The 144179-nt window shown below is 35.8% G+C and overlaps 7 protein-coding genes and 1 long non-coding RNA gene across 8 annotated transcripts in view; 5 read left to right on the top strand and 3 right to left on the bottom strand.

Moving 5' to 3' along the window:
* LOC146160387 (T-complex protein 1 subunit epsilon-like) overlaps positions 1-14050 on the top strand; it is an 18293-nt gene extending 4243 nt beyond the window's left edge. Inside the window, exons 3-11 of the mRNA XM_083384427.1 lie at positions 8607-8771; positions 9647-9845; positions 9909-10101; positions 10227-10376; positions 10510-10629; positions 10953-11138; positions 12549-12686; positions 13482-13662; positions 13798-14050. Coding sequence (XP_083240553.1) covers positions 8607-8771; positions 9647-9845; positions 9909-10101; positions 10227-10376; positions 10510-10629; positions 10953-11138; positions 12549-12686; positions 13482-13662; positions 13798-13916 — 1451 coding nt within the window. The 3' untranslated portion in view covers positions 13917-14050. The remainder of the gene's footprint in view (positions 1-8606; positions 8772-9646; positions 9846-9908; positions 10102-10226; positions 10377-10509; positions 10630-10952; positions 11139-12548; positions 12687-13481; positions 13663-13797) is intronic.
* A 30825-nt stretch (positions 14051-44875) lies between these two features.
* LOC146160386 (late secretory pathway protein AVL9 homolog) lies at positions 44876-47460 on the top strand. The gene has a single exon (XM_083384425.1). The coding sequence runs from the start codon at positions 44924-44926 to the stop codon at positions 46904-46906; it is 1983 nt and encodes a 660-aa protein (XP_083240551.1). The 5' UTR covers positions 44876-44923; the 3' UTR covers positions 46907-47460.
* Positions 47461-47608: 148 nt separating this feature from the next.
* LOC146160385 (focadhesin-like) lies at positions 47609-55638 on the top strand. Its single transcript, XM_083384422.1, has 2 exons — positions 47609-54755; positions 55145-55638. The coding sequence occupies exons 1-2, from the start codon at positions 49676-49678 to the stop codon at positions 55432-55434; spliced, it is 5370 nt and encodes a 1789-aa protein (XP_083240548.1). The 5' UTR covers positions 47609-49675; the 3' UTR covers positions 55435-55638.
* A 3-nt stretch (positions 55639-55641) lies between these two features.
* LOC146160384 (CST complex subunit STN1-like) lies at positions 55642-57638 on the bottom strand. The gene has a single exon (XM_083384433.1). It carries the CDS (start codon positions 57306-57308, stop codon positions 56241-56243), a length of 1068 nt encoding a protein of 355 aa, XP_083240559.1. The 5' UTR covers positions 57309-57638; the 3' UTR covers positions 55642-56240.
* A 6985-nt stretch (positions 57639-64623) lies between these two features.
* Positions 64624-99835, top strand: LOC146160383 (VPS35 endosomal protein-sorting factor-like). Its single transcript, XM_083384424.1, has 28 exons — positions 64624-64678; positions 72943-73113; positions 74284-74395; positions 77988-78104; positions 78168-78198; positions 78266-78345; positions 83251-83379; positions 83537-83621; positions 83703-83753; positions 85222-85366; positions 85429-85522; positions 85648-85725; positions 86715-86837; positions 86911-87069; positions 90000-90116; positions 90189-90242; positions 90344-90424; positions 90507-90569; positions 90653-90738; positions 92235-92315; positions 92382-92445; positions 92881-93057; positions 97599-97713; positions 97863-97996; positions 98060-98225; positions 99122-99240; positions 99310-99456; positions 99637-99835. The coding sequence occupies exons 1-28, from the start codon at positions 64659-64661 to the stop codon at positions 99718-99720; spliced, it is 2883 nt and encodes a 960-aa protein (XP_083240550.1). The 5' UTR covers positions 64624-64658; the 3' UTR covers positions 99721-99835.
* LOC146160382 (uncharacterized) lies at positions 99747-100388 on the bottom strand. Its single transcript, XR_014494662.1, has 2 exons — positions 100253-100388; positions 99747-99981 (listed from the first exon to the last, which is right to left on the bottom strand). It is a non-coding gene; the product is annotated as an uncharacterized LOC146160382 (long non-coding RNA).
* Positions 100389-104156: 3768 nt separating this feature from the next.
* On the top strand, positions 104157-111121 carry LOC146160381 (uncharacterized). The gene is made up of 5 exons (XM_083384935.1): positions 104157-104462; positions 104722-104854; positions 106076-106173; positions 106953-107072; positions 111017-111121. The coding sequence occupies exons 1-5, from the start codon at positions 104157-104159 to the stop codon at positions 111119-111121; spliced, it is 762 nt and encodes a 253-aa protein (XP_083241061.1).
* A 190-nt stretch (positions 111122-111311) lies between these two features.
* On the bottom strand, positions 111312-129201 carry LOC146160380 (protocadherin-11 X-linked-like). The gene is made up of 11 exons (XM_083384423.1): positions 126349-129201; positions 125796-126243; positions 125460-125670; positions 124735-125321; positions 124430-124627; positions 124188-124329; positions 123958-124067; positions 118295-118532; positions 115099-115278; positions 113387-113477; positions 111312-112896 (listed from the first exon to the last, which is right to left on the bottom strand). The coding sequence occupies exons 1-11, from the start codon at positions 127623-127625 to the stop codon at positions 112068-112070; spliced, it is 4311 nt and encodes a 1436-aa protein (XP_083240549.1). The 5' UTR covers positions 127626-129201; the 3' UTR covers positions 111312-112067.
* Positions 129202-144179: the final 14978 nt, after the last annotated feature.

The following is a 144179-nucleotide window of genomic DNA, read 5'->3' as shown; positions in this document are numbered from 1 at the left end:
AGTTCAAAATACAGCATTAAAACGTTCACAAATGGGACGTAGTAAGATCATTCGCTATAAGCGCGAAAAATTTTCACACTTACGTAGTTAAAATAGTCAAAAAGTATTTGAAATTAACTCGTGTATAGTTTGTCAAAGAGGCGACGGGCCCGATACAGTAGGTTGCCGACCCCAGTCTTACACCAACATCTGATATTAACGCAGACAACAAACAGCGAGAAACATCAGCACAGTTTAACTCGACGTTTTCAGAGAGAAAAAAGCGGAAACCGCTTGATTTATATTATTAATTGTCGAACACACACTTGCTAATCAGCCAACCCGAACGAATAACGGAAGAAGAGAAAAAACTATCTAGCGTTTACGGTCGACCAAACAAAAGACGAAAAACCGCGATTTGCTTTTAATTTTGGTTTTGCATTAGCTCAAGACGCTTGACCCGATTACATTTAAAAACACGCAGCTTCGGACAGTAAGTTTAAACGCTGACAAAAACGAACAAAAAACGATATTGTCACTTACGAAAAGGGGGCGGGGGGGTCCGACCCAGGATACGCCACTGCTTTTTAATTCTAGGCATACTTTGCAGATCCCTACTCGCCAGTTTAATATTCTGGAATTCTTGCTAAAAGTATTATGGGTAGTTTATTGTGGAAAAGCCTTGAAAACGTCACTGCGTTAAACATAGCATTTACTTTCATGACTGCAACGAAGCTGCCACATAATAACAAAATTGATAGCTCCAGTTTTTTGTGTTTATTCGAGATTCGTACTCACTACTCATCAAGAAGGCTGTCGTAATATGCGTTTAATTTGCAACTATAACTATCTTAGCAAAGATGAATTTTGTTATGTTGCAGGAATAAAACGAAATGGATTAGACTTAGTTTAATTATTGTTTGTTACTGACGTGGAGAAGAACAAGTGAAAACACGTAAATGCAATGCTAGGTATTTTTTTATAAGCAGGGGCCCATGAGGGTTGAGAGCGTATCAAAGGGGGCCACGAAGCATAAAAGGTTGAGCACCACTGGTTTAGAACAAAAACAACCGAACATATTTCAAAACAGATTATTTATTTATTTATTTATTTTATACTTGCGGCCAGGCTGGCAGAATCTTGCCAACCTTCTGGTGACGAGCATTTTGGGCCAAAATTCTTCGGTTTTTGGTCGCGCCCCTAAACTTAAATGATGTGTTCGCCTAAAGAATGTATGAACCTTGCTATGTTTTGGTGATAAACAAGGCTATTAGTAAGTAAAACAAAGAACAGAATGTTGCGGCGAAGGCGCAAAAAAATTTGTAACATTTAGTCATTAACAAATACATACGGGGCATGTGAAAGTACAACTTGGGGTCTGGGGATGCACATATCTGCTTTCTTACTCTAAAACTGTTATAAATAAGATGTTTTCAGGCGAACTTGTGTGAAAACATGCAGCTCAAAACCAGATTGAAAAGCACGAAAAAAATATTCTTTCGATAAATTAGGATAAATTTCCAATTTATATTGCTTGAAATAAAAAATTCTTCGGTTTTTGGTCGCGCCCCTAAATTTAAATGATGTGTTCGCCTAAAGAATGTATGAACCTTGCCATGTTTCGGCGATAAACAAGGCTATTAGTAGGTAAATTAGAGAACAGAACGTTGTGGCGAAGGCGCAACAATTTTTGTAACATTAAGTCATTAACAACTACATACGGGGCATGTGAAGGTACAACTTGGGGTATGGGGGTGCACATGTCTGCTTTCTTACTCTAAAACTGTTACAAATAAGATGTTTTCAGGCGAACTTGTGAAAACATGCAGCTCAAAACCAGATTGAAAAGTCGAAAAAATATTCTTTCGATAAATTAGGATAAATTTCCAATTTATATTGCTTAAAATATTGATGTTTATAATAAAATTTAATAGAAATTGTTACCGTCACAGTACAACATGGCACATAGCTTTGGGATTTATTAAAAACAAAGACACATGAACCTAGCAACACCAGGCCAAAGTTTGCGCAGAGCGCGAAATTTTTTTGCGTTTGCGTAATTAAAACAACCAAAAATATATATTAGGCCTTAGGTGGAGAAGCATAGCCTGGTACATCCTTAATATGCCGATGCGAATGTTATACCTGTACATTTAACAGGAATGGGGAATTCAGCTCAGTATACAGGAATCTAACTCAATATAGGAGTACTTGCCAAATCAAAGTAAAACTGCCAACACATAACAATTGTATGATCAAAATTTTTAAAATAATAAACAATCTATATATATACTTTTTCTCACTAAACAACATGCTTCACACTACTGTAATTTTTTTCAAAATGGCACAACAAAATTAATTTCTGCCAATTGTAGTGTTCAGCGTTAATACATAATTTCGCTTTTAAAAAATATATGTGATTAAATATGTGTGGAAACAACCACAAGGTATTTTTTAAAATGGATGTTGGAAAAAAAAATTAAAATTTTTTTTTTTCCTCAAATTTTTTTTGCACCAATTTCTTGGGTTTTCTGGCTGATTCTTCGGCCGACATAGTCGCCAAATCTCCAGCATTCTGCCATACTGCTTGCGGCTGAACAATAAATTTACATTCCTTTTTAATTCCTCCCCAAGCCATTATTCCTGTAAAATTAAATATAGTGACACAAATCAAACTAAATTTAGCTTATTAAATTGGTTTGTGGCCCACCTCAAATGTTCTTATGGCCCACCAGTGAGCCATGGCCCACTGGTTGAGAACCGCTGCTCTATACAAACACATACATATTTTTAGAACTGAAGATACTCACCGAATCTTTGACTTTTAAACACCTGAAAATGTGCTTCCACCAAATTAGTTGCCTGACGAAATCGTGCTAAAGCGCGATCGGGGTTTCCCCGCATAAGATTCAGACAGTTATTGAACGGCGATAAACGGGAGTTCAGTACGTGTAGAATTCGCGACAACCGGAATTACTGCAATAAGTATATGTTATTGCAGTGAAAAGGTTTAGATTGTGGTGTGTAGCGAATTCGCGACAAGCATCGTTATAGGTAATAAATTACCTGTCATTTTTTAATGCTGACTGAATAATACAGTGGTTCACAAACTTTTTTAGTGCCACCTAAATCAAAGTTCTATAAATATTCCTTGACCCAAACCTCAAGCATCGCTTAACACAGATAACCAGTTGTTCGACTAGTATGAAACAATGGTTTATTATATGGAAATCATTAAATTCGAAAGGAAACTAAAATTTCCCCTTTTTTATGTCTTTATTGCACCGCTCTATTTTATTTGATCCCCACCAGACTTCGGACACAACACCATGAAATATGTTTTCACATACAGTGTTGGGATTAAGCATTCGCCCGCTTGCCAATGCGAGTGCAAATCGCTCCAGGCGATTGCTGGTTGACACCCACTCGCCCGAGAGAGATTTAATTAGTTCGTGTAGGAGATCTTTCGTTAAGCGCCTATACTATGCGAAATATTATTGTGCCAGTTATTTCCACAAAACACCCAGGCGCAAATACACTCAACACTACACAAATAATAAGGTTAATCGAAGTCAACTCGAAGCCGATAATAAAGACTCTTTGTTCCGTTGTTAGATCGTAATAAAGACCTGTCTCGTTTTAAAATATTGTTTACCGGCAAACAAATCAAAGACGTCATTGCTGCAGTGGTAAATAGTTATGAGGTTTATTATTTAACTTAAACGTTGTTAAGAGTTTGACGCCTTTGGAAAGGTTTATTGGACTTGCGGTGTACCCAGCGATAAGAATTTTAAGATGTTTTGTGGGACCGAAACAACCCAATTGAACACTACGATAATTTGAAATATCGCCTAAAAATAACTTTCTGTAAATCTTTTATATTGCAATTATGTTTAGATACTAGGGATGTTCAAAGTAGAATCCCAAGGTATTCTACAATAATAGGTTTTGAATCTAGAATAACGAATCCAGAATAGCGAATCCTAGTATATTTTTATTAAATTATTTAACCTCGATTTTGTTTGGGGAAGGGATTAATCTTAATCTACCCTACAGGGCCCACAATCACAGCAATAAATCGCCCAAACAATTTTCTAACATGTGTACATTATAATAAAAAAAATCTCCCATATGTTCAACATTCTTAACAAAGTTCTGTCATTTGAAGCAGTTGTGTAAACTGTAATATGTCAACTGTCCAGGTTGTTGCCTAAGCTTATATTTTTGCCAATAGTGAGTATAATGCAACACTGCACACTAGGGTGGAGTGAAAAAAATAAAAATCACTAATTTAAAAAAAGTCCCCTCTCAATAGTTGCCTTTGGTCCTAAAACTAAGTTTGAAAATGTTTTTGGGAAGTTGCCTCGAATACTCAGGTGGCAACCCTGACGCAAAGGTCATGCAGGGGTCAAATCCCAGAAAAATGCCATAACTCTTTAACCTGTAGAGTTAGTTTTGATGCCAAAAGAAGCAGAATATGCACTTTCCTATCTGTCCTAAAAGAACTATTTGTCCTAATTTCATTAGATATATGGTTATTTTCATAAAATGTCATTTTTGGTTCAAATATGAATAAGACATAAGATTATGCACAGTTTTACATCACAATAACATAATCACAACACAATAAATCAGCATAATGAGTATAAAATATCTCTAACCGATGAAACAGACATTTGAGAGGTTTTAGATGAAGCACCAGCACAGGATGGTAACAGCAAACAAATATAAAATTGGGTTTCATAATATTAAAATAGCGTAGACATTCTGCCAGTTTTATGCAGGGAGAAAATGGCATCAGCATGAGGACCTAAGATTGGAATTGATTTTTGGTATTGTATCCAGGGCTGGGGAGCCACCGTAAAATAGCATTAGCTCCCGCTCCAGCTCCGGAGTAGTAAAACTCATATCCTTTGGCTCCATATCCGGTGCCACCAGTCACTTATTCAATGACAAGTTTTAAAAATTGCTTTTGGCTAACTAACGTTGGAGATGGAAACTAATATAATTTCTTAGCTCACCACAAATTGAAAAATGGCTCCAGCTCCACAAAAATAATAAAAAGGGCTCCGGGTCCAGCTCCAGCTCCAGCTCCACAAAAATAATAAAAATGGCTCCGGCTCCAGTTCCAGTTCCACAAAAATAATAAAAATGGCTCTGGCTCTAGCTCCAGAGAAAATGCTTAGCTCCGGGCTCCAGCTCCTGCTCCCCAGCCCTGATTGTATCGCTTCATCAGTTTTCGTGACCGAATCTTTAGCCTGGTCAGGCCGTCACGTCTGTCGAAGCCAGCTATTGCTGATTAAGATTCGGTTACAAGCTTCAAAACTTTTTCATGCTAAATCTTACTACAAACTTGTGGACTTAAATTCTGACCAAACCAATGAACCACCAGCAATTCGACACCTGACCAACCTTGACGTTGAAAAAATCAAAGAAAGGCTCACTATGTGCCACCCATGCCACAATCAAGCTGTGGGGCGCCACATAAAGCTTGTTACCGAAGCTTCATCATAAGTAGCTGGCTTCGACAGACGAGTCGGCCTGACCAGGCTAAAAATTCGTTCACGAAAACTGATGAAGCTATAAAATACCAAAAATCAATCGCGATCCGGTTCCGGATCTTTTCAGCGTTCTGTGCGGATCTTCTAATGCAGTCTTAAAAAACAAACTTTCCACAGTGTTTTTATGTGAACCAATTGTCAGTGTTAATGAATTTTGCAAAAAATTAGCATAGAAAGAAACTCCCAAATGCTAATCTTTGTAAGCGTTTGAGGATATCAGTCAGCGACAGAAAATCCAAATTCGATGCTATTGTAAGACATAAAATGTCTGAAACAGGGTTTGGCAACCTACTACCAGCGGGCCGGATGCGCCCCGCCAATTGAATTCATTCGACCCGCTGCCTCTTTGAAAAACTAGATATGAGTCCATTTCAAATACTTTTTGACTATTTTAACTACGTAAAGTGCGAAAAAATTTCCAGCTTCGCGCGAATCATCTCTCTACGAGTCTACGCCCGGCTTGTTTTCGTTTTGATGCGGTCTTTTGAACTAGATCAGCGCTTCGTTACCGTTAATGGAAAACTTATTCAAAAATATTGGACATATGTATTTTTTAACATTTTGTATTTCTGGCAATGCAATAAAAACTTGAAAGAAATTTAAAAGAAATGCAGGTATACCTAAAAAAAATCGCGCTCGCTTCGCTCGCCCTGACTTAGAAAGTTTAACAAACACTAAACGAGATCAAGTATTAAAGTTATCGCGTTTACATAAATAGAGCATCATAAAAATTAAAACGTGTCCAACATGTTTACTATTCCTATTTGGTGGATCATCATGTTGTCAGGTTTGGCTGTGTTGGATCATGGCAGAAATCATTTGAACACCCTTGGTCTCCGCTATTTTAATATTATGAAACCAAATTTTATATTTGTTTGCTGTTACCATCCTGTGCTGGTGCTTCATCTAAAACCTCTCAAATGTGCGTTTCATTGGTTAGAGATATTTTGTAGTCATTATGCTGATTTGTTGTGTTGTGATTATGTTATTGTGATGAAAAACGGTGCATAATCCTATGTCTTATGCATATTTGAACCAAAAATGGCATTTTGAAAAATAACCATATATCTAATGAAATTAGGACAAATAGTTATTTTAGGACAGATAGGAAAGTGCACATTCTGCTTCTTTTGGCATGAAAACTAACTCTCTAGCACCACCGGTTAAAGAGTTAAGGCATTTTTCTGGGATTTGACCCCTGCATGACCTTTGCGTCAGGGTTGTCACCTGAGTATTCAACTTCCAAAAAACACTTTCAAACTTAGTTTTGGGACCGAAGGCAACTATTGAGAGGGGACTTTTTTTGAATTAGTGATTTTTATTTTTTTCACTCCACCCTACTGCACACAGAAGTGTTAAGCAATTCGGTCCTGTTTTTTCAAGCATTGTTGGGTCTTAGGGCTTATTTTTTACTAACGTGATCTGGTATGCAGTCAAATAATGCACTGCAAAGAATACAAAGTTACTATTGACTTAACGAATTTTTGACAATTAAACTGCGCATAACTGCATAACCTCGCTGAATATTGGCCTAAAGTTGACCTTAAGTAACCCTATAGCGCATTTTGTGGACGGCCAGCACGTTTTACAACGTAATGTTACTTTTGCAACTTAACGCATTTAGGGAAATTGCGAACACACCAGACATTATTCGTTGATCGCTCGCCCAATAACGCTTGATTGACACTTAATTATTAGACGAACGTTATCGCGAGACGCGGTAATTGGTCGCCCGAAAAAAACGCTGACACTGCACTACCAGTTTACATTTAAAGCAAGCACTATAAATTGGTCGCCGCAGCGACAGGCCAACTTACCACGCGCGTTTGTACAATTAGGCGCAACAATCGGCGGTAAAAACATTAAATTATATCGGTTCCGACTACCCGAAATAAACGGCAGAATTGGGGGTGGGATTTCGATATTCTACTTTGAACATCCCTAACGATAACCCAAGAAATGTCCGCGCTAGGACGGATATTTGTAGACGCCGTGCCAAAAAATATGGCGAGTGTTATTTGGTCCGGGCGAGTGCTGATTGACAGCCGCTCACTCGCCCGGCCGGTGAGTGTAATTTTTTGCTTAGGAAAAACCCTGACATATTGAATGAATGTGACTTTATCCAATAGCATTGACAAAGGGCACAAAATTTAAACTACAATAGTTAAATAAAATAGACTGTATCTATATATATATGTAGTGCGGCGCTGATCATTACTGAGGCAAATAAAGTAGAAACTTTTTGCAATAATATACCTAACAACTGTCATTTGAAGCAGTTGTGTAAACTGTACTACATGTCCAGGTTGTTGCCAAGACTTAATATTTCGCCAATTTAGTTGAAGTACTTTAATGCAACACAACACAATGAATTGTTTTCGGCTCTTAAGCAATTCTGTCCTGTTTTTTTAAACATTGTTTTTATCAGTTCTCCTTTTTTGGACTAACGTGATATGTTAGGCAGTAAAATAAGGTACTGCAAAAAGTACAATGTTACAATGACTGTAACCAATACTTGACAATTACGCTGTGCATAACCTTGCTGAATTTTGGCCTAAGGTTAACTTAAGTAGCCTTGTAGCACATTTTGTCCCAAGGCCAGCATGTTTTACCTAGGAATGTTACTTTTGCAACTTAACGGCGTCAAGGAAATTGCCATGCACCTGGCACTACACGCTAGTTGCTCACCCAATAACACTTGATTGACACTTAATTATTAGGCGAAGGTTATCGGGAGTCGCAAAGTTATGGTTGCCTGAAAAAATGCTGACGCCGGACTACAAGGTTACATTTAAAGCAAGCATTATAATTGTGTTGCCACAGCGACAGGCCTTTTACCTAAACTTGCCACTAGCATTTGTACATTAGGCGCAACCATCGGTGGTAATACATTAAATTATATCGCTTCCAATTACCCGAAATAAACAATAGAATTAGATCTGAATCCCATTTGGATTCAAATCCAAGGATTCAATATTCGACTTTCTAATTTGAATTTTTGGGATTTCTGGATACGCCCCTGTAATTAACTTACTTGGTGTACAATCTATGGTTTGTTTCATTTAGGATTGGACAAAATGATGGTTTCACCTGATGGTGATGTAACTGTTACCAATGATGGTGCTACAATCCTTGATAAAATGGACGTCAGTCACCAAATTGCTAAATTGATGGTAGAATTGTCAAAGTCACAAGATGATGAAATTGGAGACGGAACGACTGGAGTAGTTGGTAAGCAAATTGGTCATTTTCACACCTACATATATATGTGTTTTCCACATGAACTTAAGTGTTGCATTCATCGCTTTTTTATTGGTGAACAAAATTAAAAAAAACATGTGTATCAGTAAAAAGTGGGTTTTGAATCTAGAAAACGAATTCAGGGTATTGAATCCTAGTATATTTGTAATTAGTTCTTGACCTTCTATTATGTATTTGCTAACACATCTATATTGCAATAAAAAAATTTAAATACATATGATTAACTTCCACTGCCATTCAAAGCAGTTTTGTTTAAATTGTGATGCATAACTACACTAGCGATGTTCAATGTAGTATCCCAGAAAATTCTAGAATATTAAGTTTTGAATCTAGAATAACGAAAATCCAAAATATCAGATCTTAGTATATATATTTTTATTAAATATTTTTTATGTTTTTTTGGGGGAGGGTAATTATATTAAACCCTCTAGTGACAGGAATTAGTGGCAAAACACGTTGCTGACATACAGTATGTATATTGTAAAAAACAATATTCCAGATGTTTTAACAGTTAGGTGAATTTCCATATGATGTGTTGAATGGCTAGTAAACAGTGGTTAGGTGATCTATCGTGTCGCTTCAGGTAAATGCGTCAGCAGCATACCAAAAAGGGTATTTTTGCAAAGCCAAGCTATTAGGGCTCTTTTATGTTTGATGATTTCGGCACTCAATTGTGCATTGATTTTCTGCACTGTGCACAATTTAGACAAAAAAAGAAAAATTTTCCTGCAATATCAGGCGTGTGCCATTGAACACTTTGCTCACCAAATACCTACTAGTATTGTTTAACTTGAAATTTAGGATACAAGTTTTAATATTTATTTTACAATTTCAAATATGCACAGTTCTTGCTGGAGCATTACTGGAACAGGCAGAAGAGTTAATTGACCGAGGAATTCATCCTATTCGCATTGCTGATGGATATGAATCTGCAATGCGAGTTGCTTTGGCCAGACTCGATGAAATTGCTGATGATTTTCCAATTGATGTTTCTAATACTGAAAATCTCATTCAAGTTGCTATGACTACACTGGGATCAAAAATGTATGTAACAAATAAAAGTCAAATGTTTTATTTACTTTTACTGTTTTTCCTTTATGTTTTTAGTGTAACAAAATGTCACCGACTATTTGCTGAAATAGCAGTGGGCGCAATTTTGTCAGTTGCTGATTTCGAACGTAAGGATGTTGATTTTGAATTAATCAAAGTAGAGGGAAAACAAGGAGGTAGATTGGAGGATAGTCAATTGATAAAGGGTGTCCTGATAGATAAAGACATGAGTCATCCACAAATGCCCAAGGTAATATAGAATGATTCACTCGTTTTTTATGTAAGTTTGCATCCTAATTAAAAAAATTGGTTAAAATAATATTAAACCATTTTAAGAATTCATTTTTGTTTGTTTCATGGTACTTATCTCCTTAGACTATTAAAGATGCTAGACTTGCTATCTTGACCTGTCCATTTGAGCCCCCTAAGCCAAAAACAAAGCATAAGCTTGATGTTACCTCCGTTGAAGATTACAAAAAATTGCAAAATTATGAAAGAGAAAAATTCCAAGAGATGGTTAAACAGGTATTTATTTATGCAATTTACATTTAATTTGTTTTACCTACTAGTTATATAGAATATCATATCTATGAAAAATATATATATTTTAGCATGGTTGGAATCATTATGAAAAACTATACACCTGATTTATATTCAGGTAAAAGACAGTGGAGCCAATTTGGCCATCTGTCAGTGGGGCTTTGATGATGAGGCAAACCACCTTCTTCTTTTAAATGAACTACCGGCCGTAAGATGGGTTGGAGGCCCTGAAATTGAGGTAGGTTTGGAGCCCAACATTACTTTTAAATTGATGTTGTTTTTTTAAACAGGATAAATTATATGGTTTATTGTTTTTGTTTTGGTAAAATTATTTTTGTGATGTGTTTTAATGTTTCAATTGTCAATTTACGGGCAACATGCACCATCCCATTTGCCCTTTTGGGGGAATAGTGTTTAAATGTTGCTTTGTGGTTTGTTATTCCATTTGGCCTTTTTGGGTGATAGTCTTTAAATGTTGATTTGTGGTTTATTCTTATGTTGTACAATCTAGGAATTCCAAGATGTCTACATATTTTAAAATCACATTTTTCATTATTTTAGTTAATAGCAATTGCCACTGGAGGTAGGATTGTTCCACGTTTCTCTGAATTGTCATCAGACAAACTTGGTCATGCTGGAATTGTACGCGAACTTTCTTTTGGAACAACCAAGGATCGTATGTTGGTTATTGAAGGTTGCAAGAACAGCAAAGCTGTAACCATTTTCTTGCGTGGAGGAAACAAAATGGTATGAAATAAATAAACACTTCTAAATAACATGTAAGATATTAGTTGATTGTTGCATTCACCTAATGCTGTAAAGCAGTGTTTCCCAAAAATTGTGGTACGGCTTCATGTGGGTATTTAAAGAGTTACAGGGGGACGTTGTAATTCTTTTGTTAATTTTGGGGTGCAAAGCCCACATTAGGGGGCATTCATAACTCCTGTTAGCCTACAAAAAATATGATAAAATGTACTGTTTAATATTGTTTCTCAAGCTAGCCTATTAGAAAAAGACCAAGTGCGCTGTTTTCTTCTTAGCATACTTTGTTAACTGTCAAGAGCCACTCATAACAAATTGGCAACGACTTTAGCAAGTTGTACTGTGCAGTGAACAGAACACTATACATAAAAAGCAGCATGCGGCTCGTGACCCATGGTTTGTTCAGCCTGCAGCCCATTTATATCCAAGGCTAAAAGTAAATAAAATAATGAACAACGTAAAGTACATAAAAACAAAACGACCGATCTTGTAAATTTTAGTGAAATTAGTTGCATTGATCTCATCGGTCTGCAACTAGAAAATACTGAAGTAGTCGCTAAAATGATATGATAATTGCTTGCATTTAGGCAATTGGCAATTGTTCCAAATAATGTCAAACTATATAATGATTTAAAAAACAACAACTATACGAATGTGGCTTATAATCTTTCAATAAACTTGATTCTTGTTATAATTTTTTCATTTTAATTTTCATCAATTTTAAATAACATAGGTAGAATTGTATGACTAACGTATATTTACATTTCTATGGTACATCTTTATTTTTTTCCTTGTTACTTAACATTGTTTTGTTCAAGTTATTTAATAACCCATAAAATCATCGTAAACACTATAATACAGGCCGTGCTCCCTTAAAACTCTATTTTTGACAAATTAGACTAAATCTACATAAACTTTCGCTTTATGCTAATCTCGTTTTGCGTTATGGTAGCCAATGGTATGGTTTATATAATACTTGTTACCGTTAACCAAGTTTAGGTCAATATACATTTTAGTTTCACACTTCAAGCAAATAGCCGTCAATGACGCGAATACAGGTCTTATCGCAACTTAATTGCATACCCGGAAAATAAATCCTGCATTTTCGATAAATATTGGAACAATTCGCCGGAAATTTTTAAGTTTTTTTTATATTGGAAATGAATCATTATTAAAGCTGCTTTATGTGTAATACCCTGAACTTAAGGGTCGCAAAAAGTTTTCTTTAAAAAAAAGGAGGTCGCAAAAACAAAAGGGTAGGGAACCACTGTAACCTATCATTGGTTTTGTCGCACTTTTGGGGCCAGTAATTTCGTCATGTAACTTTGAATATTCATGTACAAGTGTTATTCCTTTTGTTGTCAATTATTCACAAAAAAAAATATTTTTGTTTAGATTGTAGAGGAAGCCAAGCGCTCCGTTCACGATGCGTTGTGTGTGATCAGAAACCTTGTTCGTGATAGTCGCGTTGTTTATGGAGGCGGTGCTTGTGAAATAGCTTGCTCAGTTTCTGTTAACAAAGCAGCAGACTTGGTAAGTTTTTTTTAAATTGCTATAACAATCTGTTGCGAAAGCAGAATATCAGAACTTGTTTCAATTCTAAATATCCCCTCCACTTGCAATTTAACAGACCGACAAAGGCAGCCTTTTGAGGTAGTCGCACCACCTAACCATAACTGGCAATCAAAGCGACCAACTATAATGGCTTTCCCAGTACGGGTTATATTTTCAAAGGACATCTTTTCTACGGCCAATGATTTGTCCCACGATATTTCCATGTTAATGTATAATTATGTTTAAAGTTCAGGTCAATATTAATTTACCTTGCTGGTCTTGTGTTTTTTTCTATTTTGATTAATTCGGTGGTTTACAAACTTTGATTCATGTTACCCAAGTCTTATAAAAAGGTTTACCCTTAAGGCCAAGTGTCCCTTCCCCAGGCTGTACCCCTATCCTTGATTTCTGGTTATAAAACAACATCGTGCTGTACGGCCCATATATCCTCTTCTTTCGGAAAAAATGCCCATTTATCAAAATCCATTTTTGATCGAAGCGAAATCTCTATGTCGTGGCATATTTACTTTATTATTATATCATACTACTAATTGACAGTCACCGATCGAAGTTAAGTTTTTTAGATAATTCTGGTTAAAACCACTATTGCATCACCTAATTAAATTTATCTATTTCTTTCCTAAGTCCTTTAGAAAGTTGGAGATAATGAAATACCACTGCTGTCCTACATTACTTTTTCACAAAACTCGAAAGTTTTTCACAAAAACTCGACTAAATATAAAACAACAGGGTAATGCTTGGAATTTTTTTTAGACTCCATCGCTTGAACAATATGCCATGCGAGCGTACGGTCACGCTTTGGAAACTGTACCTCTGGCTCTAGCTGAAAACAGTGGGCTTGGTCCTATACAAACCTTAACTGAAGTTCGATCACAGCAAGTCAACAATAGCAATCCACACTTGGGCATTGATTGTCTGAACAAAGGCACAAATGGTAAAATCAAGCTAATTTTAATGCACGACGTTATAAAAAATAGGTTTTTAATAAAACATAATTATTTTATACAAATATCAGAACTGTGTATATTTGTTGTCGGGTTGATTAAAATGCAATGTTTTTTTGTAATAGATATGAAGCAACAGCATGTGCTGGAGACCCTTGCGGGTAAAAAACAGCAAATTTCGCTTGCTACCCAACTTGTTCGCATGATCCTTAAAATTGATGATGTTCGTTCTCCCGGCCAATGAATGACTGGTTGTTGCAAGCTATCTTTATCATGGCTGCTATATCTCCGTCGACATAAAAAGGGCGAAATTATTGTTTTGTACAAGTAAAAGCTGTTTTGTGTGTTCCGTACAACAATAAATTGATAGTCTTTCTAGCCTGATGAAAAAGGGACATGTTGGTGTGGTAAAAAAATAACTTAATAATTGTTTTCTGTTACACTGACAGCAAATTTTCACCGGAACCCCTTTTCTTCAATCACAGTTAGTAATTTGCAAAAAATATTAAATCCCATCCTAGGCAAGACATCAGTTGCCCAAATCTACACATTGCACATACATAGCGAAAGATACTTTACTTTGCGAAAATGGCAAGTGGGAATTCTTATAAAAGTTGACGTCATCAGTTTAAATGTTTAACATTATTACCCAAAACTGGCAAAGTCATATCAAGAAAATAGTTGCGCATAACATTTATTGAAATTTTATTTTTCAAAAATTTGCAATCCTGATTTTAATTTCATGGAACACCCGCGAGGTGTTGGTTGCCGGTCCGTAGCAGGGTTGCCAGTTAAAAATTTTGTTTAAACACGGTACGTAAAAACTTGGTCAAAAAGTCAAAAATAATTAAATATATTTTTATATTTAAAACACATTTACCTTCGTTTTAATATAGCTTACTACTCCATGTTTGATGGTATGATAAAAAAATCACAATTAGTATCCAGCTCTCGTGAGGTTCAAAACAACTAGTGTGTTGTGGCCATATGAGTTACATAACATCCATAAAGTTAAAAAAAGATTTTTGTGTCAAAAAAGCTATTCTGGCAAGCGTTGTACGTATGTCTATCCTGTACGTTTTAGGTGTCGGTCTGTGGTTCGTACTTTTTCAAATTGCCATTATTTGTTTTCGTTTTCATATTACGTAGGCCAACTATTAAAAATGTCGTGTAGCGCCTGGTCGAAAATGGGATCGTACATTATATACAAAAGTGCGACTTCTGTTGAAAGAATGCTTTGAATATCCTTATTTTGACAAGCATGGTAAGAATATAAGAATTGGAAATAATGGTATACAAGTGTAATTTGAGAAAAAACGTAAAGGCCTAAAAGTTTTATTAAAATAAGCGGCGGGCTGGGTTAAACTAAATCGATTGGCTAGCCGGATGCCGCCCGCGGGTTTCACAAAGTTTAATAATTCCTAGATGGGAGCATCTCTTTGCGGCAAAACAAGCATAAAGTTCGCATTGAAAGTTGGTCCAAGGCAAAAATTATAGTTTTAAACCGGTCCGCAGGGCAAAAAAGGTTGCCGACCCCTGTCGTAGAACTTAATTACGTCGTGACGAAAGTGTATTAAAATTTACTTTGGTTTGCTGTTTCCGCTTTCGACAGTCGCGTCAGTACCAATTTCACTATGTCCCGACCTATGACATACACGACCTAGAAATACACCTGTGAACAATACAGGTTTAGGTTTTATATAACCTTCTGTGTTCAACAACAACTTAGAACCGCACCATACCCCCTGATATAATATAGTAGAACCGCGCTATACCCCCTGGAAAAATATACAAAAACCGCACACCCTGTCTAGTTAGTATTTTTTTTTTCAGTCAATTTTTTGTGGCACACTTTTGACAAAGAAAAAAACATAGTTGGAACATGAAAATTTCACAACTGTTAAATACCCTCCCAAAGTTGTTTCTAATATAAAAAAATTGCCTAGGTTCTAAGGTTCTAAGGGGTGGTTTTTAGGGGGGCAAAACTGTCATTTTTTGTAAATTTTGATTTTAAGCACTTTTCAGAGATAAAAAAAAATGTAAAAAAAATCTGATATATTTATGGATGATGAATACGTGACATATACAATGCTAAGTAACAAAATTGTAAACCTTACCCCTGAACTTTACATGGGGGGGGGGTCATAAACACTTTCAATGATATATTTACACTAGAAGGAAATGACATAAAAATCTGAAAATTTTACAAATGTTAGAAAACCATTTAAAGCTGATGTTAAAATAAACATTTTACCTCTTGAAAAAAGGGGAGTATTTTAGGGGGGCAAAATTAAAATGCGGCCGCTTTTGTGTTTAGAGGTGTCTAAAAAACTAAAGAAAACATTGTTAAATAGTTTTTCATTATAAAAACAAATTATAGGTTGCTTCACCGCAAAATTTTGACCTTCAACTCAAAATAATTAACCCATGGGGGAAAATATTTAACCAAAAATAGAAAAAGTTAAGTGAATTTTTGATGGAATAAAAATTGCAAACTGAGTGGTGTACACTGCCTGGCAAATTTTTCGTTTAAACTTGCGGCGGTAAAATATGTTGTTTTGTAAGAGCAATAAGTTAATTTACTAAGAGAAGCCTCTTTATAAAAGGCAAGTCGCACGCGCTTAGTTTTACTGAGACGAGACACTTTGCACAATGAATGTTGCACGCGCTGGACAAAATAAGCACGGCAGGGAACCAGCCGCTTCGCGGCCAGAATAAAGCAAGCGATATGAAAAAATGCTGTATTGAAGGTTTTCTGCAGCTAGATTGGAGTAGATAGCTAAATAACTAAATCGAATACATCACACTATTGACTTTTGTCCCCAATTAGAGGCGTATTGGGGTGCAAGAAAAAATTGTCAAATATTTTTTAATTATAAAGACAAGTTATAGGTTTAATTCGCAGCAAAATTTATATTAAGACCACTGGCAATCAATCTTGTAAAAGTGCACCATGTCCAACCTATAACACACAACTTCGGGCCACATCCGCTTTTGCCTGCTAAAGCACCGAAACTGGAAGCACAACATTGGGAGTATATGGACACTGACAAATAAGACCCGTTGAAAGAATATTGAATAACTAAGGAATAACACCCTGGTAAAATATAGTGGAACTGCGCTATACCCCCTGATATAATATAGTAGAACCGCGCTATACCCCCCTAGCAAAATATACAAAAACCGCACACCCTGTCTAGTTTAAGTTCTGTTTCTTTATCAATTTTTAGATTATATTTAAAATATATTGTGTCCAATTTTTTTTTTACTAAATCGGATTACAAACTTTTTAAAACAGTAAAGCATATACAGCGAACTACAACAGTGTAAAACTGTGCAGGTTTTTTTATTTTATGTTAGGCAAGACTTGGCATGCCCGGGATTGCACAACAACGTGAAATACTTAAACACGACTCAAATTTTCCGAATCTGTTTGTTTTAGGGTTAATTTACCTAGCGAAACTGTTGACTGCACCTCAGTGTGCTAAGATATAGTGGTAATTTATTCAACAACTTACCTCCACTGAATAGCTATTACATTGACACGTTTAATTTAACGGCCACAACGAAAGCGAAAATTTGTCGACGACTAGGAAAGATGTATTTTGTTCGATATGCTGTATTACGATTTTTTAGAGAAATTAGTAGGGTCGCGATATTTGGTTTAGTACTCGCGGTAAAATATTTGTTGCTTTTCGGGTAAGGTGTAAGATTTTTAAGCAAATTCAGAATTGGATGATAAAATTTCAACTGTTTACAATCAGTGTATTGCTAGATGCTAACATTTAACGCATGTCACAACAAAGAAAAATCGCTGACGCTTTTTTTTACTTGATTAGGTTTCACTTTGATGATAACATGATAGTAATTAGTAATTTTTTTAAACATCAATACTTCTCTTAAAATAGGTGCTAAATTATTACATGCTGGTGCAAATATCCATTTCAAGACAAAAACAAAACTGATTTAGTGAGGTTGATTCAAACTTTCAATATTCAGAGAAATTTTCGATGTTTTCAATATTTTTCCAAATTAAGAGTTAGCATAAAACCAAACAATTTTGTATACACATATTCGGAAACAGAGAATGCTCAAACAATGAAATAAAAACAACAGTAACAAATTAAACACAAATTTTAGTGGTTTTCGGATTTTTTTTTTAAATTAATTGGATTTTAAACCCTATTTCTCAGTTTTAAAGTTGGCCTCCAAACTTTTAATATTATTTCTTGTAGGCCTATATATTGATAACAGGTATACATTTTTTTAAAGACATACGTATCTATGGAAAAACATTTTGGTCAAGTCGTTTATATTTGTTACAACACATATTGCAAGAAAAAAAAACATTGAAAAATGCTATCTTTAATTTCCTTAAAAATGATTAAACAACTTATGCGGCGTTTAAAAAGGACAATAATTGTGTGTAATTGGTAAGAGTTAAAAAACAAATAAACTCACCATTGTTTAATGAACCGTTAGACATTAAAAAAAAAGTAAGGTCCTAAATATGAATTAAGAACTGACAGTATATTTTTTTGTTAAGGAAAACGTATCTTTGAAAAACTATCAATAAAAAGTTAAAAAATTTAAAATAAAAAAACGAAACTCAAAACAAAAAATTGTAAGTGTTCTTCGATTCTTGGAAAAATTAATTTAAAAAAAAACAAAAAACTTCTAATAAAATTTTGTAATTATTCTTGAAAAAATTGTTAGCAAGAAATTACTTTCAAAAAACAAAAAAATATATATAAAACTGACAATGCAAAAAAAAAAACACACACATTAAATGTTTAGTTTTCTAGTTGTAACAACTTAACCACTATTTATGTGCCGTTTGAAAAAAAATAAAAAAACGGAGGATACTTTGTAATTAGAAATATTAAAAAAAATAAAACTAACATTGATGATAGACTTGTGAAAACAAGGCAAAAAAAAGACGTTATAAAAACTATCAATAAACTGTTTAAAATTTGAAAATAAAAAAATAAAACGTGGAGTAAAAAAAAATTGTAAGTATTCTTGAAAAAAAAAACTTAATTTAATTTTAAATCTGACATATTCAATACATAAAAAAGTGATTTGTCATTTGAAAAATAAATTAGCTACTATTAGTGTGCTGTTTGAAAAAAATCAGTCATAAAATTTAAAATATTAAAAAAAAATGAAAATATTCTTGAAAATGTTTTTAACAAAAAACAATTATTTTCTAAACAAAAAATTAAAAAAAAGTTATATATATATATTTTAAAACTGACACATTAAAAAATGTAATTTGTAATTTTAAAAACAAATTAGCTATAAATGTGTGGGGGTGGGTCCGTTTAATGAGTCTTCATTTATATAATTGCCAAGATGAATCGACCACACTCCTACAAGATTTGAGATGGCCTGTCTTCGTGAGGCCATTCAGGTCCAATTCTTTCCTTTAGTTCAGATACATGAACAGTCAATTTTGGCTGTCTTCAGTCAAAGCTGTAAAAGCCTCTCTCTGGTTCAGTCACAAAAGCACTCGAGTTTGCTGTCTGAGTAGAAGCTATATAAGCCATTTTATATTGATTGAACACGCTATTTATAGACGAGAATCAGTTAAGAAAATTTCTGCGATAAAGAAAGATTTACGTCATTAATTCTTATAATACTTAACAAAATATCACGTGATAACAAGGCGTGGTTTAAACCTTTTTCACACTTATTTCTGACGCGAAACATACAAATTTTACGTCAAAATGCGATTGCGAAACAGCCTCTGCCTCCAGTTAAAATGTCAACAGTTTAAAAATCACACAACCGGGGAAACCGACTAATGTTCAGACCGCGGTGTTTTGAAACATATACAAAAAAAACGGATGTAAATACCTTGACGCATAAAAATTGATGTCAGCAATTTGAATTTTGCAAATTCGCTGCAAATATTATGTGGTTGCAAGAAATCTACGTAACGGAATTTTACCGAAAACTTTCCGCTTATCGTTTGCACATTGGCTGCAAGGAGTAACGTAAACATTAGAATATGGTTACAAAGAATTTAGGCCATAGATTTTTACTGAAAATTTTCCGTTACGACACATCGATTAAAAACAAAAATTCTCTGTGTAAACACAATATGACAAAATGGCTTCTACAAATATTCCCACGCTAGATTTTGGAACAGCTTGCATATTAAAAGCTGGTTATTTGTTTGTGAAATGTGTGTGGACACGTGGACGCGAAAATTGTTCGATCACATAACGCATTTGCGCAATTGTTTTAGTCAGATTCCTGATTCCTCGAGAAAGTTTTCTCTTTGGTGCCTGAATTAGCAACCGAGGACTTTGATGTCAGCGTTCGCTGAGTTGCTCGAAATTGTTGTGTGCTTGACACACCATTGCATTGCTGTGGATTGAGCTTTTCAGGCGATCTGTGCGGCAGCAGGGGAAACTCCCTGTTTGGTGCGTTGTAATTTTGACGTCACCGGAAAGCCATTCATTGTGCGCTGCGCTGTGCTGTGACCTTTCGCTGTCCAACGTGCTTTTGTATTCTGAAAAATGCGAAATATTTTTCGGCAGATGTGTGTTCGTATGTCTTGAACATTTTGATTGCAACACTTCAAACTCAAGTTATTAACATTTTGGTTATAGACACACATATTTTTTTATACTTATATATATATAGGCGCGACAGGTTACACTTAAAGTTTGAGACAATTAATTATTGCAATATATTCATTTAAATTTATATTCTTTGCGATTCATACAATGACATATACTTTATAGCGATTACATGGTTATTTAATTTACATTATACGCGATACATAGAGTAACTTATACATAATGGTAACATTTTTACATTCTTCGCTTCAAAAGCGATACATACAATGATTATAGTTATAACAATTTTGCAACAAGTGAACATTTGTGGGGCATTTCGCGAGCAACGTGCATTTTCATTGAAATTGGTTATCGTCATTCGACTGGCTAGTCGAAGTTTATCATAACTTCATTTTGGCGTGGCAACTCTAGGGTTTGTGAAGTAGGACAGGCGTTGTTGGAAATTCTATCCAGCTATTTTGTAATTGCGACCGCATATAGGTCTTGGTCGGATAAGGGGATTTTCTTATCGTGGAAATGGTAGAATTAACCACCATGATATATTTAGGGTCAACGTAGCAACAACACGTTAGCGATGAAAACTCGTGACCTAGCAAGCTATAGGATATTTGACGTTACCGAATATCATTGGTAACTTGCGGAATACATTTATAGCACTCGCTGAGAACTAATGCGTATGCTATGTATTCTTTTGAAAAGATAAGTGAAATTTATCTGGAAACGTAGAATTTTTGCTTTACATTTCGCTTGGAGGGATTAAGTACCGGCGTTGAAAAGCGCAGACTTACGGAAACACCGCTAATGGGTTTGTCGGTTGCTAGCTTACCAACATATTCAAAAACGATCGAGTGGCAACTAAGCCTTGTAAGCCAGGCACGCCTTGGGCGTAAGTTTACAGATGAACAAGCTACTTTTTAGGTAGGGTCAAGTGTCTTAACGCGTACTGGCAATCCGTGTTAAAATAGTAAGCTTTTGCGAGTGAGTTTCACAAAATGGTTCATGAGATATAATATATTAGACGTATAGAAGTGTACACTTAAAATTAGTCATTTTGACTGGCTTGCGTTTTATAAGTAGATGCGAATCCGTTTATAGAAACGCTGTTTGTTTTAGGAAGGGAAAATGCGGTTGGAAACGAGTTCAGTTTCCACGTAGAGTGCCGTTACGGAAGTTGTTTGATTTACGCCTATTTAATTGGGGTTGCATTTGAAAAGCACGAAGGTAAGCGATGCATTGAAAATATTTACATAAAACATTTAACACATTACGAACGCGAGTAGGGTTTTATCCCTAAAGTCGTGTTTGTAGACTTACACGAGTTGAAGCATATTTTTCGCTTGTGAATGACATCACTATGCTTTTACGAAGTATTTCCGCTACGCGTGCTTTGACGCGGGCAAAATTTGGACACATTTAAATGGCTCAAAAATGTCGCATAAACAATTTACAGACCTTTCGGTCGGTATTTTAATAATTATATATATATATATTAAAAGTATAATAGATTTTCACCTGATAAACTAGGCAGAATCAGTTATTGTGAAATCCATATTTCCGTTTCGTTTTCCATGATTCCAAACAGTGGTGATGTCTTTATCGGCAACGCTTGTTTGTATTTCGTGTTTCGAATTCCAAGCAAATGCTTTGCTGACGCTATGGAGCGTCTCTTCACGTATCTTTCGATGAGATTATTTTCTTCTAAAGCTGGCTTCTTGCAAGTTCCAAACATGACAGTTTTTAGGCGGTCGCTTGTAGCTGGAAGGCACATCTTTTCTTGTCCATAAGATATATGCGGGAAAATAGAGTTCGTCGTCCGGCTTCTTGGGAAAGCAGTTTGCAAGTGGTCCGCGTCGTCGATTGCAAAGTATTTGTTCGATTTGAGGTCCAACTTTTACTTGAGCTTCGTTCGGCACTCGCGGGCATCAATTTGAAGGGGGTGGGTCCGTTTAATGAGTCTTCATTTATATAATTGCCAAGATGAATCGACCACACTCCTACAAGATTTGAGATGGCCTGTCTTCGTGAGGCCATTCAGGTCCAATTCTTTCCTTTAGTTCAGATACATGAACAGTCAATTTTGGCTGTCTTCAGTCAAAGCTGTAAAAGCCTCTCTCTGGTTCAGTCACAAAAGCACTCGAGTTTGCTGTCTGAGTAGAAGCTATATAAGCCATTTTATATTGATTGAACACGCTATTTATAGACGAGAATCAGTTAAGAAAATTTCTGCGATAAAGAAAGATTTACGTCATTAATTCTTATAATACTTAACAAAATATCACGTGATAACAAGGCGTGGTTTAAACCTTTTTCACACTTATTTCTGACGCGAAACATACAAATTTTACGTCAAAATGCGATTGCGACACAGCCTCTGCCTCCAGTTAAAATGTCAACAGTTTAAAAATCACACAACCGGGGAAACCGACTAATGTTCAGACCGCGGTGTTTTGAAACATATACAAAAAAAACGGATGTAAATACCTTGACGCATAAAAATTGATGTCAGCAATTTGAATTTTGCAAATTCGCTGCAAATATTATGTGGTTGCAAGAAATCTACGTAACGGAATTTTACCGAAAACTTTCCGCTTATCGTTTGCACATTGGCTGCAAGGAGTAACGTAAACATTAGAATATGGTTACAAAGAATTTAGGCCATAGATTTTTACTGAAAATTTTCCGTTACGACACATCGATTAAAAACAAAAATTCTCTGTGTAAACACAATATGACAAAATGGCTTCTACAAATGTACCGTTTAAAAAAAAAGTTTGTGATTAGAAATAATTTCCAATAAAAAACTAAAACTACCATTGATAACACGAAAAATGCAGAAAGCTTATTTTTCAAGAAACAAATGTGATGTTTTTTATTACAACAGACAACTACTATTAAGGGTAATCACACAAAAAAAAATTACTTTTAACTTACTATTTCGAAAAACAGGTAGCAACAAAATTAATATTTTTATATGATACTATGTATCTAGTGTTGAACTGCTTAAAAATTAGACCTATCGTTTGTTAAATGTATGAGTTTAAGAGCTTTTTATTTTTAAATCCTAATCTAACAAAAGCACACGGTTTTGCAATGCGAATTTGTTTTTTTACAAAATGAAGGAAGAACAAAATAGTATTGCAGTTTAAATATTCGTAATTAAAAATGAAAAATATAGATTTCTAAATAAACCAAAAACGCGTTGTTACACACCAAAAAATTAAATCGCATTACTTAATATATATCTATTTGTTTTAATTATATTTTTTTGGTAGCACTGAATTATTTAAAGAGAAAACTTTGAATGAAATAGCAAATGAAAACGAAATACCCCAAAGGTAGACATGCAAACTGTATGTAGTAAGGCAAACTCTTGTCTACTTTATGGGTGGAACTTTTGGTAGCTTTCATTGATCGCATACAGACCTCACTCCAACTGAGATAAAATATTATCACGATTAAACATATTAGAAGTTTCTCCGCAACAACCTAAAGTCTTATAACGTACCTTGGCATTTTTCCTCTTTATCACGATATACGTATTAACTGTTGTTTATATGATAACTTTTGGTAATTAGGTGCAATATCATTTTAATTACTGGTATTAGGCTAACAGTGTGTCGTTGCGAAAGACTTGTTCAGTTTACCTAAACCTATAGTCATATTGTATATAAGTGACTTAAGTTGTTAAGAAAAATATTTTCTTTTCGTATAACATCGTGGTTGTAGATAGTTATTCCTACACCTAACAGTCATCCCTCTTAACGATATCGAAAAGTTATCAAATTACTTTTGTCCGCACACATCCTGTCCGTCACCACGCTGTGTGATCTTCATGTTTAGAGGATTGGGTATACCAATGTTTCCATTAAGTTTCTTTAGACGGTGTATAAACACGCATCTGCAAAATAACCTTTTTATGTCACCGGGTTGTAAAAAAAGAAAGTTGGGCGTTATTAACGGTGGTAGAGATAAAACATTGTCTTATAATGTCTCCTAAAAGCAAACCCATTACCGTCTTACCGTGGTGAGAGCCTACTATGTTCTTTCAAAGGTTTATCATGCATTTCCCAATGGTGGATTCCTATGTTGCAGAACCAACATTTCGTGTTATCACCAAAGCCTTCATTTGGATGTCAATGTGTGATGAGATATTTGTAAAGACAATATCAGAGTAAAAAATCTATCCTCATTATAACTTTAAAAAAAGTAATTAGGCCTAGGATTAAATAAACTTTGAAAAACACCCCAATTTTTTTTTTCACTATAGAAATGCCAGGTCATTTTTTATGCTTAGGACTTACCGAGATACAACCCAGCTTGTACAACCCAGCTTGAGCCATTTGATATGGGGTGGCATTAATTCGATTTGAAGGCCAAACCGCAATATTTTCAAAGAAGGTGCAAATACGTTGATTCGAATCCCCCATGTGGGGGTTGATAGCTCGACTCTTCAAGTCTATCTCCAATTGATGTAAAAGGTAAGGTTAAACGCCAATGATGTCACAAGGGTAACTAGAGGGCAGAATGCTTGTGTTAGACAAACCTTTTTGATTTTCTTCAGAAAAATGAGAATACTTAGTCGCTTTTGTGGAAGCGATAACTGAGAGTGGTGTATTACTCTTTTTTCCCGCTGAACTATAGGATGTAGTTTGTTTATTTTATCGCACATTAGGAGGTCCCCTGCAGAGAACCCTTTATTGTTTTTTCTTTCCATTCGCGGGCGTGTTTAGTCAGTGGTTATAGTTGTCTTCTTTAAGCTGTTTTAAACTATATAGTTTTTTTCACCTAAAAATAGAGGAATATATGTCACATTGTTTTATTTTATGGATTCCGTTTCAAATGGTATTGTTTGGTAACGTAAATGTCACATCGCGAACTATATAAACAAAATTACAGAACGGTTTTGGATTAACTATTTGCTTTTACATTCTCCCTTCATCGTTTGATTCAGAAAACAAATCAATCTTTCCGTAAAAGCTAAAATATATTTTTGAACTAATATTTTATTTATCTTTTTTTTTTTTTTTTTTTTTTTATTATTTTAAATTTTATGACTGATTTTTTTCAAACAGCACACTAATAGTAGCTAATTTATTTTTCAAATTACAAATTACTTTTTTATGTATTTAATATGTCAGATTTAAAATAAATATATGATTTATATAAAAATTTTTTAAATTTTTTGTTTTTCAAGAATACTTACAATTTTTTTGTTATTTCACGTTTTATTTTTTTATTTTCAAATTTTAAACAGTTTATTGATAGTTTTTATAACGTCTTTTTTTTGCCTTGTTTTCACAAGTCTATCATCAATGTTAGTTTTATTTTTTTTAATATTTCTAATTACAAAGTATCCTCCGTTTTTTTATTTTTTTTTAAACGGCACATAAATAGTGGTTAAGTTGTTACAACTAGAAAACTAAACATTTAATGTGTGTGTTTTTTTTTTGCATTGTAAGTTTTAAAATATGTATATATTTTTGTATTTTAGAAGTAATTTTTTGCGAACAATTTTTGCAAGAATAATTACAAAATTTTATTAGAAGTTTTTTTTTTTTTTGAAATTAATTTTTCCAAGAATCCAAGAACACTTACAATTTTTTATTTTGAGTTTCGTTCTTTTATTTTAAATTTTTAAACTTTTTATTGATAGTTTTTCAAAGATACGTTTTCCTTAACAAAAAAATATACTGTCAGTTCTTAATAAACGCCGCATAAGTTGTTAATCTTATTTAAGGAAATTAAAGATAGCATTTTTCAATGTTTTTTTTCTTGCAATATGTGTTGTAACAAATATAAACAACGACTTGACCAAAATGTTTTTCCATAGATACGTATGTCTTTAAAAAAATGTATACCTATTATCAATATATACAAGAAATAATATTAAAAGTTTGGAGGCCAACTTTAAAACTGAGAAATAGGGTTTAAAATCCAATTAATTTAAAAAAAAAATCCGAAAACCACTAAAATTTGTGTTTAATTTGTTACTGTTGTTTTTATTTCATTGTTTGAGCATTCTCTGTTTCCGAATATTTGTAGACAAAATTGTTTGGTTTTATGCTAACTCTTAATTTGGAAACCTATTAAAAACATCGGAAATTTCTCTGAATATTGAAAGTTTGAATCAACCTCACTAAATCAGTTTTGTTTTTGTCTCGAAATGGATATTTGCACCAGCATGTAATAATTTAGCACCTATTTTAAGAGAAGTATTGATGTTTAAAAAAATTACTAATTACTATCATGTTATCATCAAAATGAAACCTAATCAAGTAAAAAAAAGCGTCAGCGATTTTTCTTTGTTGTGACATGCTTTAAATGTTAGCATCTACACTTATTGTAAACAGTTGAAATTTTATCATCCAATTCTGAATTTGCTTAAAAATCTTACACCTTACCCGAAAAGCAACAAATATTTTACCGCGAGTACTAAACCAAATATCGCGACCCTACGAATTTCTCTAAAAAATCGTAATACAGCATATCGAACAAAATACATTCTTTCCTGATCGTCGACAAATTTTCGCTTTCGTTGTGGCCGTTAAATTAAACGTGTCAATGTAATAGCTATTCAGTGGAGGTAAGTTGTTGAATAAATTACCACTATATCTTAGCACACTGAGGTGCAAGTCAACAGTTTCGCCAGGTAAATTAACCCTAAAACAAACAGATTAGGAAAATTTGAGTCGTGTTTAAGTATTTCACGTTGTTGTGCAATCCGGGCATGCCAAGTCTTGCCTAAAATAAAATAAAAAAACTTGCACAGTTTTACACTGTTGTAGTTCGCTCTATATGCTTTACTGTTTTAAAAAGTTTGTAATCCGATTTAGTAAAAAAAAATTGAACACAATATATTTTAAATATAATCTACAAATTGATAAAGAAACAGAACTTAAATAAATAATACTAATCCGTTTATACTAAAGTTTTATCGGGGTGGGGTGCAAATCGTTTAATCATGGTTTAATTATAGAGATTTAACATTTTGCCAAACCTAAGTACTGGTTGTTGCAACACGATAAATGCATTGCATAAGTTTGTGCTTTAAACTTATTACGCGTTTTTTTCGATGTATGTTAACAATGCCCCTCACTACATATTTGACAAATTAGCTTAAAAAGTTTAATATATCGAATCAAGCAATGTGTAAACGTTATGTCTATGCCCGTGTAAGTAATTTTTCTTTAGTATATTTTCATTCCTTATTGACGTGTAATCGAAAAATATCGAACTTGATTTTGGTTTAATGCTTATTACATATCTATAATCGGTTGAAAGGCTTAGAAAAAAAACCCAACAGGTGGCGCTTGGAAAAAGCTTAAGAAAAAGAGTATTTATAATATGATTAAAGTTGGTCGCTAGACTAAAATAAAAAAAAATAAAGGAGGCCCAATCTTCGATTAGGAGGGCAAAACGTAATTTATATATTATTTGTTGTATCGTCATGATGGAATGTCTATATTTGTATTATTTTGACTCTTGTGTAATCGAACTTTAATTACAAATAAATTGTCCGTTACGCTACATTTTGTGTTTGATTGTGTTTGTTCCAAGTGAAATATCAGATGATTTAAGTAAGCATGGACGTTAGCGACTTATAAATTTTACTCAAAATATTCAGCAGTTAGTCTCGCAGATTTTAAACAGGGGAAGTTATAGGAATATATGGTTAAAAAAATATTCCAATAGCACCTATATGTTTCTTTTTGTAACAAAACAATGTATTTTGTGACTTCGGTTTAATCAAACCCTCGTGAAGGTTTGAGATTCATAGGCTATAATTGTTTTGTTTTTTTCGAAAAATCATTAAACGTTGCTAAAGTTTTTCGCAGAAATAAGTTCAAAAATATATGATATTATCATGAAATAACAATATCTGTTGCCATTTTATTATCATGCTTTTTGTTAAAAATAATCTCTAATAAAACCTTCCATATAACTGACAGAGCGACGCCAGTTAACCGATCTAGGAAATAAGTGCATTCGTTCGGTGCCGCGCTTGAACCGTCCAAAGCTCAACGCGGCACAGAATCAGTTGTGCCATAATGCGACACAGAATCGCACGAAATTCGACATTTGTTTGTAGGAATCTTTCCATTCATCGTAAAACCAAACTATATTTTACGGCTTTGGTTTAACCAAATTCTCTTCAATAACTCGTTTCACAAATTGTGTTTTACCACACCCCGTTGGGCCGGCTGCAACACAGGTAAAGGGATGAGTAAACTCCATTGAAAATTCAGTCGAAGGTAAATCACCAAAGAAATGATGTTAAAAATAAACTCTAGTAATAACACAACCTTCACTATAAACCAGGGGTTCCCAACCTGTGGTACGCGAAGGCTTTTCAGGTGGTACGCGAGTAGCTTCCGTTTTTTTCTCCTAAAATCTCTGGATTTACAACTTCATATTTTGTTTACAAAAAAATTTCCCCGAAGCTCATTCTTATTGTTCAAACGTTGTTGCAATCTCCATAAGGAATACCGCTCGTGAACTGCAATAGCTCATCAGGAGCCATCGCCCAATGTTGGAACTGGCTCATATCCATGCACACCTATTGTCCATCCATGACAGGCAAGACAGAAGAGTAGGCACCTCTTCTGTGTTTTCGAGACATTCTTTAATATTTCGAACGTCATAAAACAAAGACGTTAAAGATGTGGTTAAGAAGAGTGGATGATGGCTGTCCGAGCTATGGTGCACAAGCAATACCAGCACGCCTGCATCTTCTGCCCGCACCTGTAGATATAACAACATTTACAACAGATAACAATTTCCATCTGTCTGAGTTATGTTTTTTCATATTACTCCATTACTTTCCCAGGCTCCATCCAATAGTTATACTAACTGAAGCATAAATGTTACTGACACTCAGTACTTCTCTCACAATCGAAGTGTGAGCATTGTCACACTACTCCACAATGTTGTGATGTTTAAGAAAGATTGAAGAGAGAAGGTGGATGAGCTCAGTCTTGTTATGAGTGTTGTCCAGAAACTTTTCTCTTGGGGTCCAGTTTGACATATCCGTTTGAATGTGGAGATTACAGCAGGAATTCTTGGTACGCAGATGTGGTCGTGTATTTGTAAGCAGTTTCTAGTTCCTTCATGAGTTGGCAAATACAGCCGTGCTCAAACACTTGTAGCCTACTACTGGGTCTGAGTGTCTGGCTCCCATTTTCCCATCAGCCGGCTCCATGAAGGACTTCATGTCACCACGTTCATCCTTACTGAAGGCAAGTTTCATGATGTGTTGATAGATGGCTGCATCGATGAGGAGGTCAGCACGAATTGCCTTGTCCAAACATCCTTCTTCCATGATGTGGCTGGCTGTCTTGCTTCCAGGATAGATCAACTGGATCACATCTAGTAGCCCAGAATCTTCTATTATGTTACCAATTGATCCAAGATAACGTTTTAGCAGGTGAAAACCACCCCACCTTTGAATGACGGGTAGATTTGCCTGCTTTATTAAATTCACAGCCTTCAGCCAAATCGGAAGATCAAAGGTCATTATAGAAACCCCTGCCAGCCGTATGCACTCTTTTAGAGTGGTAAAGATGGTGTTGAGGTCATTAGGGTCTCTTTCAATAACTTGGAATAACTCGATCTGTGTGCACTGTTGCATCATTGGCATGGATTCTCTTCCCCAGCCATTCCAGTTGGACTGTGGAAACTCAGGTGCGTTGGCTTTGATAACCCACCCTGCTGCCAAGAGTGTGTCACCTGGAGTGACGAGTGGCTGATTATAACCCAGGGAGGATGAAAGCTCAGCGATTGGGGAAAACGTGATCGCGTTCGTTCCTATTTGTTTCCTGTTTCATAAATGGAATAATCTTTGCTTCAGTTCCCCTTAGGATCTTAGCTTTGTCCAATGCCTTCAACTTCACCCGGGGGAAAGCTGCTGTTGTCTGTAAACCTGGCAAAGGTGGTGCCGGAGTGGTGACTTGGATCAAACCCATTGAGGGAAAGGGTCCATGAAATAGAGACAGTGTTTAAATCTATATTATCTCTAATAAACTGAGAGACTGCATTGCTCGTTTACCAACATCCATAAAGACCACCGGATCATTACTTGAAAATGCGCTTTCACTGACTGGTCATTTGGCTGTCATCACTGATTGATCTTCAAGCAGACCATCAATCGCAACCTCATCATTGCTCTCTTTACCAGTTTCCTGCACAATGGTATCAAGAGTGCCAGAAGTGTGTGGAAATTATCGTGTTGCTTTTTTTTTTTCATTCAAATTCTCAACTTCTATATATGCAAGAGCTGTATATGAATAAAATCAGTTGGTGTCTAGTCAATAAAATAGAACGGTTGTGGCTTGCTCAATACCAGCCAACAAACACTTCGTGGACTTGTATCAGACTCAGACAATCCCATTGAAGAAGAAAGGTTAGTTGACCGAGGCAAAATACTTTAATGATTTTCATAATCAACCCACTCCTTCAAGTTTTCAAGATTACCATGATGCTGTCGCATAATCTTGTCGGTGTTATCTTTGAGGAAGAATACATCTGCCCTTATTTTCTATATTTCTTTGAATTTTTATCTTTAGCCAATGCTTGAAATAAGAAACGCTCTTATCTGGTGACTGATCAAACTCCTGCAGCTTTTGATGGACTTGGCCCATGTCCATTATTACCCCATGCTCTATTTCTGAGTCAAACCATTCGCAGAATTCAATAAAACCTGCCTCTTGCTCCTCATTAATACTTCTCTGTCCTCTCTTCCTTTTTTCTTTCTCATCAGTTTTAGACAAACTGTCACATCTCGTAAACATGGTACAGTGTTTCTTCTGCTACCAAGACGTTGGTCCCCTCCAGGCATCCCCGCGAGTCCGTGCTGTCTTAAGCAAACTTGCCGTCAGTCTATCTGTAGTCAAATTATCTGGCACTCTGTATTTCTTTCTAGCTATAGTTCTGGATTATTTTTGTAGAGCTGCGCTGGTTTGTTGCAAAGAATGCATACATCCTTATATAGGAGGTTAGCTGCCTGTGTTTTTGTAGATCTGCAGCCAGTTGATGAACTGGACTGACAAGTTATGCGTCCTCTCTTAAACTTTGATAACTCTTTATCTGACTTTGATGTTTGACCTGACTTCTTGGTGGTTAAAACAAAGTTGTTGTACAGATCATTTTTACACTTCTGGTGGTACCTCAGCTTTCCTTCTTTTTGATCCTACTTCATACGTTCTGCAATATTAGCATTTCCGACAGTTTCTGCTTGTTTCAATAAAATTGAGTACACCTTTGGAGTTGCTTATATGAGCCTTTTAGCTGATGTATCCGAGCGAGAACAGATGAAGCAATTGAGCACAAGCAGGGGCGTATCCAGAAAACCAAAAAGGGGGGGTTTCGAATTTTCAACTTAGGGAATTCCCCGTTTGTCCGTCTGACGTTAATGACGTAATAATATAGCGACGGATATGACGTCATGAAATATCGATTGTAATGACGTCATATGCCTTTCATGGCGCAACGGTAAAGAAGCGCTGATCTATTTCCAAAGACACCGTCAAAACGCAAGCAAAGCGGACGTAGGAAGATCATTCGCGCAAAGCGCGAACAATTTTTTGCACTTTCGTAGTTAAATGGCCAAAAAGTGTTTGAAATGGACTTTTGTATAGTTTGTCAAAGAGGCGGTGGGCGGATCCGGCCCGCAGGCCGTAGGTTGCCGACCCCTGTCTCACACCGACATTTGATATTAACGCGGACAGCAAACAGCGAGAAACATCAGCACCGCCTAACTCGACGTTTTTAGCGAGAAAAAGGCGGAGACCGCTTGATTTATTGTTGCTGATTGTCGAACACACACTTGCTGATCAGCCAACCCGAACGAATAACGAAAGGCAAAAGAGAAAAACTATCTAGAGTTTACGGTCGACCAAACAAAAAAAGAAAAACGGCGTTTTTCCTTTGATTTTAATTTCGCATTAGCTTAAGACGCGTGACCTAATTACATTAAAAACATTGCCGCTTAGAACGGTGTGTAAAACCCTGACAAAAACGTACAAAAAACGATAATGACACTTACAAAAAGGGGGGGTCCGAACCCCAAAAACCCCCCTCCCTGGATACGCCACTGAGCACAAGCGATAACGGCTTCATCCATTTTGCTAGATTATTTATTATATATTTTGGGAGTCGACAAACCCTGGCACTCGATTTCTTGGGCACGCCAAATGACTTAACGCGCACGTTATATCACCTTAAGAAAGTGCAACCATTACATCACTGCCACATCACCAACATTATTATTACATCACTAATACTTTAGCGCTAACTAAATGGTTGCACACATTTCCAGTTCGTGTCACAAATTGGTGTCTTAACTTTTGTATTTCACATTATTTTCTGTGGGCGTTAAACGTGTTGTTTACGACTAACCGTTTGTATTCTACTCTACATTACATTAAAAGTAAGCACGTGTGTTTTTGTGCGACTGAAAAACCCAGCTTAAAGCGAAATTGATAGTTAACACTTCTAGGTAACGGCTGAAAAAGGTCGAAGTATATATTCGAAAATTGCGGGCTCAGTATTGTGTTTGTGACAGCATACTGTGACCTATAAAGTGGTTTGCTGAATATCCATCTTAATTTAGGTACGTAAATGGATGAAATACAAGCTGTAGAGTCGGACCCAGATTAGGGATTCGACGAAATCGCAGATTCGCCTGGACTCGGGTTGTTTTTACCCGACTCCGCAGTCCTGGTTCCTGTAGTACAATATAAATGTTAACAATTAACTGAGAATCATAATAAACCATTATTTAACCCCTCCAAAGTTAATTAAGGACGATTAATTTTTATTTTTTTTATTTAATTTTTATTTTTTTTAATTCTCGAAATTTAACATTTTTTTTCTGGGTTTCCCACAAGACTTGAACTTCAACATTTTAACACATGTTATTACACACCTTTACAAACATATTGGTCAAGAAATTGTTTGGTAACAATTTAGTTAACAGATTTGTGAAATATTTTATAAAATGCCCTTATTAACAAGGAACACAGTTGATTTGAAAAGCGCAAAACTGCATTTTTGTTTTTATATTTTTTATAATTCATCCCCCATTGACCCTATAATTTAACGTTTTTTTCAAACTATCAAGATTTACTTTACTAAATTTATAAAAAGGTAAAATGTTTTAAAATATGGATTGTAATAAAAAAAAAGTTTTGGCTAATTGTAATCGACATTACGTTCAATATGCAGTTTAGGCCTATATAAAACCATCATTATTTGTATGAACAACTTTTAGTTTAAAGTGTTTTAAAACTAATTCTTTTTTCTTTCTGCGAAACCAGTAAAAATGATCTATTTGCGATTGAAAAAGAGAACATTCAACCCAGATATATTCCTTAAGTTAAGTTGTCAATGTTTTTGTGCGAAATGTTGTACGCAATTCCAATGTAATCAAATATTTGCAAGCATTGCGTTTATTATTTAAACAATTTATTACTTAAGCCAGGGGTGCACAACCTGCGGCCGTTGACTATTACATGTTTAGGAAATAAAAGTGTCGGCCGTACGTTGATACCAACTTATGTTTACTTAATGCCAAAATAGGAATTTTGAAAGTGGTATAACTTTTTTTCGTCTGTCTTTATTGTGTTTTAATCCATTATGCACTATTTGTCACAGCATGTAATTGTAATATTGTGCGCCGCGTTACTAAAAAAACATAAGTCCAGTTTCTGTTAAATTAAGACATAAATGCAGTATTTTTTAACAATATAGGATTATTTTTATGTGCCTAAGTCCATTTCATTTGAATTAAAGGTTTGCCAATTTAAACCCAATAAACGCATTTTTTGCGCTTAACGTGATTAGAACTTTTTTCAGTTTTATGGTTTCGCACGAGTTCGAACTACATATATTTTTAGAATTAATTGGTTTATGACGCCACGTTATGACGTCACAAATATTCTACTGGCGGCCCTGAGAAAAATAAAGACTATCAATAGGGCCGTTACGGCTAAAAGGTTATACACCCGTGACTTAAGCAAATGAATCGTAATCATATAGAAATGTATATCTAACAGATATATATTTCTGAATTTCTTTATTTTATTTCCATTATAACACAAGTTATTTTTAGGAACATCGAGATGCCAGTATCCAGCAGCGACATGTCCTCATTCTGCACAGCAGTACCCGCCACCCCCCCCCCCTCCGTTGTATGAATCCGATTGAATATGCCATTGATGAAGATTCGTTGGGCGAGACTAATATTTTTTTAGTTTACGTCGGATGTCACCTAATATACCATCGAAACACGAATAATACCTCGGGTTCTACTGTTTCGTTACTTTTCTCAACTTTAATTTTCAATAAAATTTTAAAGCAAGCACACCGTTATGAGTACGTTTAACGTTATGGGTACGTTTCTGGTAGTCTACACATTTACGTCCATATAACATTTTCGTACAACGTTATAGGAAAGTCAGTAATAAACGTTTGCGTTTTACGTTTGTAATATTTATCGTTTTACAAACGGTAGTTAGAGTCTACACAATTACGTCCATACAACATTTCCGTACAACGTTATAGGAAAATCAGTAATAAATGTTGGTGTTTTACGTTTTTCGAAAGTTAGAATTGACGTAATATTTATCGTTTTACAAACGGTAATTAGAGTCTACACAATTACGTCCATACGGCATTTCTGTGCAACGTTATAGGAAAATCAGTAATAAATGTTGGTGTTTTACGTTTTTCGAAAGTTAGAATTGACGTAATATTTATCGTTTTACAAACTGTAATTAGAGTCTACACAATTACGTCCATACGACATTTCTGTGCAACGCTATAGGAAAGTCAGAATTAACGTAATATATGTCGTTTTAAAAACGATGCTGGGAGTCTACACTTCACGACAAAACAACGGTCCGGCAAAACGTTATTGGTAGTTTAAAACTTTAAATAGTCCAATAAAAAACGCTTTTGCAACGGTAAATTGTTTGCTGGGGCTAACCTGATAATTCGTTTTTTTAATTGGTTTTTATACAGGGTTCCCAACCTTATTTACACTGTGGCTCCCTTTTTAGCATTGAATGGCTTTGCATTAAAATAGAATTTCCACCTGCTGATAAGTATTTCGTGTGTATAGGCTTTAAAAAAAGATACCGGACATCTGAGTGAAATATGACTAATCCACACCCTTTTAAACAACTAACTAGGCCTATTTTTATGTTATGTTATTTTACAATAGATTTACTTTTAATAATGCTATCTTAATATTACTGTAGGGTATTTTATTGCAAAGGTATGTTGAACATAGCCCTGTACCTTTGGCTGAAAATCTGGCATTTCAAAGAATATTATAGCTACAGAAATAAAAACTTCCATCTTGAAAGACCAATTCTAGAACTTTGCGTACATTTTTTGTTTTTTTATTTCATTTAGAAGCCTATATTTGGCCTCGTACCGAAAAACAAAAGCATAATACGAAGTTCAATAATAAAAAAACTGATGTTGACTTTTTATTAGGTGTGAGCTGCATCATATGAAACTGAGATCCCGATTAAAAGTTAATACAAACATATTTGAGTCTTCCCTTGCAGATTTTGATTCCAAACCAATAAAGAAGGTATTGTAGATGCCCTATAATTCCCAACATACGTGTACGACTGTACGCGAAACCTTTTCTCTCATTTTTATGCGCGCTGTCACCGCTCGTTTCGCCATTGCCAAATAAACTGGTTGTCGCCTTATTGGTGACCCGCAAGTTGGTTTCCTAAAGGAAGCATGAGCTTAGAATCGAAACACGCAGTCGCTCTTAAGTTGCCAACATTCCGAACCGCTCAGCCGAAAGTATGGATTCAGCAAACCGAGGCGCAGTTTGCCTTACGAAACATCGCCATGACATCATGAAGACTACTGCGTACCTTTGGGCAAATTTCAATGGGTGTTTATCAGAGTCGGATCAATTTGAATTGATGTAGTGGCATACTACTCCGACTGATTGTGTTATTTGTTGGCATCCCAACGTACCATCTTGCTAAACACCTAGCCAGCAGAATTGTTTTGATTACCACTGGTCGGCAACACCGATCGAACAGTTCGAAACTCAACTGAGTTTGCGGACTTTATCACCAGCGTCTCACTGGCAAACGACGACACACTAGTGTCATTCGATGTGATATCTCCCCTATTAATTTGGCGATAGAAGTGGCTTCATCTAGGCCAGGGATGGCGAACCTTTTCATCGCGCGGGTCACAAACACGACTTTAATTTTACAAAATGCAAAGTGGGTCATACATTTAATTATTTGCTAATTTTATGCGAAACTCTGCTGTTGCGTCGTTTCAAGTGTTACTAAGCCCGTTTATATGTACGTTCAAGCCGGATTCGAAACTTTTTCGTTAATTCATTCTCTCTCGTTTTGGTGCTGGAATGAATTTAGTTCTCTCGTTTCTTAATCGGTCAAAAGGAGTGGTTTTCAATCCGTTCGCTGCTTAATCTGTTCGTTTCGCGGACGGCCGAAATCGTTTGATGTAGAATGACCTGCTTTAACGCAGTAAACATCACGCCACTTTAGGGGCATTATGACGTAAGACGAACGGCTAGTAGTGAACAAAACAACAAGTTTAGCGCATAAGGAAAGAATATTACATACACTCGTTAGATACTAATTTTTGACAGAGGGGCTGGTCTAGAATCCACAAAGGATGCGGGTTTGGGTAGGTTTAAATAGTAATACTTGGCTCACCCTCACCCAAATATTGCACATTGCTTTAATAATTGTCTCAACGTTGTGGAAGGATTTTAGGCCAGCGCCAAATACAGTTTTCATTAGTCATGTTTGGTACATCTCATCACCTTATTTTGTCCACTTTGCCTTGTATATAGCGTTGACCAGCACACATAAGCTTAACTTTCCTGCACTTATATACTGTGTGCCAGGTAAACTAAAGCACTATACAGTCAAAAACATAATTCGGCAACCCAAACTCAAGTAATTCTTGTTTTTTTCAATTTTAGGTTTATAAAAACGAACAAGCAGCAATAGATTGCTACCGCAAGGAGTAGCCTAAGCCAAAAAATCGGTTGTGCGTCAGAGGTTTACCGGAATATTACGTAATAATGCATATCAGTGCAGCTTGTACACTCAAGCTGACTTGAATTTCGCGCCATGTAGTTACGACGCTGGAACGGATTACTTTTCAATCCGGACTGCATCTAATCTGCCCGCGAAAGTTGCATATAAACAGGCTTACTGTCTGGGTTGGTAATTCAAGGTTTTCGGAGGATTTTCAAGTTCGGATTCCCACAAATATTATAAGAAGCTAAATAGTTAACAAATGCTGCAGCATTTTTTTATGGGATTACAGGAGTTCAGCAGAAAGTTTTCAGCATGGTTTATTGATTTAACCAGGGTTTTAGAACTTTTAGTCCGCGAACTCATAGTTTCCCTTAAATGAAAGGATCACCGCCCGATACGATTTACAGCGATAAACAAAATGCTTTTAGTTGTCTGCTTTTCTGCACCGATTTGTTAAAGTGCAGTTAATGTAGGCCTACTCGTCACGCCTTAAACACTTTTGCACGACCCACAGATTTACCAGTCCTTATTTAAATAGTGTTATCTAACGAAGAACATTTTTTTATATTTGTTCTTTCATACAAATGATTGATAATATTTCGATATTTCTAAAGAGACAAGAGGGTCATTAAAAATCTGTGGTGGGTCACGAAGTGGGACAGTGGTTCGCCATCCCTGATCTAGGCTAAGCGATGATCACAGTCTTAAAGACAGTTTAAAACTGTGTCTGGGAGATACACACCTCACTTTTCATGTGGATTTTTACCAACAGTTGTATGGTACAGCGATGAGTTCCCTGGTATCTGTTGTGGTCGCAAACCTAGTCGTGGAGACCATCAAAGACAATTAAGGCTCTTTCTACCATCGCTCAACCTTTTAGGTTTTGGAAAAGGTATGTAATGGTACCTGTATTGTTGTGTCACATAGGCAAGTAGGCTACGACCTTTCCTGAAGCACTTGAACACCGTGAATGAAACGATCATGTTCACCATGGAATCCGAGAAGGATGGTTGCCTCCCATCCCTCGACACATTGTTGGTACGTTTAGATCAACGGGTAAAGACACAAGTGTACCGTAAACCGAGCAACACATGCAGGGTCTTGCATTTTACATCGCAGCATCCACTGAGCCACAAACGTGCGGTGCTACATGCCTTAACTAACCAAGCTATATAAGACGACTCACAAGCGATCTGACAGACCTTTTCCCGACCTGGGGTCCCCCTTGGGGGTCCGTGAGAAAGCATTTGCGGTTCCGTAATAACCTTGATGAATTTTGGGAAAAAACCGAAAAGCGATCTTTTTACTTTCATTTCTCTCTTTAAATGCACATGTGTCAAGTTAAAGCCCGCGAGAATAAACTGTCAGTAGAATAACTATTACAATAGTCAATAGTATGTTAATTGAGTTTCAGGCAAAATTTAGTTAGGGCTCCGCAGAATTAATAATTAATTTGTCTAAAGGAGTCCGTGACAACAAAAAGGTTGGGAACCACTGCTCTAAATGGAAGAATCCTGGGCATAAGCCTTCTGCTCGACGAACGGATGGTTTAGTGTAGAAGGCATGATTTATTACCAACTAATGACTTTTGTATTTACCGTACGTTTTATGATGTCTCTGCTTATGTGACAGAATTATTGCCTAAGCAACGCTAACTCGCACCAAAGTGTTACATGCTAAATGGCTTGTTCCGCCATTATCTCACTGCGGTCAGCATTTGGATTTTCTGTACTTCAGACAATCCGCTTGAAAGCTAACGTCTTCTTAGCTATCGACTTGTACTGCGTTGATATTTTTGCAAGTGGCATCTGCTATATGTTAACGTGTTTCGCCGATCTATAGTTTGAAACTGGTTGTTCATTCATCGACTAATACAATTCTAATCATCATAACGTCTTGTAGCTGGCTCGCGAGTTAGATACGCAACCTGAAGAAGTCTAAACGAAAACGTCATTAGAACGCACTTCTGTTAAATAAACTATTATAAGTTCAATAACTTAAACTCGGGCCCCACACTAGTCCTAGTGCTCATACCCTACATCCCACATTTATCGGATTTTGGAATATGTCGGTAGCCATAACCCCATACCAAACTCTGTGTAGGCTGCTTTCGCGACCCAAGGACCCAGTCAATATATTCGACACAAAGGGTGTAGTAGATCGCATACCCCGTGCTGAATGGTCATAGCTGTGTATATTGGCGAAACAAGGCGTTCTTTAACACAAGAAGAAAACAACACAAGCGGGATGTCCGTCAACGTGATGCCTCGAAATCAGCGTTGGCCGGTCATGCAACCAGTCAAAGTCATAACATGGACTTTGAATGTTCATGTATTGTGACTCGCGAGATGGACTACCATCGCCGGGTGTTTCTGTAATCATGGGCGAAACATGAGCACGACAATACAATCAACATTTAGCAAGAGACTTTTTCTGCACCGGCATATCATTTTCTGTGAAGTAGCGTGCTTTAGAAAGCTGCAGCCTCGTTTTTTTCGCATTGTCCGGTTATAGCGTTTTTATCTCGTTTTTCGCGCCTCGTGGTTTAGAACGTGCGGTTCATTGTTGTTTTTATTTCTTTTATTGTGTGCCTGGTAGGCCTATATATATATATTCATGTTTTCGCCTTTAGCTGCATTTATATTGCCCTGAAAAAGTTGGTCGAAAACGTTGGCACTTGAATATTTTCTTTCTTGGAAGAACAATTGTACAATTGAAACAATGCCTGGCAGCAACAGCATATTTATTAAATTAACACCCTATCTGTTAGAAATTAGTTGGGTTCTAAGCCAAAAGGTCTACGACAATTAGGGCATCCAAGGGCAGAAAAGTCTGACTTTTAGACCTCGAGGTCTTGGACAATGCACTAATTGGACCTTTAAGTAAACTTCCGGCTTAGATAAATAAAAAAAATCGCTTAACATTCACAAAGATAAAATAAATGTGAGTGGAATTATTAATTCTAGACCTACCTGAACCCAAAGGCTAACCCGGACCCCAACCCATATAATGTAGGGCTACCATATTTTTAGCACACAAAAAGAGGACATTTTTTTGTCGACAAGTAAAACGAAAGTAGAAATGTTACGTTTGAGTTTAATTATGTTTTATGCTGATTTTTGGAATGTTTGGTTGTTTTGGGATTCTCGGATTAATTTTCGATAGGAAATTTGATGTTGCTGGCCGACTTGAGTGCAAATATTGATCTATTTGTTGCGAGCGAGATGGTTTTGCTGTTGGCGACTACGAAGAGAGTTATAAGTGACGATTTAAAATCCTACGTTCTAAAGTGAATCATCACACATCTTTTCTTTATTAATGTGCCTTTTTACATGTGGGGTTCGGTTGCAATTTTTCTCGCGCACTGTTGAAATACCAATCAAGGAGGTAGGGCTGGTTAAGCAATTTTTTGGAACCTTTTTTAAACCAGCAATTCAGCATGTTTTGTGGCTACATTATTTTTTGGAAATAAATACAACGTCTCGTCTTGTTGAAACTGAAGCAAGTTGGTTGTTTATGAGTTCTCATTAATTTATTTGCCTGACGAATCACCTACTTCTCCATAGGGGAGATTGTAGAAAATTTTTCTTTTAGCTAATGTCTTATTCTGATATAAATTCACTCGTTTTCGTTGGCTTAAAGCCAGCAAGCAACGCAGCCAGCTACAACCGTTCTGTTTATTGACTAGACATGACTGGTGTATATTCACATAACGCTTCTGCTTATATAACTGAGAATTTGCATGAACAACAAAAGGGTGTGGGGCGCAGCCACAATGAAAGAGATTTATTGCAAATAAACAAACGACAAACAGTACTTACATGTACTTACGATATACGTACAATAAATATACCTCCGTAACGTACGCGATCTGGACTCCAGAAGTGAACAGCATGCAACACTGCTGGTTTGGGCATAAAATGAAATCTCTTTTATACTTAATACCAGATGGCGTTAATTAAATGTCATAACAGTACGATTCGGCGACGCATCAAAAAACAGGAACTCGGACAATCGACGAAAACACGATCAGGCAATATGCTGTCAATTTGATGAATTCAAACGGGCTGGTGTGACGACGTCACAATCCAACAGACTGTTTCAATTGAATGACCGGAGTTTCAACCCAGTAACAATATGGAGCGCAAACCGCTACATGTCACTCTCCCTGCCTTTAAGACAAGAGGTCCGAAGAAACTTCATCTTCGTGGTGTTCCTCCTGGATGTCAAACATTGTTCGTTGGATAATAGTGTCCTCCTTGTCGATCGGCTCGTTGTGGCAAAAGTCAGGAGCGGTGGCGACCTCCAAGACACAGATGCCTGTTGTCCAACGATGAAAAGCTCGCTTCGCACAAAGCGCGTTGGTAGTCAAAGAGCTGAAGCTGAACTGATCCTATGTGTTCGAGAACCCCTCCGTTATCGAGCTGGTTCGTTGTAGCTGAACGATCTGTGTAAAAATACTTACACCGGCGTATGACAACATGCGAATGCACAAAAATGTAGCCTACAATGCAGAAATAGAGCCGTAAAAATTGTAATTTTAATGTCAAAAGGCAAAACCGTTAGTCAAATGCCTAGAATCTATCGTTCTAGAATACCAAATCAAGAAAGTCAAAAGGTGCTAATCTCTGAAACTCGAAAACAAACTTAACGCCATGCCCATTTTAAATCCCTAAATGACAGACATTTTAACCTTGGCGTAAAGGTTAAACTAAAAAGTTACACTATGCAAGCTTGCAACTCAAATGGACATGCGACGGTATCTCTGCTGTCGGTAAGGTAAAAAGGCATCACGGCATCACGTGGCCTTGAAAACATCGGGATCTATGCCCGGAATACAAACAAAACGGTCAGGTTATTTTAGGTGTGATATCTCTGATCAAACACCGTAAACCATATAGAACCAGACTGCAGGTTAACTGCAAACGGAAATGCACTTCAGAAAGGCGCAACTTCTGTAAGTGTGAGAGATAAATATATCTGTTTATAGGCTTAGAGATTAGTTTACGAGAGACGAACATTCTCTTACGTAAAGTTTCACCTTTAACTTAACAAAAAGAGACGTAATTTTGCAAATGACTGAACAGCTATGCCGTAAATTTAGTTAGCTTAAACGCGGTTTTAAATCTGCATTGTTCGACCGACATGACAACATTAAAACGTGCTGAAAATTCAGCGGTCACACACTTACAACGGCGGCGGATTAGATAGAAAGAGGCGTGGTGCGTAAAAATTATAAAAAAAGGCATGCATCGATAACTGACAATGCATAGCGAGCACAAAAATTACGAATAAACTATAGCTGTCATCCTACGTAATGAGCCCATTGGTATTAAACAATCAAAGTTTATATAGCCCATCCCTGTGTAAACGGTAACTAAAGTTATAAGCACTAAAAATTACCCAAAAACGTTATCCAAACGTCTATCATGAAAACTAGGAAGAGGCTGAGAATAAGGGGAGACGAAGTTTAGGAAAGTCGAAGGTTAATAGTAAGAGGCCGTAGATAGATAAGGTAAAGTAAAGTTATGAAAGCTTACTAGGTTATTATCAGGTGTAAACGTCGTAGGAAAGTGCTGCTTCCTTCGCAACAAATACGAACGGTTTTCTTGCAAGCAGTTAAGTCGGGCATCGCAAAAACTCAACATCAAATGGTCGGCAAGAAATCCTGTCTGATAAGATTATAGAAAAGCATAGGTTAAAAAGATAGGTTTCGAGTACCTTAAGAATAGAAATTGACGTAGAATTGCCTGACGTCATAGATGTGTCGAATGTAGCAGATCGAATAAACTCGCGTGGTTGGCGAGGCGTCACTTCTGCTGTTGAAGGTTTGCTGCTGGGCGTTGCTGCAACAGGCTGCAAAGATTTAAACGGAACAATAATAGGTTTTGCCGTGCTGCAAAACAACGAAGAAGCGGCTTCGAAAGTTGAATTTGGTTGTTCGTTGTCAAACTGCGGCTCAGCTGAAAGAGAAGCTGCAGGTTGAGAAACAGAATCGTTAGACGAGAATGGCAGTGCAATCGGTGGAACAACTTGAACCGATGGCATTTGAACATCATTTTCGGTAAATTTCTTTTTAGAGAACGAAAAAACAAGTTTAGGAAGAGAGCTAATACCTAATTGCGGTCGACGAACCTGGATAGAAACGTTCGAATTCATGCCCTTATTACCCGGAAAACTATTACCTTTCTTAATATTACCTAGCATGGCAGCTAGACGCGTTGACGTTTTGTTGTTGCAAGCTTTAAGTTTGCTTGAAACCTTTGAAAAGAATGAAGAAAAATTATTTTTCGACATAACGATTTAAAAAGAATAATAACACCCGGAAAAATAGGACTAAAATAGGTACAAAAACGTAGGTTAAAAATAGATGGAATTCAAAACAATAGGTTAATAATAATTATTTTAGAATGTTAGTAGGTCAAGGTATTATGCATGTTCAACACCACGTTGCAAGTCTCCAATTTGTGGGGCGCAGCCACAATGAAAGAGATTTATTGCAAATAAACAAACGACAAACAGTACTTACAGGTACTTACGATATACGTACAATAAATATACCTCCGTAACGTACGCGATCTGACTCCAGAAGTGAACAGCATGCAACGCTGCTGGTTTGGGTATAAAATGAAATCCCTTTTATACTTAATACCAGATGGCGTTAATTAAATGTCATAACAGTACGATTCGGCGACGCATCGAAAAACAGGAACTCGGACAATCGACGAAAACACGATCAGGCAATATGCTGTCAATTTGATGAATTCACACGGGCTGGTGTGACGACGTCACAATCCAACAGACTGTTTCAATTGAATGACCGGAGTTTCAACCCGGTAACAATATGGAGCGCAAACCGCTACAAGGGCGATACGGAAAAGCGGAAATGATTCAGAACCCGAAGCCTTTCTTGCAGCCGGGAACTGTTACAGCCACAGGTTCACACAGGTGAAATACTTTTATCTATAACGGAAATCTGTGTCACACAAAAACATTTATCTTGTGAACCACGCCGTGGCTCATTTCACAGGCAAAAACGGACAAACCCAAAGGTTGAGATTCTTCGTGACAAAGACAATAGAACGCTAAAAGTTGTGCATGTACAATAAATATTCCATTACACGTGATTATACATTAATGATGCTACAGAACTATAAGAAACCAACTCAAAATGCGAAAAAAGTGTAAATTTGGGCATTTTTAAGCGTCCTCGGAGGACCATTCACTTTTCTTGAGAAAAAAGAGGACAAATCCCCCCTAAAAGAGGACATATCCTCCGAAAGAGTACATATGGTAGGCCTTATATAATGTAGATTAATTTAATAATTATTTGAAAACCGGGGAAAATGCCAAAATCGGCTCAAAGCCTAAAAGTTTGACTGTACTTTTTGATTCTTTGGATGCACTAATTGTCGTAGGCCTTTATGCTTAGAAATGCACTAATTTCTAACAGATCTGGTGCAAAATGTGCAAAAATTAATTTTGTGGTAAACAGTTTTGTATAATATTTCAAAATACGCAACAAAAAATATTTTTCAGAAATTATAAACGTACTTTTTCGGAGTAAGCCATGGTAAAATAAATATGATATAAACAAAGATTTTGCAATGGAAAGGAATGGCAGTTCTAAGGTCATATTGCATGTTGTTGTTGTAGGTTTTCATCACAAAAAAGGTTGTCAGGTTGAATATTCCTATCCACCACTATTTGAAGGGCAATCGCATGACTCCGTTATTGTGCCTGATGAATGGAAATATCTTCCTTTTTTAGCGTTACCAGATGGTGCACATAACTACAGTGAAGATACAATTTACTTCCATTTGCCACCAAGAAAAAAATTTAAACTGCAAACTACCGTGTATTGTATCTCATGTTATCGTCAAATTTCTGCAGAACTGCTTCGAAAAAGAGATGTTGATGTAACACGGGAAACTGTACAAAAAAGTGTTGTTGTTTTAAGCCAAGTTCCTTTGTATGGGATTCTTAATGCAAAATTACATATGATAACGCAGGCATATTTTGAGGAAAAGGATTTTTCTCAAATCAGTATATTACAGGACTTGTATGAACAGATAAACCAGTCAGTGGACATACCTAATGATTCACAAAGGTTTTTGGATGTTCCTGCTAAAACACTTGTACTCAAATTCCATCATCAAGTTGTAATGCTTTTTAAACTTATTCTTTTAGAAAGAAGATTGTTGTTTTATGGATCACCAGTAAAGACCCTTGTTGGTGGAATAATGGCATTGTTGTCACTTTTTCCTAATATGATTGATAAAGGTTTGGCTTACTGCACCACATCTTTAAACAAGTATGTTGAATCAGAAAAACATACAAATAATGTTTTAAAAAAAAACACAATTAAAAACACACATGTTACTAAACAAGCAAAGCATTTAACCGAGAGTGGTAAAATGACATTTGAGCAAGATAAAAAAAACACTTCTAATTCTAAAAAACATTCTGTACAAAAGCAAGTACTGCCTCACAATCCTACAGGCAGCTTAAAAAACTCTAAATTTTCTGAAGAAAATCTGCATTGTAAGACGGAAAACACATCTCAGGTTCGGTCAGCAACATCAGAAAAGGTGCTAGATGTTGCTTCCACAGTTGCAACTAAATTTGAGACTTTGTCCAGTGCATTGACCTCTGCTTTATACAATGAAGAACATGTAAATTCTGTAGGATGGGCAGGGGTAGGCGAAATTGATGATGATGAAGACATTATGGATTCCAGCTTTAAAAATGCTCGTTTGGAAATTAAAACTGATTCCCCAACAAAATGTCCATCAGATAATACTAATACGTTTAGCCTTACAGACCTTGAAGTAATGGAGTTTGATGGTCTTTCATCTCCATTAAACTGTGACAAGCTTGGATTTCCATTATCAATTTTCACTAGAGGTTACATGTGTTTACCTTATGTTGCACTTCAACAGCATGGAGATTTAGTGCAAAATTTGGAAAGAGGGTATCTAATCGGTGCTACAAATATATTGTTTAAGACTCATGAACATCTTTGCGATGCAGTTGTGGATCTAGATGAATGCTTATTGAATGTAAGAGATCCAAATATTAAGCGACTTTTACATTTATCAGCTGCAGATCTCCGATTTGCTGAATATTTAGTGAATAGTGTTTCGTGTAAAGAGGATGATGCATTTGGCAATACTGGATGGGAAGGCGGGGATGATTGGATACAGGCCCAATTTTTGGATTATATACTAGCAATGCTAACTACATCTTTGGAGGTGAATGCAAAGCCCCAAGATGTCCATGACTTTAATGAATATTTTATTGCTGCTTGGAAGCAAACTCAAAACTATAAGGTGTGGAAAAAAGGTGCCCATACTGCAATAAACAATGTGAAACCACAGCATCCCTACCAAGGACAATACTCAGTGAGTGACATGCGTCTCAGACTGCACCATAATTTACAGAGTTCTGACCGGGGTCGAAAAATTGAAGATGTTATGACTAGTGCAAACCAAGTGGTTTCTAGCACCAGTAAGCTAATGGGATCGGCGTTTGTGTCTGCAAAATCAAGTGTAGCATCATGGTGGACAAACAGAGATAAAAAAATTTAAATCTTTTATAGTTACAAATCTCTGTATAACATGTGCTTGTGCTTTGTGTGAGAATAGTGCAATAGCTTTTTTTATCATACTTATAACAAAAGCATTTATTAAAAAATTATTGAGTTGTATAGAAGCCATATGGTAATTTGGCTGCTAAAAACATCATGTTGGCACATTAGTACTGTTAACTAGTTTTACAATTAATTTCAATAAAACACAAACAAAAAATTTTAGACTGTCTTACTGTTTGTTTTTAAGGATTACAAAATTTAAGTACAATGAGACTTAAGAGGGTTTTGGTGTTGCAGCACATTAAAATTGAAACTGTTGTTAAATACTTGTTAATTTGAAATGCTAGTGATTACTTTATTTATGTACCATTAGTTAATAGTAGATAGACTTATGTTTTTAATTTGTATTTAAAAACCTTTGTGTCAAAATTTTTATTTAAATGTTTTCTTGTTTTCCAAGCTTCAATTCTATTTCTTGAAGGTTTCTCTTTATCATGTTCAGTGTGTACATATATTGAGCAAACTTTGTTGAATATTAATCAGTTTCATTTGTTTGAAGTTTTGTGTAACATTGGAGCCAAAAAATTGATTAACGTTACATAGGTATTTAAGAATTTCCACAGTTTCCCTGAATATATCAAAGTTAAGTGTAAAAATAAGTTTTAAAATTTGCATAAAGTAATTTTTTCCAAATATTTAGGCCAAGTACTTTACTGTTGGTTACTGTTTAAATGGCAATTCAAATCTGTACTCTCAAACAAGTGCTCTTTTTATTATTTATTAAACTAACAAACGTCAACACAATTTTTTCACAAAATGTTAGAATCGTTTTGGAATATTTTGGGGCTCCTGAGACTGGAATTTTTTTTATTTTTTTTTCAAGTTTATGAGGTATTAAGTGACACTTAAGATATTTTTTATATTGTCATCATTGAAAGCTATTTGTCTACATTTAAAAGAGTCAATTTTTAAATACCGCGAGTGTGGTATTAAAGAAAGCGTAGGTTATATTGGGCTGAATGCCACACAAAGCGACATACAATCCCCTAGGGGCAGGTACCGGCAAGGCTCATGGAATGGGAAAAGGCATTTGGGGGTAAAACACACAATGACATCACAGTTCCGATACAAACAGAATGACTGAATTTTTGTCATTATCCTAGGAAGTTTTAACCCACAGGTAAGGAATATTGTGCACGGTTAGGAATGAAAGAATATAATCAATTATTCATTACATCAAAAATTAAAAGAGCTTGAAAACTGCACTTTATTATTCTAAGCTTTTGATAAAAGCAATGCATTAATGTGCCTGATTTCACTAAAAGAACTTTTACAAAGCTTACTTTAGTGTGAAGCTGAGACAATAGGAAAGTTTTTGCCCCCTTAAACTGTGCAAATGTGTATGAACTCCCAGGTTCTTGGTTTGAAATAAATAATAAATTGCATTTTCCATTTAGTCACTTTGATTGGTTCCTAGGGTGAATAGTTTTATCAAGACCCAAGTAAATAGGGTTGCTATGATTCCTGTTATATGTATGATTACTCCTGAATATTCTAAGTTTGTCGTGCGCAAGAGATACTTCACACTATGCCTATGTAATTAACAAGGCAGAGGTCCAAAATGTGAAAAAACTAAGGTTGCAATATCTCAAACTAGACCCGATTCAAACGTACTAAATGTATTTTCGTAATGAGAACCTCTAAAATATTCTAAAACGACTCTCAATGCCCCATAACCTTTTAAAAATTGAACATTGTAGTCAATAGAAGCAGTTTATCTAAATGTATGACACCTTTTACTTATAAGGAATAAATGCAAATTTTTAGTGGTGAAACAAGTTTTGGCTTTGCGAGTCGACAGTGTTACACTTTAGGTTCAAGGTACATGCCAACATATGTATGTACATTTCGATTTCCTGTCAATAAGCGGTTTGGCTATCATGATCACTGGAATCTAATATGGGCTCAAACGGCCTAGGCAAGCCTCATATGATTTTTGTTAAAATATTAATTTGTTATGTATTTCATGTTTTTAAAATGTGTGTCATTTTCTAAAGGTGCCACACTTTAAACCTGTTTTATAGGTAAACTCAATTGCAGTAATAAAATGATTTCAGGTAATTCATTTAAACTCATTGTTGCGATATAACTGCTCTAATTGGTTACAATTTTAAATAAAAATAAGCAAAATTTCTATTCTGGGTGGGTCACAAGTCCAACAAACTTTCCAAAGGCCTCATTAGTTTGAGAGGCTAATGTATCTCAAAAGAACCTAATGTTTTGTACAGTAGATTAAATAAAAAAAGACTAAACTACATAAATATTTAAACTGTAGGGCTGAACAACTGGTTAAGTCAGTACAGAACCCTCTGTTAGCTGTGCTATTAAAAATGCATCAGAACATGCTATACATTTTACTAACTTAAAACACAAAACTGAATTTTCAATAATTTTCAGGTGATTAATTTGTCTTACAACAATTGTAATAATTGCTGTTTGTTTGTTTAACAACTTTATGCAATATAAACTAAGCTGTCCCAAATAAATGTGATCTCTGTAGTTTTACTTGTGCACTGCTGCTCAATCTTACTTAATTACCTTGTATTATATTAGTGTTGATGTGTGTAGAGGTGCCAGAGTGTCATTCTTATAATAATGAATTATGTATCTTGTGCTGTTGTCTGGTGGGTCGTATTTTTAATGTAAAATGATAAAATATAAATTTCTGTTATTATTTTTCTGTTTTAGGCATAGGGTGGTTTTATGAATGTGCATGCTCCACGCAAATTCAATGTCACAATCTTCTTTGGTGCATGCTTTGAATACAAGCAAAGCGTTGAACTCCTGCATAAATAAGTTCCAAAAAGAAAATCTTAAAAATAAGAATACACAATTCATTCAGGAACTGCTTGAACTTTTGCAAACCGCCAATAACAGTGTCCTTTCTCATAGTGTATGTTCAACAATACAAAGTTATGTGATTTCAGGTGTATTTACAACTACAGAGGTGCAAAACAAGCTGATCAGTCTTATTCCATGTGGAATAAACCAAAAGTGGTTAATTCAATTATCACTTGAGCTGTTACTTCTTGAATTTAAGAGTGCTGCTACCTTTGGGAATGAGTGTGGTTGCAGTCAAATTGATGAATATACTGGATACAACCTATGGGTGAAACCACATCCATTGGTATCCATTGTTTTAGCATATCCAAGCAGCTTTTCTTGTGTGCTGAAGTCATTTCAAGAAGTTTTGTTTAACTGTCATGCAACAACGTCTTCGGTTTCATTATCAAATTTTCTTCAGATAATGAAACCCTTTATGTTATACGTTTTATGCAATCCAAACATGAACCAGATTGTTGATTATCAAGTTGCCAATATGTTTGGACTTTTGCTTAACAACGTCCAGTTGTTTGAATACTCTACAGAAACTCTTTGTAAGAATGAAAATCATAACCTAACAATTATTAACTTGTTAACTGATGTCATACCTTTGGTGGAAATGAATGAGCTTAGCATTAACCTCTTTGTTCAGTTGATGATAGCTGCCATAAATTCACCACAGACAAGTGATGCTACATTGAAAAAATTGCTATTTATTTGCTTAACTGTTTGTCATACTATTATTCAAAATCCAGAATCCAGATTAGTTGCTGCAGTTATTTTACAAATAATAAGCAGAATACCATTTGCTTCACCAATGCTGATCTTTTCTGTTTGTCACCTGACCTGTATTGCAGCTGCACCAACTGTTTACATTTTGTTGACAATTATAAACAAAATACTTGATCACTTATCGAAAACTTATATTACCGCTAATTGTAGACTTGTGTTGTTTTGTGTCAAAACATGTGTACTACAAGTATTATCGACCAAAACATTAGTCAACAAAATCAATGTAAGAAATCTTTCACACTATGCTTTAGATAGTGTTACTAATCTTATTAAGCAATTAGGAGATGACTTGCCTAATCATAGTGCATTTTTTTTTAATAATGAATCTTGGAAATCATATATCTTTCCAAACACATATCTATACAATTTGGCAGTTGTTATTGAAGCAGCAAAATATTTACCCTGTTTAGATTTTATTTTATCTCAGTTGGAGGTTCAAGAAGTTGGCTTAATTATTGTAATTGTTTTATGCTCACAGCTTATGTCATATGTCACAGTTGATCAAACTAACCCCGACAAATTAAACAAAATTATGAATTCATTAATTTTGGCTGTGAAGAATTGCAATGGATCTGCCATTACTGTCCTCCCATGTATTTTGAATTTGCTGAATGATAAAAAGAGACCTGATTTAGTTAAAAGATTGCTGTTACTATTACCCAGATTGTCAGACCAATACTCTATAACCCCAATTCTAAAAATAATACAAAACCTTTCCATGCAAGAAAACCTCAGGTCAATGGCCATATATCTTATGCTTAAGTTGTGGCAAAAGCAAGATCGATGTTATCCATACCTTTACAATATGCTTGTTCAGAAAAACATTTTCTCGAATAAAAAAAATAAGACTGAAGTGGATACCATGAAGGGATTTGTGGTACTGACAATATGTTCAAAGAAACCACACAAATATCAACAAGATATGTTACATTTAATCACTGAGACATTAGGAGATTCATTGCAAACTCTTCATATTCCATTAGCCCTAGAAGCACTGTGTTCATTGTGTGAGAATGAAATTGTAAATCTGCCATCTGTTTGGGAAAAAATAAAACCTGTAGCTAATTTTGCATCTAAAATAAATATTCGACTATCTGTTTTGAAACTATTGTCTAATATTCCCATACATGACACAGGTACAGAATATTTTCAGCAGTTCAAAGAAGTGTGTTTAACATGGATTTGGAATCAATTCAAAAGCATAAATGTGGATTTAAGAGGAAACACAATTGTTTGCCTTGCCCATTTTCAACAAGTTGATTTAAAAATGAAATACCTCCCAGAGGAATTTCAACCTATATTGCCTAACCTGCAAGATAAACAAAGTAATGAATTAAAAGAAAACTATTTTGAAAAGCCAATTCCTGGAGATTGTCTTGTTAAGTTAGCTTTGGATCTATCTATTCCGACTGAACAGGCACATTTTTTTCTAACCTCAACAATTACTCGAGAATTAGAAAATCTACCAAGAGACATAAAACATCGTGCAATGAATTTTAATAAATGCCAATCGTTACCAGCAGCAGTGGAAGGCATTTCACCCTTTGTTTTTAGGTTATACGAAAGAAACAAGCAACCAAATCTTAAGGCCAGTTTGGCTTTAGCACTTTTAACATGTTTCTCTCCACAATGTGACAAAAATGTTGAAGGTGTTTTTATACCAGCTAGTTTGATAGCATGTGGCCGAAAGTTTACCCAAATGTTACAAACGCTTCTTTCGGAAGTATCACTTGATCCTAAAAATTGGCAAAATAACATTCAGGCATCAATTGCCTGGAAGTTTTTTATGTGCAGGTGTTACAATGCTGTTGTGGCAGGTAGAGCTGCTGAACTGCAGTCACAGCTTAAACAGAAACTTGGAGAGGAAAGTGACTTAAAAAACAATTTAAGTACTTGTCAATACTCCTGCAGAGATAAGTTAACAGACATTATTAAAACCGCATCAAAAGGAACACCTTCGATGCAAGGCAATGCTGTGTTTGCATTAGCAGGATTGGCATACAGTTTAAAAGTTTTCAGGCAAACAAGTGTTGCAGAGTTTAAAAGCATGTCTGAAACTTTGGGTACTGGCTTTATCAATAATAATCACTGGATACTAATGGCTGTTAGCACAATAACAAAAATTATTGAGCCATCATACCATTCAAAAACCAGAGTTTTTAGTTGGTGCCAGTACCGGGCAGTTTCCGACTCCGGCCATCTTTCTACATCGCAACTTGGCAAGGTTTGTGCTTTGTATGCATTACCAATTGTGACTCCAGTTCTGTATCCCAAACACGAGATAATGTTAGAAGACATTTTAAACATTTTTGATAGTTTTCTTAGCAAAATATTTACTCTTGAAGGTCGAGAAGTTGGGACCTCAGTGTTAACATTACCAATGAGCATATGTTACGGACAAGTAACTGCACAGGTTTTGCGTAACACTCATGGAAAAGCGGAAACAAAACTCAAAAGTGATAACTGTATTAAAATCTTTGGAAATCTTCTTGAATATGTTGTCAAAAATATTGACAATAATGACTCCGAAATGGAAGAAAGTGACTATGCTGGTCCGGTTATAGGTGCTGGTGCTTTATGTTGTGCAATGATGTTATCCAATGATGGTTTTTACCACAAATTAGCATTGAAGTGGGTATTGAAACTAGAAAATATTCTTGACTTATCCGAGATGAGTTCGTCTTCTTTCATATTGGCTGTGTGTGCATCCATCTCCTGGACCATAATTCTTTGTGTAAAAACGAAGCTTGTTGAAAATGTAATACCAATGTTGCAGTCTGTCAAAAAAGTTTGTGACAACCATCAAAATAATTGTACATTTGCCCGCTTACTTAGTTACTTATACAAATGTGTCTCAACAGAGGGTGTGTATGAAGCACAGATGATATGCAAAGATCTGTTTACTAAATGGAATGAGGAAATCTGCAAAAGTAATCTATCAACTAGGCAGAAGTTGGCAGCCATAGCAGGTTTGTCTGGAATGGCTGGATCAGAAAAGGTTTTAATTCCATTCATTAATGGAATCAGTGAATCAAATAAGGATGTAAGCCATGTAGTGAAAGTACTTCAAAAAGCTATAACAGACAGTAGAGACCCTTCAATTATTGGAAACGCCTCCATTATGCTTGGATGCATCTATATGTCTAATCAAGATGTTTATCTGCCCGCTAATTTGGTTCCTTCGTCCTATAATTATTTACCCACTCCAAACGTTTTGCAACCAATTTATGACACTCTCAGTTCTTTAAAATATGGATCCAACAAAAAGGACAGTAAAATATACAAATTAGTAAAGGCTTTATCAGTTTGTTCCTTTCAACCCATTCCTTTCCCACCAGTTAATTGGAATTTGCCTCTTTTCTCTGATCTTAATGTGCTTCAAGATAGAGAACAAGAAAGCTGTTTACAATTTTGCTTAAATGTCTCAACCTACTCCGATGCCACAGTCAACATATTATCAACATGGACACAAGCAATATGTTTACAAAAACTAAGTTTTTTCGGTCAGAATTTATTATTGAAGTCCCTTCCTATTTTATGCAAGTGTTTAGCTGATGATAAATGTTGTGCACTAATAAGCACACTGCCGGCCATTATTAAACAAAATCCAAAATTGTCGACCAGCATATTAACTGGTATGTCAAATTCATTCTGTGTGCCAGACCTGTCAGCAGGTATTGTTAAAGCACTGTCAGTCAGCACATCAGTGATATTTAGTGAGATGCCATTATATAAATTTGATGCAAATTTTGATGTTAGGATATGGAACTCTATGACCGAATGTGTCTTTCACTGTTCAAACTGTGAAAGTTTAGCTTCATTGGAAAATAATATGATTTACGATGACAAAGTTGTAATAAAATTTACTTTGGTTCAACTGTATTTGGTTAAATGTGGAAAACCCCTTCAGTCTTTGCTTGAATGCTTGCTCTGGTGTTCAAAAATAACGAATTTTGAAAGTAAAACATTTGTTGTATGGCTGTTTCATTACAATGCTATCCATTGGAAACAATCTAGTAAAGAAACTTTGTCAGATACTAAATGCATTGAGTGGCTTCAGGAATATTTTAATATGGTAAAGAACAGTAATTGTGACACCAAAGGGATGGTACTTTTGGTAAAAGTTCTGATGGTGGTTATTATTGCTTTCAACTCAAATTCAACTAACTATGGTAAGTGTTTTTGTATTCTGATTCACATTGACTTAATTTTTCACACCTTATTGTAATGAATAACCAAAAAAGTTGTAACTGTTATTTATGATATTGTATCGGACTAAAAATAGCAGTTGGTAAGTATAATGACTACCATGAATGTTTTTAATGTAATTATGATAGTTATTTCTATAATAATTTATAAAATTGCGCCCTTAACCCTTTGTTTGGTTTTTACTGTTCACAAGTTTGTAAGCTTTAAGTAAAAGTATCAGGCCTTGTAAGGAGTAATACAGTGCTATACTTTACCATTGGTCAAATATATGCTTTAACACAAGAGTAGCAGCTCCTTACTAGACTTTATTTATTTTTCACAATTATTTAATCATTGTTTTGTTTTAACACAGAAACACTTATCACAGAGTTTGCAAGAGACGACATTGGTAGAAAATTTGTATGGCAACATTTTACATGGTTATTTCCAGCTAATCTCTCGCAGCTGCTTGGTAAATTGCCATGGTCTGAAAAGTTCATTGCTCCAGTTATAGACTGGCTTATCAGCGTCACTCAAATGGATTTTGAGATTGATAGATCTACAAAAATGACATTGTGTCAGTCCTTGGTTGTACTACGTAACACAAAAACTTTTTCTAAACCCTCAGTATGGACAAGAGCTGTTTCTACCTTGCTTCTCTAAGATATGAACTCTCCATTATTGTGGATTTTTTATTGCCTAACAAATAACCTTGACAGTTATGTGCCACTCTGTATAAAATATGCTTAACATTTTGTGCATGCATTTTGTGTAGTATTATACAGTAAAACACTCATTTTTACTTTTTTCTTGGCAATTATCAAGTAAAAACATTAAACTAAAAACAAGTCCAGTTAGTAACTTTATTTTAAGCTGGAGTTAAATTTAAGTGTTACACCTGTGCTTGTCTTTTTGTGAAAACAAGCTTTCAAAATAAAGTAAGGGTATATAATATGATATTCTGTATAAACCTGCCGAATTGTAATCCTGTTATTTGTAAATATATTTGAGAGAAATCACAATATATAAACTGTTTGCTCGAGTTTCATGAAATAAATTGTAAGATGTACACAAGGCAATGTTTGTAGTGCTAAAAGTATATTTAATTGATACAGCTTTGGCAATATCATTGAATTGACATTTCACATAACCAGGGTTTCTTAACTTTTTTAATGAGCTTCTCTTAAAACATTTGGTTGGCATGGACACAATATTTAGAGATGACATACAAAGTGTATAATGTGCTAATTTTGGTCCAACATATGCAAAACTGAAGAGTCTATAAGTAATAAACAGAGAAGGCACCAATATTTTTTTTTTCAAATAAACTCTGTTCGTTTATAATTTCATTCCATTTTTTGAACTATACACCAAGATTATAATAAGGCCTTCTTGAATCCCATATATCTAACCCACATACACCAAGGGGTCAAAACCCTAGTTTAACAACCCCTCGTCAGAATCTGGTTTTAAAAGTTTATGCCTAAGTATTCCAATACAATTTTCATAACTGCCATACCATGCTTGCTACTTTTTAAATGATTATAGTGAATGTCACTGAATTCTTGCAAAACAGTGTTTGGATTAGGATTTATGTTTTTGTTTTTAAGGCTATCGCATGCTGCCTTCACAGTTTTTAAAACGTCAATGCACTTGATAGCAACAATATAATGAGAGTCCATTTGGTCATTCTTAGTGACCATTTGATGTCTTTGACATTTTTTCCTAATTAGTCTTCCCTGAGCAACATGAAATTGTAGTACCACTGCGACAGCATTATACAAAACTTTTTTTTGATCTTGTTTTGAAAGCTTGATGTTATCGTCTTGAAATCTTAATATGATTTTACTATAAAAGGTGGATGCAAAACTTTGAACTTCAATCATATTCAATAGCTCAAATCCATAAAAATTTGTAAGTTGTGAAGAATCTGCATACAACCAATTAATTTCTGTTAAAAGAAGATTTACTAGTTCAATGTAGACATTATGAATTACTGCGGACTTGGCTGCAAATTTAATTTTGTACGTCAGCTCAAACGGTTTACTGTAAACATGAGAACAAAGAGCAATTTGTTGTGTTTGTTGCAGCCACAAAATGTCAGCAGAATAATCCTCAATAACACTCCATTTGCAGCCAGTTAGGTAAATACTGTCATTCCACATGCCCTGCTTAATGCCACCTTGAACCTCGATAATGTTTCCTAGTTCCAGCCATGGCTGTTCTTTTAACCTTTTTAAAAATGGATTACTAATGCCAGCAAATGATATTTCGCCTCCGTCCAACTTAGGTCTTACTTCACAAAAGCACCAAATAGAACCTGTTCCATCGTCGATTAAGCATTGTGTTACACCTTGTTTGAATTTAATCTTTGTTACAATTCCCATTAAGCTAACATTACTAAACGGATGGTTTTTAAGCAGGAATGCAGTTTTTGTTCCACCGATGTGCTTCAAACATCCAACATCGTGGATAAACAAACGGACAGGTGTGTCCATTAAAGGACTAATTAGTGCCGACTGTAAGTGAAAAGCCATAATTACCGTACCTTTATAAACTAACTTCAACAAATACAAAAGATATAGTTGTTTAGAGTGGAATGGAGTTTTAGTTAATGCGTCCTTTCTGATTCCGATTGTTCTGGTTACGTATATAACTCGAGAGCCTGCCACAATAAACAATGGTTGCTGGACTTGTAATGTTCGTTAACAAACAAATTCAAACCATAGAACGGCAGAGCAAGTTAGAATAGAAGCTGCTTGTCACGAAATGATTTGGCGCAATAAGAAGTATGTGTGTCGCTAATTTAGAAGGTTCATTTTGAGGTAGATATTTAAACCGTAGAGCACTAATGCTAATGCTAGAGAGTAGAGACTAGCACCCGATTCGTCAAGAAAATTACCGACGCACATCGGTGAACTTACGAAAAAATCCCCGATTCAACTTCGGTAAAATTATAATTTTCTATCCCAGGATGTAATTTTTTTTCTTCGGGTATAGGCCACCCGATCCGTTAGAAATTAGTGCATTTCTAAGCAAAAAGGTCTACGACAATTAGTGCATCTATTCTAAAGGATCAAAAAGTCCGACTTTTAGCTCTCGGACAATGCACTAATTTGACTTAACAATGTGCTTCAAAAGATTAAGTTTAATAGTACTTGACCTACCTAAACCCAAACGCTAACCAGCACCCTAACCCAAATAATGTGCATTGAATTAATAATTACATAAACGCTTTAGGCTCCAATACCTCAATTTGTGACGTAACAATCCTATGGTACTGTAGAGGAACGACGCGTGTCTGTTTGTGTTTTTTTTGTGTGTTAAATATTTCACCTCGATACAATTATAGCGTGTTCGCCTGGTAAAGTGTTAAATATTTCACCTCGATACTCATTTCCTTTCGTGGCCGTTCTGGCAAATCCAGCCGGCATTTCGACTCAATTAATCCCCATCGCAGTCGCTTTTGTGCTATATAGTGTCACGCTACGGGTGGTACTAAATACCGAATGGTACCGAATGGCACCGAATGGTACCACATGGGATCGAATGCTAACGAATGCCAACCAAACTAAACGTCTGTTTTACTCCTAAATCTGATTTAATTTTACACTGAAGCATATCTTGTCGCATGAGAGTATTTTGAAACGTATGAGACCTAAGAAGGGTTGCAATGAACATGGTACCGAATGAAACCCATTGTAACACGAAATACCGAATGGACTCCAATGGGGCCCAAAACATTCCAATAGGACCTAATGTAGCTCGTTCGCACCAATGAAACTCGTAGGAGAATTACCGTACTAAATACCGAATGGTACCGAATGGTATCGAATGGTAACGAGTGGAACCCAATGGAATCCAATGGAACCCAATACAACTCATAGGAGAATCACTCAATACTGAATGGTACCGAATGGAACCGAATGGTACCGTATTGAACCCAATAGAACCCATTGTAACTCGTAATAGAAACACTAAATATCGAATGGTACCGAATGGAACCGAATGGTACCGTATTGAACCCAATAGAACCCATTGTAACTCGTAATAGAAACACTAAATATCGAATGGTACCGAATGGTAACGAATGGTAACGAATGGTACCGAATGGAACCGAATGGTACCGTATTGAGCCCAATATAACCCATTGTAACTCGTAATAAAAACACTAAATACCGAATGGTACCGAATGGCACCGTTCGGTACCATTCGGTACCACCCTCACGCTACTGCTGGATAAAACACTACAGTCAACAGATGCATGCCTTACTTGCGAGACGTGTTTGCGAACTATGCTGAATTATGTGAATGTACAATAATCTATAAGCGACCTGACAGTATGCTCCTTAAATTACAATGGCAGTTTGTTTTAGTTTCGATTTAGTGGAGTCAGATAGCACTGTGGTCATGTCTCACCTGTTGAAATATACAGTACCATAGACGAGAAACTATCTTATGCCCACCCGAGTTTGGGCTTTTTCACCAGCATTCAAATAATTATTACATTAACGCACATTATTTGGGTTAGGGTTCGGGTTAGCGTTTGGGTTAGGGTGGGTCAAGTGTTATTAATGCCATCTCACACTTTTTGTAATCTTTTGTGAATTTTCAACGAATATTTTCAATTTATTTACGCCGGGAGTTTACCTAAAGGTCCAAATTAGTGCATTGCCAGGACCTCAAGGTCTAAAAGTCTAGACTTTTCTGCCATTGGATGCCCTAATTGTCGTAAACCTTTTTGCTTAGAAATACACTAATTTCTAACGGATCGGGTGGTTAAGCCCAAGTCCATTCGACCAGGGGCGGCATTATGAACGCACCTCGCTAAGTTGAGCGAGCTCGCTAACGACGCACGAGCTCGTTAAGTCGACTTTTTTTTTTTTTTTATCAATAAACATATTTATAATAATGCCGACACGTAATGGATGTCATAACAAAGATTCATAATTAATTTGTAAATTTCTCACCAAAATGGCGTGAAATTTGGATTTAGGTGATCTCATATACCTACACACCATGGAGGCCGAGTTTGGGGTGCGTACGGTGCCAAGAGCATTCCTCGTAAAAACTTGGGTTGATCACCCCCACACCCCCCCAAAAAAAATGTTCATGCAAATTGTAAACTTATATTTTTAGTGGACATTTTGTGACGTCATATTTAGTTTCTCCAAAAAACGGCTATTTTTTTACTGTCAAAAAATCGGCGTATATGCTACACACTGATTTTTAAACCAACTAAAGGATTTACAAAAGTAGCAAAAAAGTAAAGATAAACTTTATAAAACTTATGTTATTTTGGTAACAAAATAGTTTTGTATTAAATCATCCAAAAAAACCTTAGGGTCAGAAGTGCATACAGAAATACAAACAAAATCCACTATTGTATTAAAAATATGCTGTTGTATTTGGTAAGCTTATGGTGCATAAGTGAATATAAAACTTGAAAATATTTAACTTTAAGAAAGAAGTAAGTTAAGCTAAAGCATTGTTTTAGGCAATATTGAGGCAAGGCAATTGTAAATTATGTTTTCAAATATAAATAGTTGAAATTCAGGCGCTCTTTCACTTATATACGTGAAAAGTTATGCAAAAAACAAAACAAAATAATACCGCATACCACAACGCATATTGTTTGGGTTAGGGTGCGGGTTAGCGTTTGGGTGAGGGTGGGTCAAGTAATTATGTTTATTATTAATAATAACTTGACCCACCCTCAACCAAACGCTAACCCTAACCCAAACAATATGCGTTGTGGTATGCGGCATTTAAAGAAAGTTTTTTTTTATTAATTTTCACGTACATCAGTGAAAGAGCGCCGAAATTCAGCTATGTTTGGAACTTGAAGAAAACACTATTTGCACACAAACTGCACACCAACTATTCCATTGTCTTGCTCTTTGAAAGTAAGATGATTCAAGACTAATTTGTATTTTTCTACCTTATATTGATCTATACAATGTTGTCGGTGGTTCTCCTGCTACAAGACTTATCGGTGGTTCAAAAATGCCAAAATTAGACTGCTTTTTTCAGTGTTCCATAAGTTTTATTATTTTCTTAGTAAAGTAGTAATGCATGGTTTTTCAACACTTTTAAGTGAATATGAATGTCTTTAACTTTATATAGAGCCTGTAAATTCAGTTCCATGCACAATTTTCTGGTGAAAGTCATATGGGTGTAAAACACCAGCAGCATGTTGCTACAGTTTTAAAATTCCAGTGTTACTGATGTAGTTGTTGCATCCTGGAGATTTATTGTCAAAATGTTTACAGAGTCTAGCTAACTAAATACAAATGAATAAAAAGTTTTAAAATAATTATTTTACATTTTTAGACGTATATATATAAACGTTGGGCGCTGGTTTAAAATCCTACCACAATCATTATTAAATCAACGCACAATATTTGGGTTATGGTGCGAGTTAGCGTGTGTCAAGTATTTTTGTATTGATTATTTAATACTTAAATATTGTGCGTTGTGGTAGGATTATAGACCAGTGCCAAACGTTGTTTCCCAAATCCCCTTTTCAATAATCTACAGGACTAATTAGGAATTAAATTCATGCGGTGGTTCACCTTGAAAATTGTTTCATAATAAATTTAACATTGAAAAACAGCCAACGATTTCCAAAACAAAGCGACGAACGACGTTTCTGCGACAATTTGTTGAGTCAGTCGTCTTTTTTCTTGTGTTTTGACGTATTCTTGCTTGCTCATCCCTCGCTAAAACGAGCTTGTTAGTCGTTAACTTAGCGAGCGAGGAACTGTTCATAATGCCGTCCCAGTTGTTCTCAACCTTTTTGTTCTCGGGACCCCTTTTAAGTTTTCGATAACTTGCGCTACCCACCAATTATAGTGTATGATACATAAAACTGAGTAAATAAAAAGCACATTTTAAAATTGGCACAATTCAAATAAGGAAAAAATCCAGTCTAGGATTGTATTAAAATTTGGCTAAAATGTGTTATGTACAACAAGCTAAAGTTACGGTTTGAGCCCGGGTTGCCAGATGCTTGGTTTAGAATTAGGACATTGTTGGTGTGAAATTCAGACATTTTAGGTCAAATAATATTTAGCATGCACCTATAGTGCGAGACCAAAGGGAATCAATGGTGGTAACTGTTCTTGGTGAGCAGCCAAAATTCCTTACAAATTTACAAAACAGGTAGTCGTCAACAGCAGTGCAATAATAAAGCTGTCTGTAAATTCTATTTCCTTTTGCCAAAATTGCAACACCAAAATTTATTACTGGAATTCTGTGGATGTTTTGGAAAAGGCTTTGTAAAAATTTATGATACCGCTGAAAAGTAGAAATACTTTGCCTGTAACCTATTGTAAAACTAGCACAAATTTTATTGTAACTTGGCCTAAATTTGAATTTGGAACTAGAGCGCCCTATACTACATCTGACGCTTTTGTGCTGCACAGAGTTATTGTGAAAATACGCATCAAAATCGCGGGAAGCGTGAACAATTTTTTAATTTACGTTGTTAAAGTTTGTGTCAACAAAGTTTGGAGGACACGCAAGCCTGTGGTTTTACTTCATCCCACAATGTTTCAAATAAATTCGACCAAATTAGGACAGAAACCTTATTGTCCTAATGATTTACAAACCGTCGGACACAGTCAGTTAAAATTAGGACAATTTATTGTTTTAATTCAATTTACAGCAATTTATTGTCCTAATTTTAGGCCATCTGCTCAAACTTTAAGCGTTCATTCATTTCTATTAGACATTGTTGGACTGAAACTACGCTTGATTCATTAATTGATAAGTGTAATGTTGACGTCATAAACGCGACAGGTTCACTGCAGCAAAAGCCACTCAAAGACAAAAGTTTTAACTCACAGATAAATGTTTTTAAGATCGCTATGTTACATATTTAAACATCACTGAACACTATAAAAATAGTTTAAATTTTGCCCCAGTAGCCGTTTCCCATTTAAATTACTTCTGAAGGCTAATTTAGGGCGAAAACCCAGCTAAGCGCAATGTCTAAAGCGAAAAAGTAGGAACGTTTTAAATCACTTTATTCACAGACAATTTTTTTAAAATACATTGAATATCAAAACAGATAATTAAAATTTCGCCCCATTAGCCGTTTTCCGTCTAAATACCTTTTCCGAAGGTAAATTCAGGGCGAAAATCCATCTAAAGACAATGTCTGGAGCGAAAAAGGTCGTTATAAATAGCGTCACCTATCAGGGTTGCTTTCAAATATTATTAATTTGACTTTGGTTTGTGGTTTAGTATAAACGTTGCCTGTTCTTTTATTTCCTTAACTTGTTTCTGCAAGCAAAAACAGATATGGGCCGAAAATCACCCGACTTAACTTATGTCTTGGATACGAAAGAGGTTCTTATACGTTAGTTTGGTAAAGACTATGCAAAATTAATTTTAGAATCGTTTTGCCATCAAAATGTTTTATTCATTTATTTTTTTCATTTTTGCAGCTTAAAAAAAAATTCCATTTCCAGAGACAGTGACAAACTGGCACTTAACGCCTGGAAGCTTTACCTTCAAAAAAATTTTCAGGCTTTTTTAACTTATGATTCAATCTGGCAACCGAGTTCACGAACGTCATATAAATGAAGCTTCTAGCAATGCCTCCCTGCTTTACGATGGTTAAAACTTTATTTTATACTGGCCTTGCCTCTTCATGTGATACCGCGATAATAAATTGAAATACGACAAAGGAACTACGTGCCCACCCCTGCGCTAGACGCTCGCTCGCCCAATAACACCCTATTGACACTTGATTATTAGGCGAAGCTTATCGCGAAGTAATTGGTTGCCCGAAAAAATGCTGACGCCGCATTTAAAGCAAGCATTATAAATGAGTCGCCGATATTCTGCTTTGAACATTCCTACTCACAATGCTTCCCTGCGTTAATTGTACGGTGGGTGAAAGTTTATTCATGGTCTTACCTCTTTGTGTATTACCGCGACAGGACAATGAAATACGATTTGGAGAATATTTGAAAAAATCGTATTTGGAGAATATTTGCTATTTGCACCTGTTTCTTATGTTACTCCAATCCAACATATCAACACACAATTTTAAGTTGTGTAGGCCTGGTGTTGACATGTTGGATTGGAGTTGCCACCAGATCTCGCATTTAAATTTGCGGCGGTAAAATATGTTGTTTCTGAAGAGCATTCAGTAATTTTACTAAAGAGAAGCCTCTTTTTAAAATGCAAGTCGTATGCGCCCATTGTTGGACGAGCCACTTCGCACAATGAAAGTCTCACGCGCGGGACAATAAAGCGCAGCAGGCGGCTAGTCGCTTCGTCACTTCACAAGCTGGACAAAGCAAGCAAATATGAATGAATTCTGTATGAAAGTTTTTCTGCTGCTAGATGGCAGTCGTTAGCTACAGAGAGCTAAAACGCTATATTTCAGGTTTTTGCCCCCCAAGCAAAGGTCCCTGAGGATGCAGCCTCATAAACTTCTACAAAGCACCTACATACCACTCTACGCCATGTCTGAAAATTTGAAGGTTCTACGATGTAGACTTTTTCTATAAAGCTTCAGACAAAAATCGGTCTAAAACATGCCATAGGAAACCATAGGAAACTATAGGAAACCATAGGAAACCAAAAAAGAATAGCGGCAAAAACAAGATATGTCCCAAAAATAAATTTTCGGCCCATATAATTTAACCCCATTAGCCGTTTCGCATCTACTTAAAATCATTTTTGTATGGCCGCAAATAAAATGTTGCCCATCCTTGCTATATTGTTAAAGCCCTTTTCAAGCAAATATGCTGAACAGGCCATGTTAGCTGATTAAACATGTTTATAAGGCCAATTTGCGTTACTAACACCTTGGTGTCTTATTATTGCAGATACTGAATGTAATAGTAGGTTCTGTTCTCCTTTGTGACATGGAAAGTACAACTATCTGGTAAGCTTGCATATATATGCTATGATCTTAGATATTTTGCTCCTAGTCCTACTACCTATCCTGAAGTGTTCGATATTACTCCTGATTGCATTTCAACCTTTTTGTTAATTATCTTTAAAAAACAAACTTTATTAAAACCCTGTCAACATGGACCCTATCAACACCGAGTTGGAGGTGCTCAGTCCCCTAAAACAGTATACATCTACCTGTAAAATACTGTATATTTTAGTCAATGTTAATGATGTGGGACCTATTTAACATAAGATAAGACGGAATTAGTTAATTAGTTATTGGGCTTTATTTCTCATGAGCAGCACATTTTACCTTTTTTGCTACTTTCCTAAATTCATCAACGATCGTAAACCAAACTGTATTTTTATGTGAAGTGTGTAAAAAATACTGCAGTCCAGCTGCCATTAGCTGCTATGACAAAGCTTCTCCTCTCCTCTCTTTTAGAACGCTAGCCAACAATCTTCACAGCTCGTCAAAATTGTTTTTACTTGAACAAATTCACGATTACTTGGGAGGCTCCAAGATTTTTACCGAAGGAAAATTATATTGGCCAACCATGTGAACTCATCGCAAACTGTGAAGATTATTAGCCAGCGCTATAACGCAAGAAAAAATATTTTGGCACCAGACCAAGTGATTTAAGATTTTTTTAAACCAGCTTTGAATAAACACAGCTCATAGAATGCAACTTATAAGACTATTTGCGGCAACCAGATTGTCTCTTTAGGAGATGACACTTATATGATTTTAACTCTTTGCATATATCTGGCAAAAAACCAGTGTACCAGTTTTCTGATATTGTTTAACAATTTTATACACAAACCCATAGCTAAATTATAATTAAATAGTTTAGTACAGGGGTTCTTAACCTATTTTGTATGTATGTTTTAACCTTTTAACAAAGTTGAATATCATGTAATAGATCAGACATGGGCAAACTACGGCCCGCGGGCCAAATCCGGCCTGTTAGGTTACATAATCTGTTGGGGGTTCGGACCCCCTTTTACGTAAGTGACATTATCGTTTTTGTCAGGGTTTAACTCACTGTCCGAAGCTGCATGTTTTTTTTTGTTTTTTTTCGTGTAATTGGGTCACGCGTCTTGCTAATGCGAAGCCAAAATCAAACGCAAAACGCCTTTTTCGTTTCTTGTTTGGTCGACCGTAAACGCAGGAGATTTTTTTCTCTTGCGCCTTTCGTTATTCGTTCTGGTTGGCTGATCATTTCGTTCTGGTTGGCTGAAGTGTGTTTTAGACAATTAATAACAATCAATCAAGCGGTCTCTGTAATTCATCGGGCCCGCTGCCTCTTCGACAAACTTTATACACGAGTCCATTTTAAATACTTTTTTGTATTTAAAAATATTGGACATATATTTTTTAACTTTTTTTTTATTTTTATTTTCGGCAATGTAATAAAAACTTGCAAGAAATTTAAAAGAAATGCCGTTATCCCCCCCAAAAAAAATCGCCCTGGCTTCGCTCGCCAGGTTTGCACTAGCAGTTAAAAACTCTAAACTAGATTAACTATTGAAGTGGCGTTTTTGCAGATGTTGCGCTAATCAAATAACACCAGGGAAAAACGATCTTTGTTAAGTTTTGCGGTTGGCGAAAGATGTGCTTGTAATTTAGCGTAGTCCTGTACATGGATCTACCAAAATCAATCACATATATTTCACGGTCTTGTTTTTGTTTTTCACCTGAAGTTAACGATTGCACACTAAGCGGTTTCGCAGCTGGCGCTTGGCAGAAGTGTCGACGATGTACGTGACCGCTAGGGATGTTCAGATTTAACTTTTTTTTGAAAATTTATGCGTCCTGCTTGATTTCCCATTATGTGTCACATAAAAATCAATTTCACAAGTTTTCAAAACAATTGGACAACATTTAGGGGCTCCGCAGGCACCCCAAAGTTATCACACTAAAATTGCTAAAATCTGGGACTTCCCCTAACACGATACTGTACGTTTTTCTTTAAAAACAAAGAAACCTTGTAATTTCTATATTAAACAATGGCAAGAAAGCATCACTAATCTATTTTCCAGTTTTATGTAACTTAAAATGTATTCTTAAAGCCCCCAAAGCCCTACTTTGCCCCATTTTTAGAGTTGTTATTTGATTTATCACATATATTCAATAAATGACATTTTATTGAATTATTTAAAACCTGTTTATGATCGCCTGTGATCTTCAACAGCCTGTAGCAAGCTTGCACGTTGCTGAGGATTGTCATTTAACATAACAGCATAATCAGTGATTAATATTTTTAACAAACACATGGTCAGCATGATCATGGAACTTGTCCATAATCGCAGCTTTGTTTTAAGACAAACAACAGCTCCATCAAAGCAGGTTATGACGCTTTAGAAACGGCATGCCTCAGGGATCAGTTCTGGCTCCTTTGCTTTTTAATGTTTATTACAGTGATCTGCCCGCCACAGTCTCCAAGCATTCCCTGATGACTGGGCGATCTTGCATGCTGAAGGGAATTGGCGCAGTTTTGAGAGAACTCTTAGTCCACCTCAATAACAAGGAAATTAAACGTGTGTTGTCCGTCACTACCAATGGAAGAACTTTGGATTTTCACGTCTACATACCTCCCATTGCATCTGGATAGGACACTCACATTCCGACCCTGGCAGGCATCTAGCCCGCTGAGCTTCGCCCCAGAGGAGCCACAATACCAAAGGCTACTATTCTTGAGATGCCCCTTTGTACCAGCTGCACTCAAATCACTGCAGAAATGTGAAAGCTCTGGTGTAGGTGAATGGATGGCCACCAAATGGAACGAGGAGCAAGATTACCCCTCTCCACCACTATTGCCCCTCCACCTCCAATAAGCCTTAGGGTTTTGGCCTTTCTATTCGAGCCTAGACTCGCCTTAACAGGCTGAGAACACTGGGGTCGGGCGTGCCAGGTCTTCCATGAATAAATGGACTGTGACTGTTGTTTGGAGGAACAGACTGCAGATCACATAGTCTCACGGTGCCGATATATCGCCAACCAAGTGGGACAACTGGTCTGACACTCTTGGACGATGAGAATATACGCTGGCATCTCGACTTCTGCCCGGACATTTGAACTGGAATAATAAGATCGTCCATACGAAAGAAGAAGACGATCAAGCAGGTGCAACACACAGTACAAGGTGGATGGGACAAGTTTTCTATGGCCAAAAATGTTTATGTGGTCTGAACAGATGGGTAATGATGCTATTTTTTTAGACAAACTTGTCACATTTTCCTTGTTTAGTAATCACCCACAAATGACCAAGACACAAAGGCAGCAATTGCCCGGAAACTTCTTCCAACTGCAAAACCTGAAGATTTTCACCAAGGCATTCAAGTTTTGCATCATAAAATCAAAAGTTACACCACTTTAAAGGATTTGATTGGCACAGATTCCTGGTTTATTTTACGCTACCCAATCAGATATGTGATTGGCCGACGCATTCTCCCGATTCATGTTGCTCATAATGGGTACAACGAGTTAAAGTCTTCATGTACTGTTAAAGTTGTGAATGATGCCACAGAAAGAGGGGTTAAAAGTAAACACAGATTGTGCTGCTATATTAACCGACAATCCACAGCAACAAACAACTTGCTACAAGCTGTTGAAGATCACAGGCGATCATAGCTAGGTTTTCTAAAAAAAAACTTGGCTAAAAAATAAAAAAAGCTATTCATTGATGTTCCTTTTTACATTTTTTAACTATGACATTGATATACCTTTGCTATATTCCTTCTTAATTCACAGTTGATTAAAATACTTTGCTTTTCATAATATACAATTTGTTAAAATATATTTTATTGTACATATGTGATCAATTAAATGACAGCTCCAAAAATGGGGTAAAGTGGGGATTTGGGGGCTTTAAGAATACATTTTAAGTTACATAAAACTGGAAAATAGATTAGTGATGCTTTCTTGCCATTGTTTAATATAAAAATTACAAGGTTTCTGTGTTTTTTAAGAAAAACGTACAGTATCTTCTTAGGAGAAGTCCCAGATTTTAGCAATTTTAGTGTGATAACTTTGGGGTGTCTGCGGAGCCCCTAAATGTTGTCCAATTGTTTTGAAAACTTACGAAACTGATTTTTATGTGACACATAATTGGAAATCAAGCAGGAAGCATAAATTTAAAAAAAAAATTAAATCTGAACAACCCTAGTGTCCGCTTTTTTGCGTCTAAAAATTTGCTTATCTGTCACTATTCTATGAAGTCATTAACGTCAGGCGGAAAAACGGGGAATTCCCTAAGTTGAAAATTCAACACCCCCCCCCCCCCACCCCCTTTTCAGATTTCTGGATTTGCCCCTGACAGCAGGTCTCTTGTGTCTAGATGCAAAAAGAAAATATGAACAAATTAGTTTATCACGAAGAACAGTAACTTGCGTGTAGAAGAAGTTGACGAGCACTTAGCCAGCTAGTTGAATGGAAAAGCAGATTTATTTATATTTTATTCCTTGGCATTGGACGAAAGAAATGATGTTAAGGACACCACCCAGCTTTTGTTTTTTATCAGAGCGAATGATGACAGTTTTGACATAATAGAAGAACTCTTAGCCATGGAATCGCTAAAGGGAAAACACAAGGAGAGGACCTTTTTATCAAAGTGTCTGGTGTGATTGACAGGCTGAGACTACCTTTGACCAAATCTAACGGGAAAAAATATTGGACTGCTGAAAAGACATAAAGATAAGATGGAAGACGAAAACCCTAGGATGGATATAACTTTTTTGCACTGCGTCATCCACCAGGACGCACTATGTACGTCTGTATTGCAACTTAATCATGTAGTGAAGGCAGTGGCAAAATTGATCAATTACATAAAAGGGAGAGGACTCCACCATCGACAATTTATAATGTTTCTTGAGCAAATAGATTCTGACCATCAAGAATTGCTTTACCATTCTCCTGTTCGCTAGTTAAGTTTATGGAAAGCATGTAAACGTGTCTGGGGCAAGGATGCCATTAGCTCATTTTTTAATTTAATAAGAAAACTGATGACTTCCCTGAGCTAGAAGACATAAATTGACTTTGTGATTTTGCCTTTGCTGTGGACATGACACATATGAATGAGCTGAACACAAGACTGCAAGGAAATTATCTCTTCGCTCGCGAAATGTACACAAATGTTGAGGCTTATAGATCTAAATTAACTTTATTCTCAGAACAAATTTTAAACAATTCTTTTGTGCATTTCCCTACTCTTTTTGTGCATTTTCCCTTCAATGATGAAAGAAGCCGCTAAACATGCAAATAAATACAGAAGAGTGACTGCCTATTTAAAAGACAAATTCGAAGCCCTGAAACTGAATGATTTTTACGCTTCGTTAAGTGATGCCAGGTTCCCCGAAATTCGAAAAATAGAATGTTGGTTTTGTTTGGCTCCACATACATTTGTGAAAAGACTTTCAGCTTGATGAATTTCATCAAATTAAGTACAGATCTCAGTTGTCTGATGCACACCTAAAATCTGTTCTGACAATCGCCACAACCAAATTAACTCCAAATTAACTCCAAATTTCGATACTTTGGCAAAAAATATTGCGTAAGGACTTTTTCAGACTGCCGTGTTTTGTTTAGCACGTCATATAATTTAATAAACCTGTTAAATAATGTTACTAATGTTGAATAAGCTGTAGCTTAACACTCTTGTCCTTTACATTTAGTCACATGGCCCGCTTGTCAAAGATAAAAAAGTTTTTGGCCTGTGGTCCAAAAAACTTGCCCTCCCCTGTAATAGATCCTATTATGCTCTTATTTATGACAACTTCTACTTTGATTAAGTAAAATACCTGTCTTAAAAATAGTACTTTTGAACCGATTGAACCATAAAAAAGCATTCCCATAAAAGTACAAGAGTGTCATTATTAGGGATGCTCAAAGTAGAATATCGAATCCTTGAATTCGAATCCAATTCTGCCGTTTATTTCGGGTAATTGGAACCGATATAATTTAATGTTTTACCGCGGATTGTCGCGCCTAATTGTACAAACGCGTGTGGTAAGTTGGCCTGTCGTCGCGGGAACCAATTTATATGCTTCAAATGTAACCTTGTAGTGCAGTGTCAGCGTTTTTTCGGGCGACCAATTACCGCGTCTCGCGATAACGTTCGTCTAATAATTAAGTGTCAATCAAGCGTTATTGGGCGAGCGGCTAACGTGTAATGTCTGGTGTGGAGTTCGCAATTTCCCTAAATGCGTTAAGTTGCAAAAGTAACATAGCGTTGCAAAACGTGCTGGCCGTCCACAAAATGCGCTATAGGGTTACTTCAGGTCAACTTTAGGCCAATATTCAGGGAAGTTATGCAGTTATGCACAACGTAATTGTCAAGAATTCGTTATGTCAATAATAACTTTGTATTCTTTGTAGTACATCATTTGACTGCATAACATCATGTTAGTCAAAAAAGAGGCAATAAGACTTAACAATGCTTTCAAAATCAGGACCGAATTGCTTAAGACTTCTGTGTGCAGTGTTGCATTTTCTCACTATTGGCAAAAATATAAGTTTTGGACACAACCTGGACAGTTGACATATTACAGTTTACAGAACGGCTTCAGATGACAGTTGTTAAAAATGTTAAACGTATGAGAGAGTTTTTTTAATTTTAATGTAGACATGTTAGAAAAGTGTTTGGGCGATTTATTGCTGTGATTGTGGGCCCTGTAGGGTATAATAAGATTAATCCCTTCCCCAAACAAAATCGAGGTTAAATAATTTAATAAAAACATACTAGGATTCGCTATTCTGGATTCGTTATTCTAGATTCGAAACCTATTATTCTAGAATACCTTGGGATTCTACTTTGAACATTCCTAGTCATTATTTTATCATCTGGTACTACTCCCCACCATTGTAGTCATATGGATTACTTTCAGATTTTGGATTTCAAAGTTTTTTGTCAGAATTATTTAAAGTTCGTAGTTTCAAGTGTTATGATGGGGTCTTAAGGGTGCGGCAACAAGTGGTGTAACATGGTGATAAGCTTTATACCAACTGGGATCCTGAATCTACAGATTCGGCGCAACATGCCCGGAAATTCCATCACAATATCAATTTTTCTGATGATACTGTAATTGCGAAAGAGGGTGACTATCATAAACGGCTGTTTATTGAATCGTGGCATATCTAGCAGAGGTTGGATACTATAAGTAGAGAAGCGGGTGTTTTATTTCAAGCTCCATACGAACATGTGTTGAAGGGGGATAATTATAATATACCTTTTAGTGAAAGCAAACATTTATTTGCAAAACATATTGCTATCATTATGTATTGTAAAAAATAAGTTCTAAATGGTTAACATTTTAAACAACTGCCATTTGAAGCATTTGTTTGACCGGTAAAACATAACTACATAAAAAAACGTGATTTGATCAGTGGTTCTCAAAGGGAGCCACTTGGCTCACCTAGGGAGGAATTTTAAATTTTGTGAAGGAAAATTGTTTCAGGGAGGAATTTTGAAGAAAAAGTAGATAAAAAAAAATAAGTTATAGAATTGTTTATACATATACAATAGAAAGCTTACTTAACAGTAATGACTGGTGTTGTAAAAAGTATTTTTGTTAGATAATCGGCAATTGTTTAGTTATTAAGCTAGTCTAGAGACAACTGATCTGCCACCTGTGTACTACAAAATCTTTGTTGTTGTGACAGAAGTCCATTAGATTATTTTATTTTTTTGTTTTCCAAAGTTACTGTCTAATATTCAGTACATGTAAAGGTTCACAAGAAAAATACATTAATACCTACATTATACATTCAAACAAACTTATTTTTAACTGCCTTACATTTTTAGTTTTTAAAAATGTTCTAACCTTTTAATGGATAATTTTGTGAGATGCATTCAGCAACGAAAAAGAATAAAATAATTTTTACCGTTTAAAAAAAAAATTGCTGCTTAATATACAAAGTTTCCAATCTGGGTTTCTTGTAGCTGAATCCTGGTATTATTTACAGGAAAGCGATAAAATACAAGTATGTCAAAACAGAATAAAAACTGTTAATTCATACAGAAACTCGCCGTATCACACTATAAAAAGTATCATATATTTGGTGAGGCAGTAGCAGGCAACTGTTCTAAATTTTCACAACATGGCTACATATCTGATGCCTACTTTAATTTAAAATATGTTTTAAATAACATTACACCGGTTTCAATTTTAGGTACAGGAAATTTCCACTTTTAAAATATCTATTTTAGTAGTCCAACTGAAAACAATGCATTTATACCTTTTTTTTATTTGCAGGAAGCCACGGAAATTTAAGTATGACCTTGTATTGCAAACAAGAAGACCTCTCGCTGAGGTTACCTTTGGTCAATTTCATCCACTCAAACAAATTACTGTTATGGATACTAGTTCAGTAAAAGCCGGTTCTACAAGCAAGAGATCTGTTAAACCGAAGAAAGATATGATAAGGTATCAAACCTATTAAAAACTTGTTATTTTATTTTAAAGTTTCTTAAAAAAAACTATACACAAACAAATACAATTAGATGCGTAGTGCGGCTTTCTGAAAGGGGGCTGTCACACAAACGCCTAGTTAAAATAATACTAACAGTGTTGTGAATACTTAAGTCAATGACTTGACAGAAGTACACTTCAATTACTGAACGTAAGTTTTTTAAGTTCCAATTTTAAAATGTTATTTTTATGTCAATGACTTTACTTGAAATTAACTTGCTCTAAAAATGATTTTATTTGTTAATTTTTGAAAAAAAATATTGATGATCTTTAATGGTTTTACAAATCTAATTAGTTATTTCAAGGAATATATATTAAAAATTTCTCCCGAATTAACCACTAAGAATTTTTTCTGTGTTTTTTAATCTGGTTTTGCGCTGCATGTTTGTACAAGAGTTCGCCCAAAAACAGCTTATATTACCAACTATCGAGTGTAAATTTTTGGTCAGGAACAATCCTGTAGTGGTATTGTGGGCTGCAGAAGACAAGAAAATGACACCTAATTTTTTTGGCTTGCTCACTTTCCTAAAAAAGTGTGCAAGTGCCTAATAATTTAAGCTTATCAGCAAAACAAGCCCTTAGTGAAAACACTGTTCATAACAAAGCATAAAACATTGTTTTATGCACTTGTTAGTCAATAACTTTTGGAAAAAAAATATTATAACTTGATCATATTAAAACTTAAACTTTTCCTTAACTATCAAACCTATGGTTTACATTCACTTTAAAAACCCTCTGTTGGAAAAATGGTAATATAATTTGTGTGCTGTTGTGGTTGTGGGTTATCTTCAACGCCTGTATTTACATTGCAAAACATATAGTTCTGTGTTGTCAATGATTGTCAATCATTGATAAAGCAAAAAACTAATAAAAAATAGATCTATATGGTATACAATTAAAGGCATTTTTTAAATTTCCAAATTATATTACCTATGTATCTATATCTGAAAAAAAAAAAAAAAAAACAGTGATTAGGCATGACACCATCCCAGTGGGGTGTAATATTTTTACTTAAAACTATGAATGTTTTTTTCTTACTAATAAAATTGTAATATCATAATCATACAATTTACCTCACCATTAAATATTACTTGGTTACTTGTTTAAATTCTGTTGTTATTTCAGAAAACCTGATTCTGCATTTGTTGACCCATTATCTGCAATGACTCTAAGTGATCCATTATCTACATTGGTAGTCAATAAAAATATTCTAACCAATATTGATCCCAAAGATGAGGTAACATTTTTCTATACCAGAAGTTTTAAACTATTAAGGGATGCAAACAGGCACACAGTGTGACTTTTTTGAAAGGGGTGTCACTTGATGACCACCCTATATTTCTAGGTAGTCTGCTGGAAAATTGTCTGTTTGACATAAAAAATGCAACATTTTACCTTGTTTACGCACATTACTGTCATATTGTTGCATAAGTTTTTATTGAGCATGCAATGCTGTGAAATTGCGGTTTTGCAATGGCTATGTGACATATCAATCCCATTATAGGTCGTTAAGCTGTTACACTTCACAGTCAGTGAAATGAACAATGTTTTTTTCCTTTGTCTCACACTTAAGCCAACTAACCCAGGTCATACAATGATATTTGCATACATTTTACATTTATTATTTCATTCCTTTTCACCATCATTTTAAAAGCCGCCATGTTCTGCTTTGCAATGTTTTGTTCAGAAACAGACAATAAACGTCCAGCAAAAGCGAACCTTTAGACGCAAAGCGAACACGTGCGTCGTCGTCCAAACTCCTGCCAGGCGCCAGATGCAAAACCGCTTAGTGAGCAATCGTTTACTTCAGGCGAAAAGCGAAAACAAGACCGTGAAATATATCTGACTGATTTTGCTAGATCCATGTACGAAACAACGTTAAATTACAAGCACCTCTTTCGCCACCTGCAATACTACACGAAGATCGTTTTTCCCCGGTGTTATATGATTAGCGCAACATCTGAGCCGAGCTGTGTGCCAAGTCAGCTAAAATACAAGCACGTCTTTCACCAGGGGATTTAGTCGTGCGCCAAAACCAAACTCAGAAAGGTATTTACGGGCCGCACAAAATGTTAACTAAGAATTGTTTTAATAATTACATTAAAGGAGGCAGGAAAGTGTTACAGCAAAGCGCGAAAAAAAGCGTTTGTTTGGTTTAAAATTCGATATATACGTGCCACACTGGCAGCCTTCCACGGCGAAACGGTGAAGTAGCGCTGATCTAGATGAAAGACAGCATCAAAACATTAAAATTTTTCGCACTTACGTAGTTAAAATAGTCAATAAGTATTTGAAATGGACTCGTGTATAGTTTGTCAAAGAGGCGGCGGACCCGATGAATTACACTAGGTTGCTATACCAACATCTGATATTAACGCAGACAGCAAACAGCGAAACATCAGCACTGCCTAACTCGACGTTTTCAGCGAGAAAAACGCGGAGACTGCTTGATTTATTGTTATTAATTGTCGAACACACACTTGCTGATCAGCCAACCCGAACGAATAACAAAGTCGAAAGAGAAAAAATATGCTGCGTTTACGGTCGACCAAACAAGAAACGAAAAACAGCGTTTTGCGTTTGATTTTGGTTTTGCATTAGCTTAAGACGCGTGACCCAATTGAATTAAAAAAACACGCAGCTTCGGACGGTGAGTTAAACCCTGAGAAAGACAAACCAAAAAACGATAATGTCACTTACGAAAAGGCCCCCCCCCCCTGGATACGCCACTGACCGGAACCATAGATAAATTCTAAGTTGTTTAGTGAAAACTAATTCTTTACAGTAGTGGTTCCCAACGCATGGGTCGCCTATTATTTTTTGGGGTTGCTTGTTTTTTAGGCATATTGTATCTTTGGCGAAAAAATGACAACATAAAAAATTTAAATCGTAAAGAGATCACAAAACTGGAAAATATAAACACAAGTAATGAAGCTTGTCCTTGTAAAACTACTTTATAATCCAGACGTTGCGTTACTCTGCCATCTGTCACTGACCATTGTGACGTAATATTCGTATTGTTGTAAATTATCGTATAAGTGAAGGGGTCTCCCTTTTGTTCCATTCAATTTGATGAATCTACCGATATTGAAAGTTTACCCCAGTTCATTTGTTGGATGATTTCTCACGGAGTATTCCATTCCATTGGAATAAAAATGTGCTGGCATTTGCACCGATGGTGCAGCAGCTTGTACAGGCATAGAGTCTGGTGTGGTAAAACGCATTAAAGACAAAGCCCCAAATGCTGTATGGACTCATTGCTTTCTCCACAGAGAGGCCGTTGCTGCCAAAAAGCTGTCCCGAGAGCTGCTCGAGTGTTGAATGATGTTGTGAAGTGTGTAAACTTCATCAAAGCAAGGCCACTAAATCGGCGTTTGTTTTCGTCTTTGTGCACTGACATGGACTTATCAAACGTTGTTGCTGCACACAGAAGTGTGGTGGTTGTCACGAGTTCGTGTCCTGAAGCTAGTTTGTGTTTTGCGGGAGGAGATTTGCTATGAGGCAACAGAACTGTGAGTGTGATTAGCCGAGAAATTTTTGCAAGAAGATTTCAATGCAAAAGTTGCTTACCTTGCCGATATAGTTGACTCTCTGAATGTTCTAAATTTATCTATGCAAGGCAATGGTTTTACGGTGATTGATCACGCATCCAAAGTTTCGGCTTACCACAAAAAATCTTTCATACTCTGGAAAAGTTATGTCACCAGAGATGAGTACGATATGTTTCCTCAGCTAACGCAATTTATTTGTGGCAAGGAAGTTGATATTAAGCAGACCATAATTGGACACCTGGAACAGCTTGCCAAAAAGTTTGTGCACTACTATGGTGAATGTCTAAAACATTTTAGCCAAAATGATTGAATCAATCATTGATCCATTTTCTGGAAAAGATCTGCCTCAACTTCCCATCCATGTAGCAGAACAATTTATGGACATAACGACAGAAGCAGCAAATCGTATTTCTTGCGTCCTTCAAACACAAATACCCCAAAGATAGATTCTGCAAATATTCACTTTTGGGCTTCCATGTACAATTTGTATCCCACAGTTTTAAAATTAGTGATTCCATTTGCAACAACTTGGCTTGGATTTAGCGCCATGTGTGCATTGAAAACTAAACGGCCAAACCGGCTAGAAGTTTAAGCTGACATGCGGCTATGCCTAAGCAAAATTCCCCCCCGATTTCAAAATCTTGCTGACAGCAAGCGAGCACAGCTATCTCATTAGTGATTTGATCAATATATTATTTTCGGAAAAAGTTACTGCTCTTGTAGTGCTGTTTGTTTGCAACGCAATGTTGTATGGCTTAAAAAAATTTTGCTTGGGTCGCAAGATTTTACCGAACTGATTTTTTTTTAAATGGGTCGCTTTAAAAACGTGTTGGGAACCACTGCTCTACAGTATACTGATTACTTGAATGAAAAATATTTTTATAAAAGTTCGGTTATTTTTTTGGTGTGCACGTTGTCTGTTTTTATACTTTGCAATTCAATATTGATGGCTTTAATGACCATTGTTTGCAATCTTCAATCAAATGTCGTAAATTACATTAACCATAATGACTAGTATTTTGGTATTTAGTTGAGGGTGTTAAACATGTTGCCCACTGCACATTTTTTTAGAGCCCAAGTTTTTCAGGGCCTGAGTTAGATATTTAAAGTACTGTCTTATTTGCTAAAAACAATCATTCCATTTGGAACATTTTTCTCATTTCATCTCATTTTTGGCACTTTAAAGCATATCTACTGTGACAACTCAATAAGAATTAGTCATGTTTACCATGACTACAGATTAAATAAATGTATTTTTATTAATTTATACACTACTAGAAAACAGAAATGCATAAAACTAATGTGGAATATGGAAATGACTTTGAGCCTTGGTCATCAAGAAAGTTGAAGATTTTGTCAAAATATACTACTAATGACAAGCTCTCCGTAGCTATGGTAATGTTATTTATTTTTAAGTTATATTTTTTTCAATGTATAACTGTTTGTATATAATTTCAGACATCAATGTCTAAAGGGGAATCCCATCAAGGTTGGTGTGTCCTGAGTTTTGTGTTAAGTGCGTGCGGTTCCTAGTTATTTTAATTGTCTATTACTAGGGTTAAGACGTCACCAAGCAAACTCTACCATCTCTGATAAGCTTAAAGATCGACTTGGCCAGTTGGATGACTTTGAAGAGGTTTATATATTTATATACCTAATTGTACAACTATTTATGAATCTTTATAATCAAATTTATGGTTATTACTAGAGATAGACAGATATATCGGTTTACCGATAATATCGGCCGATATTTGGCTTCTACCGATATATCGGTATCAGCAAATGTAGGCCGATACTTCGCCCGATATTTTAGTACAGGAATATGATATAAATTTTCCTGTAGAACAAACAAATTACCCATTTTTTGATCAAAAAAATTGGATTTTTTTATCACGCCAAGTTAATATGCAAAATAATAGTTTGATAATTAATAAAGGTATATAAACTAAAACAGGTTGACCAAATTGTAAAAAATTGCCTATCAGTATCGGTCCAAAAAAGTGATATCGGTTGATCCCTAGTTATTACAAACACCCTTGCCAAAGTAACAAAGATTTAAATTTACAACAATTTGAGTCATAGTACTGCCACAGTAAAAGTGGGTCATTTTTTCAACAATATGCTACCCATAAAAAAAATAGAATTTGCTCCACCAGACAACGTATCAATTGAAAGAAATTACTCTTCTGGTGTAAATTAACTTATTAAAGTGACATTTCGAGAGCAGATACCAGCTGTCCTCATCAGGATTAGCGTCTTGAAAATTGGACATACGAACAAATTTCAAATGAATTTTGTAATAAAATTGATGTTTTATCAAGTTCAACAGATTGAATAACTGTATGCCTCATGTGTCATGTGCACTAAATTAAAATTTTTTCCAAATATACACTAATTTTTCGCTCTTCATGTGTATGCTTTGCTAACGTCTCTTTTACACTTTTTGAGTTTGTATCTTACTGTTCATAGAAATTGTGAGTCAGTCTGACTCTAGCTAAATTAACGGACCCAGTCAAGTTCCGTCCCCGGCTCTGACTCGAGAGCTCTGTATTTATTTATTTCCATAACCAAACTAGGGTGATATACAGCGATCCACTCTTTGGATAAAAATACTTCACTCTCTGCTATTCCACCTTTACGTGTTACAGTCTGCCAGAATATAGGTTCCATGCAAGCACACTTCAGACTCCACCCAAATAGTCCCGTGCCTTCAATCTGTTAAATTTCCTATGGCCGCAAACCACATGCAATGTTCGTAAGTCCAATGTTCCTTGTACTGAGTCTGGTTGGCGGCACGCAAACTATATGCAAAAATATTGTGGCCCACGATTAGGGATTTCTAAAGTAAAATATTGCATCCTTGGATTCTTATTCAATTTTGCCATTTATATCGGGTAATTAGAACCAATATAATTTCTTCGTTTTACCCCAGATTGTTTGCGCCTAATTGTACATACGCGAATGACAAGTTTTGAAAGGCCTGTCACTGTGGCGACACATTTATACTGCATACTTAAGAAGTATGTTGTGTGGCATCACTGTTTTTCAGGCGACCAATTACTTTACATCTTGCCATAACCTATGCCTAATAATTAAGTGTCAATCAAGTGTTATAGGGCGAGTGACCAACGTGTAATGCCAGGTGCAGAGTTTGTAAGCCTTAGCTTGACCCACACTTGATTTTGACACTTTGGACAGGATCTATGCTGGTGCAATTGACTTAACTATTTTGCAGCTGGTATCTCCCAATTAAAAAAAGTGTTCCCTCTAATTTTTTACCATGTGTGCAGGTGCCCAAAATTTCCAACAAACAGTGTCCAAAAAGTGCCAAACGCAAACAAATAATAATTAGTTTGGAACTTCAAAAAAAAAAAAAAAATCGGAAAATATTTATGAATGATGGATACATAACAAAATTTTAAACCTAACCCCTGAGTTTTTTTTATTTGGGTGATTGAAATACACAACACTTAAGGAAATTTCAAACGTGATGTTAAAATAAACAGTTTACCTCCGGGCAAAAGGGGAGTATTTTAGTGGATCAAAAATTAAAATTCGGCCGTTTTTGTGTTTTAAGGTGTCTAATAAATTAAAGAAATTTTTTTGAATATTTTTCGATTAAAAAGACAAGTTATTGGTTTTGTTGCGCAGCAAAATTTTGAATTTCAACTCAAAATAATTAACCTATGGGGAAAATAATTAACCAAAAATATAAAATTGAAGTGCTTTTATTGATAGATTAAAAATTGCAAACAAAGAGGTTTACACTGCCTCCAGATTTTGCATTTAAATTTGCGGCGGTAAAATATGTTGTTTTGTAAGAGCAATAAGTTATTTTACTAAGAGAACCCCCTTTCTTTACAATTAAGCACAGCAGGATGTCAGTCGCTTCATGGGCTGAATAAAGCAAGCGATATGAACGAATTCTGTATTTAAGTTTTTTCTGACGCTAGAAAGGAGTAGATAGCTGTAAAGAACTAAAACGTTTAGGTAGCACTATTGACTTTTGTCCCCCGACTAGAGGCGCATAGGGGTGGAAGAAAAAAGTGTTGAATTTTTTAATTATAAAGACAAATTATAGGTTTGCGTTGTAGCAAAATTTAGACAAAGACCACTGGTAACCAATCTTGTAAAAGTTCACAATGTCCAACTTATAACATGCAACTTCGGGCCACATACGCTTTTGCCTGCTAAAGCACCGAAACGGATAACACAACATTTGGAGAATATGGACCCTGCAAATAAGACCCGTTGAAAGAATATAGAATAACTAGTAGGGCGGGTTGCGTAAACACTTTTTTTTCAAATCCACCTGCCTCATGGATTTTGATAGATAGACACCTAAAACCATTGTATACAAAATTTAAGCTCATTTGAACATGTATTGGTGTGAGGAAATAGAGTTGAATTTTTGCCGAAAATCACAAAATTGGGTGAAAATGCGAAATTTTCGGTTTTTGCTATTTACTTTTAGTTTAAAAATTGAATTTTTGCCGAAAATCACAAAATTTTATACAAAGGCAAAATTTCGGATTGCCTTCAATCTGTACTTTTTAATTACTTTAAATTAATGTTTATGGAAGATAAAGATTCACTGCAGATGGATATAGCGGCAGGAGACTGCGTTTTAATACTAATTGCGCCAGGATTAAAAATTTAATTTTTGCAAAAAATGTTAAAAACAGTAAAATTTGAGTGTCGAGTGTTGCCTGTCACTACAAATGACATAAAATTCCGCTTTAATTCAGATGATGCATGGAGTTTTTTGAGAGTTTAACTTGAAAAGAATAATTCCCTTTCTTCTTTTACGTCCACAAACGGTTTTGCTTGCTTCTGTAACAATTCTAATAGCCCTTTCCATTGAGTGGGTATGATTCTCAATTTTACCAAACAGTAATATATTACATAACCTTTTTGATTTTTTTCCCAACTGATGTGGTCCTCTGTTATTAAACTGGTTCTGTTGGATATTCCCAGCTTATCATATCGGTATAATCCTCCGCTTTATATTTAGTGTTGGTCTATTGAACTGTGTCTCACATTGTCATCTCCAAATTGATTTTAACCATGTATCTTTTTTTATATTATGACCCGCTTTTCCTCGTAATATAGAATCATTGTCAGCGATCATTGCCTTTGTGAGGTTCTCGCTGTTGCCCTGATGCATTTCTTTGTGAGAACGTTTCATATTTCATAATATTCTGATTTTTTTCGAGAAGCAGTTTAACTCTTTGCAGTGATTTAAATATATGGCATGGGGCATCTTTGTAGACAGGTTGACATTTGATTCTAAACCACAAAGGAACATAATTTTTTCTAATAAGTTAACCAAGTGTAGAAGATTTTCATTAGATATTTCATTCCACCTTTTTTTCGCTTATATATTGGCGACAAACCCTGGGTGCAAGTGTAAGCCATGATTTAGAGGTCCTATTTTTGATTCAGAATGTGGTGTAATTTGTCCTTGTAATGGTGTGTGTGATATTGTATAAATATTTTTGATCGAAAGAAATACTACAGTACCAACAGCGATGGAACCTTCTTATAGCAATGATCGTTGACAATGATCCTTTTTTTTTTTTTTTTAATACTGGCACAATTTGTTGTAAAACGCAGTCTCCTGCCGCTATATCCATCTGCAGTGAGTCTTTATCTTCCATGAACAACCGTTTGTGGACGTAAAAGAAAAGAGGGAATTATTCTTTTCAAGTTAAACTCTCAAAAAACTCCATGCATCATCTGAATTAAAGCGGAATTTTATGTCATTTGTAGTGACAGGCAACACTCGACACTCAAATTTTACTGTTTTTAACATTTTTTGCAAAAATAAAATTTTTAATACTGGCACAATTTGTTGTAAAACGCAGTCTCCTGCCGCTATATCCATCTGCAGTGAGTCTTTATCTTCCATGAACATTAATTTAAAGTCATGGTTGACTTGGAAAGTACAGATTAAAGCCAATCCAAAATTTAGCCTTTTTTTTAATTTTGCGATTTTCGGCAAAAATTCAATTTTCATAACAACTGCAAATAAATATTAAACTGCAATCTCTGCAGATCTAACTTGCTTCAGTCATTCCATAACTGTCTAAAAAACAAGTATAAGTTCACAGTAAATAAATTTCACTTAAAAAACATAGATTAAACATAACCTAAAATTTCGCAATTTTCGGCAAAAATTCAACTCGATTTCCTCACACCAATACTTGTTCAAATGAGCTTAAATTTTGTATACAATGGTTTTAGGTGTCTATCTATCAAAATCCATATGAGGCAGGTGGATTTGAAAAAAAAGTGTTTTCGCGACCCTCCCTAATAACTAGGGAACACCACCTGGTAAAATATAGCAGAACCGCACTATACCCCCTGGTATGATGTAGTAGAACCGCACTATACCCCCTGATATATTATAGTAGAACTGTGCTGTACCCCCTGGTGAAATATACAAAACCGCACACCCTGTGTAGTTTTATTATGCTTTTATTTAAGTGATTTGTGAAACTTATTTTATGTGTTAAAAACTAAAAACATTGTTTATAAGGGTGGACTGATTGAAATGCAAAATCTTTCTCAACAAGAGTTTGTTGACAAAATGCACCAGTTAAATAAAACATTGACTGAAGCTTGGAACACAAATCAAAAAGTTAAATCGTTAAAAATTGCGATTCAGGTTTGTTATATTACATAAATATATTCCATAAAACAAAGTTATGTTTTGTATTTTTCGTACAGTGGCATGATCAAAACTTTGTCATGCTCAATGTAGAATGGTATGATATGTATTTATTTTATGTATAAATGTTATGTACTATTTGTCTTTATTTCAGTGTGCAAAACTACTTGGAGATGTATCGGTCATTCAGTTCTACCCAAGTAAATTTGTGCTGGTCACTGATCTCCTGGATACATTTGGTAGTTATTTGTTTAAAAATCCATTTTTAGTTTGTGAATAAGCAATTTTTAATGAGTTTTGCATTCATATATTTTGAAAAGGTTTACTGGTTTTCGAAAGAATCCTATCACTTTGCAAAGGAATGTCTGCAGGTTGGTTTCTAAATATGGTTTTTAAAGTGTAGGCAATTGCAATTCGTTGTTTGATAGATTTGTTAGTAGGACATTTGGTCGTATAGCCTAAATTTAAAAAAACTAAAAAAAATGCCTTGTATTAGTTAACCAGAAACGCGAATGTACTACATAATTTAAACGAAAGGATGTGTCTCAATAATTTGTTAGATGAATTTTCCTGCTGCCAATCTTAACAACACATAGTTTGATCATTATAATAGAACCATTTCGCACTACAGACATTTGGAAAAAACAAAAAAACACATTATATGTGTACCAGTTTAAAAAGGGGGGCCCTTACGCCACCGCTCATTACCAACAAAACGTAGCAGGTCTCGCTAACCTATTTTGCGATTCCGTTTATTAGGTTTAAAACAACCGTTATGTCTCCTGTAATTTCGTCAGAAATAACTGTACTCAAAGCTAATGCATGCTTTGTCCTGTATTTAAATGATGACGGAAGAAGGTTAGTGCCAATCTACTTTGAGCAGTGTTCTTAACTTATTATCCGCCATAGCATAAGTGCAGAACGAGCGAGCGAGCAAGCGAAGCGAGGGCGAATTTTTTTGGGCTATGATGATATTAAAAAGTAAAGAGACTTGTGCGAGAGGAGTCGGCGTTACTGAACGAGTATTTTGTATTTGTTTGGCGTTTAAAAGCTTATGTTTGGAATGTTACGTTTATTTATCGATTTGAGTGACCAAACGTCTTAGCATATTTAACATTATAGGAGTTGTGACGCTAGACGAAGCACTGTGTTGTACGGCGTTTAAAAGTTATGAAATAGATTTTAGCCTCAGTAATTGTCTTGATGCATATTTTATCACAGAAGATTTTTCACTAAACACACCTACGTTAGCGCGACCTGGTATTTCGTATTTTCCGTGCCGCTTAATAGGTGCGAACGAACACTTTCGCAGATGGTACTTCTCCCCATGTTATTCAGGAAAGTCGCGCATACTGCTAGTGAACCAAGATTGCGCTAGCTGTAATATATAGTGTTCACAGAAGTGGAGTTGCACACTAATTGTACACGAAACTTGGGCGAATTCCAGGGCGTTTTAACGCCCTGCAAGAAATTCAGGACGTCAAAAAACGCTCTGCACACCCACGTTCGGCGCCTATGAACGACTCAAGTCTCAATAATTTGTTTCTAAATAACCAGGCATTATAAAACAATAGGTCACACACCACCGCTCGTACTTCGCACAACAGCGACTAACAATATTTAACAAAAAAGCTCAGGATGCCATGCCTTTTCAGATAGGTCGAAAAGAAAAAGTATTCTATCACATTAGTGACCTGCACTAATCCTGACCTAGTCCATAGCTTTTGTTAGACAGGTTTCCCTTGCCTTGTTCTGGTATACACTTGGGTATAACTCATATACATTTGAAAAGCACTGCTATAGATTATTGACAATAATTAAAACATTGTACATTGACAGATAACATTGTTTCTGAGGATGTACCAGAATCAGCAAAAGAGATTTGTGTTAATTGGATGCTGAAAATATCCTCAATCCGTGAGCTGTTACCTAGGATCTTTGTCGAAGCATCAATTGTCCACTGCAGCCAGTTTTTATCAGACAGGTTGGTAAACTTTAACAATTGAAGGTGCCCTTGGTCCTTTTTTATAATATATTTGGTTACAGGGAATCTAAAGCTGTTCTTAATCGACTCACAAGCATGGCATGTGGTGTTGGTGACCCACTGGTAGCTGTCTACCTTCGGGCTTATCTATGTCAAGTATTATGTTACCCTATAAATTGTTTGCTATAAAATATTTATAATTAGTTTAGAAGTATGCTTGATAGTTTTGCGATAACTAGTATTATTGTTTTACTCTTTTAAAAAAAATATAATATTTGCAGATTGGTGTTACGCATACACCAAAATATAAGGGACATTTGAAAGCTAATTTCTATAATTTTCTGGAAACCTATAAACAGGTAACTAGACAAAAAACGCTTTAACACTATGTTTTTATTCTTACTTTTAACAATTACTATAGCAATAATTTTGTAATCTTATTCATTTTCTGTGTTATTAAAAAAGTAATAGGAATAGTTAAACCATTTCCGATTATATATATAATACATTTTAAGATATTTGCAGAGTTGAAGGGTTTAACTCAGTGATTCTCAACTGTGGTATGCGTACCACTAGTGGTACGCGAAGTAATTTTGGGTGGTACGCAGTATGTTTTTAAATAAAATTACAGTTTTACGAAAAAGTTTAGCATTTTTTCTATTGTAATAAACTATACATAGTTAAATATTTTATGATTCATCAATGATAGGAATTATTATCTTTCCGAAACATCTATGCAAATTTATTTTATGACATTATAGAAAAACAACAAAGAATCACAAAACTTGACTATCGGTATCTTGCAAGTTAAAAAACGGAAACTTTTTCAAGATTAGTAAAAATTTCCGGGCTAACTAATTAGCTAATCCGCCCCTGTTAATAATCCTATATACATTTTGAGTAAAGTTGAGTTTTTTTTATAATTTCTTGGTACGCAACAAGATCATAGAACCTCGAGGTGGTACGCGGTGAAAAAAGGTTGAGAACCACTGGTTTAACTGGTGCTAAAGGAATATCACTACTTACCATAAACAAAATCTAGGCATGTTAGGTTATTAATATTTGTTTTAAAACTAAACATGACCAGGTGTGCTTTGTGAAAGTCATTGTAGGCTTAAGAACTTGGGTGAGTGTACAAATATAAAGTAAAGAAGACTTTTTGTATAACCTTAACTTGCAAGATGTTTGTCATGTTTCCCTGTCACCATTTATAGTTGGAACTACAACTGAACAGTTTGGTAACTGAACATGCTTAACTTCCATTAATGAAAACCTAATATTTTTTATCACTATAGTTTAATATTCTTATCACGCTTTTAAAACATATAAACTATTTCGGAATATTCAGATTCACACCCACTCAGTTCAAAACAAAATGGCATCACAAAAGCTTGACATTTCAGTGTACTTGGACCACTTTACTCCATCTCTGGAATGGATTCTTTCATGTTTAGCTCACAATGCAAGCGAGGTGTTTCCTAAATGTTTTATTTTTATTTATTTTGTGTTTCATATTGACAAATAACAAAAATGTTGTTTTTTAGGCTACACTTACAGAGGTGTTAGAACGGTGCAGAAAAGCTGGATACAGTCTTATGCTTCTTGATTGCTGTTTATTTGCTTTTAATTCAGAATTTATTAGCACCAGAGCTCTACGACTTTGTGATTTAATAAATCAACTCGAAGATGATGTTTTTTCAAGGGTAAGATTAGAGAAATTCAAATATTTCCAATGTGGTTGGTTCATTTTTTTAGTTAACAAATATTTTCAGTGATCTGCCATCATTATTTACAAACTTTTTAGGTAAAGAGTATACATGTAATACATTTTAACTAGTACATATTTTTTGCTGATGCACAAAATCTATTGCGCCAATGATATGCAGTGTTGCAAAGTTTATCAAGAAGTGGAGCAAAACGAGACATTTAAAAGTATAACTGACCTCATGCAATCCTTGTTTAGACATAAATTTTAATATTTTTTTCCCACTTCGAACTAAAGCCAGTATGAATATGCTGTTGCTGCCAGGCATCGTTTCAATTGAAAATTGTTCTTCTGGCAATTTCTTTTAAAGTACCAATGTTCCGATCACCTATTCGGGCAAACAATATATATATCACATGGCATTAACTAAATTATGTTGACATGGATCTGTATCTTTCAGAGTTTAGAAAACGGCTGTTATTTCGTTCATATTTTAAAGACGGAATACATTAGACCCAAAAGCAAAAAATATTAATATTACGCTGTTAAACTTTAGTTTGTTAAACTTTTGTTGAAGAGAGTGCAACAGTGCAGAATACACTTTTTGTCTGTAAAGATGAAAAAAATTGCATTGAACTTATGATGGACAGAACAAATTTGCACGAGGGGCGAAAACAATTTCTATTTAAGTACTTAAACAGGCTAAAAATAGACTTTGGCGGGTTCATGACAATATGTTGCGCAGGTATTGGTAAGATGATACGTTGGACTGCCAACAAATGACACAATTGGTCTTTGTGTATTTTTGATAACCCGCACATTTGAGGAATCGGGCATACATTGCTTTACTTATAAAGGATATGAACAAATTTATTGAAACTTGTTGTTACTAACAGTTGCAAGAACAATATCAACATCAACGGAAATGTAAAAAAAACAAAATGATATGTAGGCTTTAGAATGATTTTGCTGTAAAGTCATTGATAATTGTTTCTAACCACAAAATTTGATCAAAATGACTTCAATCAAGTACTCTCATATTATGGCTCAAAGGCCAGACTGAATATGACGCATAACTGAAAACAACCGTTCCACACTAACCTGCACCATACATTTTTACTGAAAGTGCCACACACTGCCTTGCTATCAAATCCTTATAACTAACCTGTAATCCAGCAGACAAAACATGGAATGTGATGTTTTGATGTTAAATAAATGTTTTTTCTTTGAATCCTGTTTATAGTTCCTTTAATTTTATAGAAGTCGCTTCTGAACATTTTGATTTCTTCCCATACTCATACAGTTCTTCTTCTCGAACATCAGTCTGCTGTGTATGAATATCATCTTTATAAAATAATTTTACTTTGTGATTGGCTGCCACAAATTGACATTTGTTTTTTATTTTTTGGGAGCACAACTATACCTTTGTTTTTCCTCAATTCAGCTGGCACATGAATCAAATATTAAAGTAACAGAAAAAATCTTATGGTGGCAGCCCACTTAGTGTCTGGCGTCAATGTTGAAGGTTTATTGCGAAATGTTACATGTATGTGTTGACTGTAAGACCCAAGCAATTTAGGTGGTCTATACGTCAAGCATTTGAAGTTGGATTTGATTCAACTGTGTTTTTCGTTCTTTTGTACTACTTTATTTTTACGCCCATGAGCAATAAACCTTCTACTAATAAAACAAAAATGTCCCACAAAAAGGAATGCTAACAAACAACTGGTTTTTAGTCTCCGTGTGGTGTTTGATAAAGAAAAACTTCATAAGAAATAAGCAATATGAACCAAAAGTTTAGCAGTATAGAATGCACAAAAGCAACGCCAGTCTAACATTTGTCTTTGTGTGGCTTTTGCTGTAGTGAACCTGTCGCATTTATGACGTCACGATTACAAAATTTGGGCCAAAAACGATAAATTGTCTTAATTTTAACTGCTGTGTCCGACGGTTTTTAAATTATTAGGACAGTAAGCTTTCTATTCTATTTGGCCGAATTTATTTGAAATATTGTAGGATGAAGCAAATCCACGGGCTCCAAAGGCCTCCAAAATTGTTTATACCAACTTTACCAACGAAAATAATTTTTTTTTTTTATGTGGCGTATTTAGACAATTTTTCTGTGCAGCACAAAAGCGTCAGGTGAAGTATAGGGCACTTTAGTATCAAATTAAAATTTAGGCAAACTTACAATAAAATTTGTGCTAGGTTTACAATAGGTGACAGGCAAAGTATTTCTACTTGTCAGCGGTATCATAACTTTTACATAGCCTTTTCTAAAACATCAACAGAATTCCGGTAATAACATTTTGGTGTTGCCGTTTTAGCAAAAGGAAATAGAATTTACAGAAAGCTTTATTATTGGACTACCGTCAACGACTAACCGTTTTTTTTGTAAATTTGTAAGGAATTTTGGCTGCTCACCAAGAACAGTTACCTCCATTGATTCTCTTTAGTCTTGCACTAGGTACATGCTTAATGTTATTTGACCTAAAATATCTGAATTTCACACCAACAGTGTCCTAATATTTAACCCATCATCTGACAACCCTGCTGGCTCAAACCGTAACTTTAGCTTGTTGTGCAACGTGCATAGCACATTTTAGCCAAATTTTGATGCAATCCTAGTCTAGATTTTTCCCCTTTTGAATTTTGCCAATTTTAAAATGTGTTTTTTATTTACTCAGGTTTATGTATCACACACTATAATTGGGGGGTGGCGAAAGTTATCGAAAACTCAAAAGGGGGTCGCGAGAACAAAAAGGTTGAGAACCACTGTATTATACCAAAGGAAGATTTGTATATTACTCTTTCAATCCTAGATATTTCAGAATACAGTGTATTACTGCTTATTTATAATGAATCGACAAAACAAAATAGCAATATTACAGACTTTTACTAATTTATTTATAATTACTTGATTTCTAGGAGAAAGTTTTGGTAACTCTTGCAAATAAAGTTGTTAAAAGTGCTCCTCCTGAGGATGATCGGCTTCCTCTTCTTAATGAAGTCTGGAAGGTTTTAATGAAAATTCGAGATCCCAAGGTTTGAAATTCTAATTTATATTTTTTCTCTTTTTATATATATACTTATTAATTGTGTTTACTTCTGTTTTAGAAATACATCACCTGTGCTGAGGCTTGGATTGAGTTTGCTGCTAAACATTTTACTGTGAGTAAATTTAGTTTTGTTAGAATTTACTTTGCTACCCTACACTCAGTTTTGTTTAGTGTCCTATTTCCGAATACTAACCCTGTGTTGCTATTGAACAGAAAAAGGAAATTGATACAATTTTAGCAGACATTATAAAACACATGACTCCAGACAGAGAATTTGAAAAACATTATAATAAGGTATGACAAATAAATGTCCTAGTATTTAATTTGAGTTAAAACTCAAATAATATTTATTCTATAACTGCGATTTATCATACAGCTTACATCAGTCGTCTCCAAGATTTTACTGTACATAACTAATTTCTCTGAGTTGTTTTCAATGGTAAGTTTAGTGTGGGATGTTTATATTTATTAGTTAAAACATATTTTGCTCTTAATGTGTTAAATAAGTGTTTTTTTATTTAGGAGAAATTGTTACCGTTTTTGGATATGTTTCAAAATGAATCATACAAGGTTAAAGTTTGCAAGTTGGTTGCCCAATCTTTCATCAGGTTTTGCATTAAAGTTATATGCTTCTTGGTTTACCGGAGTGTTGTAAACAAGTCATTCGTAAACTAATTCAAGTCTGAATCAAAGCCTCAGTCCCAGTCCAAACTAATACCGTAACAAGTCCGTATTTTGAATAGCAAACACACTATAAACAACACATAGCGACATAACATTTTCGGTTAATACTCGGTTGTAATTAATCCATGCCCAAGTCTTTACAGCATTAAGCCCATTTACATGCACCTTTCACATGCAGATCAAATTAAGGTTTGAGCTGGTTTGGAATTTAATCCGTTATAGCATAGTAGCTACATGGTGCTAAATTTTAACAAAATTCCCATCTTTACAAATGCATCGGCAAGTTTTCATGTCTGATTCGTTAGCATTTTAAGTTTGCAAACCTCCAATAAATTTGTCTAATGCCAGTAATGAAATGGCAATAAAAACAAATAGAAAAATTAGCTTGGTACTAAATATTTGATTATGGTGTGCCACCCTCAAGGGCCTTAAATTCAATTTTGAGAAAACTAGGTTACTTGTGTGTTATAAACATCTGCATAAATTCGCAGCACTACAGGCATATTTTTTGAACTCAATAATTTAATCACCTACTTTAAGAACTATTGTTATAACACTTGAACAGCCAACTTAGGTCCTGCTGCTACATAGGCACCTGAGGCAATATGTTATTTTATTCATTTGTTTTGGAAGTAAAGAGATATACAGGTCAGATACATGTCTTAATGTTTCATTTTTTCTTTGGTTCTGCTTGTGTTTGTTGTTTAGCTCATATGATAAGGATAGTACCTGCAATAAACTAAATGGTAGTAAATAGAGTAATGCAATACTACAAAAAACATTTTTTAGTTTAAAAATATAATTGGTTTACAAACACAATGTTCTCCCAGGCTTCAATTAAATACCATAGGATTGAGAAATAAACTTCAAAAGCTTTTGCTAAAAGTCCCAGTCTCAATTTTTTAGTTGCCCAAGTCAAGTCATTATTAGAGCAAGTCATCTTTAAGTCAAACCACTAATATAATAATAAAATGATAAACCATTACAATTGGTAAACTCATCCGATTATCAGCAATAATTCAACTTAAAAAAAACAAACATAAACAGCTCAGTTTTATAATAAAATGTTAACGGAAAACTCTTCAACCCAAGTCATTTGACTAAGTTCAGTAAACTTTTCCACTCGATTAGCTGTTTAGCATCAGAGTTGGAAGTACATAATAAAATTATAAAATGGTAACAAAGGCACTATATATACAATTATGTAAACCTTATATACATAGGTTGATTTTTATACATAAAAGTATTGTATTAAAATCACAATTAAATAAAGTGAATGGCAATCTCTAACTTACATCTATCATGACTTACAATAACACGATTAAAGTCTTTGGCTTTTAGAAAATTAGTTTACCAGAAGCATTTGCGTTTTTGCTCTTAGTTGTATTAGGATTATTAATGAATAAATTATTATTTACAGCATTCAAGACACTTTTACCTCTGATCCAATAGTTGTGAATGGTTTGATGTACATATGCAAAATTTTACATGATTCAATTAAGTAAGATGTTTGTGTTAGCACCAATCTAATGTTATTATTTATTTAACTAATGATAACTTTGTTCAGCGCTTTAAGTATTGATGATGACAAGAAAATGACAGGTGCACTAATATCTGCTGTTGTACTGAAGGTAATGTGAGGCTGCCAATATGACACTATCGCTAAATCCCAATGTTACACACTTTATTTTTTTGCTTTAAACTTAAATCTACAAATAAGTATACATGAGCAAGTTAATGTTTATATAAAAGGTAAAAGTAACTTGCTCTTACTTTGTTGGTAGAATAGCAGCCTAGAAGCAGTGGATGTCATGACTTCTACTGTAGGCTTGTCCTTTTTACCAAAAGCCTTTTAATTGTATTTTAGTGTTCACGATAATACAAAGCATCTATCATTAACCAGTGTGTCTCCCTGACATGTGTCGAAATAAAAACATGCACATAACTTGGTTTAAATTGTTAATGTCTGTATTCAGTCGGGTGATACTGGTCAAGTTTTCTACATTTTAATTCCTTTTAAACTCATTTTTGTCTATCAAATTGCCTCTAAAATTGCCCTGTTGCAGGTTTCATTTGGAAAAGATTTTGAACAACAATTAAGCTTTTATGTTGAATGTCGTGCTTCATTTCATGGTCTTGATTGTGTTCTAATTACTCTCATCCATGCAGTTAATGCTTTATCTGCAAATGTAACAAAAATAGTCAAAGTGAATCATACAAGAAAAACTTCTTCTTTTGTCAGAGTAAGTATTTTTCTAATTTTTTTTGTTTTTTTTGAGTAGTATTTAAATTTTGATAAATGAGCATAATATATACAATAGAAAAAGTACAGGGGTATAGTCTAAACCTCGGTTTACAAATCCTACTCTTTTAGAAAGGCTGTATCAGACACACCAAACCTTAAAATACAATCTGCTTGGTATTTATTTATATGCTTATGGTATTCCCTTAATTGACAAAAGAGTAACAAAGGTGCAAAAAAATTAATAATTTGCTAGCGTATATTTTTTTGTAATTAAAATACTATAACAAATGCTTAGTATGTGTGTCCACAACAGAATCTTGTTCTGCAACAGAACACATTAATGTTGACTTCAAAAGTTCTAACCTTTTTATAAATAGCTTGAACTTACGAAGCGTACCGCTTCTACTGACAATCAGACAGCAAGGTGTAAAACTTCAAGTATAAATATGCATTTCGACACATAAATTAATGACATTATCAGTTTATCTATACAAATAAATAGTAACAAGTATATGTAAAATAAAAAACATAAACTAAGACAAGCTGTGTGTAAAGCTGATCACTAAAGTTAAATAAGAATAAAAACACTTAAACATGAGCCAGAACTTATAATAAAAAACTAATAAAAAAGTAAAAAAATCATGCGATATCATACAATGAACTCTGAAAAATGAATTTTTTTTATATAATTTATTTCTATTTTAACCCTAATCTTTATACCATGTTGTCTGACGCTATAATAAAAAGTCTTGGAAAACAACTGGGAATAAATGACTAAGAAAAACGGATAAACCAAGAATTATTTTTGGCCTTGTTTTGCTATAATTGTATATTTGTTTTAAGCAAATATATTCAGCCCATAGGCACTATGCATACTATGGCATGTTGCACTGTGTCACAACTGCATTTCATAATTTGTGGCCGCCAAAAATTTGCACCAATAATTTGTTTTGTCAAAAGTTGCAACAATTTTGCGATATTTAATTATAAATAAGGCGATTATTTTTTGACCTAGAAAATAAGAAATTTTGACCTGAGAAATATTTTTTGGACAAAATTTTGACCGATTAGATATACTGTGACGTAACATTGATTTTAACAACATGTTGTTTGAAGTAGCCTACTGTATTAGCGTCTTGGCGTCGTTAACCCCACAAAGTCAGTTATTTTGGGGGTATATTAACAAGTAAAACTCATAGTTAAAAACATGAGTAAAAACAGGATCAGACGTTTTGTTTAAAGGAAAATATATTTCGCCAAGTGGCATCATCAGTTCCTGTAAGAGTACAAATAAATAAATAAAATCACAGCGCAGCCATCAACAAAACAATAAAAGTAAACAATAAAATATTAAAACATGATAATAGACTAAAACCGCAATGAAAAGCACTACACCCTCGCAGACAACACGACTGGGACAAATGAGTAGGCGACGCAATTAAGTGGAGGAAGGGGAAAAATACTTATGAGCAGTGCGAGATGCTAGACGGTAAAATGCGACTCGAATGGGTAGCGATAAGATAGCGGTTTATCTTATTCGCGGTAGAACCATTTTTTGGATGTTGCGTTGACTACCTTTAGCCACTTAGCTTCACATATGTCCAACTTTTTAAAAGGTGGTTTTTCTAAAAATGTTATGCTGAAACACTCTGCAATGGTAGTAGGCCTCTGCCTCAGCATGGACATGTGTTTGTCAGCGTAGTGGCGCAGAAGTGCTGCTTTGTCGTTATTTTCTTTGTACTTGAAAGTTTTCCATACTGCTCTATGGCCTCTCCACCTTGTTGCAAATGAATTTTTTGTTTGCCCGATGTATCGTTCACCACATTGCCGACAGGACGCCATGTGAATACCGTGGTCGGTGCAGCAAAGTGCTTGTTTTCAGCTAAATTTTTTTGCTATGTTCCCATTGCGAGTGGGAACTGTGAAAACCTTCGAGACCATGCTCTCCGCCTGTTTATAATGACCGCATAAACAGCAGTGGCCGCACGTGATTGACTTTCCAGTGAAAGGGATGGTACTTGCCGGTTGACTAATTGCGCGGTAGTTGGTAAGTACGCTTCCAAGTGTCGGAGGTCTTTTGTAGACAAGCATCGCTTGTGGCTGCAGCCTTCTTTCGTCTAAGGTAGTTTTAAGCAGCTTTGAAAAGGCTGTGGGCCAAACTACAAGGTCCTTTCTGTTTTTCTCTGTCTGCCTTTGGCGCACTTTAGCTTCAAACTGTGCTGCAGTTTTTAACGTGGCTTTAACCATCCTTGGAGGAAACTGCAACCCAGACATTTCTTGCCGAGATTTTGAAGGTTCAGTGAGTAGTCTTCCTCCATCTCGTTTAGTCGTCTAAGGTGTGTCGCCTCTCCAGTTATGATTGATTTAAAAACGGAAATGGGGTGGTGGGAAGTTCCGTGTAAGAACTGCCGATGTTTTGCAGTTTCTTTTTTGAAATCCTTTAGTTTTAAAGCCAAAGGGTGCACATGGGACATGGAGTACGTCAAGAAACTCGACCTGTCCACATACGTCGGTTGTACAGAAGGAACGAAATAGGAGACGGAGTCCATGTGCTGCAAGTGCCTTCTCCAAAGATGTTTGAATGTGTCTGTTTGCTGCTCCGCCTGCAACAATCCAGACAATGTCAGCGATGAATCTTTTAAAGACTTGTGCTTCCTTTAAGGTTTCAATCCATTGTTTTATTATATAATGCATTGTAATGTTAGCCAGCGATACTGAGTGGTTATTGCCTGTAACTATACCATCTTTCTGCTGGTAAAAATTATCTCCATGCTTCGTCACCATGCTCTGAAGCGTTAGAATCGTCAGATCTACAAGTTGGTTTTGCGCTGCCGTGGTAAAGGTAGATTGCTCTTGTGAGGCTGCAGCTACGGCTTTCTTGACGGTTGCTCTTGGTAAGTTTGGGTACAGCCCCACCACATATGCTGCTGTAACATATATTCGTTTTCCGATTTTACGTTTCTTTTGAATGCAGTTACCTTTCCATTTTTCCACTTCTTCTATGTATTGTCTACTGTCTGCACAGCATTCGTCTATTCCCGTTTTACAATATTTGACTGCAATAGGATGCAAAATATACTCAAGTAAGGCAGTGACGCGGGAAGTGGTGATGTTTCCTGCCGCTTGAACGAGCCGAATAGGAATGTCGCGTATCGTAGTTGATGCTAGCTGTTCTTCCGTCAACTTGTGTGTTTTAAATAAGGGGTACGCATAGGACGGCTCGTCATTGGAAAAATATTTCGCAGACGGCCCGGATACCTTGTGGTATATACCCCCGGTGATTTTAACCCCAACGGAACAGAGAAGTAGATCGTCGGAAATGGCGTCTTGTGCATGCAACATCTTCACTGGATCTTCGCACGTCTTTTGTAGCGCTGTACATCTGGCTTGAAAAGTTCTTTGGTTGAGGTTTAAACTTTGGAAATCATGAAGTGCATTTTCCACAATAAAGTTATAATCTTCATAGTCAACCACAATGGTTTTGCCATCTTTGTCAGCCCGACAGATTACTAGCGTCCGACTGGAGGTAAGGCGCTTGAGGTACTCAAGGCTATTCCGGAGGGGGAATGATAGGTTGTTTCTGCCTTTGTATTCTTTACGCACGGTCGCAGCTACGTTTCGCAGTTTAGCTTCAGCCAGTTCCACGCAAATAACTGTTTCCAAATCTAATTCGTCTCTGTGGGGTCTTGAAAACTTGGGAATTTTCAATTTGTTAGGTGGTATAAAAATATTGGTAGAATCTTCCTTATCTTTGAATACGTTTGCCCATTCAATACGTCGAATGTGCGATTGGAAGTTAATCCATTCTTTGTCCCTTATTGCATTACTCCAGTTCGGAGTGGGTGCAAAGTTTAACCCTTTTGCTAACAATAATTTAGCGTTAATATCAAGCATTTGACCTGATTGGCGTATATCATATATTACTTAAATGAAGATTTAATACACTTAAAAAGTCATTGAATTGAATTTAAAACTAATATTTTTCTAATATACAATTTCAAAAAGCTGAATATATATATTTTTAAATTTTGTAAGCGATTTGTATGTATTTTTAATCGATTTTAGTTTGAAATAATTTTGACAAATTTTGACTTAACATGCTAATTTTGACTTTTTTTGACAAGTCAAAAAATAATCGCCCTAGTAATTATATATACTCTAGAACTGCCTTGTGTATTGTACACGTCACTGGTCTACTTTAGGACGCACGTTTCATGCCTACGATCTTTTGCGGGAAGGTAGTGGAAGTCACTGTGTAACTCTAACCTCAGCAAATAATTTATATTAAATTGGATTATAAATATTGTTGTTTCAAGCCATATATATTAATAATTTATCCCAATTTAACCCAGAATTTTTTTTGTTCTTTTCAATGTGGTTTTCGCCCCAAAATAGCTTGTCTATGCAGCAGTGTTCCCCCAGGTTGTACTTTGTTAATGTCACAAAGAATTGTGCGCCTTCAGCACAAATGTTGATCTCTTCACTGGCTGACCATACATGTATGAATGTATTGCACTAGATTTTCTCTTTTTATTGTAGGCATGCACTGCATATAGTTTTATTACTATACCGTCACTGACTAACATTTACAACAGGCTTCTGCTTTATATGGAATCTGGGCAAGTTGCTCTGATCAGTCAATGTATAACTCAGGGTAAGGTTTTATTATTTTGTCTATTCAAAGTATGGTATTAGGCAATGCTGTAGAGTTGGTTTAACATTAAAGAAAAATAGTAATATTACTTCTGTAAAAATTCCTCTATTTCACTAATCTATATTGAATTACTTGTATAATGTGTACAGCTGATGCGATGTACAAATCAGCAATAAGCATGATAATTGATTTGTTGGCGTTATCCGAGAAAAGGACTGTTTGGACACAGCAAATGCTGCTCAATTTTATAGCAAGTTTCTTATCAAATTTACTCCTTGTTCCGGTATGTTATATTTAGGTGTGAAATATTTGCAAAGCCAATTTAAACCAACTATAATTATAACAGGACAACCCTGAACAAGGTGTGCTATATCTTTTAAGGGGGTTGCTAAATGTTGTTTCAAACACTGAAATATCAAATTTTGGTCAAACAAAATGCTTAATCTACACTAAAGTGCTATCTATACTTACAGCATTTAGCCAAAATCAATATATTTACCATGTCGATAAAGGTATGTTTATCTTATTTGTTTTATTTTTTATTTTAATATTAGTAGAAGGGATTAAATAGCAGCTAGTTCAAAAAACTTTTTTTTCTGCTACCTAAGATTAATTGTGTAACTAAATATTTCTTTAAGCTCCTAAAATCAATTACAAAAAATCTTACATAAAAATTCAGCTTAAATAAGTGTTACAGACGCCATTGTTGAATCAGTGTTTTTGTGGTTAAAAATCTTCTCCTAAATTGTCAACTGGAAATGCATTTAATACCATTCAAGGCCTGCCTCTAGATTATTAAGGAGACTACTGGCCATTGTAAAACACCAACTAGCCCTGTTAGTAGTGTATCAAAACCGTATATATAGATTATGTCGGTAATCGCATATTTATTCTTAGCAGGGCTGCGGAGTCGGTTAAAAATAACCAGAGTCCGACTCCGGTGAAATAAGTGATTTTGTTGACTCCCTACAGCCTGTATTCCGCCAATTTCGTAACTAAAATAATGTGAATATTCAGCAATCCATTTATAGGGGTGTCACGTAATTCATTCACTCACAACATATGGTTAGAAAGTATTCCATCATATGTCATTCCACCGTTACAATTTCCAGTTGGCGGCCATATCAGTTTTAAAATTTGGTACTGCGCATGCGCATGTCAGACTCTGGTAGTTTTACGTGGTCTTACTCGAGACCCGAGTCTGACTCCAGCAAAACAAACAGACTCCTCAAGTCCCTGATTCTTAGATAATGAAAACTTTATATAGATAAAAATGTATATTACCCATAATAGTCGTTTTTGTGTAATTTAAATCTTGAAAATCCTCTTTTCTCATCTGTGTAGTGCTTTTACCATTTGTAAGAATAGCATCAATATTCTGATTTGTTTAATAAACTACATTTTTCAGTTGACTCAAATGACAATTTATATAATACCGACCCAAAATTTATCAACGAAATAAATAAAATCAGTTCAACATTGCTGGATGAGATTCTCGGCTATTTATATTCAACAACCAATCCACAGGTTTGACATGTTCTAGATAAAAATAACTCTTGAGAGCTGCTTCGTATTTTACAACAAACTTCTTGACAGGACTGTAATCACCAAAGTTTGTGTGCCTTTCAATTATTTGAGGTAGTTGTGGCGCATGGAGATCTGTCCGACGAGAGAATGCAACATTTGGCAATTGCTGTTTGGACTCTAATACTTAAATATGGTCTTAACGATACTAAAAGGATGGTATGTCAAAAACTTAATCAGTAACTGCTCGAGTATTACATTTTTATTTGTTTTTCAGCTATTTCCACTCCATGCTCAAAAAAATCTTGATTTTAGTATGCTTGAAAAAAATTTACATTATCTCCATAAACATAGGTTTAATATAATGTCCATTTTGAAAGTTTTTCTGATTTTTTTCAGGTTTCCTTATGGGATTATTTGAAAAACAAAGGTGGGATATACCACAAACTGTCCACTGCCTTGCCATTGCAATCAAGGGCTTGATGTGAGATTTATCAGACATATTATAATAGAATTGTATCCCTTTTATTAATTTGTCAGTGTGCAATACTTTCATCACTGTAACATATTGAAAAAATATAAAGAAAACTTAAGTTGATTGTTAAGTTTTTTGTTTTGGTTCATCAAGGATTTTTTCAAGTTTTCCCTCCTCATAAAGTGACTTTATTGTTGTTCCTCCACCAATATATTTATTATTTATAAATATATATGGTACAGTAGACACACTTGTGATCTGGGTTAGTTCTTTCTGAAACAAAAAGTATTTGTAAATTTTATTTAAAATTTACTAAAATAGAAAGATTGATTAAAACCAGGCAGTCAAGTGAAACCCGAACTAGGCCGTTATATGTGTTTTGAGCATTTTTTTCAAACACGAGCTGTTTTTGTGAACTTTCGAGAAAGTGAAACGAATACAATAAAACCTGAACCTGTTAAAAGTGGTTTAATTTAGCATGATGTCAAAAACTTCCAATCTAAACTATTTTGTAAACATCGACCAACGTAATTAAAATACCTGAATGTTACTTCCATCTTTATTAAGATCTAGTTCCAAAACATACATGTGCTTCTGGCCTGCTCGTTGTAAAACATCTTTAGCCAAGTTACAAAAGCCGCAAAATGATTTCGAAAATACTACAACTGAATTTGATGTGACAATATTTTTTATTGCCGCCGCCGCAGTCATTTTTCAATCATTTCGTATCAAAATATTATACGAATAGTTTCTTATACGTCGCAACAACAATTGTTTTTTTGGTGATTTTTCCCCGAAACATTTTTGGCGTCATTGCAATTTATTTTAAAACTGTTTACCACAAACATACTTTTTAACCTAGCTACAAGTCGTCTAAAAAAAATTATTACCTTGACTTGACTTGAAATTGACATGCTCCCATTATTAATTAACTCGTACCAGTACCAACGAAATTTATTTTAATTGAGCTAAATACTTTGGCGTCTTTAGAATTTGTTTTAAAACCGTTTACCACAAAAATACTTTTTAACCGACAAGTCCTGTACAACTAATTCAGACGTTTATAAAAAGCAACTGTTGGATCATCTCAAACAGCATTTTTTTAACCTTGAGTAAATTTTCACCAGGTGGTAAATTTCATCGTTTTAGGGGGTAAATGAAATAGCAATTAACATATTCACATCTGTTAAAAAAAAAAATTGGGGGCCAGCTGTAGGTTTTGGTAGCCGATTTTCCCAGTTTAGATTAACTGCTAATTCGAAGCTAGCCTAGAAGCCTATTGATCTATGTGCCGGTAACGTTATGCTTCGCTGTACGGTTTAGTACCAGTACACCTATTGAAATTTGCTGGTTCTGCATGTGATTGCCCACTTTTTGTCACTGGGTAGGCTTACGACTTGACTAGCCTATGTTATTATCTAGTACTTTGCCAAAAAGCAAGGGCAGGCGTCCCATTGAATATCACTGCTATAATTCGTTGCGGTACTTTTAAGAAATGAGCACCATTTTATGCATTGGGTAAATCTGATATTCATCTTTGCTGAAAGAGTAAAACGAGGACAAATGACTTTAGTTGAAATAAAGTGTTTTCAGTAAGCATTTTTCATTGTAAAAATGAATGATTCATTCCATCGGTATCGAACGGGAACCGTACGTTCGAATTTTGTTGCCTTTAGCAGCGACAAGAGTTTTTGGGAACGATTTACACGACGCTAAGGTCCTGTGGGAAGCAAAACACTAATTTCAGCGCCCGGATCCACTAAAAAAATACGACAAGCTAAGCGATCCGAAATAAAGAAAAGGCTGCTAGTAGCTTGGCCGGACATTGTATAGCAGCTAAACAAGGTCGGCTTGCCAGTTTCACTGGGATAATGAACAATGGGGGTTGCGTCGGTGGTATTTGAATGGTCGATGATAAAAGCAAATTGTACCTGGTTCGCTAGGTGATGTTAGTATTGATCGAGGCGTTTGACGTTGTAGTTTGGAAATTGAAAGTTGCGAGGTGTTCTTTCGGGCTGCTAGAAATAAGGCATCGGCTTGCTGCGCCAAGTTAGTTTCAAAACCGTTCCTCCTCAGGCATGTGCCTCAAAAACAACTCCCGAAAAAGGAAACACGGTGTGTGTTCACCAAGCAATGCCAGTATCTCGTCCATTAATGCCGATGGAATCATTGGTACGTTCACGTCCGGTGGCTGACCAAGAAGGTCTAACAAACGAGTTGCAGTGTACAGGTCCAACGCTGAAACAACATAGTAGCACTTGGTTTGGGCGTCTTTAACGCCTTTGATGACAAACTGCGCCTCGGCCAGTCGAAACAAAACTCGTGCTTCAGCTGTCCAAAACGGTGGTAGTTTTATTGCGACTGTTCACTTTCAGAAATGTCGTTTCTAAAATTTGGGGTCACCATTGAAGCGAGACGCTTTTGGATATCTTGTTTGTTTGAGTATATTTGGTGCAATAGACAACCAACCGGGCCAATTTTGCACCTTGTTGAAATACAGCCTTCAGCCTAAACTTATTCAAATAGAAGTAGTGTTCGTGTGAAAAGACGAGACAATTACACAATGAGATACACAGGGAGAGAACGAGAGAATAAAGGAAATCTGTCCGGCTCGGTGCAATAATAAAAAGTGCGTCGATTAACAGCTACAATGTGCTACTAACACTTTCTATCAAAATGTCATCTAAAAAAAAAAACGCTTGTATAGCCAAAGCGTTATGACTCTTTTCTCAATTAAAAAAGTGTCAAGGTGAACCAAACGAAATAAGTAAACTGATTAAAACCGCATACCTGAATGTGTTTATATGATATGTTTGCGCATGAATTCGTGTGTAAGTTTAACTTAGCAGAACAAACTAATGTTACTTGTTTTAAGACATCACGCTATACATTTATTGTGATGTCATTACCAAAGATTGTATGTCTCACAAAGATATAAATATGTGATACATAGTCTGTTTTAAAACATTCCTGACAGTAAAATAATCTAGCAAAGCTAGCAATTCAGGTCAGACACATTAACCAGATCTTAAAAAGATATATATATATTTCGCCAACTAAGGCATCGTCAGTATATCTGAATAAAAACAAACGCAACAGTATAAGAATGAGTCAGAAACATTAAAGTTTAAATAAAACAAAGTAAAATAACTCGAACGAGCCTGTTGTGAGGGATGTTTGGGCTACCAATTTTCCTCAACTATTAAGACCTACTAAAAAAGAGCTGGTCCTCAAACCGAACATCTCCATCACCTACAAGAGGCCGGCTACATTTGGTAACCTCCTCACAGGTTATAAAAGAATCGCGCACGGCGTTGAAAAAGAAGCGACCCTACCTGCGGGATCCCACCCGTGCGGACATTGCGCTTTGTGTGGCCACTTCGGCAAACACATCGCAATGGTGAGCTCAACGTCACACATAGCCACACGCAGCCATGCTATACCGCTTAAGGAAGCGCTTACCTGCCGCAATTACGGCATATACGTTGCGACATGCATGTTGTGTAAAGAACAATACGTGGGGCAAACCAAAAATAAGTTTTCCACCCGTTGGTCTACCCATCGTTCGTTATGGAACGCATTTCGACACGATGGTCTAAGTGACAAAACCGCACTGCAACATCACTACGCCATATCCCACCCCTATATACTTGATTGTAGACCGTTAATTTCTAGCTGTTATATTGTTCAGTTTGTTGCCCAGCCACCGTTCCACATGTTAGACATTTGTGAGGATAGATGGCTTAACAAAATTAAAGCTAGAATCAATATTCAAAAAATGGTACTGCCCCAAATTAAGTAGTTGTCTAGTTCTTATCGTTTCCTTACGCCTCTACTCCATTTTTTCTTTTTGCCTTGCCGTTTTTGTGCCGTTATTTTGCGTTGCCGCGTTTCTCTCGACCCGTTCTTATTGCCTCTGTACAGGGGTTGTACAACTTGGATGCCATTACTATTTAACAGCTTTTATATTTTAGTTATTTTACTTTGTTTTATTTAAACTTTAATGTTTCTGATTCATTCTTATACTGTTGCGTTTGTTTTTATTCAGATATACTGACGATGCCTTAGTTGGCGAAATATATATATATCTTTTTAAGATCTGGTTAATGTGTCTGACCTGAATTGCTAGCTTTGCTAGATTATTTTACTGTTACTGATCAGGAATTAAGGTCGACATTTATCTTGCAAGGGTCAAGGTGATTTCGATTATTCACATATTCAGTGCAACATTAAAACATTCCTTTATAGCTCTGAAAACATGGTATGTCTATCGATAGGTAAAATTTTGAAACTTATTATGACGCAACAAACTTGTAGTTGTACAGTTAGGAAACTAAACATAGGTACTCAATGTATTCTATGATGTCCGTTAATAACCCAGATTGTTATGGCCGGCAATTTTAAGCCGGCTACTAGGTATATTTATTTGTGATTCGCAATCGGAATGAGCGAAAGACCGTTTAAGGAGAGGAACCGATTGCCATACATGAGCCAAAATCAGGCGGTAGGCTGCAGAAAATTACTAAGAACTCTTTCGTCATCGTATATTGCTGTCGATGTTAACAGAGAAAAGCGTTTTGAAGGATTTTTAAATCTTGTGGCTTTAACAGCGTACTCGCAAACCATATCTAAAGAGGCTGAAGTCAAAGCAAACCAATGCACAGAAGCTGGTAGGACAGCAGTATTTACTGCCCACTCTTTGACTGAAATATCACTTGCAATTACTGGGTATGCGAGAAGCTTTGCAAATGTAAGTTAACACTTTATCATATAAATACTTTTAGGTCCTCTAAAATAGATAGGGCACCAAAACCTGATCAATTCATACCAAGTGTTTAGTCGTCGTATTTTGGCAAAATCAATAAAAGTTGCAAACTATTTTGTTCAGTAGGCTTACGAATTAAAACACTAATGTTTATAAGACTATTATTGTCTCTACTAGCTTGGATTATGTTTTAGCAATTAGGATGCAAATTGCACTTTTAGAAAATTAAACCATGTTTTTGCAGAATATTAACAACCAGCAAAACTTTCATATGACCCAAATTTATGCCTTGGCGTCTGACCGACCTATCAGCTTACACGCGTTTCTTCAAATTATTGCACCAGAAAACCACGATAATATCGACAAGGTAAGCAAAGGTACGTCTCTATTTTTAAACAATTTGGGTAAATGTCAGCAAATATGAAAAAAGTCTATTAAAATACAACATCTGTACGAGAAAGGTGCCGGGAGCTTTCCCAAAAAAGCCGGGAAAAATATCGTGTCTCATAAGACGTGATAATGATATTGTTATGGGCTACGAAATTCGAGATCTCCCCTGTGACGTTTCATTTCGCATACCGGTATTAAAAAATGTTATCATTGCGCCATGACCATGGCTAACTATGTGGGTCAGCTTTAAAATAAATTTGTTTCGCAAACTCTATCTTAAATGATTTGTGTAATTATCTTACGCATTTCGAACGTTTTCACATTTTATTTACACCGTTACCCCTGCCCTGCTTAATTGAATAAAGACTTAAACTACATTAGTGCTTTTTACGTTCAGAATTTATAAATTAAAATTGTATTTCCAGATCTCCTTTAAAGTGAGGTTATATGTACAGCATTTTACGCCTTGGCAGGCAACACAATACAATTTTTTTAGACAGGTTTTAAGTGCGATTCCGCCAAAATCGATTATGAAGTATACCCGACTTTGAAAGTTAAAAATTATTCGTTTTACTCTTTGTAAAGCAGGGGCGACCAACCTGCGTCATGGCCTGCCAATTAAATTTGTACCTTTACTTTATATATACCAGTTAGGACAGCAGCCATTTTTTCTTGCTATTCGGTTGGTTGACTTTTGCCTTAAAAGTGGTAGTAGCATATTTATATATAAAACATAATAGAACATAAACACAACGTGTTTAGAAGCGAAGGAACTTTTTAATCAAGCAATACGATTAGGCTATTTGCTTTTATTTATAATTTCTACCACTGAGATAGATTTATTCATACTTGGTTAGTGTAACACAGCAGTTCTAGAGTTGCAGGAGTATAATATATGTAACTATAAAACAATTGCTCACCTACCGGTACGTATAAAAGAGAAAAAGTTGCAAACTTGAAAAGAGTGCTTGTTTGATAAAAAATATTTTATACCAAGTTTTCCTTTAACAATAATCCGTTGTCTTAAGTGTTAACAACAAGAGGTTAAATAATTCATTTGTGTTTATTTTTTGAAAGCGACCAGTGTAACAGAAAAATAAAATTACAGATGTTTCGTGTGTTGCTTTTTCTGAGGCTTGGCAATATTTTACCCGTAGACCCATGACTGTTTATTGCTTTTTGTTTTTAAAACAAATTGTTTTTTAAAGCTGGTGCATCAGAAGCTACTTCTTACGTTACGTCATCTTCAGACGATGCGGACCGCTTTAGCTGGCCCAGCGTGCGGCGCATAAAAAGTATTACTGAGGTATAAAAAAACGCTAAAAAGACGTGACAAATGACAATATACAGCAATTAAAATGTTTTGGCAATACAAGATAAACCATTTAGGGTTACTAAGTCTAAAACATAATTTGGTTAACATTGTTTTGATCTTAGAAAAACGTGTTCAGTCTCAATATACATGGTTTTAATCTTTATTTCAAACAAAAAAAAACGAAATGAGTAAGTTTATTATAGTGGAGTCGGACTAGGGACTCTGGAAATGGATTTTTTTTATCAACCGGAGTGCGAATCGGGTTGTTTTAAACCGATTTCGCAGCCCTAGTTGTAAGATAGTAACATTTTTCATGTAATACCTGATTTTCTTTGATCAAGTAATTTCCAGTGTTGTAATGAGAGTTTTCCAAGTAAGAGGCCGTGTACACCATTGCATGTTTTCAACCTTTTCTGTGCAAAATGGCCATTGTTTTAAGGTAACTCCAAATAAACACAATATTATTTTTTGGAGGTAAAAGTTATGCAAATTAAACATACCTTTTTTATGTTACTTGCGATTAACTCAACTTCAGTTGAATATTAGCAGGCCAGTTTGTTTATAAAACAGCACTCTACTAGATAATTTATGACGTAACGTTATTACGTAATTTTCGGCTTCATAGATTTAAAAAAATGTGTGACCCTTGAACTTAATCCGTCGCTGATCTACGGCCCCTTAACCCCCAGCTGATGATAAGTCTAGCAGAAAATATTTATTTCTAAAATTTAGGTAGTATTATACAGTTGAGCTTTGTAAGTATATATTAGTTTCACGAATCCCATGCGAACATGCTTGCGGCATCAGAGAGTAAGAGGAAAAAGAAAATGGTGGGAGCATCCATTTCTCCTTCTCCGCTATTAAGCAAAGAAGACTCAGAAAATATTCAGGTAGCAAAATTTGTTAGATTTTAGTAAAAATTTAAAAACGTTACAAAACCAATCAATTAATATTTAAACCCATACAGAAGTAGTAGGCAACATGTTGAAAATGAATAAAGAGTTATTCGAAACGTCCAAAATGATACCTACTTCTGTATGGGCTTTGATATTCTTATTACGTCTTACTACAACCTCCAACCATTATGCTCCAAAATTAATATTTAGATTTTAAACTTTGTTTTGGAAATAAATCTATACTTTTACTTTTTTCTGAAAAAAAATTATACTTGCAGGCACGTATTTTTACACCAGTATTCACTTTCTTATAACGCACACTCCGGTAACTTAATCGCACGTGTTATCGTTGAGTGACGTCTTGTATGTGCTTCGTTTCATTCATTGTCTGTCGCCATAGCCATGATGTAGGCCAGTAAACAAGGTAAAAAAATGAAAAATGTTGCAACAGAAAGTTTTTTGTTGATTCAGGCATTTGAGAAGGACCTTGTATACTAACTTACAAGCACAAAACATTATTTTGTTATATTAGTAACACATGATACGCCATCTTAAAACTGACTAAAATAAAGCAATCACTTCTGTTATCTTCAAAAATTTAAGAACAATTTTGAGCATCACATAAATGTAATTGACCTTTATAGCCAAGGTTTCATGAAAATATGTAACTGCAAATAATGCCCCAACTATAGAATAAGACTGATAACAATTCCGTCCCACCTTTTATAAGTGATGCTTGATTTGCTTCTCAATCACATTAACTAAATATGAAACAAGCTCGTATCGAAACGCCTTAATCAAGATGATGTCAATCTACTCGACCTTTTTGACTTTGCAATTCATATTAACTAAAAAACACCATTCAACTGTTTTACAAACACGACGTATTTGTCGAAATCATAGTCAAGCTTTTCATTGAGTTCAATTAAGTTTGTTCTGTAGTGTTGAAATGTTATGATCAACAGCATGTGCGACATGTTGAAGTAAACTATTCGGCGGCGAAATATTTGTACCGTCTGATAAATAGCTTTTTTAAAGGCAATACCTCTTAAACTGATGATGAAATTGTATCTAGAGTCCAACTTGTAATTCTACCAACACAACTAGCTTGCATGATTGACTGACTCATGTCTGCTATTTTCAGGTCACATTTTTTCAAATAACATAATACCTGAACTGGAAAAGTCAAACGGTTCGACTCTCTGCTTCCACGTGACTTACCAAATCATCGATCGTGAATTGTTTATCATCGCATTCCGCAAAGTGCCCCTTATCTCGATAGTTTAACATCTTTCCAAGGCTTTTCTGATTAAAGTTTTTTCTGTTATTTTCATGCTAATAACAATGTGGCAAACCTCTGTTTGTCCTAAAGTTAACACTGTCGGTTCTATCATGAAAGTCATATTTTTCAGCACGTTCTGTTGCAAAAAGTCATATTTTTTGGCAAATAAATATAGTAGTTGCAATAACAGGATGCAACCCTAGGTTTCAGCGAAAGGTTGGAACCAGGTGGATACCATCACTGCTAACAGCCAACACTAAAATGCAGCAGTCATCTCATGCCTTGTACTTATGACGCAACAATTCAATTTTTAGACAAACTAGCCCAGTGGTTTTCAACCTTTTTTCTTTCGTGGCCCATTTACGTTGGAAAAATATTCTGTGGCCCAATAAATTTTTATGAAAGAAAAAAATGTAAAATGTATTTAGAACAAAACACAGCAGAACATATTTTAAAACAGATTATTTATTTAACCGTGCATTAGTGAGATACTTGCGGCTGAACAATAAATTTGCATTCCTTATAATTCCTCCCCAAGCCATTATTCCTGTAAAATTAAATATAGTGACACAAATGAAACTAAATCTAGCTTTTTTAAATTGGTCTGTGGCCCACCTCAAATGTTCTTATGGCCTACTAATGACCCATGGCCCACTGGTTGAGAACCGCTGAACTAGCCCAAAGGAAGAAAAATTTTAGACAAGCTATCACAAACGCAACAATTCAATTTTTAGACAAACTATCACAAGGAAATTTAACACAATAATACAAATAACACTACCGGTATGTTACGTGCGAACTTGACCATGGCACATTAAAAAACTTTAACTATATACTTGGATCTTAAAAATCGAGGTACCAGATAATGCAAAAAAACATTGACAGTAACCAGTAATGCTAACTAGTTCGTTGATCTCATAAAATTTCGTGAGATGGTTCTACAGAACCGGAGCGAACCGGCTGAATCCCACCACTGCTTATATCTAGGCTCAACTTGCAATACGGAACTTTTTTTATTGGCAGCTTGAAAAATTTCTTTGCAACTGTTATCTCCCAATGTTACAAAATCACATTAATTATCAAAAACAAGTTTAGATATTACATACTTTTCAGCCATCTAAAAAAGCAACAATTTACTATTCAATAAACTTTATATTACCTTAAATTAAACAGTCTACGTCTACAGCGACAAATGAAATAGACTTGTCTGCGTTAGTCAATGTTCTACGCCTTTAGTCAATATGGCATCATAATAACATATAGGTAGGCTACATACAGCATTCGATAGGTGGATATATATACGGTACAGCCATCCGTCGTGGTCCCCTGCTTATAATAAATACCTAGCATTGTATTTGCGTGTTTTCACTTGTTTTACTTCTCCACGTTAGTAACAAATACAGCCATTTTGTTAGTAAAAACGAAAACCAACGAATAAATGCTCTTACTTCCTTCCTAATATATTAACAACTAGACGAAATACCCGGCGTTGCCCAGGTTAAATAGAATATTTACCGGTTATTCGTAAGATCTTCGTAAATGACATAAATAATGCAAACATATTTTAAATGTCATAACAAATTTGCTTATGCCTAAACGTTTGAACTAAGTGTCACTAAATAGAAATTTCAAATCATGTGATGTGAAGTCGGTTAACTATAGCGCACAACACTTGGCTAAGCATGCAATACATCTTTTAAGTAACGAAAACCGGTGACGTTTGTCAATTGAGAATAACTTCCAAACGTAAAACTTTAGGTTGCAGCAGCAATTGCTTAGACTGGCTTGAAAGCGTAATGTTTAAGCAAATACGTAATCCCGGTGCTAAACTGCTTCAAACGTGAGAAAAATCCTCATTGAAAAAAAAATGCTTACTGTTAACTACTGCAATAAACGCAATATTTCGCGAACTCTGCTAAGTATTGCGTGGGTAAACACATTGTAAGAAGCAGTGACGTGGTGACGTTCCTAGATGGTGAAGCACTATTTTTTTCAAGCCACGCCTTTCTTTAACCATCATAAAAATGGTATCGTACTAATAAAGATAAAAAAATTAGCGGCATGCTTTTGTGACCGCACGTCCCTGGTAAGAAGTCATAAGGCTTTGGCCTCAATCACTATTGCTAACAAACGGCTTAAAAATAAAAATTCAATTCTTCGTAAATTTGCGAGCTCTACCTAAATTTTACGGGTAAACAGGCATCAATAAGTTCCTAAACAAAGTTTGTGAGATTAAGCATGTATCCCAAGCCCCAGCGTTAGTTAATTTAATATAGGTATATTTAGAAGTTTTTGTGGACCCCCGGTTGAGAATCACTGTTATAAACTATGCTAACAAACGTGTGCAACGTTCCAAGTAAAGACTTGTTTAACAATGCCAAATTTAGGCAGAGTTCGCAGAATATCGCGTTTGTTGTCGGAGTAAGTAAAAGATAGTCCAAGTTTAATTTACCTGCCGGGAAATAAAAAAATAAAACTAAGTACATTTCCTTCATAAAGTAAAATTTAAATGTTTCTTTAAATATTTAAATAAGGGCAAACCACTTATTGCTGAGAATTCCATTTTTCCTTAGTCTGGGTAAATTTTGTATTTAACATAAAGTAGTGTTTTTCCAGCCCGTACGCAAAAATTTTAGTTCGGACGTTTTAGTTGCAGATGACTTCATCGCCCAAAGTTTCTCAAAACAGTGGAATTCAGTGCAACAGATATTCGATTCGATCTGGTCGAAGTAACTCTTCCTCATCCTTTTCGTCCAAATAGAACATCACATCCCTTTGAAAAATCGATTTCTCCTAGAATGATTGTTTCAACAAAAAAAAAAACTTTCTCAAAATAATTATAAAACTAGTTGCATTAAAATAAAATTAAATGTACTTCTTGTAAAACTTAGTGTTCAGTGTTTCGTTCTTTTGTAGGCATGTGCAAAGTTTGAAAAACATCAAAATTTAACCCCGGTAAGTATTGTATTAAAGAAACAGTTGCAACAAAAACTGCATGAAATGCAAAGTTAGTTAGTGGGCTAAATATAGTTAGTCGCAAACAATATATATGGCAAAAAGCGAGAGATATTTAATATGGTTACGGACCGCCTAATTTTAAAGTGTAGCCTATATATAAATATATTAAAAAATGCAAGGTATTCTTATATAGAAAAACAGGACAAACAATAACCTGTGGAACTTGGTCAAACAAATTTAGGCTACAACAATAGAGTTAATGTATGATTTTCCATTATGGCTGTAGTATAACCAACACTATATTCATATATCAGACATCCATGCGGCAGTGACATGTCAAAATTGGTGTTTTAACAACTGAGTTAAACAATGAAATGCAAGAGAGGTGCGCACAAAGTCGGACATAAACAATATGTTTTTATAAAACAATGTTTAAAGGCATATGCAGCATAGTAAGAACTTCATCATAATGCGAGGACGTAAACACGAGGAATGTCTTGTAATATATCAATGTGTAGTATAGCGCATAAAGCAAAGCAACAACCAAGTGAGACAAGTTTTCCTTAAAACAAATTTAAAAATAACCACTTGATTGGAAACCAATATAACGAAACATTCGCAGCACGACCATACACCATTGGATGCAGGTCATTTAAGTTAATAGTGCAGCGCTTACTTTTTAACAAAGAACTTATTTTGGCACCGGAGAATATTTTATGTTGTCATCGGAAGAATGTGGTGTAATATATCTACAACAAGAGGCCATCTATTTCTGCTACTACTTCATCAGCATCCAGCTCTTCCCGTATTGTACTGAGTTTGTCAATAGAAGGATTTGTTTCCGGCAGACGATCGGCATCTTTTTCCAAAAGGTGCTGATCGTCGGGAGTTTCACCTCCGGAATAGTTGTAGGGTGGTTGATAATTGGATTGCTGTTGTTGCATTTGTCTTTCAAGTCTTTGTTTGTAATCTCCCGGCTCAGAATCGGCCGGGCTTAGCAGGAGGTTTGTGGCAGCAAACTCATCATCGTAACCACTTTCACTGACATAGCCGGTATAACCTTGCTGCTCGCCGTAGAGAGGATGTTGCTCGTGAGGTGCAACGTACTGTTGAGAATAATCTGGCTGTTGATAAGAAGAAACCTGGTAGTTTTGTTGAGAATAATTGTGGGAATAGTCGGAGTGCTGTATATTACTGCTACTACTTCCTGAGAGGTTGCTATGCGTTTCGTCGACTTGTTGACCTCCATCTACACCGGTGCCTTGTAGATTGATGTAAGCCTTGCCACGCGACGCTGCTCCATAGGGAACAGGTGTGGCAGCATTGATAATAACCGGGGATTTCACTCTGGAAGCCTGCGATTGTCCTTGCGAGTAGCCTCCGTATTGTCGGTAGCTGTTTATCGAAGGCTGGCGACTGACGCTTGATGATGCTACTTGCGACAGAGCCGGACTCCCGCCGTCAGAAGGAGCGGAATCGTCCCTAAACGTGCTAAAATTCGATCTTGCCGGAATGCTGCCTTCAAATTTACTACCTGGATCGTAGTAGTAGGGAGTATTCGAAGGTGCGTTGGTGTACCTATAATATTTGTTTGGTTTATAACACATAGTCTTCACAGAGATTTTTCATTATATCATAAATAAAAAACATCAAGGGATACATTTTATTATAAAAAAAAACATTCACACTGTGGCAATTTCCAAATATTTACCATTATATCATATTTCAAGGACTGCAAAATTCTTGGGTTTTTTATTTTTCTAATTTGCGGCCCACATTAAGGAATGTAGAGAATCTTTAAACACAACCAATGGTAGTTTATATATTAGTATCATTGCCTGAGCACGAGATACACATAAACTAAACAACGAAATAAAACACAAGTTAAAAATGGTATACGTCCAAGTACACAATTAACTCACCGACTCGGAGGTGGCATAGTGCCGTGCCTAGCAAATACCATTAGTGTCGCTAACCTTTGTCTCCAGGAAAGCAAAACAAAAAGCGAACTTATAAATGAACAAACCAATCAGATTGACAACGTTGGTGCATTTATGTCATTGCTTACCTCATGTGTTGGAACTCCGGAGTTTCATTGCGCTGGTACAACGTGGGACTTAAAGCCCGGTTTGATTTTCCCATCGAACCAGTGTCGTAAACTGAATTTAAAGAACAACAAATTAAATTCAAAAAGCAATCTAATTACCAGTGTTGTAATGACTTAAGTCATTGCACTGAAGCCACTGTACTTAAGTAACAAGACTTTTTTTAGTATTTTGGGCAAAGTGAATTGACTAAAGTCTTTGGGCAAGCAACTTAACTTGGACTAAAGTCATTGGATTAATGTCTTGCTTTGACATAAATTTTCACAATTTTCTTGCTACATGTGGCGTTTTGGTTAATTTTCAGTTGAGTAATGCCACTTAATTGTACGAGTTTGTCAATTTTAAGAGTTTACCGTTTTATTTTTATGTCAATATTTGGCTTGGGGTTGACTTGCTTTAATGATGACTTGGACTACGGCCTGTGTTCCCTCTAATGTGCACAACTGCGCAGCCACACCAGACAGTTGGCGCAGCAAAATTTTCCTTTTGTGCACTTACATTATTCTCGATTTAAAACTAAAAAATTTTTACATTTTTTGCCACAACAATTTTGAGCACTTCGCTGTGTATGTTTTTCAGAAATTGTATTGTCTACACAGGTAAACCAAGCAAAAAGGAAAAAATTAGTTTAGAAGAGACAATAAATCGGGATGATAAAAACCGGAATGCATTTTTAGGGGAATGTTTTTACCACAGCTGTATTTTATCGAACATGAACAGAGAAAAATGGCCCTATTCAAGTTACAATTTTTAGCAAATTAAATTAGATAAACGATAAAAATAAGGCGGCTTACAGAAGGAGTATAATTACACATTTTTTGTGCCCATAGGCTAGCGCAGAGTGGACTCACAGATCTCCACAAATGCAATATATGTCAAGTATATCAAGATAAAGTTTTTTCGCGCTTTGCGCCAATCTATATTACCTCTTCACAATATTGTCAGTGTGTTGTATTGTAAGTGACACTTCTCCATCTCGAAACTTAACAGGATAAACGCATTGTTTTTTCGCGAGTAGCTAATGTTTTACGTGATTTCTGTGCAGATACAGCTGTGGGGTCAGTGGCCTTTCAAATTATTTTGATAAATGCAAATGAGCGAGTAGTACACGAATCTGGATTGTGTGGTATAAATATACAGCGAAATTAAACGTTTGTCAACTTAACTCAATTAATCGGATATTTTTTGCGACCGCCCTGTTGTCATATTCTTTAATGTATTCAAACTTGACTGCACTTCCGAGATCAACAAGTTTCTTGGAATATTTGTTTTCATAACGTCACGCTTTTTTTTATGTCTTTTTTAAAATTTTCACAAAATTATGGATCAGCCCGGGCCCCCCGCTCACAGCCTTAATATAATTTTGCTCAAAATAATTGCTCAGTAGAAAAAAAAATAGAGGGAACACAGACCAGGACTTGACTTAGGCAACTGATAACTTGATTTGAAGTTAATTATTGTATAACGGACTTAATTGGGAATTAAGTCATTCCAAAGTGTCTTGTTTGTAACACTGGTAATAAGCCTACAGTAGCGGATTTCAAGTTTTACATTGCCTATTGGGTATTATTGAACGAAGCTAACACCTTGCTAGTTTCAACGTAGTTAGACAGACACATTTTGGTATTAAAGACGCTTACTGTAAATATAACGCTGGTAAAAATAATGAACGAACCATCGTTTCCTTTGAACGAGGTCATCCTAGAAGGAGGCCGCTGTAGGGTATCAGGCATCCAACAATTATCTCCATGGCCCATAACACTGCAGTCCTGTGTGCATTTTGAAAATCCTACAGGTGGTTGCTGCTGGTATGGAAGGTGTGGATGGAAAGCTATATCATCGCCCGCGGCTCCCGCTGCAGAAAGAGAACAGCATCAGACATCACACCATAATTTTAGTTTAAACTAGCCTACAAATTTGTTAAGTGTCTCTTAAGCTCTTGACTGTTGACTCTAGATCTAAAGCATTTAGCTTCCACCTTTCGTGCCACCCGGGATTTGCTGTGTTTGTTTTGTGCCTGGTGGAGAAATAAACAGTAGAAATGAACTATTGAGTAATGTGCCTTGATAAAGTTCATTAAGGTATTTTAATTTTTCTTTAAATTGAAAAAGTCATCTGGTAAAATTTGAATAAATGACAAGGAATCCAACTTATATATCAGTTTAATCATGACAATATGAACATGTGCGAATAAGGTTGGGGTTCATACATGGATTTTCGATTGAAGCCCATCACAATGGTTATAAAAGTACAACACTGTAACAGTCACAAAAGTGTAAACCGCCATGTTAATTGCGATTAGGTCACGGCGAAAATCTTTTTTTGACCTATCAATTGCCTAAGGCAAAAATATATGAATGTAGTTTGACGAAGACGCGACTAATTCGATCGGCCCGAAAATTACTGTTCAGTGCCGGTCATGGTTCAGTTTAACAGTGGTTTAACGGCGACTCAAAAAAATGAACTGGTAGAATCTCGCGACCAAAGCCTCTTTTGATATATTAAAATATATTTGGTGAAGTATTTTATTACATCACTCAACTGTGATATGTTGTAAAATCACAATAACGAAAATGGTAAAACTGAGTTTTAAACGAATAACTATTATAGAACAAATACAAAGCGAAAAGTAAAATGATAAAACAATTAAACATGATAACACAGCGCACAAAACCTGCCCAGTGTAATTTCAACTTAGTGCAATAAAATTAGCTTTTTTACTTATTGTTTGCAGGCTTCATGACCCCATGTAATTGTTGTGGTAAACAAACAAATACTGTGGAAGCGAGCTAAAAGTGACCCTTGGATGATTTTTGCCTATATGACAAACCGACAACACTATTCGGTGTGTAATCAATCCATATCAACATTCTCTTCTAGTAGGCTTGCCAGGCCACGTAGATTTTTCTAAAACCTCGAAACGTCGGTCAAGCGAAACGTCTCAGCAGTTTCAACTGGTTTTCTGTGAGGTTTGCCCCATTATTTGCTCTCTGCCAACCAGCGTTTTATTCAACGTTCACAAGTCAACACTTGAGTTTCATGAGCACAAACGTTCAATAATACGTAATATCTAGTTGGTCCCCTGTGAAATATAATGGTTTACGCGACTGCACAGTGATTGTTTTGTGTTTTAGCTGAAGGGAATATGTAAAACTCTGTTATTTTAAAACACACTGTTTTATTAAATAGTTTAAAGGTTAACGCATCGGAAAGCTATAATAAAATAAACTTTAATCAAACGGAGATCTGTCAATTATCAACAAAGTATCGACCGTGACTTTGAACGAAACTATGCCTTTTTTAAATTACGAACGCTCTCATAGCTATCCAAACCTGCGTAGGTGGGTTTCAACCTTTATAAATTTGGCAAAAGTGTCAATTTAATGCAGTACTGGCACTGCAGTCTTTCGAATATCGATTTTGGTTTGCCTAATCTCTCTAAGATAAGTAAATTTTTAATAAATATAGAATTAAAAACACTGTGCTAAAACTGAAAAACACTGTGCTAAATATGTCAAAGAAATTGCTAAAAATGACCTTAATATAAACTTTAAATGTGCGATTAGTGTCGTAAAATTACTTAAATTGATTTTTTAATTGAATAACTTTTTTTAACAAAATGGCGAAATAATTTTGGTAGTTAATGAAATCTTAACACTCTTTGTCTCATTCAGTCGCTAAATATTTTATTTGCCAAATGATTATCATAATACAATGGTTGGCATGTTGTTTTTGGTTAGTTTATTGAAAAAAAAATTCTTAGGTCAATGTTTTAAAAATTACTTAGTTTTGGTGATGCAGCTTTAATTAGGATAGTTTTTTTGTATTAAATTCGCAAATCAACACACCAATATATATTCCATAAATGAGGTTAATTTCTAGACTAGGGTTTCATTGGGGATGGATAATTATCCAAGCAGAAGTATACCATAAGTCCATGAACAAAGAAAACCCTTTAATTCTGCACATACAGTAGTTTACATTCGCACAACATCTTTTGGTGATCAAGCATTTATTTGGATTTGTTCGGATCCGACGATAGAATATTACAACTGAGGATGATTGCATGAGCTTTTCACAAATTTTGCTATTAGTTTGAGCTGGCATGGCCTGGTGCCTAACCTTGTACACAACTTAGATCTCAATAAAAAGGTACTATACCGTCCTGACTATACATATCTCAAAGGTCATCCAAACACCCCAAAACCATTAAAATTTGGTAGGTCATGCACTTGCAAATCGCAAAGTAATAAACTATATTTTGCACTTACTTAACTATGTGTAATAATATGAAAAGCATAGGATAGCTTATAAACACAATTACCAATAAGTGTGGTTCAGGTCCACCAAAATTACTATTCAAAAATTTACATAGTAGAGCTCGCACCACCAAAATTTTATTGGCGCCCATATGTTTTTAATTTACCTTTTCTAGTCGGTCAAAGGCTGGTCACTGGCAGATTGCGGCTCTATAAACGTTCTGTCAAATCACCCACATTAAAGAAAATTTTGTTTTAAAGGAAAATGCAAACTCATTTTTCTATTTATTCTTTTTTTAAATATGGAGGCAACAAGTTGTCCATGAATGCTTTTCTGCAAAGAAGAAGAATTCGCGAAGAACACACCAAAAATCGGGCGGGTAAACGAGCCTCACAGAAACCTGAAAGGCCTATTAACGGACTGATACCAAAATTAACAATATTCGGAATTTCTTTTGCAAACAATTGTGTGAGGAAATATGTTAAAAATCTCGAATTCAGAAAAAAAATATATGGTTATAATGTACGATTTGACATAGGTTTCGCTTGGTTCCTAAAAAAAACAAAAAAAAACATGTTGCTTTGGATGCATTAAACATTTTATTGTCCTACCTGTGTAGTCTGGGGAAATACTTCCTTGTTGGGGCAAGCAAACGTGGGTGGGTTGGTACTGCTGTTGGTGATAACTTGGTTGTTGTTGTTGCCGTTGAAACGACGTTTGTCGAAAATTACTAGGACCGCCATATGCGTCGTTTGGAACGCTATCGCCGGTGCCACTGTCTCTAGCGCTGTTTTGTGAGCCAACACTACCGTCGTATTGTTCTACACGCATCATCAACTCATTCTTTTCCTGTAAACGTCAGAAGTTAACATTTTTAGGCGACACCCATCTTTCTTAAATTATATTATCCCTAAGGAAACTATCCGGAAACTATCCGGCCCTTTCTCAATCAATTTACAGTAGTAACTAACAAAAATATGCGGATGGTTAAAAGCAGAGGTGAAAGTAGAATACATTTTTTACCCAAACCTACGCAAATTTTTAGAGATGTCGTCACAAATTTACGACATAACAGGATGAATATACAAAGTAACCTTCGAAAACCAAAGGTTATTGTTCGACGTAGTGCAAAACGATGCAACTGAAATCTTATTTTGAATAAATTCAAGGAGATGGCGGAATGACCTGGTTAAAAGAACATATTTTACCGGTACGGCGTTACTACAACAATCATTTTACAGGAAAGCTGTTCCAGGCCGTTCCAGGGTATTTTACCACTGGTTAAAGGTAACAAACGAGTTCTTCGTCCAAACGTTTAAAATAGCTCTTTTAGACTTTTTCAATAACCAATTTTTAATTAAAATGCAAACATCAGACACTTCTGAAAAGTTTTAATACATAAAGGTAACACAAACAGTGTTGAAACTAGCCAGGTAGGCTTTGGCACGGTTTTAATTTCAGGCATACAAGCAGCAAATTAGGTTATCGTACCTAATTCCAGCCCTTTAATGCCATTCGCTTTGTTTAGTTAAACAAAGTTACAAATAGACTTTTGAGTACGTTAAATAAGATTTTACTAGTTATTCATCTTACTAATCGCGCACGGAATTTGTTACAGTTGTTTAAAACTGTTTCACGTCAACTGTAAATAGAATACATTACGCGAGTGCCGTCAGGCAAGACGCTGACGGCAAAAATGAAGATAGGTATCGATTGACTGCAAGCAGCTTTGTTTGTTGCAATATCACATCATTTTGCGCAATATCGAATCTTTTTAAGATTTAGGGAGTGAACCGAAGTTGCCTAGCTGTTACTAAATCACCATCGAACTTTTATTTCTCTGCAAAATTGCGCAATAGAGGTACAAGCGGCACCAAGCAGTATGCATAACTTGATTGTCATTAATATTATACGTAAACATAGTACTAACTGATTATAGAGCAAATATTATTTTAATTTGGCGAAAATATTCAATTTTTTTAGTATTTTACACGTTAGGTCGAAATTTGTCTAAATTATTTCATGTTAAGATCGTTTACAAATTACACCTAGGTTGTATGGTAAAGGATGTCTTGATGATAATGTAGACATGTAAAGGAAAGACAAACGCTGGCCGGGCATAAAATTTGTGTTAACGGTTAACTAAGCAAAAGTAATTATTAAACTATAATTATAGTGAGCGTATAAAAAAATATCGTACAGTTCAAAATTTTATCAAAAACTTATTTTTCAATTATATCTAACATCTGTAATATATCTTCATTAAAACAAAATACGCGAATATGCAGGATCAACACCACGCAAGCCTGGTTTATTGTGTTAGGTTGAGCTTCGACTTTGTTTTTACATGAAATAGTTGTTTATCTCAAAGTTGAACAAATGTTTTAAACAGTATTTGCTATGTCTTGATTTGATTAGCAATTATCCAGTTTCTAATTCGTTAATATACTTAGTGTGTCTGTACTAATCTATGACGTTTTTATATTGTATTTCAACTAAACTATTTACTCAGCTTTTTTGTAAAATACCCCGTGTTTTGCATTTTTCTAAAAAAACACTTTTTGAACTACCAAAATTATTAACGAAGCATTTCCAAAATTTCGCTTTAGTATTTTCTGTGGACTTAAAATAGGCACAAATCTTAAAAATAGGCACGGCATAGTAACCCTGCTTACAGCAGAGCCGAACAAACAACGAATTTGCCTTCCAACAGTCGTCGACAAACACCACAAAAGCTCCAACAAGTTACTGACGACGCCAAGACAATAACGCAGTCATTAATACAAAATGAGTTGTTTAAATCAATGTATTCCTAATACTTCACAATTTTGTAAAAAAATTATTTTTAGGTCAAAAGTTTACAAAATTTTAACTTTATTGACAATTTTGTTTAATTTTTTAAATCAAAAATAAAACGCCCTTTTGATTACTGATAATAAGCAAAAAAATTCGCTTTAAATCAATATAAGGATTTTGGGTAAAGCATAACGCATATTTAGCCAAAGAAACAGCGAGTGAGAAGAAGCGAAAAACTTCATGTCAATACTGCTGGGCGGCGTGACTTACGACAATATATCGCTTGAGAAAAATAGTGTGATGTTCCAAATAAAAAAATCTCATGGTTAAGTATTTCGTTTGAAGCAAAGACCTTCAATGTCTTTTAGAATTGACTGTGTAAAAACAGAACATTTCTTGTTGTCTGCTTCTGCTTGCATTTTTTGTAATGATTTGTGTTTTCAGCCAGTCGATTGTTAAATTCAGTAACTTCTCTAGAATAGTTTGGCAGTAAACCAAAAGATTCTTTCTTAGCGAAACTCAAAGATATAAAATTCCTTATTTGTTGTCAAAATAATCGGACGGACATACAACAGACAGCACAAGTTAATCGCTCGAGGCTATTGAAATGTGACATACTAAAACGAAAGATTGTCGTACAACCAACTTTAAAATAAAGAAATATGCCTACAGCGAGGCACTAAAAACGTGAACAGACAAGAGCATTTGTTACTAACGGATTTGCAACAATGAATGACAACTGGTGTACTGAGCGTTGTTGTTGATGGGGTCAAACTGCAGCGGATGTGACAGGGAGGGCCTTACATGTGACTGGGTTGTATTGAAAGGCAACGATGCGTTACAGAGTGAATCACCCAACTGTGATTTTTTCTCCCTCTTGTTAAGGCACGAGCCGAAATCTATGATCTAAGGAAACCCCAAAATTAACGCATCGCGAGTTAAGTTATTTACACCTTATTTTACCGTTGTAAAAATTCTCTTTCTCAATTACGATTCAACAGAGAATTAAAATATGTGTTTAAACTCACGCCAAGGTTAAAATCAAATCGATTTAGAATTCAACATCAGATGTTGAAAATGAATAAAGAGATATTGGAAACGTTCTAAATAACACATATCCGTTCCGGATGGGCTTTGATATTATTCTTACTACGATTTGGAGAATTATTTGCGCTTTTAAATAACAAGTTATTAACCCGACAAACGAGAAGCAAAAAAATTACAACAACTCAATAACGTAGACAGAATAAGATGCAAACATTTGCCATTAGTATTTAAACCAACACTAACAACGATATTAAATGTTAGTACCATGTTTCGTGCTCCAAAACAAATAACTTTTCTATATGGAACTGTGTCAATCACCGTTAGCAAAGAGAGCTATTCATGGACTCGCTACCCATTTAAAGCGGCAGTCTCATTGACCTACTTTAGCAAATGAAAATGTAGTAATGTTAAATGTATCCCTAGACTGCAAACGTTGATTTCTTTAGATAGAATAACTTCCAGTTATGTTCTAAATATTCAATTATTAACCATATACAAATGCCTTTTCCATTTCATAATCGGAAAACAATATTGGGTAATATCGCGACAACAATACTTTTTAAATTGAGTACGTTATGGCGGATGCATGTGAATAATTTACAAGGTCAATTATATGTGTCATCCACGGTCGTAGAGGAATGGAGTGTAAATAGTATATATCACTGGATCTCGCGAAATGCCACAATATTAAACATAACTTCATCAGAATGAAAATACGTGCAGAGCATTGTAGGTAGTTGGCTGAAAATTTTTTTAAGTCAAAATGTTTGTGTTAGCCTATTTCCTACACAGCTTAACTACAAAATTTAGGTAAAACAGAGCTTAAATGTGGAATGATTAATAATTTAACTGGAGTGTGGGCGACTTTGCGTTGAGAGCTAGAGTTTATTTGGTTAATCAATGTGCTAATGTATCTCCTAACAAAGAGCAGTAAAGCGGGTTGTAAGAAAATTTACGCTTTTGAGCGTCATTAACAATGGTTGCACAAAAGATGCTAAAAATTGTCTGCATTTTTGGTTTGTTAGTTATTAATTACATACCAAGCTAGGTTTGGACAAATATATTTCGTTTTAAAGTAACATAAAGCAACACTACATTGTTGTGTCAATTATATTACCCTGTTCACGTATTTTAGTTTTCTTGCCACCATATTCATCAATTTGGACGAAATCCATTAGGGCTGGTGCGCGTTAGGCTATGTGTCATATATTTCCTTCATCACCCCAGCCAGTATTTTAATAAGTTTTAGGGGGCTCAAACGGTCTCTTAAATTTCCCAAAATGTTAGTTAAAACATAGCCTACTTTCTGTAAAAGAATTAGCAGTTGCCATACTTAAAATAGTTGGGATCTCTTAAAGTTTCTTAGCGGTGACCAAAGCAAAAACAAAACAAAAAACGGTGAATTAAATCATGTAATCACACTAACACTGTGTGCGGTGCGTTCAACTGAACGTTTGGTACATAAACACAGAAAGATGACTCCGTCCATTTCAATGAGAAAAGGAACTAGACTTGTACATTTCTCATGTACGGTATGTACTTTTTTTCCTGGTCTTGGCAAACCCTTAGAAAGGCAATTAAAAAAACAATTTGGCAACACTTAAAAACAAACAAACTATGAGGTAACCCTCAAAAATTTATTTCGTAAAGAGTTTAAGATTAATGAAAAAACGTCAATACAAAAAAAAATATCGTTAGAGCAAAAAAAGCAAAAAAACAAAAAGTCAGTACTAAGCCAGAAAGGAAACTTTACTAGGCAATATTAAACGATCAAGTAAAATGTAATTCACGTCCGTGACACAACAACGCGCAACCCCGCGACGTAATAATACGGATTAGGGTCAACCAGGCAATGACAAATCTTTCGGCGTTTACACAACGAGCTGTAATCCACAGTGTGAGTTGGCTGGAAACATTGATTTTTAACGACAGCAGAAAGACGAAGGACACGCACTGCTTGGATTAGGAAGCCGATCAAACAAAACACACCATGTCAAATATTGGTGTATCCCTGACCTTAAATGTTGTACTGGCGCTCAGTTGGTGACTTATACAGTCAATACAAAGCAAACACAAGGCAATGTAGAAACTAATAAAATGATGAAAAAACATTACGATTCCGCCAGCACGCTGTAGTGCTCTAACACCATCTGATTGTATTGTGAGCTAACAAGTCGATGTGAGTTGATCCCACGCCAAACCAATAGTTTGTACATCACACTATGGTGCCAAAAACTGGCGAATCGTCGTACATGTAGTTGAACGACATATGACGAGTCATGTGTGGAGTTGACGCACCATATTGCCGTATGCTGTTCTCCCGCATGGGTAACATATCCATATATGTGACCATTGAACAATGTCGGGGAAATGCATAATGCTGTTGGGGAGTGGACACCAATGTGTTGGGTGCCTTCCATTCGTTACTAACCTGTGGGATTTGAAGTTGCGACGCAGTCCAATCGGAGTAGTTTGACGAGCGACTGTCCACGGTTCCATTTGGTAAATGAAGGCGGGTTGCTTTCTCGCTGAACGGAGAACCTTAATACAAACAGATTTATGTCTATAAAATGAATTACAGTACATAGAAAAGATTGCAAACAAAATTTCCGGTTCAAATACATTGGTATGGATAAAGCGTTAAAAAACTTATGGTTTTACCTTTGTTTCTGCCTTTTTTGACGACTGGGGAACCGGCAGCATACGAAGCGTCGCTATACAAACCAGCAGCCGCTTGGCAATTGTAAGTCCGTGATTGTTTGTTTCTTCCACAGTGACATTTGTACTTGATGATTAGAACAACCTAAAGAGACATAACATCATATAATAATTAACGAAGTGTAAAAACAGGTTGATTGTGTTTTACTTTTTAAAACAATGCACATAACTTCCAAACAACTCACCACTACTATAAAGATGACTGCGAAAACAGCAACGAACGAAATAATCAAGATGTACAATAACTTTGTAGTTCCAGAAGCAGCAATATCGTTGTTCTTCGGAGTGAAAAAAATTGGATAAAAACTATTGTTCTGACAGTCTTTCATCACATCGGACACGTTCAGAGTTCCAGGAGTTGCATCGGTTATGTAGATGTTAACCTGCACCAAACACCCAAGCATCAGAAAAACAAGTTTTGATCGTTAAAACTTAGTAAATTAACAAACATTTTATAGTGAACAAACTCAACATTTAAAAAAATACATACCCAACCAAAGGAAGTTTTTGGTGTTGGTTTTCCCAGATCGCTTACAGTAATCTTTATCACCTGGCAACCGTGTTTCATGGCACGCAGCTTTGCGGGGTCGGTGTAAACAAGTGTTATATTGCCACTTGGCATATCCATAGCGAAATATCCATATGTGTTTCCTTCGCTGAGCGTGTAGCGTACATGCCCGTTTTCACTTGCGTCCAGATCCTTTGCTATTATCCGCGTCACTACAATTGGTAGTGAATCAGGAACACTTGTTTTGGTCGCGGAAGAGTTGCCAATGCGGATAAGCTGCTTCACAACTGACAGGTTGTCCATTAGCGCAGCAAAATCGGAGTTAGTTCTTTTGCCCTCGGTTACCTTGTTAAGCATGGAAATATAAACAATTGCAAAGTCCTTCGTGACGTTTGGGGAAATAATCTTGGGAGCGTTGTCGTTAACGTCTTCCAGATAAATTTCTACTGTGGCGTCGGCACTATGAGCGATTTTACCATGATCCCACGCCTTTACTGTAAGTATGTAAGGCCGTGATTGCCGTTCTTCGCGGTCTATCTGACTTGCCTCACCATCAAAGTGTATCTGCCCTGAAATTAGATAAACAAACAAAAATGTCACTTTATAGAAAATAAGGATATAACATTTACTGATGTGCCCTAGGAATTCAGACAGCGACATTATACGACATTACATTTAAACAGAATAAATATTAAAAAAATATTTACCTGTGTCTTCTTTTATAGTAAATGGAATTGGTTCAGAAGAATCTTGTGCAAAATTGTAGGTTATCCGAGCATTTGTCGCCTTGTCGATGTCGGCATCGTCGGCTGTCACCTGACCGACATAAGTCCCGCGCTTGCTGTCTTCGCGAATTCGAAAATCATAAACTTGCTGACGAAATATCGGTTTGTTGTCGTTCTCGTCTTGTACATTAATCTGCATACATATACATTGTGTCATTCCGATAAAAAATAAATAACTATTATAAGTTCATTTAAAATATCAAAACGCTATTAGCGAAAATTGATAAACACGGAAGCAATAGTGACTCAATGTTTAACCGTTAAAAGTGTTGTCGAGCTGAGCTTCGGTGTGCCGTGGTCAGTAGCTGTAACGCGGAGAATAAACGGTTCGGTGGAGTTTTCCGCATCAAGATGAACAACCCCAGACTTAAACGTCACCGATCCAGTTTGTGGGTCTACCGCGAATGGGATGTAGTCGTTTTCGTCACCGGGTTCTGACGTGTAGGTGATTTCGGCGTTCAATCCATCGTCGGGATCATGTGCCATTATCTTAGTAAGCTCCTCGCCGTTTTCGATGGTTTCGCTAACAAACACATTGTACTTGCTTTGACCAAATTTTGGAGGGTTGTCATTTACGTCGATCAGTTCCACCAGTATGGTGGTAGAGTTGCGTAGACTTGGCGATCCAGCGTCACTGGCGACAATCTCAATGTTGTGGAAGCGCTTATCCTCACGATCAAGCTGACCTTTGGTCCTAATTAAATACCTACAAAGCAGAATTTGGCACTCTGAGTAATCGAGTAACTAACAAAAAAGAGCTAATTATAATAAAATGTATTTCATAAAATATATTCTCATAATTGATTCTTACCTGTTTTGTTCTTTATCCAAGTCCATCAGCTCGAAACTGGAGGGATCCCTGATTTTGCAAGAAATCTTCCCATTAATACCAGTGTCGCGATCAGTGACCGTTACGAAAGCAATGTATGTGTCGTTAGCAATGTCTTCTTTGATTAAAATAGCTTCGCGTCCCCCGGTGTCTGTTGTAGGATTTTTCTTTTCGATGAAATCCATAAAACTAACATCTATTTGTGGGGCCTCGTCGTTTACATCGACAACCTTAATTGTGACCGTGGTATACGCAGATGCTGGGTTAGGGCCTCTGTCCCTGGCTTCCACAGTTAAATGGTGGATGGTCTTATTTTCGTAATCCAGACCTGTTTTTTTTATGGTAATAGCACCAGTGTTTTCATCAAGGGAAAACACCGCTCTATCGTGCGCGCTCACAACACTGGGAAAACTATATGCAATGTCAGCGTTGGACCCAGCGTCCAAATCAGTAGCGGTGACTTGTATAACAAGCGAACCTGGTGTCTCATCTTCAGGAACTTCTCGCACATAGTTACTTTCCGGAAAGTAAGGTTGATTATCGTTGGAATCCGTAACCGTAATTTTTACAGTTGCTGTACCAGTTAAAGGAGTGGAACCACCGTCGATTGCGTATAGCAAAAGCTCGTACGATGCAATCTGTTCGCGATCGAGCTTTGTAGTAAGATTTAGTTGGGGTATTTTGGTTCCGTCAATATTTTCTAGAACATCCAGATGAAAGCAACCAACGTTGACTCCATCAGAATCTTTTGAACTTGGGGGCGAACTTGATATCTTGTACTGCTGGATGGAGTTTGCACCTAAGTCAGGGTCGACGGCGCTGTCGAGACGAATTACTGATCCAATGGCAGCACTTTCAGATATATCCTTGACTATGAGTTGTGAAGGAAAGGTTGGTTCATTATCGTTTAGGTCTTCCACAACAAACTGAACCTTAACAAGTCGAAAGGGTGGCATAACCACAACCTCGACATCAATGATGCATTTCTGTGGGTTATCTGGACACAAACGCTCTCGGTCAAGCTGGACCGCAGTGGAAAGATCTCCAGTTATTGGATCAACAGAAACCTTCTTGCCACCATTTAAGATCTTAAAGCTTCTTTTAGGAGCATTGGGTGTAGCAATTTCACGCAAATCCACGTCCTGGGGTATGTTTCCCAGATAATGTGCTTTGCCCGTTTCTTCATTGGTTGTATACACATGATCCTGAGCCACCGTAGAGGCCACCAGGCAAACCATTATAATACATATCATCGCCATGTATTTCCTAAAATATAAAAATCAATTTAGTCTTAATAGATACCTAAAAAGTCCACTCCAGACACAATTTAGTAAACCACTCGAAATACTCGGTACTTACGTTTCGCGAAACGTACATTCAAAATAAACGAAAGGGGCCCGTGACAAGTACAAATCTATTGTTACTAATACTTGTTGTCGTTGTATTTGTAGCTTTTAAACATTTATAGCCAATTAGACATGCCAGCGTTGATCGATCAACGTGTGTTGGGTTTTTAATATCTCGGACCTGGAGGCGGTGGCATACAAGGTAATATAGCTTTTATTAAAAAATAATCATAATGTGAGTTATTCGCCATTTCAAGGGTCTCGAAGGAAGGCTATTGATTTTGAGTAGACAGGTATTAATTTTCAAATATATGGGATACGATATAACGGCTGGCCTGAATGAGCTTCCAAAGCTTGCTTTCATAAAGATACAATAGTTATTTTTACAACAAATCATACTGCCGAAACAATTAGTAACTGGCGTTTTAGGAGGACGGGATTCATTATAGCGCAAGAAACATTATATCGACTAATGGTTAATTATTAACAAAAGACTTGTAAGCGTACGTGAGTGAGGCTATTTCACAAACTCGCCTTTTTTGTAGCGAGGGCGGAGCACAAAAACAAGGTGAAACATTATACAGTGGAATAAGATAGTTTATAGGGCGCTGCGAAAACAAATTTAACGTGTAAACGACCTGTTCAACAATACAGCCCTACAAGCTTTTGCCGACACAATTCTGGCAAAGATCAAAGGCATCTTTGTCGTACAATCAAGCCGCTAAATTTTAATTTAATTGATTACCGCAAAACAAGCTTGGAAATCTTGACAAGGTTACATAAACTGGCATAAAAACACGCGTTTAATATAATTGTAGTTTGATTTTGTTCAATTTTAGTAATAAACAACTTGCTTGGTACATAACTAATCTACACTAAACAACCAAGCACAACCTGTAGTACGTATATCTGAACTTTATAAATATTTTAGAATGTCAAACTTTAACTTTAAGCGACCAGTTAAGGTATTGTTAAAACTCGAGGTTGATCTCACCAACTACCTTCCGAAACAAATAGACCATATATAGTTCTCAGAGAAGATTTTTTCGAAACCAAACATCCTGTCCTAGTGTTGTAATATCATCTTTATCAGCATTTGCTAGATAAATATATTCGACATTCAGCTATCGCTGTTTTTTTCTTGAGCAGAATTCCAACCGTCGAACAAAACAATGAGCAACCTACATGGCGAGGCTACGAGCTAGACTGATAAGTGATAACGCTGAACAAACTTGTAAATAAAAAGATGATAGTGAAGTACGACTTGCAACTTACGAACGGATACACCTTCACCAACTGCGTTGTGCTGCACAGTCAAAATGCTGGAGATAAAATTTATTGACAAACGTCAGCAATACTTTTTTACATTCCTTGACTTGACTTCTACTTCGAGTTCGAAGCGTATCAGAATTAATTTTTTTTTATTTAGCTCTAGTTTTCCAACAGGAGAGAAACGAAAAACTCAATAGCCGATTAATCACCGGTTCGTTTAGGACGGTAAGCCAGTTAAGACGCCCCGAGGCAACAACGTAAAACCACTCTGGTATAGCAGCTACTAGTCACTCGAAATGGGCTCTCTGTCGCGTTACGAAGGCAGACGCTGCTGCGAGACAGCGGTACCATTGTTTGCGATGTGGTGCAGGTCGTGGATTTTCTCTTTCACGCCAGTGTATCTTCCTTCTCCCGAAGGATGACAGCGTGCCTTTTCCTTCGCCGCGCCCGGCAACCACTGCGGGATACGAAGGGTGGTTTTTCTTGCATGAGTGATTTCTTATTGGAGTGTGCCTACACCAAGAAGTTTAGACCTTCGCGAATACCAGTTTGCACAGTGACGTTGTTAGCACTTACTCTTTAGGTAAATACTCACTGACTGTTTATTTCGACTTACGCTTTTCTTTTTTCTGAAATCAACTATACAGGCTTAATAAAATAGTAACGTCGACACAATTTAGGTTACAAGAGAATCAGTTTTTAAAAGTTTGTGCAGTAACGGCACGATACATTCTTGACGATACACTTTTCTACTTAAAATGTGTTTATAAGCTTACAATAAAACCGTGCTCGTGAAATCAGCTGACCGTTATGGCGTACTATAATATAGAAGGATTTGTCGGTGTACGTCTAGTTACATTTTGCCACTATATTTATTATTAAGGGATAAGAAAATGGATTGAACGTCGCGAACTCTTTTGAATAACTTCAGCGCTGATGGTGTTTTTAAAGGATTTAGTTTGTTTGTTTATGTTTCACATTAATCGGCTCATTGCATTTTTTAAAAACAAAGGTTTAAGCAGTGATGGGATTCAATCTATAGTTACAACCGGTTCGCTAATCGAGGATCCATTTTTTTCTGGGCGCTTGAAATATTCAGTAAAGTTACGTCATGACATTACGACTTGAACTATTATTCGTTAAAAGCAACCGTGCTCTCCTGTGCAAATATTCAGGCGAAAATGCCTTAGTATACGAAAAAAGTTCGGCTATTTGAATCAAATTAGCAAAACAAAGATTGATTGCTATGGAGTTTACGAGTTTACGCGAAATTTTATAGTACGGATGGCGTCTTTGAGCACTCCCTGAAACGGTCATTAACATACTTACAACATAAATAAGTTCGCGAGAAGCGAACGAGAGATTTTTTTTTAATTCACATAGAAAAGTTGGTAAATAATATATAGTTAAGGGGTAATTGAAAATACAAATAATTTAATCAAAATTTTTGTTTACCCTAATGCATTAAATTAGCTCTTTAGGTTGGTTTAAAAGTTGTTATATTGGAATCTCTAGGTTTGCTCGGAAAGTTGGCCAGAAACCGGTTCTGCAAACTCTTTCATTTTTAAGAATCGATTCGCGCAACCCGGTTTAAAGCGAACCGGTTAAAATCGCCAAAGGGTTTAAGGCAAATCAGGTCAAAATACGCTAAAAGGCAACATGTTATAGAAACTCTTTTTTATGTTGAATTAAAAAAACAACCAAAATTTTTTTATTCTATATAAAGGTTGTTTTTTTTACGTAGAAGTTGTATATTTATCCTATTATTTATTCGTTAAGCATAGCATATAGCCTAACTGTAGCTATGGACGGATACATTTTTTTTGTTCGGGGGAGATTATGACTTCAAATTATGAAGTTACGTCATGACGTGACATCATAAAAGTCATCTTAAGACACGTACTTTCTCGATCAAACTATTACTTTGGTTTAAAAACAAAAATTTGGAAAAAGACGTGACGACTTTCACACGACCAAAAGGTATAATAAATATAATTCCAAACAGTTCAATAAATTTTAGCAATTATTATGTAGTTTAAGTATGTAAAAAAAAATTGTAATTTGAATAGGGCCGCCGTTGAATTCATAATATTCCCCAAAAGTTCACACCACAAAAAGTATATGTTTTGGTTTCATGCAGTTATAAAAGGCAAACAAGCGTTTTGGAGGGACTTAAAACCAGATTTCGGTAAAAAGTATCGCGAAATCACCTCAATCCGTATACAACAAAAACTACCAAGGCGTTGTTTCGTAATATACACAATCACATGAATTACAGTTAACTTAGTTTTTCTCTACAAATTAAAGATTAAAAATGAAGATCGATATTCATGCTTGTCTCACAAGTCTGAAAACAAATCTTTCGATTCTGAAAACAACCTAATCTAAAAGTCCTCAACAAATAGTATCACATTCACCTTTGCTTTCTCAAATTAAATTTTTCATAAAAAGTCTGAGAAATTGCTTTTATTTGTGGTAGCACAATTTAAAATTTTCGAAAGGGCGGATCCAGGAAAAACATGACCATCTACATTTTTTGCTAAATTTAACTTTCTATATATCAAACAATCGGTTCAGTCATTAGCTGCTGCCCTCATATATATCGAGAATGTGCTAATCTTTTTTTTTATCTGTCCAAGTGCCTTTTGCCAATCCAAACATAAAAAGACACATCGCTTGCGTTTGTGCGTTTAAATTAACTTTAACTTGATATTTGCACACAAGTTTCACTAGTTCAAAACAAGCCTAATTACCGTGATTACTTTTATTGTGACGTCACGTTATAAAACAAAATGTGATGTAATGTCTAATTTATTATTCCTCCCTTATCCAGGCTCAAACAAAAATCGTGGATCCAGCCCTTCTTAATATTAAAAAAAGATAGGCCTACCTAAAATTGTGATGTAAAGTTGAAAATTTTTAAAATATCTAAGCAAATTGAAACAAAAATATACGCGGCCATGTCCCCCCCCCCCCCAAATATAGTTATTGTATATTTTAACTAAGCAATTTTGTAATTTTCAATTAAACGAACTGTGTGGTGTTCGTAAGGTTACTTTTCTGACGTCACGTTTATTTCTAACGTGACGTCACATTTTGAAGCAACCTTTCGTCGCGGTATACCCCCCCTTCAAACAAAATTCCTAGATTCGCGCCTGGTGCTAAAATATGCAGCTAAAGTTAAGTCTAATGACGCCATCTTGCGCGAATAAAAGACGTAATGCATTATAGGACAGATATAATGAAAACTCAACATTACTAGATATAATCACGTTGAAAAATTTGCTATTCTATAGTTCATACGGAGTCGCGTGGCATGCATTAATGTGCACGACGCGTTTAAGCTGAAAATATTTCAATAAAACCGACAAAAACATAGTAAAATGTAAAAGTTTGCGCAAAATTGTTTAGAAAGTAAAAGTCAGTGTTGTAATGACTTAAGTTACTGACTTGACTTGAGTATTTTGGACAAATGACTTGACTGACTTAAGTCTATTGAACAAATGACTTTGGTTATAATGAAGTGTTTTCATTAAGCATTATTTTTGTAAAATTGGTTCCTTTATCTCAATTTGTACATGTTGAACGATAAGCTCGCGTAAATAAGTTTCGTTTTGTGTTATTTTTTGTTGAGATATTGTTGATAAACGGAAGGGTTTGCCAATTTTAAAACTTTAACGTGACTTGCTATTTATCCAAAAATATTCGCCTTGGACTAATTTTCTTTTATAGATGACTTGACTGGGACTTAGGTCATTCCAAAATGACATGTTTGTAACACTGGTAAAAGTTGAAAAAAATATAGTTTTACGGGCATGGCCTAGTTCCCCCAATACAAGGTTCCGCAAGCCCTAATTTATGCCCTTATTTTATTTTTATTTGAGAACAAAAAAGTGGTTGTAAGTTGTAACGTTGATTGTGTTAAAACGTGATATATATCGTTGCGGTTCTAACAGAAAAAAACATTCTCTATAGGTCAAAACCATACAAAACGTTGCCTATAGAAACTGCAGTGGCTTCTGTACGCAACTATTTGTCCCAACACTGGCACTCAGCACTTCAATTTCCACAAAAGTCATATCAAATGGTAAGAGCAAACTGTGTGTGTAAAAGAAGAACATATCTCCTCGTCCTTACACATAAATGGCGACAATGACTTTCAAGCAATTATTTTTTACAGCGGGCCGCATAAGAAACAGAAAATGTCTTGACGGGCTGTGTCAAACAAGGGGATCTCGAATACACATAATACAACATGTGATTGCTTTAAAAAGAATCTTTAAACATCCTTGTTTTGACAAGATTGGAAAAAGGTGAGGATGCCTTACAAGAGTGTTTTATTCAATAAAATAGTATGAAATCAAGAAAAAAATTGGGTTTATTTTGCCTAAAACCCTTCTATTGAAAAAAAAGCCGCGGGCCCCAGTTTGCCCAGGTCTGCTTTTGGTTCTACAGCAGCGGTTTCCAACCTGGGTGCAGTAGTGTAGCGTACTACAAGAAACATGGGTCAACTGACCCTTGAATTTCTATAGGGCCTCGGAATGTCAAAATAATTGCAAAGGGTCAACCGGCAAAATTTTTAGAAAAGTTTGGGAACGACCGCTGTTCTACAATAATTTTTACTTTTACTTTAAAATACTACCAACCAGTTAATGTGTTTGCATTGCTTTGTCGTTTTCTCTAGAGACTGATGATGCCTTATTTTATTTTGTGCCGAAATATATATTTTTTTTGAATGACTAGAACTTATAATATCAGGGGCGGGCAACTTCTCCGGTCGGCGGGCCAGATATGGGAAATTGAAGTACTTGGTGGGCCGGATTATAGCGTAGGCCTACTGCCAAAGCTTGCATGTTTTGTCGCATAATGGCGGCTAATGCTGTATTCTTTAAACACGACAACAGTTTCATTGTACATCATACATAGGCTACTACTTCGTTGCCGACTTAAAGAATAAACTAACTACAGAACTTAGTAAACCGAAAATCAGTTTGTTTGGATGTTATAAGATAAATATATTTCGCTACTGAAAGCATAATACTGATGACGCGAAATATATTTATCTTATAACATCAAAACATTCCTTATGATGTGCAACCAGAATCGTTTAATTGTTTCTCACCATTCGGATTCAGGCAAATTTTGGTATTCGAAAGAAAATTCTGATTCTTGCCGAGTTGAGTGAAAAAGTACTTGGGCATCCAATCCTTGTTAAATTCGCGACATTTCTGTCAAACTTACGATTCTTAGCAAATCCAGGGAAAAATATTAATTGTAAATTCTAAATATAATTTTAACCCAAAACAGAGAATCTAAAAACAAAGGCCTAAAGAATAACTAACAAACAATATTATTTCACGTAGTAAGAAAGTAGTGGAGGATTGTGACAGAAACCGGGTCCGGCGCGCGCGACGTATGCTGCCCGCCCCTGTTATAAATGAATGCCTTTGAGCATGATAGGAAAGTTAAAGAATATTTGCAGAATGATAGTGTGGGGCACGGATTTAAGTTGTTGAACTTATAATAGTTTATTCAACGGAATTGCGTTCTAATTGACGCTTGCGTTCTGACTCCAACTTTAAGGTGCGTATCTAACTCGCGAGCCGCCACAAGACGTTCAGGTTATAGAATTGTATTACTCGATGAACGAACAACCAGTTTCAAACTAGTACAAGTCGATATCTAAGAAGATGTGGGCCAAGTTAAGATACACTTGTCAACCCGTAAGTAACTCTGGTGAGCCCCAAAAGAAACTACTTTTGAGTCCCGAAAGGAACTGGTTCTAAGTCCAATCCCGATTACTTATGAAGCAAAAACGAAATGCCAATTAAGATGTAACACTAGGGTGTAAGTTAGCGTTGCTTCGACGCGGAATGCGTATAACAAATAAATCTGCAACCACGCAGTATTTGCAAATAACACAGACGTATTCACGTATAAGTGCGAAAGCATTAACCAGCTGACATCAAATAACCCTACAGTGGTAGGGTCGAATCTGGATTTTGCGTTTGTGGGCAATTTTTTCAAGTGTTATCGCAAAGTAACTTAATAAGCATTTTTATGCTAATGACATGGACCTTGTTTACAACACCGGAATTGTAACCTAACAAACGCGAAACAACAAAAGTGCGACGTTTTTATTTTTTGTGTTTTGTTAGCATTGGTTTTGCTGTCATTTTTTGCGATCTTAAATGAATTCTTAATATACTTTTTACGCCACATATTATAAAAAAACGGTTTAACGTAGATAAGGTATCTTGTGCATACTATCACCCATTTAATGCCAAACAACTAAATTGGTTTGGACAAGTAAAGCTCAAAGGTTGAAAAAATCAAGTAAAATAAAGAACCAGATTTTTGTTGAATAGAATATATTTATAGCCTAATACGGCATCTTTAATTCCTTATTTAATTTAAGCCTCGTTACTTACAGTCAATGAAACATGCACGCACACACCAGAGGCGCCCGCAGAAAATTTTCCAGCAATCAGGGGCGTATCCAGAAAGTCGAAAAGGGGGGTCCTAAATTTTCAATTTAGGGAATTCCCCTATTTTGTTACTGGATGATGACGTCACAAAACAGTTACAGTATGACGTCATAGAATGGTGATTGCAAGACGTCATAAAAAAAACTAATCAGAAACAGCCAAATAACGTCCAGCAAAAGCGAACCTTTAGACGCAACGCGAACACGTCCTGTCAGGCGCCAGCTGCGAAACCACAGTGTGCAATCGCTAACCTCAGACGAAAAAATAAACCAAGACCGTGAAATATGTGTGATTAATTGTGGTAGAATCATACATAATTCGACTATTAGCAGCGCAGTTTTCAAGTTCCATAAACGAAACTAGCGCTAAATTCTAAGCACGCCTATCACCACCTGCAATACCAAACAAAGAACGTTTTTGCCTGGATGTTATTATGCAACGATTAGCGCAACATCTGCGCCGAGCTGTGTGCCAAGTCAGCTTAAATACAAGCTACGGTTGAGGGAAAATAAGTTGCGCCAATTGCACACTTAACACATGGTCTTAGAGCAGTGGTTCTTAACCTTTGGTAACCTGTCGAACCCCAAATTTTCTCAGTATTCGTTTCTTCCTCCTAGCAGCTGAAACTGGGTATGATCAAATTATAAACTTGCATTTATATGGGTTCACTTGGCCAAACTTTCTTTTTATAACGTACATGACACCTTGGAACATAAAAGAGATTCGAATTTAGCTTGGAATAACAGCATTTATGTTTCAGAGGACGTTCTCGTCGAACCCTTGAAACAGCTGCGTCGAACCCCAAGGGTTCGGTCGAACCCTAGTTAAGCACCACCGTCTTGTATGCTTAAAGAGCATAATTTTGCGTTAACTATCATTAGAAAACAATGGAGATTTTGAAACGCACACGACAGTTAAACAAATGCCGATGTTACACCAACATCGGATATTAGCGCAGAGACCGAACAGCGAGGAACATACTGCGCCTAACTCGATGTTTTTTAGCGAGAAAAAAATAAAGAAGGTTTGACTTAGCGTTGTCAATTGACGAAAACACACTTGCTAATTAGCCAACCTGAACGAATAACGAAAGAGAAAAACTATCCAGCGTTTACGGTCAAACAAACAAAAGACTGACCGAATCTGTCAATCAATGATGCAAGCAGGGCAGGCTAGAAACAGCTAGCCTGCAGTGAGGTTCGAACTCGCGACCACCGGTCAAGCCAAGACCGTCGCTCTACCAACTGAGCTACACAGGCTCAGAAAGTACCGAGTCGAGAAACAACCATACGCCAATGCTTGCTCAATCTGTTAATACAAGCAACTTCATATTGAAGGGGATCCGCAGTACCATATCATTTATTCAATGAAACATGCACACCCATATGTGTGTTAACAAATGAGATCTAAGCCCTTCTGAAGCTGCTTTTTAACTAACGATTAAGGCTTACGTTCCATTAATACAGCGAAAGCCATTGTAGACTCACCGAATCTGTCGATCAACGATGCACGCAGGTAAGGCTAGAAAAAACCTAGAGGTTCGAACTCACGACCTCCGGTCAAACCGGGGCCGTCGCTTTACCAACTGAGCTACAGAGGCTCAGAGAGGAGAGAGTCGAGAAACAAACATAGTCCAATTCTTGCACAATCTGTTAGTAGAAGCAACTTCTTATTGAAGGGTTAACACACATATATGTGTGCATGTTTCCATAAATATATGATATGATACTGTGAATCCCCTTCAATATGAAGTTGCTTGTACTAACAGATCACTTGTTTTTCTCGAACGAAAATATAAATTTCATAAATGTGATGTGTGTTTTTTTGTTTCGCTGTGATCGGATAACATGTAGCCTAGCCTTCATTAGAAAACAGAAAGGGCGATGATTGTCCCTCTACTGTTGACCGCTGATTGTGTTTAAAAGGGTTTATGACTAAATGCCTTCTCGACTGGCGTGGTATAGAAGTTTCCTTAAGTCGCTTGTTTATAGCCGATGGTTTCAAAAACTTTGTGACAATTTAACATCTAACCAAAGTGCATCCGAAGTGTGTTTCTGTAATCGTACGAAAAAATACTCGACTATAACACTTGGCTAAGCCACATATCTTACAGGTGACAAAAAACGTGACATTTATCGATCGGTAATTACAAGCAAACGTACACTTAACAACAATTGTTTAGATTTAGACTTACGTGATATTCAAGCAAATACGTAATCCCGGCACTAAACTGCGTCAGAAAAAAACTTTGAAAACAAAAAGTGCTTATACCCATGATCGGTTTGTGACGAAGGTCATTCGATGTGCGCGCTCATTAATCGGACATTCTCTCATACAAAAATTTTTTTTTTCTGTCTTGGAGCCCATGGATTTCTTTCGAATTTACGCTATCGCGGACTTCTCGTTTAAGAGGGAGTAATTCGAACGACGTCGCTCTGTCTGTCTCTTTAAGACCACATGCCGGCGACCGACCGGCGAACAAACTTTGACATTTATTATAAGAGATTTTTAGTTTTTATCACTGTTAGCCTACGTTTGAACGTAATGTTAGCCTCGTAATAAAAAATGTCATGTTCAACGAGGCAGAGTATCATCGTATTAAGTCGTGAAGATGGCAATTGATTGAAGGGCTTAAACCTTGGTCTTAAAACTTCATTTGTAGCAGACATATTAACTTCAAAACTGTTGTTACGCGAGTTACACTCTTAGTCTTACATACAGGTCTTATCTATTGTTTTCAGACAATCTTTACTTGAAACAAGATTTTGCCAAAATGAAAAATATAATGAAATGGAAACTTCTGCGCAAAGTGGCACTGGTCGACTGGTAGACTCTTTGTCAGGGTAATAAAAGCATTTTTTCTTGTATCAATTCCATATTGACATTTTCGCTATACAGAGGTTGCAATCGTCATGGTGATCTCACATAATAGACATTCCAAAGTTACAAACTCATTAGCATGACTTCTAAGCTTTTTCCACTTGTTGTAGGCCTACTGCGTTTCACATCAAAAATGTCACAAGTTAGTTAGCTACCGTTTGTGTTGTGACTGTGGTGTGATTGATAAATTTTGCTTTGGACCATTTCCATTTCATATCGGGACATCTGTCGACTCTATTTTGCTCGGGCCAACGGGGATTGTATTTTGCTTTGTGTGGCAATCAGTTTAATGTAACGCCCCCGTTTTCGTGACACCGCAATTTTGGTAGTTAAAAATTAGAGTGACAAAACTAAGTCGGGGCGCCCGATACATCGTTCCGGTTAGAGAATTTCAGCCGGAACGGCGTTCCAGTAAAACAATATTTAAAGGTATACGCCGTACCGGTAAAAATATGTGATTTTTTACCAAGCCATATGTCCCTTTTTGCCAGCCATCTCGTCATCTCTTTGAAGGTAATTAAACTAATAAACCAGCTTTATATTTGTGAACGACATCGAACGATAACCTCTAATTTCTTAATTGCATTATAGACGTACTTTGTTATAAACGTAATCTTGTGACGTCATGTCTAAAAATTTTCATGCGTTTCACCCCTCAATGTATTTTCAGGCTGAAGAGCCCCTATGTTTTCCAAAATGACTCTAACACCCTGTGTCAAAAAACGTGTGAAATGTATAGCAGCCACTTCGTCATATTGTGTTTACACAGAGAATTTTTTGTTTTAATCGATGTGTCGTAACGGAAAATTTTCAGTAAAAGTCTATGGCCTAAATTCTTTGCAATCTCTTTCAATGTTTGCGTTACTTCTTGCAGCCAATGTGCAAACGATAAACGGAGAGTTTTCGGTAAAATTCCGTTACCTAGATTTCTTGCAACCACATTCTCAATGTTTGCGTTATCCTTGCAGCGAATTTGCAAAATTCCAATTGTTGACACCAATTTTTATGCGTCAAGGCATTTACATCCGTTTTAGCATATGCTTTCAAAACGCCGCGGTCTGAACATAAACCAGTTTCCCCGGTCGTATGATTTCAAACTGTTGTCATTTAACTGAAGTCAGAAGCTGTTTCGCAATCGCGTTTTGACGTAAAAATTGTATGTTTTGCGCCAGCAATAAGTGTGAAAAAGGTTACGCCCTTTTTGTCACGTGATATTTTGTTAAGTATTATAAGAATAAATGACGTAAATCTTTCTTTATTCGCAGAACTTTTGTTAACTGATTTTCGTCTATAAATAGCGTGTTCAATCAATATAAAATGGGCTTTTACGGCTTTTACTCAGACAGCAAACTCGAGTGCTTTTGTGACTGAACCAGTATCACCCAGTACTGCCTAGTGCAGAGAGAAAATACTGAGACAGCAAAATTGACTGTTCATGTATCTGAACTAAAGGAAAGAATTGGACCTGTCTGGCCTCACGAAGGCAGGCCATCTCAAATCTTGAAGGAGTGTGGTCGATTCATCTTGGCAATTATATAAATGATGACTCATTAACTGACCCACCCTCTACAAATTGGCGCGACCCGAGTGAGCAACGAAGCTCAAGAAAAGTTGAATCTAAGTCCGAATCACCTGCAAACTACTTTCCCAAGAAGACTGAAGAAACGAAGCTCAAAGAAAAGATGTGCAAACAAACGGCCGCCTAAAAACTGTCATGTTTGGAACTTGCAAGAAGCCAGCTTTAGAAGAAATTAATCTCATCGAAAGATACGTGAAGAGACGCTCCATAGCGTCAGCAAAGCATTTTCTTGGAATTCGAAACACGAAATACAAACAAGCGTTGCCGATAAAGACATCACCACCGTTTGGAATCATGGAAAACGAAACGGAATTATGGATTTCACAATAAATGATTCTGCCTATATTATCAGGTGAAAAATCTATTATACTTTTAAAATAAAAACAAAATTATATATATAATAAGTAAATTACCGACTGAAGCGTTTGTAAAATGTTTATACGACATTTTTTTTTGAGCCATTCAAATGTGTCCAAAATTTGCCCGCGTCAAAGCAGGCGTAGCGGAAATACTTCGTAAAAGCATAGTGATGTCATTCACAAGCGAAAAATATGCTTCAACTCGTGTATGTCTATAAACACGACTTTAGGGATAAAACCCTACTCGCGTTCGTAATGTGTTAAATGTTTTATGTAAATATTTTCAATGCATCGCTTACCTTCGTGCTTTTCAAATGCAACCCCAATTAAATAGGCGTAAATCAAACAACTTCCGTAACGGCACTCTACATGGAAACCAACCTCGTTTCCAACCGCATTTTCCCTTCCTAAAACAAACAGCGCTTCTATAAACGGATCCGCAGCTACTTATAAAACGCAAGCCAGTCAAAATAACTAATTTCAAGTGTACACTTCTATACGTCTGATATATTATATCTCATGAACCATTTTGTGAAACTCACTCGCAAAAGCTTACTATTTTAACAAGGATTGCCAGTACGCGTTAAGACACTTGACTCTACCTAAAAAGTAGCTTGTTCATCTGTAAACTTACGCCCAAGGCGTGCCTGGCTTACAAGGCTTAGTTGCCACTCGATCGCTTTTGAAAATGTCGGAAAGTCGACATCCGTCAAACCCCATTAGCGGTGTTTCCGTAAGTCAGCGCTTTTCGACGCCGGTACTAAATCCCTCCAAGCGAAATGTAAAGCAAAAATTCTACGTTTCCAGATAAATTTTACTTATCTTTTCAAAAGAATACATAGCATACGCATTAGTTCTCAGCGAGTGCTATAAATGTATTCCGCAAGTTACCAATGGTATTCGGTAACGTCAAATATCCTATTGCTTGCTCGGTCACGAGTTTTCATCGCTAACGTGTTGTTGCTACGTTGACCCTAAATATATCATGGTGGTTAATTCTACCATTTCCACGATAAGAAAATCCCCTTATCCGACCAAGACCTATATGTGGTCGCAATTTCAAATTAGTTGGATAGAATTTCCAACAACGCCTGTCCTATTTCACAAACCCTAGAGTTGCCACGCCAAAATGAAGTTATGATAAACTTCGACTAGCCAGTCGAATGACGATAAACAATTTCAATGTAAATGCACGTTGCTCGCGAACTGCCCCACAAATGTTCACTTGTTGCAAAATTGTTATAACCATAATCATTGTATGTATCGCTTTTGAAGCGAAGAAATGTAAAAATGTTACCATTATGTATAAGTTACTCTATGTATCGCGTATAATGTAAATTAAATAACCATGTAATCGCTATAAAGTATATGTCATTGTATGTTACTCTATGTATCGCGTATAATGTAAATTAAATAACCATGTAATCGCTATAAAGTATATGTCATTGTATGTTACTCTATGTATCGCGTATAATGTAAATTAAATAACCATGTAATCGCTATAAAGTATATGTCATTGTATGAATCGCAAAGAATATAAATTTGAATGAATATATTGCAATAATTAATTGTCTTAAACTTTAAGTGTAACCTGTCGCGCCTATATATATATATAAGTATAGAAAATATGTGTGTCTATAACCAAAATGTTAATAACCTAAGTTTGAAGTGTTGCAATAAAAATGTTCCAGACATTCGAACACACATCTGCCGAAAAATATTTCGCCTTTTTCAGAATACAAATTCACGTCTGCCGCACAGATCGCCTGAAAAGCTCAATCCACAGCAATGCAATGGTGTGTCAAGCACACAACAATTTCGAGCAACTCAGCGAACGCTGACATCAAAGTCCTTGGTTGCCAGTTCAAGCACCAAAGAGAAAACTTTCTCGAGGAATCAGGAATCTGACTAAAAACAATTGCGCAAATGCGTTATGTGATCGAACAATTTTCGCGTCCACGTGTCCACACACATTTCACAAACAAACAACCAGCTTTTAATATGCAAGCTGGTCCAAAATCTAGCGTGGGAATATTTATAGCAGCCATTTCGTCATATTGTGTTTACACAGAGATTTTTTGTTTTAATCGATGTGTCGTAACGGAAAATTTTCAGTAAAAATCTATTGCCTAAATTCTTTGCAATCTCTTTCAATGTTTGCGTTACTTCTTGCAGCCAATGTGAAAACGATAAACGGAGAGTTTTCGGTAAAATTCCGTTACCTAGATTTCTTGCAACCACATTCTCAATGTTTGCGTTATCCTTGCAGCGAATTTGCAAAATTCCAATTGTTGACACCAATTTTTATGCGTCAAGGCATTTACATCCGTTTTAGCATATGTTTTCAAAACGCCGCGGTCTGAACATAAACCAGTTTCCCCGGTCGTGTGATTTCAAACTGTTGTCATTTAACTGAAGTCAGAAGCTGTTTCGCAATCGCGTTTTGACGTAAAAATTGTATGTTTCGCGTCAGAAATAAGTGTGAAAAAGGCTCGAGTTACGCCCTTTTTGTCACGTGATATTTTGTTAAGTATTATAAGAATTAATGACGTAAATCTTTCTTTATTCGCAGAAATTTTGTTAACTGATTTTCGTCTATAAATAGCGTGTTCAATCAATATAAAATGGGCTTTTACTCAGACAGCAAACTCGAGTGCTTTTGTGTTCATGTATCTGAACTAAAGGAAAGAATTGGACCTGTCTGGCCTCACGAAGACAGGCCATCTCAAATCTTGAAGGAGTGTGGTCGATTCATCTTGGCAATTATATAAATGATGACTCATTAATCAGACTCACCCCCTCAAATGTATTACATAATTATTACAGAATTATATAGGATGGAAATATATTTTCGGGACGTTTCTTAATTGTTTTTGCCGCTATTCGTTTTTGGTTTGCTATCCCATGTTTCAGACCGCTTTTTGTCCAGAGCTTTATAGATAAAGTATAAATCGTAGAATTTCAAATTTCGACGTAGAGTGCTATATAGTTGCATATGATACGTTTATGAGTCTGCACCCCTAGGGCCCTTCGATTGGGGGGCAGAAAACCTAAAATATTGTGACGTCATCGTTTTAGCTCTCTGTAGTTATGGACTCCCGTCTAGCAGTTGAAAAACGTCAGTACAGAATTCGTTTATATTTGCTTGCTTTGTTGAGTTTGCGAAGCGACAGACACCTTGCTGCGCCTCTTATTGTCACTGGGGAAATAACTCGCGCGTGCGACTAGCCTTTTAGAAAGAGGCTTCTCTTGATAAATTTATTGCTTTTACAAAACAATATATCTTACCGCTGAAAATTTAAATGCGAAATCTGGAGGTAACGTAGACCTTTTATTTTACTCTAATCCTACCCCAAAAGTTGTAAGAGTAAAGCAATAATCAGATTCTCAAAGATTCTTAATTATCTCTCGGCACCCTTGGGCATGATCAATGGCACACCTGGGTGACCCGGCACCCGGTTGAGAACCACTGCTCTAACCAAACATATTAACACCAGGCCTGCACAACTTGGAATTGTACAAGGGAAGCAGCAAGCAATATGCTAAACTTGAATGCATTTTTTGCGACCACGTTACAGAGCTACGTCATAACATGGCGTCATACAAAAATAAATCTTAAGAACACTGCATTTATTTGGTTTAAATTCGCAAAACTTTCGATTTAATATGTGGCGTATTAGGCACATAAAAGAGTTTTGCATATTGCTCGAAACAACAGATTCAAAGTATATTTGTAGAAGTGTTAGGCAAGCCAGCATGAAAGCATATATTTCATACACTGAGGCACCTTTTAAAATTCGGTTATGAAAATTTCTGTGCATGTGCTTATTTTAAATAGAAACATCGCACAAATGGATTGAACCCTGGTTAAGAACTACTGCTTTAAACA

The sequence above is a fragment of the Ascidiella aspersa genome, chromosome 3, assembly GCF_963924565.1.
Source record: "Ascidiella aspersa chromosome 3, kaAscAspe10.2, whole genome shotgun sequence".
Lineage (NCBI taxonomy): Eukaryota > Metazoa > Chordata > Ascidiacea > Phlebobranchia > Ascidiidae > Ascidiella > Ascidiella aspersa.
This window is presented reverse-complemented; position numbering and strand designations above follow the sequence as displayed.

Bases quoted from the DNA above. Each gene is read 5' to 3' on its own strand.
- LOC146160386 (XM_083384425.1), top strand. From the start codon at position 44,924: ATGGAAAGGAATGGCAGTTCTAAGGTCATATTGCATGTTGTTGTTGTA.
- LOC146160380 (XM_083384423.1), bottom strand. From the start codon at position 127,625: ATGGCGATGATATGTATTATAATGGTTTGCCTGGTGGCCTCTACGGTG. The intron at 124,068-124,187 runs GTAAAACCATAA...GTTTGTATTAAG, and splicing joins CAAAAAAGGCAGAAACAAAG to GTTCTCCGTTCAGCGAGAAA. The intron at 118,533-123,957 runs GTTAGTAACGAA...TGACGTTTACAG, and splicing joins CGCAACTTCAAATCCCACAG to GAAAAGAATGAGTTGATGAT.
- LOC146160385 (XM_083384422.1), top strand. From the start codon at position 49,676: ATGTGCATGCTCCACGCAAATTCAATGTCACAATCTTCTTTGGTGCAT. The intron at 54,756-55,144 runs GTAAGTGTTTTT...GTTTTAACACAG, and splicing joins CTCAAATTCAACTAACTATG to AAACACTTATCACAGAGTTT.
- LOC146160381 (XM_083384935.1), top strand. From the start codon at position 104,157: ATGAGCGAAAGACCGTTTAAGGAGAGGAACCGATTGCCATACATGAGC. The intron at 104,463-104,721 runs GTAAGTTAACAC...ATGTTTTTGCAG, and splicing joins ATGCGAGAAGCTTTGCAAAT to AATATTAACAACCAGCAAAA. The intron at 104,855-106,075 runs GTACGTCTCTAT...TGTTTTTTAAAG, and splicing joins TATCGACAAGGTAAGCAAAG to CTGGTGCATCAGAAGCTACT.
- LOC146160383 (XM_083384424.1), top strand. From the start codon at position 64,659: ATGGAAAGTACAACTATCTG. The intron at 85,523-85,647 runs GTATTATGTTAC...TAATATTTGCAG, and splicing joins TTCGGGCTTATCTATGTCAA to ATTGGTGTTACGCATACACC. The intron at 92,446-92,880 runs GTAATGTGAGGC...GCCCTGTTGCAG, and splicing joins TATCTGCTGTTGTACTGAAG to GTTTCATTTGGAAAAGATTT.
- LOC146160384 (XM_083384433.1), bottom strand. From the start codon at position 57,308: ATGGCTTTTCACTTACAGTCGGCACTAATTAGTCCTTTAATGGACACA.